This window comes from Nicotiana tabacum, chromosome 3 (genome assembly GCF_000715075.1).
Source record: "Nicotiana tabacum cultivar K326 chromosome 3, ASM71507v2, whole genome shotgun sequence".
Lineage (NCBI taxonomy): Eukaryota > Viridiplantae > Streptophyta > Magnoliopsida > Solanales > Solanaceae > Nicotiana > Nicotiana tabacum.
Genome location: NC_134082.1, coordinates 201,101,891 through 201,246,069, shown reverse-complemented (window position 1 = coordinate 201,246,069; position 144,179 = coordinate 201,101,891). Strand labels below are relative to the sequence as shown.

General features: G+C 37.0%; 7 protein-coding genes and 1 non-coding gene across 14 annotated transcripts in view; 4 read left to right on the top strand and 4 right to left on the bottom strand.

Annotated features, from left to right (window-relative positions):
* The window catches only part of LOC107822443 (cinnamoyl-CoA reductase-like SNL6), a 3,304-nt gene extending 1,892 nt beyond the window's left edge, over positions 1 to 1,412 (top strand). Inside the window, exons 5-6 of the mRNA XM_016648997.2 lie at positions 110 to 263; positions 870 to 1,412. Coding sequence (XP_016504483.1) covers positions 110 to 263; positions 870 to 1,183 — 468 coding nt within the window. The 3' untranslated portion in view covers positions 1,184 to 1,412. The remainder of the gene's footprint in view (positions 1 to 109; positions 264 to 869) is intronic.
* A 56,471-nt stretch (positions 1,413 to 57,883) lies between these two features.
* LOC107766478 (uncharacterized) lies at positions 57,884 to 67,759 on the top strand. Of its 6 annotated transcripts, none has more exons than XR_012708117.1 (12): positions 57,884 to 58,206; positions 59,457 to 59,589; positions 59,739 to 59,839; positions 60,763 to 60,888; positions 60,990 to 61,110; positions 61,220 to 61,304; positions 61,594 to 61,707; positions 61,824 to 61,863; positions 62,083 to 62,231; positions 63,293 to 63,489; positions 63,876 to 64,687; positions 67,669 to 67,759. XR_012708117.1 is itself a non-coding variant. In XM_075250405.1 (10 exons), the coding sequence occupies exons 2-10, from the start codon at positions 58,806 to 58,808 to the stop codon at positions 62,233 to 62,235; spliced, it is 942 nt and encodes a 313-aa protein (XP_075106506.1). In that variant the 5' UTR covers positions 57,900 to 58,206; positions 58,744 to 58,805; the 3' UTR covers positions 62,236 to 62,407. The 6 variants fall into 6 exon arrangements, 2 of the variants coding, with proteins under 2 accessions (XP_016440743.1, XP_075106506.1); XR_001643713.2 differs by lacking the exon at positions 67,669 to 67,759 and adding an exon at positions 58,744 to 58,874 and having other exon boundaries at positions 57,900 to 58,206; positions 63,278 to 63,489; positions 63,876 to 64,902; XR_001643712.2 differs by lacking the exon at positions 67,669 to 67,759 and having other exon boundaries at positions 63,876 to 64,902.
* LOC142178585 (uncharacterized) lies at positions 63,702 to 72,229 on the top strand. The gene is made up of 12 exons (XM_075248432.1): positions 63,702 to 63,722; positions 63,876 to 64,100; positions 64,199 to 64,530; positions 64,615 to 64,687; positions 69,226 to 69,444; positions 69,579 to 69,644; positions 69,739 to 69,957; positions 70,668 to 70,953; positions 71,120 to 71,177; positions 71,257 to 71,389; positions 72,011 to 72,129; positions 72,226 to 72,229. The coding sequence occupies exons 1-12, from the start codon at positions 63,702 to 63,704 to the stop codon at positions 72,227 to 72,229; spliced, it is 1,755 nt and encodes a 584-aa protein (XP_075104533.1).
* A 5,288-nt stretch (positions 72,230 to 77,517) lies between these two features.
* LOC107766476 (histone acetyltransferase HAC12) lies at positions 77,518 to 90,191 on the top strand. The gene is made up of 17 exons (XM_016585255.2): positions 77,518 to 77,612; positions 78,816 to 79,033; positions 79,156 to 79,255; positions 79,502 to 79,739; positions 79,814 to 80,032; positions 81,391 to 82,406; positions 83,193 to 83,480; positions 83,571 to 83,855; positions 84,024 to 84,152; positions 84,423 to 84,623; positions 84,732 to 84,874; positions 86,016 to 86,319; positions 87,285 to 87,424; positions 88,478 to 88,556; positions 88,815 to 89,057; positions 89,309 to 89,532; positions 89,615 to 90,191. Exons 2-17 carry the CDS (start codon positions 78,837 to 78,839, stop codon positions 89,682 to 89,684), a joined length of 3,876 nt encoding a protein of 1,291 aa, XP_016440741.1. The 5' UTR covers positions 77,518 to 77,612; positions 78,816 to 78,836; the 3' UTR covers positions 89,685 to 90,191.
* Positions 90,192 to 90,586: 395 nt separating this feature from the next.
* LOC107766477 (nuclear matrix constituent protein 1-like) lies at positions 90,587 to 97,623 on the bottom strand. Of its 2 annotated transcripts, none has more exons than XR_012708115.1 (8): positions 97,158 to 97,623; positions 95,964 to 96,173; positions 94,932 to 95,185; positions 94,514 to 94,784; positions 94,358 to 94,441; positions 91,937 to 93,969; positions 91,384 to 91,675; positions 90,587 to 91,183 (listed from the first exon to the last, which is right to left on the bottom strand). XR_012708115.1 is itself a non-coding variant. In XM_016585256.2 (8 exons), the coding sequence occupies exons 1-8, from the start codon at positions 97,335 to 97,337 to the stop codon at positions 90,944 to 90,946; spliced, it is 3,441 nt and encodes a 1,146-aa protein (XP_016440742.2). In that variant the 5' UTR covers positions 97,338 to 97,623; the 3' UTR covers positions 90,587 to 90,943. The 2 variants fall into 2 exon arrangements, 1 of the variants encoding a protein (XP_016440742.2); XM_016585256.2 differs by having other exon boundaries at positions 91,507 to 91,675.
* A 2,304-nt stretch (positions 97,624 to 99,927) lies between these two features.
* On the bottom strand, positions 99,928 to 104,924 carry LOC107766474 (translation initiation factor eIF2B subunit delta). The gene is made up of 7 exons (XM_016585252.2): positions 104,154 to 104,924; positions 103,931 to 104,053; positions 101,959 to 102,323; positions 100,829 to 101,573; positions 100,584 to 100,680; positions 100,440 to 100,494; positions 99,928 to 100,325 (listed from the first exon to the last, which is right to left on the bottom strand). Exons 1-7 carry the CDS (start codon positions 104,626 to 104,628, stop codon positions 100,263 to 100,265), a joined length of 1,923 nt encoding a protein of 640 aa, XP_016440738.1. The 5' UTR covers positions 104,629 to 104,924; the 3' UTR covers positions 99,928 to 100,262.
* Positions 104,925 to 106,115: 1,191 nt separating this feature from the next.
* On the bottom strand, positions 106,116 to 109,366 carry LOC107766475 (cyclin-B1-2-like). Its single transcript, XM_016585254.2, has 4 exons — positions 109,121 to 109,366; positions 108,924 to 109,024; positions 107,443 to 107,540; positions 106,116 to 106,332 (listed from the first exon to the last, which is right to left on the bottom strand). The coding sequence occupies exons 1-4, from the start codon at positions 109,244 to 109,246 to the stop codon at positions 106,232 to 106,234; spliced, it is 426 nt and encodes a 141-aa protein (XP_016440740.1). The 5' UTR covers positions 109,247 to 109,366; the 3' UTR covers positions 106,116 to 106,231.
* Positions 109,367 to 129,834: 20,468 nt separating this feature from the next.
* On the bottom strand, positions 129,835 to 129,937 carry LOC142179729 (U6 spliceosomal RNA). The gene has a single exon (XR_012708268.1). It is a non-coding gene; the product is annotated as a U6 spliceosomal RNA (small nuclear RNA).
* Positions 129,938 to 144,179: the final 14,242 nt, after the last annotated feature.

The following is a 144,179-nucleotide window of genomic DNA, read 5'->3' as shown; positions in this document are numbered from 1 at the left end:
TAAGATCATGCTCATTCCGAATCACTGACTCTATATTCTGGATTCGCTTATGCTAAGAAGAGCTCTTTTTTAATCTTCTTGACTATTAATTTTTTTTCATGAAAAGCAGCTTTGGCTAGCATTGGCCAAGACCAGGGCAGAGAAAACTGCTTGGAATAAAGCAAGGGAGATGAAGGTGAAACTTGTTAGTTTATGTCCCGGACTTCTCATGGCACCATCTTTCCCAAATGCTCACCTTGAAACTTCTATTCCATACCTCAAAGGTAACATATCAATCAAGACGAATCTATTACTTACACTAATTAAATTGGAGATCGGAATAAAGAAGTGATGATTGAATGAAAGAAAAACCACCACCAAGGATATAGATGAAGTCTCGCTCAGTAAAGAGAGTTGTAGAATTCGTAAAACAGGAGAAGATCCTTTACTTTCAAATGACAACTGCTTCTTCCCATCACTTAGGTGTAAGACTCCAATCTCGACTTTTTTTTTTTTTAACTTGAAACACGAGTCACAATTTTATTGCCACTGTGCGCAAAATGAAGTTGCTGAAGGGGGACTAGGCCTTACCTTCTTATACATTTAGGAGCATGTACTAGCAGGACTCAAGATTGGTAAACATAACAGTTACATTGCTATGAACAAACTGGTTGAACCCAAAATAAAGTGGCAATAAAGCTGGGAACTCAAGGTGGCTCGAACATGAGCATGCTTGGTCTCCTCTTCTTGACTCGAAAAGAAGGCAATCTCGAACTAGTTATGGATTAAGAACTCACTTTAACTAGCTGACCCCAAACTAAATACAGATGGAGGACATAGTTGATTGTTTGATTCGTTTACTAACTCGAAGAACTGTTAATTAATTATAGGTGGTCATTTCATGCTACGGCAAGGACTTTTAGCAACTGAAGATGTTAGTAAAGTGGCAGAAGCACATATTTATGTCTATGAAGATATGGACTATGGAGCCTGTGGAAGATATATTTGCTTTGGAAAAATAATTGGAACAATGCAAAAAGCCATACAACTTGAAAATGGCTTGAATATGCATGGTCAGTTATCTGGGGATGAAAACCTTCTTTCAGTAGAAGTGGATAACGATGAAATTCCTCCCAGAATAACTAAGTCAAAGCTCAGTAGATTACTATTCCGTTCGTCTCAACGCCGTTCTTGCAAACAGTGATTAGAAAACCGTTACTGTAATTTATATCTGTCACTTTGCAACGGTTTTATGCGAGTAGCTTGCTCAATTTTGAATATAAATTGAGTTTATGTATTTTCGTTTGCTCTCTGTTTGTAAAAAAAGAAGAAGGCATAATTACTTGTGAAATAATTCTGTGTTCTCATTTTGAAGATGTACAAAGTATGTAATTATTTCCTCCAAATAATTTGAAGTCGATCTACAGAAAATATATTATTTCCTCTTTTCGTGGTATCGCTTAACTTCATGGTCAAACTAACTTTATTTAGAAGTAATATTTGTATGTTACTTACCTAAAAACATTATTAAGACAAACGTTTAGCACTCAACAGTGTGAACAAAGCATGTTTGCTAGATTTATTTTAAAGACATGATTTTTTTTGGTAAATAAGAGATTGTATTACCAATTTGAATGAACTGCGAACATACAAGAAAGAAAGAAAAACACTACTACTGGACATCAGGCCCCAGTAGTAGTCAAATAACAGAGACACCTCTGGTATATTAACTGCGAACAATTTGCTTAATAATGTGGTTTGCGCTCTTCTTTGTCTCTTGAAATATCCTTTGGTTCTTCTCAAGCCATATGTTACGAAATTATACATTTCATAACTTTAATTGTTTCTTTTAGTCTTTACAGCTTTAGTCCAGAAGTTTGTCTATTTTCAATTAGTTGTCTAGGTCCCCAAATTAGCTTGCTGACTCAAGGGACACGTGTTTTAGTTTAATTGCTTTGTCTAGATAATTCCAAAAGGGATGCAGCTGTCATATTCCACTATTTGGGGCAATGATTGTACAGGAATTGGGTACTGAAAATACATGACATATTTCCCTTTTTGTTTATTTTTTCTACTTAATTTCCTTGTCTTCAACGTAGCAATTGCTACACCATATGTAGTATACTGCATCAGCCATAGCCATTCTAAACATTTCAGCCCTTGGTGATTTCCCTTTTTTAAAGATTCTAGTCTTATGGTACCTAAGTCAGTAAATATACGATCTTTTTGAAAATTATGTAAGTACTATTAAATATAGTATGTTTGTATTATAAGATAAAAATTACTTTATACTCCTTAAAATATATAGTTTTACTTGAAAAAAGGCTTATCTATAAAACTTTCCACGTTAATTTTTCTATTTTTCTATTTTTATTTTTTCACCCCCAATACTATTATTATGCAAACAAATTTAGGCATCCTAAGAGTTTTGTCAACTGGAAAAAATAATTTTAATTATGATAAATTTGACAAATAATTGGATTGGATTTTTAGACTTAATTATTTGGCCTTGACATTAAAGGGCTAATTTATTTTTTGTTGATTCAAATTCTTAATATTAACTCATCCCAAGTTTTAACATGAAAGGGTATACAATTATGTTACATCATTCAAATAAGAAAATAATCATATAAGGTAATTAAACTTTAATTTATTTAAAATATTGTGAATGCTAAAACTTTCCATACTGTTCAAATAAAATTTATTTATATAAAAATATTACATTAAAAGTTGTAATTTAGTTATAAAATAAATAAAGTATAATTAAGTTCCTTAAATGATAATTATTGATCCTATTTAGTTATTCAATAAGAAAGAAATTTCTATTCTATAAGTGTCCAATCATCTCCATCAAAATAAAACTTAAAATTGATTCCAGTTATAATATAATTACTTCAATTTCACAAGTTATCATACTTTTTTTAAAGTTAAGGAAGAAAATATAACCCTGAAACATTTAAGAATTTTTTAATTTGTTTTCTTTTGAAAAGACTTTATATTCTTAAGTTCATTCTCGAAGACATTGTTAGATAGATATAACAATATTGCGTACATATCTTAATATCTTAATTTAATCAGATGTTATATTGATGGAAGAAAAATACCGAATCGTGATTGAAGAGATCTAGTTTAAATTGTTTAATAATTTAATCTTTAAAAATCGTAATATTGTGCTTAAAGACTGTTTTGAAAGTAGAAAATGGTGAATTCCGTTACCATTTCATTACCGATGTGCTTTAAACCTTATTATTTGGATATAAATTTAAAGAAATTCTTGCAGTTCATTTTTATAATGCTTTTGCATTAAATATACGATTTTGTGCGTTTTTCTATTTTAAAAAAAATTATGTAAGGTAAGACTCACATACAAGATCCTAAATGTTAGGAATTCTTAAATAACTCAAACAAGGAAAGATTTAATAACCAAATTATAAAATCTTAGAATCCTAAATATTAGAAAAATATTAGTATTACTATTTTGTCCAATATAAAACTCTATTTTCAAAGGGTAAAAAGGCGAACGATATTTAGCTAAGGGCCTTCGTGCTTTTGATATAGTACTTGTATTGGGAAAAATTAAGTTTATATATGGAATCACTATAAGATGACATGTCATGACACGTGGACCAGTTAAAGAAGAACAAGTGATGAAGAATAATCAAAGAGACACGAGCTTTAACAGGCACGAGCAGTCATTCAGATAAAAGGCAAGGAAGGCAGGTGCTCGAACCTCTTTATGACGGAAGAGAATGAATCTGATAAAAAATAAGGAATAGATACAAACTATTGGGCATTAAATAGAGAAACGTAAAGGAATCTATATTGAATCAAATATGATTGTTGATTGTAACGCTACATTAAATGTCATTAAATGCCATTAATTGACAATAATGGCTCAATTATGGAAGAAACGAAACGTACCACTTAGAAATAGCTATAAAAGAATAAGATTGATCATTTATAAGGACACGAAATATTACCAAAATATATTAATTTACTTTGTTTTCTTCTGTTCATCTGATTATTATTAAAGTCAATTTCTTTTATTCATTTTATATATTGATTCTTAGTAACCCAAGTTCTTCTAAAATAACGCTTTGACCGAAATTACTATTTTTGGTTAAACAAATTGGTTCTGTTACCGGGAATCTGATAATTGTTTACTTTCTTAATCAATTCTTTCATCAAAACTTACCATGTCGAATAACAACGACAACAACCAAGATACTCAACATCAGGAGAATGATGCGGGTGATAGGACACCACTTCCCTCACCGCGTGATTCACAATGTCAGTTACGAGAAGGAACTCCAGATGGCTCTGAAACAAATAATGGGGTTGCAAACGAACAAGCACTTGATGATGCCTTAAAAATCTCATTGCTCCACAAGTCAGTAATGCCCTCCGAGCTTTTAACAGCCAATTGCCAATTGCACCACCAACACCAACTCCGAATCAAAATACTTTGGAAAACCCACGTTCTGGGCTCGTCAACTCAGGCACTGGTGGAACTCCAAGCGAGTCTCGCGATGGCGAGCCAGGTAACATAGTTAATTCTGATTTACAAAATTTAGTTCTAACCTTGCAGAAGCAGCTCAAGGAGCAAAGCGACCGTATAGAGCAAATACCTGGAGTACCACCTGTAATCAAAGGAATAGACATGAATAAGTACTTACAACAACCTTGGAAGCCTAGTGCAGCTCCGGTGCCAATCCCGAAGAAGTTCAAAATGCCTGATATTCCAAAGTATGATGACACAACTGATCCACGAGACCACGTGACTGCATTCACAACTGGTGTGAAGGGCAACGATTTAACCAAACAAGAAATTGAATCAGTGTTGGTCAAAAAATTTGGTGAATCACTCACCAAGGGTGCATTAACATGGTATTCCCTTTTACCCGAAAATTCTTGCAGATTCTTTTATCAAAGCACATTCGGGAGCTCAGAAAGTTGAAAAGAGAATGGAGGATATTTTCAGAATCAAGCAAGGAGATTCAGAGTTGCTTAGGGAGTTCGTGGATAGGTTCCAGCGTGAAAGAATGATGTTACCACGCGTACCAGATAATTGGGCAGCTATGGCTTTTGCCAGTAACTTGAATGAGAAAAGTTCAGAAGCCACGAGACGACTCAAAGAAAGTCTGCGTGAATTTCCAACAACAACCTGGAATGACGTTTACAACAGATATAGCATGAAGTTGAGGATAGATGAAGACACTATCTCCTGATTTCAGAAAGAGGAGAAGGTGAGTTCGAGACGTTCAAAAACGAAAAAAGGTCTGGTAAAAATAGGTACGAACCATATATGGTCCCAGCAGGAAAAGACTCACGATCAAAGTAGGATAATTCAAGGTACGATCATAGATCAAGAAATAGAGAGTCGGGTTCGTCATCAAGATTTGAGAACGATCGAAACTCACGGGAAATTCGAGTGATGATAGGAACTTGAAGGCAAGATTTAGCGGTTACAATTTCAATGTCAGCACTTCAGAATTGGTAGTGGTGTTAAGAGGCATGGGAGATAAGGTGCGTTGGCCAAAAGAAATGAGATCAAATCCAAACAGGTGCAATCCTGATCATTGGTGCGAATTTCACAACGATCATGGTCATAAAACGGCAAATTTCTACAAGGCGAAGTTGATCATCTATTAAAGCAAGGGTATCTCACTGAATTATTCAATGAGAAAGGTACGCAAGCATACATAAAAGAACATGCAGGAGCCCCCTAAACCTCCTTCTCCCAAAAGGACCGTTAATGTTATAAGCGGGGGCGAACAAATCAATGATGTAACGTACACAACAGCCAATAAAGTTTCCAAAGTCACAATTACCCACGAGAAGCGGGTGCGACATGTCTTAGAGGAAGAAAGCATTACGTTTGATGATGCAGATGTGGATGGCGTGTTAACTCCACATAACGATGCACTGGTAATATCTCTATTTGTACATGATACTAATGTGAAATGAGTTTTGATTGATCCAGGTAGTTCCGTGAACATTATTCTACTGAGAGTACTGCACGAGATGCAAGCTGAAGATAAACTAGTACCAAAGGCGCATACTTTGTCTGGATTCGACAATTCCAGCGTTGTGACGAAAGAGGAGATAAAACTTACTACATTCGCAGAAAGGGTTGTCAAAGATACAAAGTTTCAGGTGGTAGAGATGGAGATGGCTTACAATATGATTCTCGGGAGACCATGGATACACGAGATGGATGTCGTTCCGTCTACCTTACATCAAGTTATTAAATTTCCATTACCATGGGGGATACTTCAAATCTGTAGGGATCAATAGACATCCAAGAACATCAACTCCGTAACAAATTCAAATACGAGAAACGAAGAAAAATAGCAGTTACAGAATCCAGTTGAGGATACCACAACACAAGCCTTAACTGAACAAGGGCAAACAAATGTAGGCTCAAGGCCCGATTCCATTCAAGAACCAGAGGAAAATGAAAATATCAAAACAACAATTGAAGAACTGGAGGCTGTAGAGTTATTTACACAATGTCCTGAAAGGAAAGTCTACGTTGGGGCTAACCTAAGCCACGACATGAAAGGTAAGTTGATTAAGTTTTTGAAAACTAACGTGGATTGTTTTGCTTGGTCCCATTCTGATATGACAGGAATACCACCGGAAGTAATAACTCACAAGTTAAATGAAGACCCATCATATCTACCTGTCAAACAAAAGAAGAGAAAATAAGGGACTTTCAAAAATCAGGTGATTCAAGATGAGGTCCAAAAATTACTAAAAATTGGGTCTATCCGCGAGGTAAAATATCCTAATTGATTAGCTAATACTGTTGTAGTACCGAAAAAGAATGGTAAATGGCGAGTTTGTGTAGATTACATAGACCTTAACAAAGCTTGTCCTAAAGATTCTTTTCCATTACCACATATAGATCAACTAATTGATGCTACTGCAGGACATGAGTTGTTAAACTTTTTAGATGCGTATTCAGGGTACAACCAGATCAAAATGGATCCCCTAGATGAAGAAAAACTTCATTTATAACAGACATGGGGACTTACTGTTATAAAGTAATGCCTTTTGGTCTCAAAAATGCTGGTGTAACGTATCAAAGATTGGTAACCAAAATGTTCCAAGAACATTTAGGAAAGACTATGGAATTCTACATAGATGATATGCTCGTCAAAACTCAACATTCAGGGGACCATATATCGCACTTGTATGACACGTTTCAGATCTTGCGAAAATTCAATATGAAACTAAATCCTGAGAAATGTGCATTCGGCGTTTCATCAGGTAAGTTTTTGGGTTTTCTTGTTTCTAACCGTGGTATTGAAGTAAATCCCTCGTAGATTAAAGATATTGAAGAAATTCCTGACATGCTTACAAGTAAAAAAGAAGTGCAAAGGTTGACAGGAAGAATTGCAGCCTTAGGGAGATTTATTTCCAAATCATCAGAAAAGTGTTTTAAATTCTTTTCAGCTCTTAAAAAGCAAGATCAGTTCGAATAGACTGAGGAGTGTCAACAAGAACTCAAAACCTTGAAGACATACCTGTCAAATCCGTCGTTGCTCGCAAAACCAAAGGTTGGGGAAAAGTTGCTCGTTTATCTTGCTGTCTCCGAAGTAGCAGTAAGTGCTGTTTTAGTTCCTGAAGACCAAGGTAAACAATCTCCAATTTATTATGTCAAGATGCAGAGTCGCGATATCCTCAATTAGAAAAGCTTGCATTTGCACTAATCATGGCATCTAGAAAACTAAGGCTTTATTTTCAATGTCACCCTATTGTCGTAGTAACTGCTTATCCATTACGCAATATATTACACAAGCATGACTTGTCAGATAGGTTAGCCAAATGGGCTATAGAATTAAGCGAATATGACATCACATACCAGCCTAGAACCGTGATAAAATCTCAAGTGTTAGCAGACTTTGTGGCTGATTTTAGCCAAGGTATGCAATTAGAAGCAGAAAAAGAATTACAGGTGTTCAACGGATCTAATCCAGGAATTTGGACCTTATTTACTGATGGCTCATCTCATGTAAAGGGGGAAGGCTTAGGAATTGTTTTGGTACCACCTACGGGTGAAACCATTCGACAAGTCATTAAATGTCATTCTATAACTAACAATGAGGTAGAGTATGAAGTGTCACACCTCCTTTTTCCGCACCCGATAGGGTGCAAGGGAGTTTTTTCCAATTAAAGGACAATCGAAACGGGATTGGTTTATTTATTTCAGAGTCGCCACTTGGGAGATTTAGGGTGTACCAAGTCACTAATTTTAATCCCGAATCGAGGAAAAGAATGACTCCATATTACAGTCTGCGTACCAGAAATCCGGATAAGGAATTCTGTTAACCCGGGAGAAGGTGTTAGGCATTCCCGAGTTCCGTGGTTCTAGCACGGTCGCTCAACTGTTATATTCGGCTTGATTATCTGATTTTATACAATGTGAACTTATGTGCAAATTTTAACTCTTGACCGCTTTTATTATTATTTTTACGAGAATTGCAACGTCGTGAAAATATATCTCGAACCATGTTACATCAATGCACCCGTGGTTAGAGCTACATTTCAACTCTGTTGAGATTGGGATTTGGGTCACATAAATATGCACCCGAGTTTAGGAAAATAACATTATTAAATACGCGCCTAAAGCAACTAGCGTATTGTTATGTTGGGAAAAGGCCGTGAGATTCGCTAAACGGCCTGTCCCGAATTTTAAGTATTTTAATATATACATTTGGAGGGCCCCGCAGCTTGTGCATTTTTGTTTGTCGAGGCTCGTCTCATTCATTATTTTTTAAAAGGAATTTGCAACGTCATGGAAATGCATCTCAAACCACGCCACAATCAATATACCCGTGATTAGGGACACATTTCGATTTCGTTGAGATTTGGATTTGGGCCACATAAATGTGCACCCGAGTTTAAGAAAATTAAATTATTAAAGGCACGCCTAAAGCCACTAGCGCATTATTATTTTGTGGGAGACCGTAAAATTCGCTAAACGGCATGTCCCGAATTCTAATTATTTTAATATATATATATACATTTAGAGGGCCCCGCAGCTTGTGCATTTTTTCGAGGCTCGTCCCATTTTTATTAAAGGCAAACCTAAAAACAATTATGATTTTCTACCCATGACGTCATCTGAGGTTAAATGAAAACAACGATTCTAATAGGTAATAGTATCCATGGTAAAATGAAAAAGCGATTCAACCAAGACGACTCACAAACCGTTCATACGTTATCACATTTACTTTAAGCATGCAGTAACTATCCATAAAATAAACATTTTAACAAAACAAAAAAAATTGCATTCGACATTCATCAATATCAAATACTCTCATTCGCCTTGAATCATAACATGCGAAACGAACAAAATGAAACAAAGGATGAAGAACAATAACCTTGAACCTCGACAAACTCAGAACGACAAACACGACCCCGACGGAACTCAAGTCGGACCTCACTGAACAACGACGACCTCGATGGAAGCAGAGAGCTCAGCCCAAAACTATCAATGCACGAGATATCGGCTGCTGTTGGATTTTCTCGACGCAGCAGGTACGTGAGGATAAGCAGAAAGGGATCGTTCGGATATGAGGAGGAAACAGCTATGGAGGGTCGTTTGGGGCTGTGGTCGACGCGACTACAGGTTGCAAGCTTACGAGGGGTCGTTTGGGCAGTGGTTTATGGCAGGAGGCATTGCTGGACTGGGGGTCATTTGGCAACGTCGGAGTTTAGTGGTCGACGACTAGAGCTGGGCATCGCTTGTGGTCGACGAAGGGAGTTTGGACAGGACGATGGTTGACGGGGGGTGCGACTGGGTTTTCCGTCGAAGGTTGGTGGTTATGGCGTTTTGGGATGTTTGGTCGTCGACTGGTTATGGCTGGAGGTGGTGTTTGGACGGTGTCGATGAGGGTTTTTGGAGACGAGGAGGGTGAGGACAATGGTTATGGCGTCGGTGGCTTTGGACGATGCAGCAGTTCTGCTGCTTGACGGGTGGTTGGGTTCAAGCGTTGTGGGGGGAAGCTGGTGGTTATGGTCGCCTGGTGTGGAGTTTTGGACGTGAGGGAGTAGCTAGGGTTTCTTCTTCTTCTTTGAGGAAGAAGAAGATAAGCAGTATCCGTTTTTTCCAAATTTTTCCAAGTCCAGTTTTTTTCTGTGTTTGTCCGTGCCTTTGTATGGTTTTTGCCAAGAAAAATGAGCCCCACGCATGGTGGGGTTCGAGACTTGTGTTCCCCACGCGTGGTGGGGTTCCCCGTGTACGGGATTCCGTCCGTGTTCCCCACGCGTGTCCTCTCATGTGTGGTGGACTCGGATTATTATGGGCTAGGTCCGAAATTAGGCCTAAAAGCGGGTAATTTGAACCCGAATATTATTCTTTTGCCCGGACCCGATTAAGAACACGACGTTGTTCGACTAATCCTATGTAAGCAAAATAACTACAAAAATAAGTCTAATATTTAAAACAAAACTATATCTTTTTTTTAAATATTTTTTCAAGATTTAAAATAGCTACAAAATATTAATAAAACTATTTTTTGTAATTTTTGTTTTTTATATAAAGATAAAATACAAAGTAATATTTTTTGTATTTTTCAAAAAATTAAATTAACTACAAAACATTAATTAGAACTATATTTTTGGTTATTTTCAAAATTATATAAAGTACAAAAATAAAGTGCAATTTTTGTATTTTTTCAAGTTTATGAGAAATACATAAACTAAAATTTATATATATATTTTTTGTAATTTTTTTTTGCAACGAAATAAAGTAAAAATAGTCAAAATAGGTATATTAGACCTAAATTACATATTTATGCTAAAAATGTGAAAATCCTCGGGGAGGGTCAAAAATCCGGTGTCTACATGAAGCTGTGATTGCAGGTTTAGAACTGGCACTGGAACTCGACATTAATCAGATTGTAATCAAAAGCGATTCGCAGCTTGTAGTTAACCAAATGCTGGGGACTTATACAGCCAGTGAAGCACGAATGCAACAGTATTTAGAGAAGGTATGGGATTTGATTAGGCAATTTCAAACCTGGAAGGTCACGCAGATACCAAGAGATGAAAATGTCGAGGAGATGCCCTGGCCAATCTCGCATCTGCTGTAGACGTGGCAAGCAATGAAAATACTTCTGTAATTCATTTGTTTCATTCACTACTCGATTCAGACAAAAATGAGGTAAATTTTAATAACTTAACCTGGGATTAGAGGAATGAGATTGTTGCTTTTTTGCAGTATGGTACCATCCCTGAAGACAAGAAGAAAGCTCACGCGCTTATAAAAAAGGTTGCTCGATATTGTTTAAAGCAAGGCAATATTTATCGAAAATTGTTCGGTGGTCCCTTAGCAAGATGCCTCGCGCCTTCTCAGATGGAATATGTAATGAGAGAAATACACGAGAGGCATTGTGGGAATCACGCCGGAGGAAGACCACTAGTAAGAACCATGATTAGGGCAGGTTATTATTGGCCTAAAATTGAAGAAGAAGCGAAAAATTTTGTGGCTAAATGTGATAAATGCCAAAGATACGGTAATAACATGCATAGACCAAAGAAGTTGTTACATCTGGTCATTGCACCATGGCTTTTTATAAAACGGGGGATGGATATCGTGGGTCCACTACCACAAGCAAAAGGACAGGTAAAATTCTTACTTGTACTCACTGATTATTTTACTAAATGGGTGGAAACATGAGCATTCAAACAGATGCGAGAAAAAGAGGTCAGAGATTTTATTTGGAGAAATATCATATGTCGATTCGGTGTACCAAAGGAAATCGTGTGTGATAATGGCCCGCAATTTATAGTCGCACAAATCACAGAATTTTTTCAAAGTTGGCAAATCAAAAGAATTACATCTACGCCTTATCATCCGGTGTGTAATGGACAGGCTAAATCAACAAATAAAGTTATTGTTAACAATTTGAAGAAGCGATTAAAAGAAGCTAAAAGCAATTGGCCAGATTTGTTACCTGGTGTTTTATGGGCATACCGCACGACAACGAAAACAAGCACGGGAGAAACACCATTATCATTAGTATATGGACCTGAAGCTTTAATTCCAGTTGAAATAGGGGAGCCAAGCGTGAGGTATACGCAAACGTCAGAAGAATCCAATGAAGAAGAAATGTACATAAACCTTGATTTACTTGAAGGAAAAAGGGAAGCTGCACTAATAAGAATGGCAGCACAAAAGCAAGTCATGGAACGATACTACAATCGAAGAGCGCAATTAAGATACTTCAAGATTGGGGACTTCGTACTCAAGAAAGTTTTTCAATCCACGAAGGCGGCCAATGCGGGTAAATTAAGTCCAACCTGGGAAGGACCCTACAAGATTCATGGTATTGCAGGGAAAGAAGCATACGAGCTGGAAACAATGGATGGAAAGATATTACCTTCGCATTGGAATGTCATTCACCTGAAGAGATACTATTTCTAAGGAGTACCCACGGTCAGGTATCCTCAATTTAAAATTCTATTTTTGAATTGTTAAAATTTTACCAACGATTTTAGATGATAGGCAAAAAGTTAGCCCGTACTAAATGATGAATCACGACCTGCAAGGTACAAGGAATAAATTAAAATTCTCGGTCTAGGGTTACACCTATTCTGATAGAAATTGATATGGGTTAAGCAGTCTTCATCTATTATCGTACCTCCGAGTCTCGTATGTTTTATTCCTTTACAGGAAAAGGACCGAGTAAGAGGAGTAATCAAGTGCTCGAGACTTCATACTTCAAAGCTCAAACACTTGGGGGACTATATAATATACATGGACATATGTATAAAGAAGGAAAAGAAGATTGGGAGATAATCAAAGTTCAAATCCAGAAAAGTTTACTCATTGAATGAGTCAAGTGCAGAGCAAAGTTACAAGCTAAGGCCATAGAAAAACCTTATCATAGTTAGGTTAAAGGCAATGTACTGAAACGGGTTATAAATAAAAACCTGTGTGTTATTTTTCTTTTTTGAAATCTGTTGCAAGGAAAACTGTTACGAAAAAGTTATAGAAGTTACTTAAATACATGTAAGGTAGAAATTGACAAAGTTCAAATAAAAACTTGTCGAGGTTATTCCAAAAAAGATGTGTATTTCTGTTTCTTTTATCGTACATTAACACCATTATAAAGCTGAGAAATCTTCTTTATTAAGTGTCGAATATAAAAGGGCCATCTTTTATAAAATTCATGATTGATTTAAAACATTCATGGAATTAAGAAAGCATTTTACAAAATAAAAGTGCAAATTATCGAATAAGTCTTTAAATATAAAGGCAAGACAGAAGTTCAAAAATATCTACGAAAACTTCTTAATATTAAAAAGTTTAGACTAAGTATGAACTTAGTCATAAACTAAGAGTTGCTTATACAAAATGCCCCGAAAAAGGTCTGGGGACTTAATGTTTTCAAACCCTCAAAAAAGACCAAGGGTTGCAACCACATTCCACCAAAGAAAAAGAAAAAAAAGTCACGCATCATTGACTTGTCACTGAGGAGTTGAAGAAGGAACCAAATCAGGGTCTTTAGCAGCAGCAGGCTCAATTTAACTTGAAGGAATTGGGGTACCCATATCATATTCAACATTTCCAGAAGCTTCAGCCACGGGAGAAGAAAAGTTTTGGCTCTGCTAAGTCTTTTCAATAGTCTCTTTGATTTTGGCTAACTCAGATTCCAAGTTAAAATTCTTCTGGCTAACTTCAACAAGGGTATCATGACGAGAATTTAAAAATGTCCAACTCACTTCAATTGCGATTTTATCTTCAAGAATCTCGTAATCTCTTTCCCAATCAGCAATTTCATTTTTTAGCTTCTCATTCTCAGCTAAGGCAGAATCATAAGAAGTTTGAAGAGAAGCATGTGAACTTTCTAAGGAACGAACTTTATCAGAAGATACCCGGAGGTCTTCTTGAGTTTGAGTGAAAGTTTGCACGAGTTCACCAGCATATGCTTCTTTCTTACCTAAGAGAGCCTTCAACTCCCTAATATCTTCACTTGCCTTGGAGAGTTACTCGGAAAAAGAGGTTTCAAGAAGATTCTTCTCTTTACCTGCTTGATTTGATGAAGCCTTTTCAACTGCCAACTCTGAAGTTACAACCCTTACCTGCTGCTCTAAGGTACATTTACTCTTTTCTAATATTTCCATGTCGATTTGAAGACTTTCAAACGGTTCCTTCCAATTATCCGCCTCCACTTGGTAGTCACGCGCTAATTGCTCTGAGAGGGAAACCCTCTTCATTATCTCCGTGCCAATTAGATTAACCTAAAAAGGGGGAAATGAGAACCCTAAAAATAGAAATAGGTAAAGTAAAGTTTGAAAAAGGGACACCTTTAAAGAAGCATGCACTATATCGTTCATCAAAGTCAAGGAACTGTGGCCATCAAGTTTAGCTCTTTCAACTGGACCAATCAAAGGTTTCAACCATACGTCAGCTCGACCTAATTTCCTCAAAAGGTTACCCTCAGCAGGAACTTCAATGGTAACTTGCCTCATAGCTTCACCTCTACTTGAGGAACCAACCTCGGTATGATGGACAGTTGAAGTAGGAACTGAAGAAGGAGGAACTATAGAAGGAGTAAAAAAAGCCTAGGGAGTAGAAACAACCTGGGGAGGAGCAGCAACGGTAACAGTCACGACGGGTAAAGAGTGTATCAAGGGAACAAGTGTAGAAAAAGAATCAAGGAGAGCTACATCAGAAATTGGCCCAAAACTTTCACTACCAAACCCGCAGGCAAAAAGCTGTTCAGTAGAAACATGAGCAGCATCGGGAGTATCATCATCAGAAATCACCAACGAGGCATCAACAGGCTCGGTGGAAGGAATAGAATAAGAGGGAGATGCTTCATTATCTGAAATAATTCTTCTTCTAGCCCTTGGTCTTTTTACCAAAGAGCCCTCATCTTGTTCTTCTTCCTCCCCAGAGTCTTGATCAACAGAAGCTTTCCTTTTTGGTGAAGAATCCAAAATTATCTCTTGGGCCCTTTTCATAGAAATTCTGGAAGCTGCGACGGCCTCAACACTTATGCCTCGAATAGGAAATCCTGACAAAAAGAAGGATCAAAATAATTTCTGAAGAAAACAATGAGTAAAATAAGAAAAACTCTTACCGTGAGTTTTTACTTTCCAGCCAAAACGATAAGAGAGATTTTTCCAAGATCTACCGTCCATCGGAGCGGTACGTAACAATTTTCCTACCCAACCACGAAAATTGGGAATTTCATCAACAACTCCCATGGTTGCTGGAAAAGAAAAAGAAAATTAAAATAATGATCATCAAAATTGAGGAAAAAAGGTACGATAAAGTTATTAAAAAGAAAACTCACGTGCAAATTCCACTTCTCAGGGAAGGGAACATTTTCATCACCCACTAAACCAACAGTGGGGGCAGCAACAAACTGGGCGTACTAGCCACGGTCTTTGTCATCTTCTGGACTGACCAGAACTCTTTTGCTTCTTGCCACTAGAGTAAAGACTCCTTGGCGAAAGAGTTTAGGAGAATAGAGGTGGATTAAATGAGAGAAAGTAAAAGGCATGCCAGCCATGTTGGTCAAATGCCTCAAACATGCAACAACCCTCCATACAATAGGGCCAATTTGACCTAAGCAAACGTTGAAAAAACGACAGAATTCAAGTATAATAGGGTCAATAGCAGGCTTAAAACCCAATGTGAAAGGGTAAGTGTAAACAAAAGAAAACCCAGTTAAGTAGGAGGTAATTCTTTGGTTCGCATTAGGGATTATACTGGGAAAGTCATGGCCCCAATGACAATCTCTACGAACTATTGAAATCAGACCTTCAGTGATTTGAGTCGGATAAGTATCAGCACGATCTAAAGAGGACAATTGGTTTCTAAAGGATTCTCTATCGTTGTAGAAAGATAGTTCCGCAGGGACTATTTTCTCTACTAAAGGTTCACGAAGAGGTTCAGAGGGTTCTTTACCTCTAGAAGAAGACCTTTAAGAAAGGGAATCTCTAATTCTAGACGGAGGAGTAGAACTCGATGAAGGAAGAGAGGGGATTCGTGATGAAGAAGAACCTAAATTACGAAGCCTTCCTCCTCTCCTACTTCTAATAGGAGCAAGAGAAATATTGTTAACAGTCGGAACACTCCGAGGGTTAGGGATTGAGGAAGAAGAAGATTAGAATTGAATATTCTGAACTTTTGTGAAAAGGACAAGGGTAAAAAGTTATATTTATAGTCAGAAGCAACCGTCAAAGGAAAAGGTGCAATGATGGAAACGTCATAATGAAAACGGATGCTTCATAATTGGTGAAGCCGTAAAAAAGCCTTAAAAGGCGCTGAAAGGTTGCAAAGCCAACCATCAAATGTCACGTGTCATGGACATTAAATGGAAGAGATAGTTGAAGCATCAGTTCCAGGAAAAAATTAAATGGCGGTAAATATTCCCGCTTTAATAAGATCCACTTCCTAAATATTCTATTGATGAAAAAATGGCAAGTAGGGGGACTATATATATTGGGAAAAATTAAGTTTATATATGGAATTCATTATAAGATGATACGTCACGACACATGGACCAGTTAAAGAAGAACAAGTGATGAAGAATAATCAAAGAGGCACGAGATTCAACAGGCACGGGCAGTCATTCAGATAAAAGGCAAGGACGGCAAGTGCTCGAACCTCTTTATGACGGAAGAGAATGAATCGAATAAAATATAAGGAATAGATACAAACTATTGGGCATTAAATACAGAAACGTAAAGGAATCTGTATTGAATCAAATATGATTGCTGATTGTAACGTTATATTAAATGTCATTAAATGCCATTAATTGACAATAATGGCTCAATTATGGAAGAAACGAAACGTACCACTTATAAATAGCTATATAAGGAGAAGATTGATCATTTGTAAGGACACGAAATATCACCGAAATATACTGATTTACTTTGTTTTCTTTTATTCATCTGATTATTATCAAATCCACTTTCTTTTATTCATTTTATATATTGATTATCAGTAATCCGAGTTCTTCTAAAATAAAGCTTTGACCAAAATTACTATTTTTGGTTAAACAATACTAGTCTCTATGCTCGTGCATTGCACGAATATAAGTCAAGTATCAAATAATTTTACGAAAACAGTAAAATTTTAATCGCGTATATATTCTAATAGTATTATTTGTTAGAGCAATACAATAGAACTAATTAATGTATCTATTTTGTTACCGTTGTGGATAAACTAATATTTCTGTTTAAAATGTAATTGGATGTTGCTTGTCCTTCTAAAGGATCACCATACAAGGGTTACATATAATTTGTGATTGTATTACTTTTTATTTATAAGGTACAAATATGTTTTTAGCAATATCTTCCTTAATTTCTTTGTGTATATTTATGAGTGCTCCTTCATTGATATCGCTAAGGTGGTATCACTTGTAAGCTATTAGGTGATAAATCACTATCGACGACTGCGATTTCAAGTACTTCGATGATACTATAAATATTTGTTCGTATATGGATAACAGTGGAGAGACATTTCCACATATATTCTTAAAATACTGCTAACGCAATCTAAATTAAAACATGATAACGTTTTCTTGATAAGGTGAACATACTTAACAAAAAAATTAATTAACACAGGATCACGCTAAAACTTACAATATTGGCGGATAAGTTTTCCAACTAAGCTAATCTGAACTGATGCACTTTGTAGCCTGTAGGTAATGCCACCGGAGGTCCCTAAATTTGATCATCAAATCAAACATTCCATAAATCTTATTAGAATGAATAAAGTTATATTATTCAGTTCCCGAAATTCATTATATATGCATCATAAGTTATATATGCATATAATAATACAATACTGAAAGAGATTCAATAGCATTAAATACGAAACAACAAAAGAATTAAATAACGTTTACACCATCAATGCAAAAATCTTATACTAAAAGAATAAATATACCTTATAAGTAATTCAGCTACTATTTCATAAAATATTCGTCAAAATATTGCCTTTCTCGATTTTTTGCTTTGCTCAAAATCTCACAAATCAAAATTGTCTGATCATCCCATCTCAAATATATACAATGAGAGTTAATTAAAATGGCAGCGCATGTGAATCGCAAATTCACAACCATATTCCTTTCTATGTCATCTCCTTCTCGAGTATTCTACTGCTCATCATGGGTGGCTCAAGGGTGAAGCTAGTAAAGCCTTTGTTTTAGGCCCCAAAAATTTCGATGCCCCTGTAACAACCCGACCGGTCGTTTTGAACTTTTGCACTTTGATCGCCAGTTTCTAGGCATGACTTGCCCTGTGTAATGTATTATGACTGATGTAGATCGTTGGTTTTGGTTTTCAGGAAAAATCAAAATGAATTTGAAGGAACAGTCTCAGTTGAAAGCTTTGAATTTGAAAGGTTTGACTAAGAGTTGACTTATTTGTATATGAGCTCGGATAGGAAATTTTATGAATTGGATAGCTTCGTTGGGTGATTTATAACTTAGGAGCGCGATCGAAATGCATTTTGGGAGTCCGTGGAAGGATTTGGCTTGAATTGGCAAAGTTAATATTTTGGTGAATTCCGGTTGATAGGTGAGATTTTGATCCAAGGGTCGGAATGGAATTCCGAGAGTTGTTGTAGCTTCGTTATGTCATTTCTGATGTGTTTGCAAAATTTCAGGCCATTTGGACGTCGTTTGCTCGGCTTTTTGATCGAATTCGGATTTCGGAAGTTTTGGAATTCTTAGGCTTGAATCCGAGGGTGATTTGATGTTTTGATATTGTTTTGAGCATTCCGAAGGTTGGAACAAGTTTGAATTATGTTATGGGGTATGTTGGCATATTTGGTCGGGGTCCCATGAGGCTCGGATATGTTTTGAAAGAGTTTTTGGAAGATTTTACCGTTGTGAGCATAAGCATGTAATGATCCAAAGGTCCATTTTTAGTTCTAGAGATCGAAATTTGATTTCAAGACTTCCGAAATTTTGATAATGAATTATAGGACTGATCTGGAAAGTTTGGTCTAATTTCATCAAGCCGCGATTGGGTTTTTGACACGAAACATGAGTTAATTGTTTAACGAGCGAAATGGGTATTGAACTGAGCAAATGAGCTCCGAATTGAGTTTCGACTGAAGGGCTATGTTCGTATTATTATTTGTGACTCATAGGAATAAGAATCATCGAATTCCGAGTTCGTATGATGGAGTTAGAGCCTTTTTAGTGAAAAGAAAAGCTGCTGCATTTTTCGCACGTGTGAACAGTAACCGCACCTGCGTGAACAGTATCCGTGTACAGTACTATGTACAGTAAACATGAACAGTATCCTGTACAGTAAACATATACAGTACATATGAACAGTACCTCCGTGAATAGTGTAGTGAACAGTACCGCGTGAACAGTACCCAAACGCGTGAACAGTCCCCCCGATATTTTCTAGGCAGATTCTTAAGTTCTGAAAATGGGACTCGTCCTATTTTCCATTCTTATCAAATTGGAGCTAGGGGAGGTGATTTTCGGAAGATTTTCAGAGAAAACAACGGGGTAAGTGTTCTTAACTTAATTTTGGTTAGATTACCCGAATCTATTACTAGTTTTGGCATTTAATTGGTGATTTTAGTTCGGAAAATCTTGAAAACCCTCTTGGTTTAATTTGAAGATTTGAGGGTCAAGTTGATGTCGGATTTTAGTAAAATTGGTATGGTTGGAATCGTGGTTGGATGAGGTTTCATATTCCGTAATTTTTGTCGGGTTCCGAGACGTGGGCCCCACAAGCGAATTTTGAGTGCAATTTCGGATTTTTAATGGAAAATGTAGAATTTCATATGGAATTAATTCCTATAATTTTTATTAACTGAATCGAATTATTGTGGCTAGATTCGAGGAATTCGGAGGTCGATTTGAGAGACAAAGGCATCGCGAGCTAGAGAATTAGCCAGTTCGAGGTAAGTAATGATTGTAAATACTGTCCAGAGGGTTTGAAACCTTAGATTATACGTCGTTGTGTTACTTTGAGGTGACTTGCACGCTGGATGACGAGCGTGGGGTAGATCACCGCTGGGGATTGTGACCTAGTCCATCCCGAAAGAATATTTTAATGTGTATTTGATAGTTAATTGTTTGACATTATTATATTTTTGGGTTGTATGCCTGTTTGGGGCCTTGTGCCGACTTGTTGAGACCCTTTGGGGCATTTTTCACTATCTTTCCTCACTCTATTTGTTTTAAAGCATATTCTCAATCATGTTTTACCTGTTTACTGCTCAAATCTGGCTTTATCACTATATTCTTAAAATGTGGAAATTGTTTTGGGCTGAGTTCCCTGTTTTATTGAGATAGACCGAGGGTCTGATTGTGAGATTGATGACTGAGATAGACTGAGAGTCTGATGGTGAGGTTAATGACTGAGAGAGGCCAAGGGCCTAGTTGTGAGGATTATATATCTATGGATCGGGCTGCACGCCGCAACAATGTATATATATGTGTCTATATATATGGATCGGGCTGCACGCCGCAGCGATACTTATATGGATCGGGCTGCACGCCGCAGCGATACTTATATGGATCGGGCTGCGCGTCGCATCAATATAGCGTTTGGGCTGTAGGAGCCCCTCCGGAGTCAGCACACCCCCAGTGAAAGCAGTCGACTATTTATATGGATCAGGTTGTGCGCCACAACGATGCATGGATCGGGCTGCACGCCGAGATATACAAAGATCGGGCTGCACGCCGCAGCGGTTACTATATGGTACCAATTGAGCGTGAATGCTGAGTGCGAGTACTGATTGGTAAGATTTGAGTCACGAGTGACAGAGAGGCTAGCCTGAGGGGCGATAGATATATACATGCATATGAGTGATGTTTTTGCCTGAGAGGCCTATTTATGGACTTATTGATTTCACTCATCTTTAAAGTGAATTTCTATCAAATATGTTCATTTATCGACTGTTTTCACTCATCTTTATATTGAGCCTCTGTCGGAAAGTTGAACAAATAAAAAACTTTTATTTAAACTGGGGTTTATGAGATGTTCAGAAATTAATCACTGATTTGGCATTGGTTATTTCCACTGAGATTTTTAAGTTATGAAGTGTTTATGATTACTGTTTTGCCCGAGGGGCTGTTTTACAAACTATATTTTGCCCGAGGGGCCGATTATGGCTTTAATCTCTATTATTATCTTAAATGGTATTGAACCCCTACCGAAACTGCTGGAAAGTATTTCAAAATGATTTTTACTAAAATCTGGATTTTAAAAGGGAAGATTGACTCGTATTATGATTTGAAGGCCTGTTGTGTTTATTGAGCCTAACGTGAATGTGGATTCATATTTTCCTACTGCTCAGCCTTTATTTACTCTTATTACTTACTGGGTTGGAATACTCACATTACTCCCTGCACCTTGTGTGCAGATTCAGGTATATCGGAACCCGGTAGCGGGTGTTGATAGCTCAGCCGCGGAGTTATCAGAGTTAGCAAGGTGGTTGCATGACGTTCGCGACACCGCTTCCTTCCCCTCATTGTTGTTATTGTATTTAGTACATTTTTAGACTTTTGTTATATTCAGACCTTGATAGTTGTTCATGACTAGTGACACCCTGATGTTGAGCTGGTATTTTATTCCGCACTGTTATTCCAGGATTTTATTATGAAACATTGTTTAATTTAAAGACTTAAAAATGACTCTTAATGCTTAAAGGGTTAAGGTGAGTGTTGTGTCGACTGTCCTTATCTTCACGAGAGGCGCCATCACGACCGGACCGGTTTGGGGTCGTGACAAGTTGGTATCAGAGCCTAGGTTACATAGGTCTCACAAGTCATGAGCAGGTTTAGTAGAGTCTCGCGGATCGGTACGGAGACGTTTGTATTTATCCTCGAGAGGCTGCAGAACCTTTAGGAAAGCTTCACATTCTTGAATTCTTATCGTGCGTCCTTTGATTTAGCTTGAAATGTAACTCTTTGAATTCCTTCCACGCGTTCGTATGCGCGCATGAGCGCTCAGTATCAGATGTGCCTTGATGGCTTGTGATTCCCCGATCGAGGGGCGAGATGTGATCTTTGTGAGTTTGATGTTGGGCCAGTTTGGAGGACTTGAGGCCAAATATTTGCCTATGGCTTGAGCACCGAGGTGCTGATTATGTGAGCAAATATTTTTGAACTTATATGTTCGATAGTGTCCCTATTAGTGGGAGTGATGGCTGGATAACTATGTGATGAGTATGTTAGTACTACGATATGTATCCATCTTGATTTGAGGTGTAGCCCCGAGTTATGGGTGTGCAAAGAGTCTTTTCATATGTCTTAGTTGGGAGTGAAGAAAATTTCATGTTGCGATATGAGTTCAAACTCAGGAAGACTAAGTGACTACGTAATGGTTATGACGGTGGAAGGTATACATAAATGTTAGTTTAAGGCGAAGAAGATGGGTTATCTCATGCGAAGTGTTCTGAGGTTGTACGATCCTTATGTGTCTGTTAGATTTGCGAGTGAAGGATATGTGTTGCAACTTAAATTGGGTTGCTTAGTGAGTGGGTGTAACTGTTGCGAGAGTGGAATGCGAGATTTGCAGAAGAGTTAAAATTCTAGATGATCTGTGTTTTCACAAGCTTATAAAAGATTTGAGTTTAATCCATTATGGTATCATGGCATCAATAGGGTATAATAGTTATGAGTTATTGAGCGTGTGTTGATCTATGGCTTCGAGCCAAGTGGGGGAGTCCGCTATTGAATAGTTGATTGCACGGTTATGTGCTCTAATGGTTCCAGTTTGAGGCGTATTTGTGAATTAGTTATGGCTTGAGTAAAGGAAATTTCAATAAAGGTTATGTTATGATTTATGGGTGTACGAGAATCGGGGAATGAATTGAGTTGTGGTTGGTAAGGAATGCTCGGTGCATAGGGCAGGAAGTTGCTTGGTTATATTGAAATGAGGTCACATTCTGCAGTGTCGGAGTGCAAATGAAGCACAGGTTGTTCGGTTCGTTTAATCAATCTAACTGCGGTTTGAGTAGAGTGGATGCCTCTAGAGAATGGTCCTATTGTGTTCCAAATTTTACATGCAATAATTGGAGGCTTTCAAGTTATACTTATGGATAGAAACTGAGTTTTCCTTGGAAGACGTCAAAACTTGTGGTGTTTTCTATATTAATTGTGGGAATCTATGTATTAGTATTAGGAGGTAACGGATTTAGATCCGCAGGAAGTTCTTCAGAGCGAAGTATTTCGAATGTGGTGCTTTTGGGAATATTTAAGAGAGTATTCAGCGGCTTATGAGTCTTAGACAGTGTGGTTTTATGCTTGGGTCTCGTGTGGTAATCCTGGGTTGAAATATTGTAGTGCTATAGCAAGAGAGAATATCAAGTTGAAAATGAATCAGAAAGAAATTTAGATAGATGGAATAGTTTGATAGTAGACCGAATCGGTATGGTAAGGATATGATTAATTCTGTGCGTGTGTTCGAGGTAATGAGTTCTTTCAGGTATTTTGCAGCGATACTCTTAGGTTTTGATGACTTGCTTAGCTTGATTGAGTTAGAAGGATCAGTCCTGACATGTCTGATTTGTGCAAAGGGAACTCGGAGATTTCTTGATGGTTTTACCGCGGTTTGGGAATGTATATTTTCTGTGGACATGGGATGTATAGTGATTGTCACACCTCCTTTTTCCGCGCCCGGGGGGCGCGAGAGGAGTTTTTTCCAATTAAAGGACAACCGAAACGGGATTGGTTTAATTATTTCAGAGTCTCCACTTGGGAGATTTAGGGTGTCCCAAGTCACCAATTTTAATCCCGAATCGAGGAAAATAATGACTCTATATTACAGTCTGCGTACCAGAAATCTAGATAAGGAATTCTGTTAACCCGGGAGAAGGTGTTAGGCATTCCCGAGTTCCTTGGTTCTAGCACGATCGCTCAACTGTTATATTTAGCTTATTTATCTGATTTTTAATACAATTATGAACCATGTGCAAATTTTAACCTTTAACCGCTTTATTAACTATTATTATTAAGAAATGTAAACATCGCTTAAAAAACACGTTTTTGGACTGCGTCACATGAAATGCACCCACAATCCGGAACGCATTTTTATTTGATGTTTTGAGATTTGGATTTGGGTCACATGAAATGCACACCCAAGTTTAAGAAAATAGATTATTAAACACGCGCCTAAAGAGACTATCGTGTTATTATTTTGGGAAGGCCGTGAAATTCGCTAAACGGCCCATCCCGAAATCTAAGTATTTAATACATATATTTTGTGAGGGCCCCGCAATTTGTCCCTTTTACTTGGCGAGGCTCGTCTCATTTTTATTTTTTATTATTATTATTTATTATTTTTTTAATATTTTTTTAAGGGATGCCATTTTTACGCTTTTAACCATACTAAACCTTACAACTTCTTTACAACTAAAATCTCATAACTTGTTAGAAGTTTAATAAAAAGATTTTTAGCGAATGAGTATTTCGGGAGTAGTAATAACATGTACTAATAATAATTTTTTTGAATGAACTAAGCGAAGGAAAGGACGAACAAATTAACGGCAAACTTGTGTCATATAACAACTAGTCAAACTTAATTAAATGACATCAAATAAACAAGAATCACATAACGCAAAATGAGCAAAAATGCATACGATGAAAACATAAGCAGAAAATTATCATACCAATTTCTATATTGCATTTTTTGAACTTTTGATATAACATTTCCTTATTTAATGCTCGAGGTTTACTAACCTTTGAACCTCGGCAAACTTAGGACGACAAACACGATTCCGACGGAACTCAAGCCGGACCTCTCTGAATGAAGAACAACGACGGAACCTCGGACAGCGCCTCGACGTACCGGACCTCGACGAACCAAAGTCGACCTCGACGAAAAAACAGAAAACTCGGCCAAGCAAGATCGCAGCAACCCACCGCTGCTCGGAAACGCAGCTACGACTGCCTGGCATGCAGCGATAGCTGCTCGTCAGACTGAAAATAGCAGACTGGTTCGTTAGAGCTAGGAGGAGGAGGGGTGGTTGCCGGTGTTTGGTGGTCGAAAGGACTGGGGCTGCGACGGGGTGGGTTGTTGACGTTGGTCGTGGTGCTGGGGTGACAGTGATGGGGGGTCAGCTGGGTAGGTTTTGGAAGTGGTTTTGAGGCGTCAATGGTGGTTTTGGTCGGTGTCGTTTGGGTGTGTTCGTTGGTGGTGTCGGACGGTGGTGATGGGGTGGTGTTTGGTCGTTGGTTATGGTGGCTGTGGGCGGAGGTGACGGGGAGGGGTCAGCTTGGCCGGGACGGGGTGGTGGTGTCCGGTGGTAATTTTGAGACGGAGAGGGTGGTTGGGTAACGCAGCAGCAGCTGCCGCTGCTTGACCTGGAACGAGGGTGGCGTTGGAGGAGTGGTTTCACGGTGAAAGGGGGCTGTTCGTTGATGGAGGGGGGCTCCTTTTGTTCTTTTTTTGTCCGTCCGGTTCTTTGTCTGCTTCTTCTTCTTAAGAAGAAGATAAACAGTACATGTTTTTTTTTTTTTTTTTCAAAATTCCCAAAATCCCCCCTTTCTTTGTTTCATCTGTGTATTTAGCATGGGTTTGCCCAGAAAAATGAGCCCACGCGTGGTGGGGTTCAAGGCATATGTCCCCCACGCGTGGTGGGGTTCCCCACGTGTCCTGGACACGGTTTATTATGGGCTAGGTCCGAAAATTAGGCCTAAAACCGGGTAGCTTGAACCCGAATATTATTCTTTTGCCCGGACCCGAGAAATAGGAACACGTTGCTTAACTAGTCCTATGTAAGCAAAATAACTACCAAAAATAAGACTAGTATTTAAACAAAACTATATATTTTTAAATATTTTTCAAGATTTTAAAATAGCTACAAAAATATTAATAAAACTATTTTTTTTGTAATTTTCGTAAATATTAAGATAAAATATGAAGTACTATTTTTGTATTTTTTCAAAGTTAAAACGACTATAAAATATTAATAAAACCATTTTTTTGTAATTTTCGTAAATATTAAGATAAATATGAAGTAATATTTTTTGTATTTTTCAAAGTTAAAATAACTATAACATATTAATAAAACTATTTTTTTGTAATTTTCGTTTTTTTTAATAAAGACAAAAATATGAAATTATATTTTTTGTATTAAAATGACTTCAAAACATTAATAGAATTATATATATATTTTTTGTTAATTTTCGAATTTATATAAAGTACCAAAATAAAGTGCAATTTTTGATTTTTCGAGTTTATGAGGGATACATAAACTAAAATTTATATATATACTTTTTTTGTAATTTTTCTTTTTGCAACGAAATAAAGTAAAAAATAGTTAAAATAGCTATACTAGACCCAATTTCACATATTCACACTAAAAATGTGAAAATTCTCGGGGAGGGTCAAAAATCACGTGCTTACAGCTGCCCCTCTTTGACTGGAAACACGAAGAGTTTTCCGACAAAGAACGACTAGCCGTGTTTTTGACCCGACCATTACTGGGACGGACTACACTTCAGGAAAGGGAGGGAATGTGACCGAGCCCTGGTATCCGAGCTGCCTACATATCCTTGGTTATACAGGAATCAGGCCACGTGTAGTTCGGAAATGAGAGAGATAGTGAAGTGTACCGAGGTGAAGAGCCGATCGAGGTGCCGTTCCGTTGAGGTTCCGGTCCGCGGTCCTGTCGTTACAACAAAAATGAAAACTGAAAAAGACTAACTAAGCCTATCAGCTACTAGTTACAAGGATTCCTATCTCTTAAGTCTTCTGAAACTTGGTCTTGAGTCTTGAATGGTGCTTCATACAGACTTTGGATTTGAACCTTGATACTTGCTAGTTGTAGGCGCTAGTTCTTGAGCAGATCACATTTGTTCTCCACTTCCGTGCTTTGGATTCATTCATTTTTCTTCTTTTTTTTTTTTTTGTTTTTGTGACTAGCTTTTGTTGACCCTCTCAGACTGTTGACTCGCATTCTTGGGGCGAGCTTCTTGTTGCTTCTATCTTGGATTGAGTGCTGGGGATTTCTGTTGTAATCCTTCTGCTTTCCAGTGGGTCACTACTTGATCTTTGACAGGCGGACTCCTGACTTCTTCGATTTTCGGCATACCACAAACTCCGTTCTACAGGCGGGTCCCTGATAATCAAAACAAACAAAACAAACAAAATTTCCTAACCCAGTTTGCACTGGGAAGGTTGGTGAGTCGTTAACAAAATCGTGGCCCACTGATACTACTGATGCAGTGCTGAGAGTGAACTAAACACTAGATTAGGATGTATTCCCTTGTTATACAGGTGGGTGCCTGGTTTTAGGAAAATGACTCTTTTTCAAAATGTTTTTTTTTTAGCATCTTAGGAGAAAGATTCATCGGACTAAGATTTTGATCCTAGGAGAAGGTTCGTCAGACTAGGTCTCTATCTTAGGAGAAAAATTCGTCAGACTAAGATTTTGATCCTAGGAGAAGGTTCATCAGACTAGGTCTTTTTTTTTTTTTTTTGGTTATCTTAGGAGAAAGATTCATCAGACTAAGATTTTGATCCTAGGAAGGTTCATCAGACTAGGTCTTGCTTTTTGGTATCTTAGGAGAAAGATTCATCAGACTAAGATTTTGATCCTAGGAGAAGGTTCGTCAGACTAGGTCTCTATCTTAGGAGAAAAATTCGTCAGACTAAGATTTTGATCCTAGGAGAAGGTTCGTCAGACTAGGTCTCTATCTTAGGAGAAAAATTCGTCAGACTAAGATTTTGATCCTAGGAGAAGGTTCATCAGACTAGGTCATTTTGTTTTTTGGTTATCTTAGGAGAAAGATTCATCAGACTAAGATTTTGATCCTAGGAGAAGGTTCATCAGACTAGGTCTTGTTTGTTTCTTTTTTTTTTCAAAAACAACTTAGGAGGAAATGCATCTCCTATGGGTAAAACTTAACTTTGAGGAAGTGCGTTTCCTGTGGGTACAATAAACTTAGGAAGTGCGTCTCCTATTGGTAGAACTGAACTTAGGAAGTGCGTCTCCTATGGGTGAAATGAACTTAGGAAGTGTGTCTCCTATGATGAAACTTGCTTAGGAAGTGCGTCTCCTATTGGTGAAACTTGCTTTAGGAAGTGCGTCTCCTATGGTGAAACTGACTTAGGAAGTGCGTCTCCTATTGATGAAACTTGCTTAGGAAGTGCGTCTCCTATTGGTGAAACTTGCTTTAGGAAGTGCGTCTCCTATGGTGAAACTGAACTTTAGGAAGTGCGTCTCCTATGGTGAAACATATCTTAGGAAGTGCGTCTCCTATTGGTAAAACTGAAACTTAGGAAGTGCGTCTCCTATGGTGAAACATATAAACTTTAGGAAGTGCGTCTCCTATTGGTAGAACTGAACTTAGGAAGTGCGTCTCCTATGGTAAAACTGAACTTAGGAGGAAATGCATCTCCTATGGGTGAAACTGAAACAAACCTAGGAGGAAATGCATCTCCTATAGGTAAAACTAAAACTTAGGAGGAAATGCATCTCCTATGGGTAAAGACGTGGAATGTATGCCTCTATTATCTGGGCGGGCTCCCAATTTCAACACTTGAAATAAAAAGACTGAATGTATGCCTCTGTTATCTGGGCGGGCTCCCAACTTCGACACTTGAAAATAAAAAAACTGAATTTATGCCTCTGTTATCTGGGCGGGCTCCCAATTTCAACACTTAAAAGTAAAGACTGAAACCAACATATCCTATTTGAGGGCGGATGAACCCAACATATCCTATTTGAGGGCGGATGAACCCAACAGATCCTATTTGAGGGCGGATGAACCCAACATATCCTATTTGAGGGCGGATTAACCCAACAGATCCTATTTGAGGGCGGATGAACCCAACAGATCCTATTTGAGGGCGGATGAACCCGACAGATCCTATTTGAGGGCGGATGAACCCAACATATCCTATTTGAGGGCGGATGAACCCAACAGATCCTATTTGAGGGCAGATGAACCCGACAGATCCTATTTGAGGGCGGATGAACCCGACAGATCCTATTTGAGGGCGGATGAACCCGACAGATCCTATTTGAGGGCGGATGAACCCGACATATCCTATTTGAGGGCGGATGAACCCGACATATCCTATTTGAGGGCGGATGAACCCGACATATCCTATTTGAGGGCGGATGAACCCAACAGATCCTATTTGAGGGCGGATGAACCCAACATATCCTATTTGAGGGCGGATGAACCCAACATATCTTTAAGACTTGAAAATGTCTTACCTCGAATACTTGCTGGGGATTGGGATGAATTTTCATTTTCTACCCCATTTTTTATTATTATTCTTTCTCTTTTTTTTTTCCTTTTTTTTGTTTTTTTTTTGCATAGCTTCTTCCTTCAAAGACTACCTCCCTTGATTTACTTACCTGTTGGGTGGTAAAATGTTATCAGCTGAGGGTACCTGACTTCTAGAAAATTTTCTAAATGGAAAGAAAATTTTCTGCCCCAGTTTGATAATATCCCTTATGGCATGCAGTTCTGGCATCCATGCCATTTCCTTTACCTGTTTCAAATCAAACAAAATTGTTAGTTTAAAACGCGGTGGTTGGTTGTGATACTCCTGCTGGGATGGTTTTCCCTTTCTCCATCCTTGCTCTGTGTTCCGCAACTTGTTGGGGATGATATTATTTGTTGGGGATAATCCCTTCCTGCTGGGGATATCGCTCTTCTTTTGGGGCATAGCTCGGAAACCGGCATTTCCCCTGACCTTTTAGTCTAGTATGGATTTTGCCAAATCATGCTCACTGCTCTCCTTGCTTTGTTCACGGGCCTTGTCTTTGAGGTTTATAACCTTGGTTTTGGCAAGGATATCCCTCTTGATGCTCGTCAATCCTTTTGTCAATTCCCTTTGCTGGGGATATCTTTTTTGACACTGACCTCGCGCTTGTTCCTTGCTGACTATACCATTCGGATATACTAGTCAGATCTTATCTTGAAAAGCTGATGGCATATTTTGAAGTCATTTCATACTTGTTCTGACCGGACAGACTCTATTGGGGAAATTTTTTATGAAAGGAGAAAGATAACAGAAACAAAATAAACGACAAAGGAAACGATGACTCTTTTACAAAAGAAACTATAAATAAAAAACTATCAAACGCAGATACCGACTCTAATGGCCATGACATGCGTATGTGGACTATCCTCTGCCGTCAATCATCTTTTAAGATCTTCCATTGGCGATTCCCCCTCTGATTCTCAATCTTATTCGACTTGTAGTGCCCGAAGGGTTTTCACTATCAAGTCTCTCTCATTTTGGTTTTCTCCTAGCTTTCACCGCCTTATGGTGCCTGTGAAGGTTTTCACCAATAAGACTCTCTCGTTTTATATCTCTTTCCAGCTGAGGATTTGGAGTGTTGCCGACATGACTCTTTCTTTTGGAGATTAGAGTCCTTTCTGCTGTGGAACAGAACGTCATGTTCGCCGGTAAGACAACATTTGTCTGACTGGGCATCTTTTGAAGACTGATCAGAAAGGTCTTTCTTGGACCGTAATGTGGGTTTTGGATAGGCTAGAAAGAAAGGGTATAAAAGGCTCAAAAATACATTAAATTTGGGTTATTAGTTACAACCTTCGGAATTAGATTTATTTACATCAAACGTAACTTTTTGCCCCAGTTTCTTGCTTGGGGATATTTTAATTGATGATTTTTTCATTTTTCAAAACTATGACCGAGCCGTGAAGCGCCTACGTATCCTCTTTGAGGAATCAGGTCAAACGTAGTTCTCACTTCCTCTTTTTCTTGTGGCTTTCTTTTTGTTTTTGTTATCATTTTTCTTTTTTTTTCTTTTCTTTTTTTTTCTCTTTTTTTCGTTGTTGTTTTCTTTCTTTCTCTCTTTTTTTCTTTTGTTTACCTGCCGCGCTTGCGTATTCTATTCGTTGCTACTAATTCCGAACGAGGGGTATGAAAGGAAAATAAATAAGGCTCAAAAGGGGTAACGAAGGATAAAGTGTTTAGGTAGCAGAACAAAATGCCTTCGTCATTTCAGTCTTCAAAACATGCCAAGTGCAAACAACACACTTTAAATTTGTAGTCTCTTCTGATGGTGCTGGACTTGACAATTATATTAAACATTTTATTTTTCCTTTGTTATTTCTAAGCACCGTTGGGCGACACTCTCATTATCATGACTGACCCTCATGCCAATTTGGCGAATCTTGCTTTTAACGGTTTTCTTTGTGCTTAACTTGCCCCAGTTCCACATGACTCGAGCTCTGAATAATCTCAAACCGTTCTTATTTCCTTTAAATGCTTTGATCACCTTCCCAGGGTTTTATGATTAACTTTAAAGACTAGGCCCAAAGCGTGTGCGCATGTTATGTCACTAGAATCGGCATTGAACAAAAATGATAAAATGACTAAACAAAAGATGACTGGGCATAATCAAAGACCGGATTTTGCATTAGACTACCGGTGAAATGGTTTAAATAACAAAACAAACAAAACAAACCAGAACAAAATCCTAAAAACAAACTAGACAAGACAACATCCGACTCATAACCCTAATAATCCGAACAACAGAAATGACAACAAAATGAGCCACCACAAGCTTCTCTCTTGCTGACCAAGGAACAAAACGTCTTCCCACTTTATCAAAATTGGCATTTTAGCCACTGAGCTTTGCATCAATATTACCAGCTTCAACCTCATCAACCTCCGTAGGCAAGTTCTCGAGGAGGTTCGAGTGCTCCATATCACTGTTATTAATCGCAACCCGCCCTTCTCGGATCATTTTCTCTACTTTCTTTCTCCAGCTATGACAGCTCTCAATGTTGTGCCCTACGACATTGGAGTGGTAGGCGCATCGTGCTGCCGGATCAAAGCTCCTTGCAAGCGGATTTATAGTACATGCGGGGAGTGGCTCAATCGAACCATCATGCCTTAGCCTTTCAAACAGACTGGCATAAGATACCCCGATGGGGGTGAGAGCATTTCCTCGTTTCAGCAACCTCTTCATTCTTGCATGTTGACAGGGCCGGAAACCTGACCCAAGTGGCTTTTGGTAGGCTTGTGTAGGTGGGTAGGCATTTTGTGGAGCCGGGTGCCTGGAAAGTGAAGTATGGCGGGGAAAGAATTGGTGTTGGGGAGCGGAGAAGCATTGAGGAGTGATGGAGCTACTCGGGTAGCTGGGAAGGCTGCCATAAGTGGGTTGGGATGGAGAGTATGGGGGATCTTCCATTATGGTGTTGGGTGCTTGGGAATTGACCGAGTTCAAGAGACTTGGCGGTGGAGGGGGTGGTGCTTTTCCCGTTATCCATGCCTGATACATGTCTGTCACATGCTGTCTCAGCAATCTCACTTCTTCTACCAACCCGCTGTTCCGTTCGATCAATTGTTGTCGGTCATCAGTACCGACCCACTCGGTTCTACGGTTCTGAGCCATTGTCCTTTGATTTTGCTTTGCAGGGAGGAGTTACCACAACCAACCACTTTCTATATATGGACACATCAAAGGGAAGTCATCACGTTAGTGTTAGGGCATTGGACAGACAATCATATATCAGAGATACAATGTACCTAAGCAGTTAGACAATTGTGCCCCCTGAAAATCTTCCACACTCTCTTTTATTTATTTATTATTATATATTTTTTTTTTATTTTTTTTTTATTATTTTTTTTGTTGTGGTCGAATCTTATGGAGATTGCCTACGTATCATGCCCCCGCATGAATCAGACCTTGCGTAGTTCGGACCAATAAAATAAACAATAATGAACATTTTTTCTTTTCACTTTCCTATTAAAACAAACTGGGTTTCAAAGGTTTAAAGATGACCTACAAACTTAAAAATCAAACAACCCGCCTATTTTAATCAAAAGGTTTACAAACTTCAAAAACAAATGGCCAACTTCCTTCTTCCATTTGCTAATTTTAACCAAATGGTTGTTTTTGCAAACGTGGCCCTTTCCAACTCTCACATGAATTTTGAGGCCGAGGAGGATTATTTTATGACGCTTTACAAACTTGTCCATTCTTTTACGAAAATAACCTTTCGACAACTGAAAGATACTCTAAGGCTATTTCGGCAAGAACGGTTTAAGATGCGGCCGAAGCTGGCTCGGCTTATTATGACAAAATTTGAACGGTATTCACCTGACCGTTGACTAGTTGTTGTTTTTTTCAACTTATAATAAAAACCTGGTATTGCAAACACGGCCCTTCAGCGCCTCGGGGACGAAGATTTATAAGGCTGTGTGGGTCAACTAGACCAAAAATCCTAAACATGACCCGAAGGTGGCTATTCATGCAAAGTTAGCCTTCCGGCGTCCCTTTCGGGAACATTCGGCTATTTATGGCAAAACAACATCACCTGACTTATTTATGACTCTTTTTATCATTTTTTTCAAATTAAAAAACTCAATATTGCAAGCACGGCCTTTCAACGTCTCGGGGACGAAGATTTTTAAGGTTGTGTGGGCCAATTGGACCAAATCCAAAACATGACCCCAAAAGTGGCTGTTTATGCAAAGTCAGCCTTCCGGCGTCCCTTTCGGGAACATTCGGCTATGTCTTGATAAAACAGCGTCACCCGACTTCTTTATGACAAAACTAAAATTTGACATGTATTTTTTTTTATTATTATTATTTGTTTTTTTGGCTTTTTTAGCAAAAGGTGGGGTTGGACCCGATGAGGGTTGCCTACGTATCTCACATCCGGTGAGAATCAAACCCGCGTAGTTCGGGCAAATAAACTATTATTGAGAAGACCCTTTTCCATTTTCTATATATTTTTTTTTATTATTTTTCCCACAATAATCAAATAGACTATTATTTTTCATTCATAGCAAACAAACAAATTAACGAAAAACATAAAACATTCCTTCTTCTTCTTTTTTTTGAGAAGGTGGGGTTGGACCCGATGAGGGTTGCCTACGTATCTCACATCCGGTGAGAATCAAACCCGCGTAGTTCGGTCAAATCAAGAATAAGTAGATGAACTAACTTTTTTTGAATTTGTGAAAGAACCACTTTAAAGGAAGTATATTTTTGGATTTTTGATTGATCTTCTTTTTTGAAAGAAATACTTCTAAGATATATTTTTTTGAATTTCATTTGCTTTTTTTTTATTCTAAAGAAGAAGAAGAAAATATTTTTCGGAATTTTACTTTTAATAAAAGAAATGCTTCTCAAAATGTTTTTTTTTGGATTTTGATTTTCTTTTCAATTTTGAAAAAGAATCAAAATATTTTCGGATTTGTTTTTATTTTTATTTTTTATATTATATTATTTTTTGAAAACAATTAGAAAGACTTCCTAGAAAAGCCAATAATGGAGAAAATATTTTTGGATTATTTTAATTTTGTCACTTTCATAAACAAACAAATAACACATATATTAAAAACAAGACTCTTTTTTCATTTTTATGGCAAGACAAACAATTTTCTTTTCTATTAACGCTTTTTTTTTTTTAATAAAACAAACTAGTAAGACATATACTTTTTATTTTATATTCTCAAAATTTCGGCAGAGTTTCGACACTACTTGGACATTTGTTTTCTTTTTCTTTCTAAAAATAAGTAGTTATATCTCTACACTGCCATTTCCTCATCTTTTCACGGTTTTCTAATTTGTGGAAATGATGACAACATACAAATTCTTTTGAATTTTCATGCCTTGTTTTTATATGTATATTTATTTTTTTATATTTATTGTTATTTTCAAAATGTGGCATGGGAAACATAAGGATTTCCAAGACATCTTGGATTTCGCAAATGTTCCTCATGCGCTTTTTCCAACATATGAAGCGTGGGGGACATATGGGAATTCCAAGACTTCTTGGATTCCACAAATGTTCCCCATGTGTTTTCCCAAAAAGCAAGCGTGGGGGACATAGGGAATTCCAAGGCTTCTTGGATTCCACAAATGTTCCCCATGCTTTGATTAAAATAACATCATGCTGGAAATGACCCAATGACCCATACGCCCTTGACTAAATACAACATGTAGCACATAGGATGCCGAAAGATTGTCTATTATTTTCAGGTTGCTTGTCCTAGACGGACCCAACCCCTGTGTTGAGTCCCCTAAGTCAAATGCACATGATGCAAATAAACGTTCCTACTAGGGATCCGGCATGTGGCTTTGTTATACTAGGTTCAGAGACTGGGCGTTTGTTCTAGACCTGGCTTACCCGAGCGGACAGCTCGAGCCGAGGGGGCAGCGTACCGGGAATACAGAAGTTTCACCTGCTTAGCAACTCGTCCGAACCTCGTTCTAAATTAGGATTTGACACTATACAGAAAAGAAGTCGTACGAAGTACACCCTTCTTCATGATTTAGAAGACTCAGAAAGGATATGGGTTTCGGCACAGTTTATATACAGTTCAAATAATATCAAAGCGGTAAAAGCAGCATTTAACACATTAGGCTCAAACATGTAAAAATCAGATAATAAATAAAGCCAAATAATAACAATTATTTTAAGCTCGAATTCTTAACCCTGAACCAGTGGTTTTGGGCCAGAATCCCCAGCAGAGTCGCCAGAGCTGTCACACCTCCATTTTCCGCGCCCGAGAGGGTGCAAGGGAGTTTTTTCCAATTAAAGGACAACCGAAACGGGATTGGTTTAATTATTTCAGAGTCGCCACTTGGGAGATTTAGGGTGTCCCAAGTCACCAATTTTAATCCCGAATCGAGGAAAATAATGACTCTATATTACAGTCTGCGTACCAGAAATCTAGATAAGGAATTCTGTTAACCCGGGAGAAGGTGTTAGGCATTCCCGAGTTCCTTGGTTCTAGCACGATCGCTCAACTGTTATATTTAGCTTATTTATCTGATTTTTAATACAATTATGAACCATGTGCAAATTTTAACCTTTAACCGCTTTATTAACTATTATTATTAAGAAATGTAAACATCGCTTAAAAAACACGTTTTTGGACTGCGTCACATGAAATGCACCCACAATCCGGAACGCATTTTTATTTGATGTTTTGAGATTTGGATTTGGGTCACATGAAATGCACACCCAAGTTTAAGAAAATAGATTATTAAACACGCGCCTAAAGAGACTATCGTGTTATTATTTTGGGAAGGCCGTGAAATTCGCTAAACGGCCCATCCCGAAATCTAAGTATTTAATACATATATTTTGTGAGGGCCCCGCAATTTGTCCCTTTTACTTGGCGAGGCTCGTCTCATTTTTATTTTTTATTATTATTATTTATTATTTTTTTAATATTTTTTTAAGGGATGCCATTTTTACGCTTTTAACCATACTAAACCTTACAACTTCTTTACAACTAAAATCTCATAACTTGTTAGAAGTTTAATAAAAAGATTTTTAGCGAATGAGTATTTCGGGAGTAGTAATAACATGTACTAATAATAATTTTTTTTGAATGAACTAAGCGAAGGAAAGGACGAACAAATTAACGGCAAACTTGTGTCATAGAACAACTAGTCAAACTTAATTAAATGACATCAAATAAACAAGAATCACATAACACAAAATGAGCAAAAATGCATACGATGAAAACATAAGCAGAAAATTATCATACCAATTTCTATATTGCATTTTTTGAACTTTTGACATAACATTTCCTTATTTAATGCTCGAGGTTTACTAACCTTTGAACCTCGGCAAACTTAGGACGACAAACACGATTCCGACGGAACTCAAGCCGGACCTCTCTGAATGAAGAACAACGACGGAACCTCGGACAGCGCCTCGACGTACCGGACCTCGACGAACCAAAGTCGACCTCGACGAAAAAACAGAAAACTCGGCCAAGCAAGATCGCAGCAACCCACCGCTGCTCGGAAACGCAACTACGACTGCCTGGCATGCAGCGATAGCTGCTCGTCGGACTGAAAATGGCGGACTGGTTCGTTAGAGCTAGGAGGAGGAGGGGTGGTTGCCGGTGTTTGGTGGTCGAAGGGACTGGGGCTGCGACGGGGTGGGTTGTTGACGTTGGTCGTGGTGCTGGGGTGACAGTGACGGGGGGGTCAGCTGGGTAGGTTTTGGAAGTGGTTTTGAGGCGTCAATGGTGGTTTTGGTCGGTGTCGTTTGGGTGTGTTCGTTGGTGGTGTCGGACGGTGGTGATGGGGTGGTGTTTGGTCGTTGGTTATGGTGGCTGTGGGCGGAGGTGACGGGGAGGGGTCAGCTTGGCCGGGACGGGGTGGTGGTGTCCGGTGGTAATTTTGAGACGGAGAGGGTGGTTGGGTAACGCAGCAGCAGCTGCCGCTGCTTGACCTGGAACGAGGGTGGCGTTGGAGGAGTGGTTTCACGGTGAAAGGGGGGTTGTTCGTTGATGGAGGGGGGCTCCTTTTGTTCTTTTTTTGTCTGTCCGGTTCTTTGTCTGCTTCTTCTTCTTAAGAAGAAGATAAACAGTACATGTTTTCTTTTTTTTCTTTTTTTTTCAAAATTCCCAAAATCCCCCCTTTCTTTGTTTCATCCGTGTATTTAGCATGGGTTTGCCCAGAAAAATGAGCCTACGCGTGGTGGGGTTCAAGGAATATGTCCCCCACGCGTGGTGGGGTTCCCCACGTGTCCTGGACACGGTTTATTATGGGCTAGGTCCGAAAATTAGGCCTAAAACCGGGTAGCTTGAACCCGAATATTATTCTTTTGCCCGGACCCGAGAAATAGGAACACGTTGCTTAACTAGTCCTATGTAAGCAAAATAACTACCAAAAATAAGACTAGTATTTAAACAAAACTATATATTTTTAAATATTTTTCAAGATTTTAAAATAGCTACAAAAATATTAATAAAACTATTTTTTTGTAATTTTCGTAAATATTAAGATAAAATATGAAGTACTATTTTTGTATTTTTTCAAAGTTAAAACGACTATAAAATATTAATAAAACCATTTTTTTGTAATTTTCGTAAATATTAAGATAAATATGAAGTAATATTTTTTGTATTTTTCAAAGTTAAAATAACTATAACATATTAATAAAACTATTTTTTTGTAATTTTCGTTTTTTTTAATAAAGACAAAAATATGAAATAATATTTTTTGTATTAAAATGACTTCAAAACATTAATAGAATTATATATATATTTTTTGTTAATTTTCGAATTTATATAAAGTACCAAAATAAAGTGCAATTTTTGATTTTTCGAGTTTATGAGGGATACATAAACTAAAATTTATATATATACTTTTTTGTAATTTTTCTTTTTGCAACGAAATAAAGTAAAAAATAGTTAAAATAGCTATACTAGACCCAATTTCACATATTCACACTAAAAATGTGAAAATTCTCGGGGAGGGTCAAAAATCACGTGCTTACAGTGATTTTCCTTCTAGATGGGACCAATGGAAGGTTCGTGACTAGTGAATATGTAGTTGATTGTGGCTCGTTCTCATATTCATAGGATGACATGTTATATGTGGTATGTTGTGTAGGGCGGTGATTGGCATATGTAAGGTCGCAATTCAGTTTTGAAAGGAAGGTCATAAATTCTTAGACATCACAGGCAGTTTCAGATGACTAGGTTAAATGATATTACTAAATGGTGTGTCTTGATAACGGTATGCACTTCAGAAAGAGGGAAATGTGGTTGAGTTAATAATACATCATAGGTATTGCGGTTGTGGACTGTGAGAAAATAGCTAAGGTTGGTCAGAGGGTAGTATGTGCTATGATTCAGTCGTTGTGAACCTTCGGAGGATTATTTATCTATTGTGTGTGACTAGACTTGATGTATGGTCCATTGGTAGACCTATGTGGATGCGTGTTCTAGCTCGAGTCGGCTTGGTTGGCCCCGAATTGTATTGTTGAGGGATAGGTTGATTCGACCTTTATTGAGCTTATTAGTGATCTGGGGAGATCTATGAGTTGCCTTTATGTGTTGCGAGACATTATGATTTATTGGTTATGGGCACATATGGTGCGGTTCTAATGGGGTTCATAGTGGAAGTCAAGCGGGAAGAGTAATCGGGTGTTGCTCGGTGAATGGTGTATCGGTTACGTCCTATCGGGTTTACGTGGTATATGTTACTTGTTTCACCATTGGTGTAATGATTTGCTTTGGTTCCAGACATCAAATTGTGCGTGGTTGTCAATTTCGAGCATAGTGACTTGAGGTGTCCCATGTGGAGCAGTGTTTGGATAGGATCGCGCATTGTAGCGGAGCTATGTGGAGATATGAACTTGCGAGTTAGATTCGTGTGTCCTATTCTATGATGTGAGACGGGTTCTCAGCCCTGCGTTGTGATGGTACTGGTGAGCTTGAGGTACAATCCTTTCATTTGAGTCCTTTTCATGATTTGAGTATGTTCGGACAGTTGCTTATTGGTGCGCGTATTATGCTAGATATGGCTTAGGCCTCTATTGGTGTGACATGTCACCAGGGTAGTATGTTGGGTCAGAGGAGATCGTTGGGATCATTAATGAAAATAAACGGATTCAATTTTAGCATGTTTGATGGGTAAACATCGAGGTTCGGTTCAAAAAAAGATTTGCTATGGTAATTGCCAGAGGAGAAATGGCTTCATGAATGGTTGATCTGAGAAATAGTTATGGTTTATTACGTGTTTCATTTATCGTTGGCAGTCTATGAAGGTGTTGGAATGAGACTTTAGCTAATAAGAGGTTTTCTATCGGTATTTGGTTGTTATGGGCAGCTGTTGTGAATAGAAGTTATTGTTGCAAGCGTTAGAGTTATATGGTATATCATGGGATTGCTCTCGAGGTTGCAGACATGGGTTACTACAGCTAGTTCGGGTCTATTCAAAGTATAGGTGTGAGGTTTTGATCGTATTAATGGTTTTAGAAGTGAAAATGTGGTTCTATGGTTTATGGGCTAGATTGGATTGTGTAATTTTAGTTAAACGGTGTTATTGGACCTATATGAGATAGGGTGACGTGGTATCACCCCCGGCATATGCATGGTAAGGTTATTCAGCGATTGGTGGGCTTTTAGAATAGCTTTGGGTACGTTCGAGGACGAACGTATGTTTAAGTGGGGGAGGATGTAACGACCCGACCGGTCGTTTTAAACTTTTGCACTTTGATTGCCAGTTCCCGGGCATGAATTGCCCCGTGTGACGTATTATGACTGATGTAGATCGTTGGTTTTGGTTTTCAGGAAAAATCAGAATGAATTTGAAGGAACAGTCTCAGTTGAAAGCTTTGAATAGGAAGGGTTTGACTAAGACTTGACTTATTTGTATATGAGCTTGGATCGGAAATTTTATGATTTGGATAGCTTCGTTGGGTGATTTATGACTTAGGAGCGCGATCGGAATACATTTTGGAAGTCCGTGGAAGGATTTGGCTTGAATTGACAAAGTTAATATTTTGGCGAATTCCGGTTGGTAGGTGAGATTTTGATCCGAGGGTCGGAATGGAATTCCGAGAGTTGTTGTAGCTTCGTAATGTCATTTGTGATGTGTGTGCAAAATTTCAGGTCATTTGGACGTCGTTTGGTTGGCTTTTTTATCGAATTCGGATTTCGGAAGTTTTGGAATTCTTAGGCTTGAATCCGAGGGAGATTTGATGTTTTGATATTGTTTTGAGCGTTCCGAAGGTTGGAACAAGTTTGAATTATGTTATGGGGTGTGTTGGCATGTTTGGTCGGGGTACCATGAGGCTCAGATATGTTTTGGAAGAGTTTTTGGAAGATTTTGCCGTTGTGAGCATAAGCATGTAATGATCCAAAGGTCCATTTTTAGTTCTAGAGATCGAAATTTGATTTCGAGACTTCCGAAATTTTGATAATGAATTATAGGACTGATCTGGAAAGTTTGGTCTAATTTCATCAAGCCGCAATTGGGTTTTTGACACGAAACATGAGTTAATTGTTTAACGAGCGAAATGGGTATTGAACTGAGCAAATGATCTCCGAATTGAGTTTCGACTAAAGGGCTATGTTCGTAATATAATTTGTGACTCATAGGAATAAGAATCATCGAATTCCGAGTTCGTATGATGGAGTTAGAGCCTTTTTAGTGAAAAGAAAAGCTGCTGCATTTTTCGCACGTGTGAACAGTAACCGCACCTGCGTGAACAGTATCCGTGTACAGTACTATGTACAGTAAACATGAACAGTATCCTGTACAGTAAACATGAACATTACCCGTGTACAGTACATATGAACAGTACACCATAAATAGTGTAGTGAACAGTACCGCGTGAACAGTACCCAAACGCGTGAACAGTGCCCCCGACATTTTCTAGGCAGATTCTTAAGTTCTGAAAATGGGACTCGTCCTATTTTCCATTTTTATCAAATTGGAGCTCTGGGAGAGGTGATGTTCGAGAGATTTTCAGAGAAAACAACGGGGTAAGTGTTCTTAACTTAATTTTGGTTAGATTACCTGAATCTATTACTAGTTTTGGCATTTAATTGGTGATTTTAGTTCGGAAAATCTTGAAAACCCTCTTGGTTTAATTTGAAGATTTGAGGGTCTAGTTGATGTCAGATTTTAGTAAAATTGGTATGGTTGAACTCGTGGTTGGATGAGGTTTCACATTCCGTATTTTTTGTCGGGTTCCGAGACGTGGGCCCCACGGCCGAAATTTGAGTGCAATTTCGGATTTTTAATGGAAAATGTAGAATTTCATATGAAATTAATTCCTATAATTTTTATTAACTGAATCGAATTATTGTGGCTAGATTAGAGGCATTCGGAGGTCGATTTGAGAGACAAAGGCATCGCGAGCTAGGGGATTAGCCGGTTCGAGGTAAGTAATGATTGTAAATACTGTCCTGAGGGTTTAAAACCATGGATTATACGTCGTTGTGTTACTTTGAGGTGACTTGCACACTGGATGACGAGCGTGGGGTAGAGCACCGCTGGGGATTGTGACCCAGTCCATCCCGAACGAATATTTTAATGCGTATTTGATAGTTATTGTTTGACATTATTATATTTTTGGGTTGTATGCCATGTTTGGGGCCTTGTGCCGACTTGTTGAGAACCTTAGGGGCATTTTTACTATCTTTCCTCACTCTAGTTTGAAAGCATATTCTCAGTCATGTTTTACATGTTTATTGCTCAAATCTGGCTTTATCACTATATTCTTAAAATGTGGAAATTATTTTGGGCTGAGTTCCCTGTTTTACTGAGATAGACCGAGGGTCTGATTGTGAGATTGATGACTGAGATAGACTGAGAGTCTGATGGTGAGGTTAATTACTGAGAGAGGTCGAGGGCCTAGTTGTAAGGATTATATATCTATGGATCGGGCTGCACGCCGTAGCAATATATATATATATATGGATCAGGCTGCACGCCGCAATGATACTTATATGGATCGGGTTGCGTGCCGCAGCAATATAGCGCTTGGGTTGTAGGAGCCCCTCCGAAGTCTGCACACCCCAGTGAGCGCAATCGACTATTTTATGGATCGGGCTGTGCGCCACAGCGATACATGGATCGGGCTGCACGCCGCAGTGGTTACTTTGATTTCAGTTATTGTGAGAGATATACGGATCGGGATGCATGCCGCAGCAGTTACTATATGGTACCAATTGAGCGTGAATGTTGAGTGCGAGTACTGATTGATAAGAGTTGAGTCACGAGTGACAGAGAGGCTAGCCCGAGGGGCGATAGATATATACATGCATATGAGTGATGTTTTTGCGTGAGAGGCCTATTTATGGACTTATTGATTTCTCTCCTCTTTAAAGTGAATTTCTATCGAATATGTTGATTTATCGATTGTTTTCACTCATCTTTATATTGAGCCTCTGTCGGAAAGTTGAACAAATATTTTAAAACAACTTTTATTTAAACTGGGGTTTATAAGATGTTCAGAAATTAATCACAGATTTGGCATTGGTTATTTCCACTGAGATTTTTAAGTTATGAAGTGTTTATGATTACTGTTTTGCCCGAGGGGCTGTTTTACAAACTATGTTTTGCCCGAAGGGCCGATTATGGCTTTAATCTCTATTATTATCTTAAATGGTATTGAACCCCTACCGAAACTGCTGGAAAGTATTTCAAAATGATTTTTACTAAAAGCTGGATTTTAAAAGGGAAGATTGACTCGTATTATGATTTGAAGGCCTGTTGTGTTTATTGAGCCTAACGTGAATGTGGATTCATTGTTTCCTACTGCTCATCCTTTATTTACTCTTATTACTTACTGGGTTGGAGTACTCACATCACTCCCTGCACCTCGTGTGCTGATTCAGGTATATCGGAACCCGGTATCGGGTGTTGATAGCTCAGCCGCGGAGTCATCAGAGTTAGCAAGGTGGTTGCATGACGTTCGCAGCACCGCTTCCTTCCTCTCATTGTTGTTACTGTATTTAGTACATTTTTAACCTTTTGTTGTATTCAGACCTTGATAGTTGCTCATGACTAGTGACACCCCGATGTCGGGCTGGTATTTTATTCCGCACTGTTATTCCAGGATTTTATTATGAAACAGTGTTTAATTTAAAGACTTAATAATGACTCTTAATGCTTAAAGGGTTAAGGTGAGTGTTGTGTCGGCTGTCCTTGTCTTCACGAGAGGCGCCATCACGACCGGGCCGGTTTGGGGTCGTGACAGCCCCAAAAAGTGTTAATAGTAAAATAAGTAATAATATTTTGACTTAGGCAATTTTGAACTTTGTAGAAAAAGGTATAAAATCCGTATAAAAAGATTTTTAAAAAAACAAAGAATATTTACATTTTAACATAAGAAATATTCTAGAACTTTGAAATAAACTACTCAAATCTTCGTATTAGCAAATAAAGTTTTTTACATTAAGATCCAAGGTAATGTATGACAAACATATAGCTAACATCTTATTAACTTGAATTAACCCTTGATAATATAAATAATAATAATATTACTCTATGATGCTAAAAGTCAAATATCTTGTATGAATACTATTATATAAATAAGTACAGAAGGAAAAAAGACAACATCAAAGTTTTTGCATATACTTGTATAGGTGTATAAAATTTAGATTCTTATTAAAATTCGGCTTTAGGCCACTAAATTCGTTGAGCCGCCCTTGCTGCTGTCACGACCCCAACTCCAGTCATGATGGCACCCAACACACTGCTAGGCAAGCCCGACCATTCAACAACATTATCCCAAATTCTTATTCAGATTATAGATAAATATCACAGAGAATTTACTAAGTCATTTCATTCAAGTGTATAATTAATAATAAAATCTGCGAAAGTTCAATTAAAATACCACACCATAGCCCAACAGAATCCGGTGTCACGAATATGAGCCTCTAATACAGAATATCTGCCTATTACAAGTCTGTCTAGGAAAAATACGGAATAAAAGATAGAGATAGAGGGGAGAGATCAAGGCTGCAAACGCCATGCAGCTACCTCAATACTCCCGGATACTGCCTGTTCAGCTAAACAATTCCTCACTTAGCCTGTGGTGTACCTGGATCTGCACGCAAGGTGCAGGGAGTAATATGAGTACTCCGACCCAGTGAGTAATAAACATAAATAAGGCTGAGAATAAGAAATCATGAAAAAATACAAAGTAAACTATAACTGGCAGTTTAGAACAACAAATAGTGAAGCAACAAGTCAATTAAGTTAGAGTACCAAATACTGTGACAGGTATAACAGATAAAAACAAATGCATGAGTGCAATGCAATGCATATGATGGTACACTCTAGTACCCACTGCGGCGTGCAGCCCGAGCCATCCATTTATTTATCGTCGACGGCGCTCACTGGGGGTGTGTACAGACTCCGGAGGGGCTCTTACAGCCCAAGCGCAATATCAAGCCATCTCGTGGCATCAAATCTAGGCCCTCGGCCTTATATCAATCTCAGTATAATCAACCAGGCTCTCGACCTCAATATCAATGTACTCAACCAGGCTCTCGTCCTCAATATCAATGTAATACTGCTGCGGTGCGCAGCCCGATCCATGCTCAGTCCAGAAACCATCATAAGCCCCTTGGGCATTTGTAAAACAGTAGTCAGCCCGAAATATCATTTAGAAATATCATTTAAGTTTTTAAATCTTAGAAAGATGGTTGAGTTTGCAAAACATTATTTAAAACCTTGGATTGAGGTCAAATGATATGCAAAATATGCGAAAGCAGTGATATCAATCCCTGAAGGATTCAAATAATTGGCAAGAAGCCCAAATGTAACAATTAAATCTAAGTAAGGATGATTCTCGATTTAGTTCAAGTAAAAAATACGGTACAAACATCTCTCGGGACGGACCAAGTCACAATCCCCAATGGTGCTCTACCCCACGCCCGTTATCCGGCGTGCAAGTCACCTCAATATAGCGTTACGATATGAAATTCTGAGGTTTCAAACCCTCAGGACATCATTTACATCAATTACTCACCTCAAGACGGTCAAAGTCTAGCTCGTTATGCCTTTGCCCCTTATTGACCTCCGAATGCCTCAAATCTAGCCATAACGATTCGATTTAGTTAATAAAAATTATAGGAATTAATTCCATATGGAATTATACATTTTCCATCAAAAATCCGAAATTACACTCAAAATTCGCCCATGGGGCCCACGTCTCGGAATCCGGCGAAACTCATAAAATCTGACAACCCATTCCGATACGAGTTCAACCATACCAAAATTATCAAATTCCGACAACAACTCGACCTCCAAATCTTAATTTTTCATTTTTTAAAAGTTTTGCAAAAATTCCAATTTCTTCCATTTAAATCCGAATTAAACGATGAATATAACCATGTATTTATGAAATATAATCACTTTCGGATATAGAACACTTACCCCAAATGTTTCCCTTGAAAAATCTGTTGAAAATCGCTTTTCCCAAGCTCTACAATCATCACAAATGAATAAAAATGGCTAATTCCCGAATATAAGATGTTTTCCAGGCAAGTCGCATCTATGAAATGCGACTTGCACTTATTTCCAGCCAAAACAAAAGGCAGTCCTAGCCTTCACTAAATCTATTATAACTTTCCGTACATATATCAGAATGATGAATGGTTTAACTTTCTGGAAACTAGAATGTAAGGGCTACAACTTTCATGTTTTGCAAATTTTCAGGTTCCTTATAGATTTTGGGGTATAAGCTTCCAAAGTAGCCCCCTCGCATCAAACATTTCTGAAAAAATTCAAAATAGCTTTACCAACCCTTATTCAATCGATCATAACTTTCTGTATAAATGTCGAAATAATTAATGGTTTAGCTTTCTGGAAACTAGGATGCAAGGGCTACAACTTTCATGTTTTGTAAATTTACAGATTCCTTATGTACTTTGAGATATAAGCTTCCAAAATAGGCTCCACAATTGCACAGTTGCTGTCCAAGACAGCTTCTGCAACAGAAAATTCCAGCAATCCTTTTATCCGATTTCCATTCCGTTAACCTTCCGAAATCCACCCGAGGCCCTCGGGACCTTAACCAATTATACCAACATGTCCCAAAATACAATACGAACTTAACCGTCCGATCAAATCGCCAAAATAACGTCATATACCACGAATTAAGCTTTAAAATCCAAGAATTCCTTCAAATTTCTTAAAACATCAAATTTTCCATTTTGAGTCCGAAACACGTCAAACGACGTCCATTTTCAACCAAACTTTACAGAAAGTGCTTAAACCATATATAAGACTTGTACTGGGCACCGGAACCAAAATACAGGCCCTATACCATCACTTTCTAATCAAATTTTATTTCCATTTTCCTTAAATATTTTCAGAAAGCAATTTTACTCAAAAATTTATTTCTCGGGCCTGGGACCTTGGAATTCGATGATTCTTGTTCCTATGAGTCACTAATAATAATACGAATATAGCCCTTCAGTCGAAACTCAATTCGGAGCTCATTTTGCTTAGTTCAATACCCATTTCGCTCGTTAAACAATTAACTCATGTTTCGCGTCAAAAACTCAATCGCGACTTGATGAAATTAGACCAAACTTTCGAGATCACTCCTATAATTCATTATCAAAATTCCGGAAGTCTCAAAATCAAATTTCAATCTCTAGAACTAAAAATGGACCTTTGAATCATTACATGCTCATATCAAAACGCCAAAATCTTCTAAAAACTCTTCCAAAACATATTCGAGCCTCATGGGACCCCGACCAAACATGTCAACATAACTCATAACATCATTCAAACCTGTTCCAATCATCAAAATACCTCAAACAACATCAAATTACCCAAAACTCATCGAATTCAAGCCTAAGTTTCCAAAAACTTCCGAAATACACTTTCGATCAAAAACCCAACCAAATGATATCCGAATAACCTGAAATTTTGCACACACATCAAAAATTACATAACGAAGCTACAACAACTCTCGTAATTCCATTCTGACCCTCGGATCAAAATCTCACCTATCAACCGGAATTCGCCAAAATACTGACTTCGCCAATTCAAGCCAAATTCTACACCGGACCTCCAAAACCACTTCCGATCACACTCCTAAGTCACAAATCACCTCCCGGAGCTAACCGAACCGTCGGAATTCATATCCAAGCCCTCTAACTCATAAGTCAACGTCTGGTTGACTTTTTCAACTTAAGCCTTCTTAAAAGAGACTAAGTGTCTCATTTCTTATCAAAACCACTCCAAACCAACTCGATCACATAAGATACGGATAATAAAGCATAAAGAAGCTGAGAATGGGAAAAATAGAGCAGTAACTCATGAGACGACGGGTCGGGTCGTCACAGCTGCTCATCTGCTCATCAGTGAAAAATAAATAAAAACTCAATATTATAGATGCATATGTATTGTCCATGTAATCAGTTTGAGCATTCCGGCAGAATCGCATGCTATCAAACGGCAATATATACAAATTATGTGTAAAAACTGCAAGACATGCAAATTAACTTTTTAAGCAAAACATTGTGTGTGATGCAACGACTGATAAAGTCGATTATTGAAGAATTCAATCCGCAAACTATTCATATAGTGGTAAGAGAGCTTCAATCTCCTTCTCAATGTGGAATTCGTATGATTTAAAACTTCAAGTAAAAGTAGGACATCATATCTAAAAATTTGGAACTTGATCGGCATCAGAAATTTATGTGAAATTAGGAAAAGTCTTACACATTACAACTTTGTCCATTGTGAATTAATTTAATGAAGATATATTTTATATTTTGAAGGGCATAAAAGTCGATCAATATTTTAAGGATATTTTAGTCGATTAACATTTAGCGTGGAACATTGGTGCTTTTATAATAATATAGATATAGATAGATAAATATAGATAGACTAGTATCTACGAGCATGTGTTGCACGTTAATAATGGTACTTGATAGTTTAAACATTTATTTATATGAACGAACAATAAAATTTAATTAATGAAAGAAATTTTATGTATAATAACACAACACTCATCTAATTGCCGAAAAGTATTATTACATTTGCATTATACATGAATTTAAAATAAAAGGACATCATCAAAACTTACAAAAATGATCAATTTTGTCATGTTAGTTAGATAATTATGTATTACTTTCTCTAGTCCACTTTAAGTGATTTTTGATTGCTTTCACACATATTAAGGAATCGACTTTTTAGCATTAATTAACAATATAATTGACCATATTAACCTTAAAGTGGACCGAAGAGAGGATATTTAAAAGTATTTAATGTGATGGTATCTTACCGAACACTTCTTTGTTGACGATATTTTTTTGTGTGTATGTTTCCTCCTAATGATTTGGTTGCTCTGCCTTAACTAGAACTGTTGTTGTCGATCTTGATATCCCTCTTGAAAGTGCAACATACAGATTGTTATGCAATCTAGTTTCTATATACGTGTATTTAGCTAATTTTTGAATGAAAGAATAATAAATTACATTTACCAAAAATTTGTACAAAGCAAAAATATTTGTTGTAATGCAATTGATGTGAAAAATGTAATTGTTATTATATATTAACATAATACTTGAATTCAAAACTATATAATTTGAGAAATAGTTACCAAGTGAGAGAGAGAGAGAGAATTAAATTATACAATGAACCTCTATGGTGAAAATCATTTGGTGCTAAGTATTTTAAATATTTTTCTTGGTAATAGTTATTGGTATCATCTCGTGTGAAATCAAAATAAATAAATGCTCTGCTTTCACCAGAAAACTTGGACATCAACATCTAGTTCGAAGCATGATTATTTCTCCTAAGCTAAGAAAGCTATTTTTTTCATGTATTTTTCATTATTTTTATTTTTATTTAATGATGAAAATATTTTCTTATTAAGCAGTCTTCAATACTGCTATCACCATTGGGCTTGACATTTAATTGGTTTGGGAGAAAGACCAATTATGTTTAATTGTATGCTCTTTTTTGTTTTGACAAGAAACAAAATACCCCTCTTGAAAGTACAACATACAGATTGTTCTGCAATCTAGTTTCTATATACATGTATTTAACCAATTTTTGAATGAAAGAATAATAAACTACATTTATCAAAAATTTGTACGAAGCAAAAATATTTGTTGTAATGAAATTGATGTGAAAAATGCAATTGTTATTATATATTAACATAATACTTGAATTCAAAACTATATAATTTGAGAGATAGTTACCAAGCGAAAGAGAGAGATAGATAGATAATTAAATTAGACAATGAACCTGTATAGTGAAAATCATTTGGTGCTAAGTATTTTAAATATTTTTGTTTGTAATAGTTATTGGTATCATTTTGTGTGAAATCAAAATAAATAAATGCTCTGCTCTCAACAGAAAACTTGCCATCAACATCTAATTCGAAGCATGTTTATTTCTCCTAAGCTAAGATAGATATTTTTATCATGTGTTTTTCGTAATTTTATTTTTTATTTTATGATGAACATATTTTTCTTATTAAGCAATCTTCAATACCACTATCACCATTGGGCTTGACATCAATTGGGTTGGAAGAAAGATCAATTATCTTTAATTGTATGCTCTTCTTTGTTTTGACAAGAAACAAAATATCACTGGATATCAGATTCATTCACACTCTTATATTTTTTGTTAGCCTAATCTTTTCAATTTGATGCCGTAAATATGAAGTTACCGTGTTGCATTTACAATTTATGTATTTATTGATTTGGAACTACTGATAGTACTTGTCATAAATTACCTTCAAAAATTATATTTTTGCCCAATAATTCCTCGACGTCCATTATAAAGCTCATACCGTCAGTGTCGATGGTATGACGCTTCTCCATATAAGTGGTTTATCCCAGATTAATTTTTCTTTTCTATCGATATAGCATATCTTCACTATACTTTGATATTTTTATGATGGTTATCTCGATTATTTAAAGAGGTATGTCAAATTTAGAGTGAACAATATGACCTCTTGATAAAGTCATTATTGCTATATATACCACTTGTTATTATATGTAGAGAAAATACATAAAGACCCCATTTAACTTGTCCTGAAAAATTATTTATACACCTAAACTTTACTGGTGTCCTAACAACCCACTATTGTTAAAATAATTGTATTTATTTACTCCCTCTTAGGTCCTGGTAAGCCGCGCGTCTTAGACAACGGAATTGAGCGCGTCTTTGCTCTCTTTTAATCATTAAAAAAACTTAAAAAATAAAATTTTAACTTCAATATAATCCCCAACTAACGGTAAATTCATTCTTCCCCAATATTTTACCAAATCCAATTGAAGAATCCTAATTTCTTCTTCTTCTAAATTCTGCCGAAATTGCATCAAATTGCTCTTTGAAGTTTTGCTCTTTGAAAGCAAAGGTTAATCTTTCTCCTCCAAACGTAATAATATTTCGCAGATAATTCAACTTTAATGTTATAGCTTGATTCTTCAAAGAACTTCGACTTACGGGTTTTCCTCCAACTCTTCAGGAACTCTAAATAACAGCGAAATCGAAGGATTTTGTAACTGGTCACTTTGATTGTGTTCAAGCAAATCGATTTTGGTGGGGCATTAGGGTTCTTCAATTTAGGAATTTTTAATTGATGGGGTGAATAAGGCTCGTTTAAAGACTGTTATTTTTATTTACTAGACATTTTAATTACGTGTCTTACTAATAAAGCGCGTGTTCCCTACTCAAGTTAATATAGTTGGGTCAGGGCTTAGGAGGGGGTAAATAAATACAATTGTTTTAACAATAGTGAGGTGTTAGGACACCTGTAAAGCTTAGATATGTAAATGATTTCCAAGGACAAGTTGAATGGGGTCTTTATGTATTTTCTCTTATATGTAACATTATCATGCCTCTCGGTATTTCAAGTTATGTACAGTATAAGAATATTCTTTCGATTCATCCTATCTATCTACAAAGAATAATCCAACAATATTAGAGTTGACTTTTTGTAATATAGTTATGAAAGAGAAGAAGTAAAAAGAATTAGTCTAAGACGATTGAGGTTTAGCTCTAATTTCTTTTTCCCAATTCTAATACAATATTGCCACGTTGTGAAATTGCCACGTGGCTTAGGAGAAAGTTCGATATTTTAAGTTTTAGGACTTTAATGTTACTACTATAGTCAAATAACAGTTTTGGTTGGATTTAAAGTTCTAAAATTAAGCAAAATCTTAAATATTAGTACATTTTTATTCAATACGAATAGTAGTTTTAAAACAATAGCTCTTAACCTGGAAGTAGTTGTGATGCCTAAATTTTCGAGAAATCCCCAAAGCGATAAACTTCTTTTTGAATATCAGTTATTACTTGTAATTATTATTTGTTCTCTTTCACTTCTTATTAATGCAACAAATTTTGACATATATTCTCATTTTTCTCTATTATTCGGTCTAGAACTTTCAGTTTTCAAGTGCTATTACCAAGATTAAAGAAATAATTTAAATTTGTATAACTTGCATAAATATTGTGAAAACTATTACTTCTTTAGTTGAAAATATTTATTTAGCTGATTGTAATAATCGATATATAACTTAAAGTTGTTTGGTTGTAGATAACTAATATATAATTTAAAGCTGTTTAGTTCATTTTTGTTTTGGATCGAGGCATAGTCATTACTGTTATTGTATTAAAAATACTTTATCAATTTTTTTGATTGCGAAAATTAAAAAAATCATTTCAAATTAAGATAAGGATTTTTTCCTTCCGAAGAAGTAGATTTACTGGGCAATCTTTAACTTTAAAAGAAACTTCCTATTAGAAGGAAATAGGTCTTATTTTTTCTTAATTTATAACAGATGTTAGAATAATTATCGATTCATCTAAACTTTAAATTATTAATGGTGATTATAATTTTATCTATCATATATTGTAGCAAAATATAATTAATTTTTCCAACACGGAATTATCTTTTGAAGAAAAAATACAGCTATTGAATGGTATTTTATCATTTGTTGACTCAAGAATTTGTTAACTATAATTAGGGTAGTTTAATTAAAGTTTCATTGGATGGGAGAACTTCAGACAATAAATCTATATAGTTTCGGGAGAAAGCAAAAGTTTATGATATTAAGTTTATGGTATAGTTTTATTCATCGTAGAATGTAACTTACCAAAACCAAAGGAATATTAATCAAATAAGTAAAGACTTATAAACATAATTTTAATTGATTTCAAAATCCTAAATATTAAGAAAATAGTAAAATGACTATTTTGTCTAATATAAAATTTATTTTTAAGGTTATTTTTGTAAACCGACATTGTATTCGTACTTTTATAATAATATAGATATAGATATAGATATAGATATAGATAGATATAGATATAGATAGATAGATAGATATAAATATAGATATAGATGATTGATTGTAAGGAATATTTAGATTACGTGAAAGCTAATTACAAGAATTTGTCTAGAATGAGCGTGAAGTGAAAATTATAACAAATGAATGAGCCCAATAGGACTCTCTATCCTTGTAATAATACTAGTTAAGTAATAAGAATTCCATATTTCCATCAAAAAAAATATATCATAACCGGTTACACTAATAAGCTAAATTACAAATGATTGAGTGTAACGAATGATATATCAGTTGCGAGTCGCCATCAAAGGTAACTCTTTGTCGCTGGAAGAGCGACCTACTGGCGCATGTATTTATTTTCTGTGACGATATTAGTCGCCACTAAAGATAATAAACAAATTCGCTTTTGAGCGATTATACTCGCCCCAAAAAGTAAATAAATGACAAATTTGTTATAAATAGTTTGTACATTTGATGCTACATTGGATGTCCATGTTGTGAATAACATAGTTTGTACATTGGATGCCCATATTGTGAATAATTTAAAGATTAAATCTCATACTTTATGTCCATCATCATTACTTTTTATGCCTATAAAAGGCTATGTAATAGATACATCAAAGTGAAAGAAGAAAAGACTTCTTCCTTCTTTCTATCTCTTCTTATTTACATTTTACTGCATTGCTTTTATTTTATGACACGTTATCAGCACGAAGCTCTAATTTTATTCTTAACTCCCATTAAGTTGAGCCATATTTTATTAAGAATATAAAAATTCTCTAGTCTTCAGTTGGACTCAAGATTAATAAAGATGATATATGTCTTCTGGATAGTGCTACAACACACACTATTTTAAAAGATAAGAGATATTTCTCTTATTTGGTAATGAAAGAAGTGAATGTTAATACAATATCCGATAGTACAAGATTAATTGAAGGTTCTAGAAGAGCCAATTTATTACTACCAGGAGAAATAAATTTGGCTATTGATGAAGTACTATATTGTAGTAAATCTCAAAGAAACTTATTAAGTTTCAATGATATTCGACAAAATGGATATCATATTGAAACTACAAATGATGAAAAGATTGAATATTTTTATATTACTACAATAATGTCCGGTAAGAAATATGTGTTTGAAATGTTACCTGCTCTTTCCTCCAACTTATACTACACAAGTATTAGCAGGATTGAAACACATGTCGTAGTAAACGAGAAGTTTACTAATCAAGATAATTTTATTATTTGGCATGACCGGTTGAGCCATCCTGGTTCTAATATGATGCGTAAAATAATTGAGAATTCACATGGACATGCAATGAAGAATCAGAAGATTCTTCAATTTAAGGAATTCTCTTGTGCTGCATGTTCTCAAGGAAAATTAATTATTAGACCATCAACTATTAAAGTTAGGATGGAATCCCCTGCATTTCTGGAACATATACATAGTGATATATGTGGGCTCATTCACCCTCCATGTGGACCATTCAAATATTATATGGTTTTGATAGATGCATCTACAAGATGGTCACATGTGTGCTTATTATCAACTCGCAAAATGGCTTTTGCGAGATTGTTGGCTCAAATAATAAAGCTAAGAGCACAACTTCCAAATTATGCAATTAAGACAATTCGTCTGGATAATGCTGGTGAGTTTACATCCCAAGCTCTTAATGATTATTGTATTTCAACTGGGATAACAATTGTGCATCTGGTTGCTCATGTTCATACACAAAATGGTCTAATAGAATCATTGATCAAACGCCTCCAATTAATCGCTAGACGAATGCTTATGAGAACAAAACTTCTCATTTCAGTATGAGGTCATGCTATTTTGCACGCAACAGCATTTGTGCGGATAAGGCTCACAAGTTATCATAAAGGCTCCCCATTGCAATTGGCTTTTGGTCAGGAGCCAAATATTTCCGATCTTAGGATATTTGGTTGTGCGATATATGTTCCAATTGCTCCACTACAACGCACAAAGATGGGTACTCAAAGAAGGTTGGGGATATATATTGGATATTAATCTCCTTCTATTATAAAATATCTAGAGCCGATGACTGGAGATTTATTTACGGCAAGATTTTCTGATTGTCATTTTGATGAATCAATATATCCAACATTAGGGGGAGAAAATAAGCAGCTGAAAAAGAAGATAGATTGGAAAGCATTATCACTGTCTCATTTAGATCCTCGAACAAATCAATGTGAACAAGAGGTTCAAAAGATTATTCATTTGCAAAATATTGCAAATCAATTGCCAGATGCATTCACTGACCTACCAAGGGTGACTAAGTCACATATTCCAACTGCTAATGCTCCAATTCGAGTTGATATCCTGGCCGGACAATTAATTAAAACAAAATAGTCTAAGCCATGCTTGAAACGTGGTAGACCAATCGGTTCTAAAGATAAAAATTCTCGAAGAAGAAAAGGAGCAAGTGATCAAAGTGAACATAACACAGAGGTAGTGGCTCAAGAAGAGCCCCAAGACGTAACAAATGATAAGACCTTAGGGGAGGTCCAGGTACCTGAAAATAATGAGAATGAAGAGATATCCATAAGTTACGTCTCAACCGGGAAAAGATGGAACCGAAATAATATTTTTACCGATAACATTTTTGCTTATAATGTTGTTGTTGAAATAATGCAACAAGATGAGGATCTTGAACCAAAATCTGTCAATGAATGTAGACAGAGAAATGATTGGCCAAAATGGAAAGACGCTATCCAGGCAGAGTTAACTTCACTTGGAAAACGTGAAGTCTTCGGACCCATAGTTCGAACACATGAAGGCATAAAGCCAGTAAGGTATAAATGGGTTTTTGTGCGGAAACGAAATGATAAAAATGAAGTCGTTAGATATAAAGCACGACTTGTGGCACAAAGGTTTTTCCAAAGGCCTGGAATTGATTATATGGAGACATATTCTCCTGTAGTGGATGCTATCACCTTCAGGTATCTCATAAATATGGCAGTGCAAGAAAAACTTGATATGCATCTAATGGATGTTGTTACAGCCTATTTGTATGGATCATTAGACAACGAAATTTTTATGAAAGTACCCGAGGGATTTAAAGTACCAGAAGCATATAAAAAATTTCGAGAAACTTGTTCAATAAAGCTTCAGAAATCTTTATACAGATTGAAACAATCAGGTCGTATGTGGTACAATCGCCTGAGTGAATACCTATTGAAAGAAGGGTACAAGAATAATCCAATTTATCCTTGTGTCTTTATAAAAAAGGCTGGATCTGAATTTGTTATAATCGTCGTGTATGTTGATGATTTAAATATCATTGGAACTCCTGGAGAGCTTCCAAAAACAGTAGATTGTTTGAAGAAAGAATTTGAAATGAAAGATCTTGAAAAGACAAAATTTTATCTTGATCTACAAATTAAGTATATGAAAGATGGAATATTTGTCCATCAATCAACATACACCGAAAAGATTTTAAAGCGATTCTATATGGATAAAGCACATCCATTGAGTACCCTGATGGTTGTGAGATCACTTGATATAAAGAAAGATCCATTTCGACCTCATGAAAATGATGAAGAGCTTTTTGGTGCCGAAGTATCATATCTTAGTGCAATTTGGGCATTAATGTATCTTGCCAATAATTTCCGACTAGATATAGCTTTCTCAATAAGCTTATTGGCAAGATTTAGTTCCTCGCCAATACAAAGACACTGGAATGGTATTAAACATATATTCAGATACCTCCAAGGGGCCATTGATATGGGTTTATTTTATTCAAATGAATCCAAACCATCATTGATTGGTTATGCAGATGCAGGATATTTATCTGATCCACACAAAAGTCGCTCTCAGACAGGCTATTTATTTACAAGTGGAGGTACAGCCATATCATGACGTTCGACAAAACAAACTATGGTTGCTACTTCTTCAAATCATGCAGATATAATAGCCATTCACGAAGCAAGTCGAGAATGCGTTTGGTTGAGATCGATAACTCAACACATTCAACAAACATGCGGTCTTTCTTCGAAAGAGAATATTCCAACAATATTGTATGAAGACAATGCTGCATGCATAGCTCAATTGAAAGGAGGATATATCAAAGGAGATAGAACAAAACACATTTCACCGAAATTCTTTTTCACCCATGATCTTCAGAAGAATGGTGAAATAGAAGTACAACAAGTTCATTCAAGTGATAATTTGGTTGATCTGTTCACTAAGGCATTACCAACCTCAATATTTGAAAAACTGATATATAAGATTGGAATACGTCGTCTTCGAGACATTAAGTGATTTTTCATCAGGGGGGAGTAACTACACGCTGCACTATTTTCTTTAACCAAGGTTTTGTCCCACTAGGTTTTTCTGATAAGGTTTTTAATGAGGCAGCAAGTAATGCATATTATAAATAACTATGTATATCCCAATATTTTTTTGTAAGTTCTTAAGAGGCACATTATCTTACATGGACATCCAAGGGAGAGTGTTATAAATAGTTTGTACATTGGATGCTACATTGGATACCCATATTGTGAATAGCATCGTTTGTACATTGTATGCTACATTGGATGCCCATGTTGTGAATAACTTAAAGATTAAATCTCCTACTTTATGTCCATCATCTTTATTTTTTATGCCTATAAAAGTGTCACGTCCTTAGTTGTTAACTAAGTGCACGTGCGACACTTGACAACTCGCTTACGATCTTGCACAACTTGCTCACGTTCTTGCTATGTCAAGTCAGCCTCACTACACTTAGGATCGCTAAGAGAATGGAAGAAAGAACACAAGAGAATTATTAAAGGAAACTTTGTATTAGAGAGAACTTGAATTGTTTGCTTGATGAATTACAAATGAATGACCCACTTTATATACTAGTCTCTTAGGGGCTATTGTGTAAATATTAATTATTACACAAGTCCTTGATATTTACAAGATAAGGACTTTTTCTAGAATTCTCTACAAGACTAGAAGATTCCAAGCACTTTCCTAGCAAATCCATAAGGATCTAGGTTCTTCCTAAGGAAATATTCATACCGCTCTAGAATCTTCTCACAAATGCTAGCTTTCTTCTTATGTAAGCTTCCACAAGGCAATAATATATGCCAAATGACGCCTATGTGGCATGATGACATGGCGGGTCATCACAAAAAGCTATGTAATTGCAGTGGAAAGATAAACCAAAGTGAAAGAAGAAAAGACTTCTTACATTTTGTTTTTCTTATTACCTTGAGCCGAGGATCTTCCGGAAACAGCTTCTCTACTCCTTTGTGGTAGAGGTAAGGTCTGCATACATACTATATCCTCCCCAGACTCCACTTGTGGGATTTTACTGGGTCGTTGTTGTTGTTTATTTATATTTTAGTGCATTGCTTTTATTTTATAACAAAATTAATGTATTTGGAATATTCTTTCGGGAAACATCCTTCTCCAGCGCTGCCCGTCAAAAGAGTTCCAAAGAACTCCCTGCTACTAAACGACTGTGAAGAGTAGTAGAAGCAGCATCGACTACTCCACGGATTTTTACAACTACTAGCAGTAGCAGGGAGCGAGGGAGCGATGGGAGAAGAAGGAGTAGATGATCCACAGAAATTGAAGAGAATAGCGGCGGCGGCGTATGACTATGAGAATGATCCCAGATGGGCCGATTACTGGTCCAACATCCTCATTCCTCCCCACATGGGCTCCCGCTCCGATGTTGTCCACCATTTCAAGCGCAAGTTCTACCAGCGTTACATTGTACGTTTTCTTTCTTTTTCTTATTCATCATATGCCTTGATGGGCCGAATTGAACGGAACATATATAGATGATGACTCCAATTAGCTTGAGATTTGGTGCTTAGTTGATGAACTTATTGAATTTGCATTTCATTTGTATATACACACTATATCTGTTTACAGTATTCTTTTCTAACTGCTCCGAGATCCTTGTATTTCGCCTGTTAATTAATGCCGGACTTTTTGTGGTATAATAATGGATCTAATGTCCCTCTGTTGATTCGGAAGGCTTAGTTTCCGGGGTAATCTTGATGCCGGGATGCCGATTTCATTCGATTATGAGTTTGTGTATGTGCAGAACTGGTTTTTGGCTTTTTTGACCATAATACCTCTCTTCTCTGCATGTTCAGCTTTTCTCCGATGTGTACTTTAGTTGCCCTAGTTCAGTGTTTGAGGTTTATTACAGTCTGAGCTGATACTGTTTATTTGACATTTCACAAATTATCCTTTTTTTTCTTGCTCTTGTGGAGTTGCGTGTTAAGTATGAGGTTTTTGTAGGCCTTTTCTTACAGCCCCATCAACTGTAGTGCACTGCTTTCTTATCCCTTGCATTATGTCATATGGTGCCAAATGAAATTTATGGAGGCTCCCTGACCACACGGAGGCCTTTATCTCTGAAGTTCATTCAGGTCACTTTGTCTCATCCTCTTCTTCCTTAGCTTGTTTTTATATGAATCCATTGCTGATGAATACAATGTTGACAAAGTTTGACTTGATTAAATTGGGAAGAGACTTTCATGTTTGCTTCGTTTGGCTGTTCCCACTTCCTTCTTCTTCTGCTTCTTCCTCTCATGGGTCAAGTGTATCACTTGCTTCTCTTTCTATGATGTGATTGTTTTGCATTACTGTATAAGTTCCTAATGTTTAGATCATAGTTGCGTATTGTTTTGTTGTACCGGAGCATATGAAATACTCTCCTCCGTTAGTTTTCTGTTATATGTTATATAGTGGTGTAAACCGTCCTGACATACCAGTACTATACTATGGACTGAGTAACAGCGAGAGATATTTAACTTGCAGTAACTTGAAGTGTATTCCAATTCTAAACTTTGCTATAAGTGACTTATCTACCCTTTCTGACGGGCTCTGAAGCTTGGCTGTAACTGACAGTAGAATTTCAGATGATCTAAATAATCAGGGGATGATTATTATTTTAATTGTGGGGAAATTTCCTCTGAGGTTCACATTGTTGATTGTATCTATGTGCCCAGGATCCTGGTCTAATTGTTGAACCAATGACTCTCAGCAGTTCGTCCCAAGCAGCAAGATCATCAGCCCCACAATCTTCTTCATCGTCGTCGTCATCATCAACTTCTAACAACCAGCCAAGACAACGTAACTCTGGTATAAATTTCTTTCTTACTAGTGAACTCTGAATGAATAAAAAGTGCCCCTTTTTGGTTGAGAAAAGGTTACAAAAAAGCCCCGTTGCGTGGTAGACATCTTCACTTCAAATGTAAATGTGTATTTCATCCAAATGATATTTATTTCAGGGCCAGCTAGTAGAACTTCTGGAACATCCACGACTCCAGCTTCAAGTGCAACATTGCTGCGATGGAATCGACAAACTCTACAATTTTCAGTGAATGCTTGGGTACCATATATTCATCTTAGTGATTTGAATTTTTTTAACATTTTCTTTTTATCTTTTGCACCATGATTTTCTGTGCGAGAAAGTTTTGATTGGCTGCTTCCTTCTTCCAACAAATTAAAATGTAGTAACTGCTCTATGTGATACACGATTAATTGTTAACTCTTTTTAGCAAAAAGAGCCCAAAATTGGATATATACTTTCAAGGATAGGACCTCATCTCCTTTACAGTGATGGAATCTGATATGCAGGCTTTACCACATGCCAACTTTTACTATCAGGTGATGCCTCTCTATGAACAGGATACATTATGGAAAAATTCCTTGTAGAAGTATTGCTTTTCATCATGACTTCTTTTAGCCTTGATTAATTGGGGAGGGGAGAGGGGATGCTATGAAAGAGAAGGGGGAAGAAAGAGGCCACTTTGTCGTTAATCAGAAATATCATTGCATGATATCTTACCTCTTCTTGATATCACCTTTTGTTTGAATTTGCTGTTTAAGTTCCAGGAGACAAGCTATGGAAAAACTTGACTCATCAATGGGTGTTTGTCAGTTTTCCAAAATAAATACTGTATTTGGTTTCCATTTCCTTTTAGATGTCACAGTACGTTAATTCCTTCTGTCAGTGATGCCCTGTCTCTTGCAGCGCAGAGGGGAGAGCCCTTTGTACATTTCATTAGCTCTGAAAATTGTCTGTTAAGAGCTCTTGGGATTTCTGAGATCAAGCTTCATATAAACTTCTATCTTAATCTCACTGAAGCATTTCTGCCTGTTCCATTGTGCTTTCTAATGTGCCATTGACTTTCAGCGTGGAAATCATGCGCTAGATGATTTTGATGATTGGGTTTATCGCTCTTGCGATTGATTTGATTACAGAATAGCTAGCCATCTCTTTCGATTAATTTTTGGTACTCTTCTCTGCAGGTTCTTGTTGTGGCAGTTCTTGCTATCTTACCACTTATACCTGCAAATCTGTCAAACAGAGCATTTCGACTGGCCTTTGCAGGAACTGCATGTTCTTCCCTATATTCATTATACTCATTATATGGGGTAAATTCTGAATGCAGATTCGCCCCTCTTACTTTGTTGAGGCTAGTTCACGTCTTTTGGCCTATGAGGTGACTTTTGATAATCTAATCCCCTTTTTGCAGAAGCCTAGCGCTTGGAATTTGCAGGCCGTGCAAGTTTGGTTTCAGTCAGTTATTGTGACGAAAGATTTTATCTACTTCATTTACTGCCTTACTTTTGTCACTTCACATCTTTACTTGAAATGTGAGCTTCACTTTGGTCTATTTTTGTTTGTCCCTCTCGTTCTCTGTGATTTTATAGAAATGTGGTCTATTGGTTCAATAACATGTGTTAATTGATCAATGCTAAGCAGTTGCTTTGATTCCTGTTTTATGCCGAGCACTTGAACATGTTGCGAAGTTTCTTCGACGCAACTTCAGCACATCTTCTTTGTACAGGTAGCAGAACTGCTTTTCCTTAAGTATCATGAAAAAGAGCTCTTTCTCTTGAAATGAATGATTCTAAAATTGATAATATCCTACAAAAGCTGTAGAACAAACCTTAGGAAATCCTCGATATAATGGCAAAATATTTATTCATGTTGTAGATCTCCTAGATGTGCTTTTGCCTATTATTGCTTCCCCTTGATTATTTTGTGGTGTGTGTTGTTGGTTGGGGGGGGGGGGGAGGGAGGGGAGGTCCTAGAAAGTTTTTCCTTATTTCTGACTTACATGGCAATATCTGCAGGAAATACTTGGAAGAGGCTTGTGTATGGATCGAGTCGAACACAACTACTCTTAGCATACTGTCTTCACAGGCTGAGATTGGGCTTGGATTTCTTCTAGTTGTGTCCCTCTTATCGTTAGTATCAGAGCTCATTTTCTTACACCAAGTTTCTGTAACTGATGCTGGTACTTGTTATTCTCATTGTTCTTTCCATTTTCTGCATTTAATTCTCCACATCCTAAAAAATGCAGGTGGCAGCGTAACATAATACAAGCTTTCATGTATTGGCAGGTATGTGTCATTCTGTCATTTTCATTGAAGTACTTCAGCTTCTTTTTCCTTGTAAATTCTAAATGAGTGAACTCTAAAAGTTCTAGTAGCTTCAGCTTCTTGCTCCGTAAAATTCCATCAAGTTACATCTCGTGTTCCATCATGTCAGTCAGTACATTACATTACGTCAGGCCACTACTATCACTAACTCTCATTGACGCGTATTCAACTCATGTGCAGCTATTGAAGCTTATGTATCAAGCTCCTGCTACTGCTGGTTACCATCAGAACATGTGGGCTAAGATCGGGAGGCATGTAAATCCTCTGATTCAAAGATATGCTCCATTCATGCATACTCCTATCTCTACTATTCAGAGATGGTGGTTCAGGTAAAACGGTAGAACACAGCAGCAAGACATAGGACACAATTCATGACAACTAGGTCGGAAGTACTATTTTAGATTTCTACTTTATTCTGGAGGACGAGTATCAACTAGACCTTTACTTTTAACTTTTATAAAAATATTAGTTAGTAATTGTCTTCCGAAGCAAGACCTTGTAATAACCTTCGGGGCCACTGCCAATTTTCAACATAAATTAGCTCACCTTGCCAGAATGTAATCTATATGTTGAAGAATGATTCACTGATAACGGGCTTGAAGGGTCTTCTGAGAAGACAGGTGATTGGGGTGGTTTTACAGAGTTTCACAACCTAAAGTTAAATAAGAATAGCATATTGTAACTAATGTATTAGAGTTAGATTGACTCACGTATAACTATTTGACATTTTTGTTTCACTTATTTACCTTTTTTTTTAAAATTAATGTTATATTAGTTCTTGTAAAACTAAATAAAAGTGACATTCTAATAGCCAAATAAACCAGGTCGCTTGTACCATCCCTATTTAAAATATATTTAGTTTTTAAAAACTATTCTCAAAGTTTAGTTTGTTTGGGCAAACTTCATACTCCTCTGATCAGGTCTAGGTCTGAAGATTGAAAAGCGAAAATTCAAATTAAGAACCTATGAGTCTGAAGTTGGGTACCATCAAAGCCTAACTTAATTTGAACTTCATTTAAATTGGTATGAAGTTAGGCTTTGGCAGTACCCAGTTTTAGGCCTGTAGATTTTATTTGAAAACTTCGAACCTGTGATTTCAACTTTGTACCTGTATGTCTGAAATTGATTCTGAGGTGGTCAATTCTTAAAACTTTTTTAAGTTTTGACTTTTTCCAAAATAGGGTCCTAAAACCGACTTCGTGCACTTTGCCCATATGATAGTAAAATAAAAAAAAGGAATTTTTACCTTAATCAACACTATCCAAGCGTATTCTCACAATATCTGAGAATACACCCCTCAAGTTGATTACTAGAGGTATACCTACTAAAATTCTCACTTTCGATGGGTCTTCTTTCTCCTTGCAAATCACTCAAGGGGAATTGGATGCAGGTTTAGCCAAAAATATGGCATTGGAGAAGAGAACAAAATCTCGACATGACAATTTCAAAGAAACCCAAGTCGAGAAATCATTGAAGGAAACAAGACTTCCCATTGCGGAAAAGAGGAAAAAACATATTTCTGAAGCTTCATCTGTCAAGGGGAAGGAGGTTGAAGCAAGTAAAAGCTCGGATACACTAGAAGAAAAGGTAATTTCTGATGTATTCATCTGTATTATTGATGTATTCACTTGTATTTATATGTATAAACCTGTTGAATTCTCTGTTCAAAAGGGATATTCAATGTATTTTTGTACTTATAGAAATCGATGATACAGATATGTATATGTATTCTGATATATTCTTCTAGTTGTATTTATAAGGATTTTCAAAGTTCCCATCACTGTTTTATTCTAATTGCAATGTCTTTATTTGTTGTATGCGTATGTATTATATTAGTACATATATTTCTATCACTGATATCTTACTCCAGTTTATTTTTCCAGTATGTATTTAGTTGTATTCATGCCAATTGTACTATGAAATATGTGTTGTATTCAGTTGTATTTATATGTATTTATTCTTGTTAAATGCAGGGAATTAAGCTGTTTGTGAAAAAACAGCCTATATTTGCACCGCATATCAGTGTATATACTAACACTGACATAGTCTCCGAGCTAAACGAAAATCTTACTCCAGAGCAGTACAAACAACTGGGTGATACTTGTTTTGGAAATTTTCTTCAAATAAAGCGGTGTGAAGTCCAACATCAACTCTTCAGATGCTTCATGGCTCTCCAGTTAGAAGGAAGTACTGACAATGTATTTGTAATACACGCCAATGGTACTTCATTATCTTTCTCAATAAGGGAGTTTGCGTTTGTGTTGGTAACCTTGCTGATTTTGAGTTCAATGAAAAGGTTCCTAACCAGATTATTGAGACTTACTTTGGAGGTGTCAATCTTATCAAAAAGAAAAATTTGATGGAATGTTTTGCTGACAAGAATTGGGGTCACGACAATGATGGGGATGCCTTGAAGATAGTTGTGTTGTATTTCATACACTCCTTCATTTTTTCATCCGAGAAGAACAACACAACCATCCCAAGGCTACATTTTGACTTGGTAGAGAGTGAGCGTTATTCTGAATATCCATGGGGTTTAAAAGCATTTGAAAGCCTGATAAAATCTATTAGCAAGAAGATGGATGCTCAGAAGAAGTACTACAGGATAGCTGGGATGCCCCTAGCAATGTAAGTGTGGTTTTATGAGTGTTGTTCAAATGTTGATCCCAAAATTGCACTCCGAGTTGATAACGTGGTCCCCAGAATACTCAGTTGGAGAACCACCGGAAATCAGCGAAACTTTGCTTATCTGATGAACGACATGTTCAATAACAAAGGGAACATGGTAATTTACAATTTGTATCGTGGCTAGTTTACATTTTACTAATCATTAATGTTGCATACATTTGCATACAATTATTGCTGCATACAGTTGAATACAGTTGTTGTTGCCTTCATTATTACTGCTGCATACAATTGCATATAACTTACTAATCATTACTGTAAGCACGTGATTTTTGCCCTATATGAGAATTACTCCCAAAAAATTCAAAAATAAAATGATTTTTCTTTGGTGTGCAATTTTGTGATATTTTGAATAATTATTTGTAGTTGTCTGTGCGTGTTTATTTGCTAAATTAATAAAAAGAATACAAAAATATGTCGCATTTTGCATGTAGGATTTAATTCTACAATTGATAATAATTAAATTTGTTTTACAAAAATATAAAAATTACAAAAATAGGCATCGTTTGTATTTTTAGCATTTAATGTCCAAATATACAATTTTATGCTTAATTAATACTTAATTGTGCGTTAATTGTTATTGGAAGTTAATTTGCGCTTTTATAACTTAATTTAGTTCTTAATAATAGTTTAAGTATTTTTATAATTTAGTTTTAGAAAAATAAAAGAAGAAAAGAGAGCGAAAATATAAATAAAGTCGGAATTGGGCCTTTTCTTCAATTTCAAGCCACAGGCCCAAAAAATGGCCCAATCTTCCCTACGACCCAGTCCATTTCGAACTGGGTCAACCCGGTCCATAACCCAACACCCTATTATCTTGCATTTCAAAAAATAAAACAAAGAAAAACAAAAAAAAATAGTAAACCCTAAAAATGCCTAAGCATCCGCCCCCCCCCCCCATTTCTCCTTCTTCTTCCTCAAAACTCCAAAGCACAACCATGGCTGCCCTCACCAACGTCGACCACCCTCCACCACGAACACCCCCTCACGTCGTCACACTCACACACACATACACAAACAAACGACACAACAGTCCATCGCCCCAGCGTTGTTTCTCCATTGAAGCTCAAGCTCGACCATGGACTACCCGTTGCTTCTGCTTCAGCGTCCTCCTAGTTGCTGCCTCACTTCGTCTTCTTCAGCTCGAACAGCCATAGCCACTGCTTCGTCGTCCTCCACACCGTAGCCGCTGCTCCTCCACACCGTCGCCGCTGCTCCTCCTCGCGTCCGAGCTGCTGCTGCGTCCATTTCAAGCTCCGATGTCCAGCAGTAGCGAATGCTACTGCTTCATTCCATGTTGAGCTCGCGAACCTCGATGGCCATGGCTTCTTCATCATCAGCTGCTTCCGTTTCGTCTTCATCATTCAGTCCAGTCGAGTTCGCGTACATGGAGTAGTTTTGGTCGATGTCGTCGATCACTGTCCGAGTTCGTCGTTGGTTGGTCGTTGTTCGTCGTTTCATTTCCGGTTAGTGGTTTTTTGGATCTCATTTATCGTCCATATTTTTGTTTGGCATTTTTCGGATCCAAAATCGATAAATGATTCAATTCTTGTTTGGTTTGTTCTTCGTTGAAATAATTTTCTACTTTGTTCATTATTTGGTGAATTTTTCATGTTTATTTCATGTTTGTTTTATTGTTTAGGTAAATGTTGTTAGTTTAATGTTAGTTAAATACAAATTGAGGTTTAATTGTTTCCTCAATTTGTTTTATGTATTTGATGTATTTTACGGAAATTGTTAATATTGTTAAAGTTCAAATTTAAATTCATAATTGTTCTTTTTAGTTTTGTTTTGTCATTTGCCTAAAAGAATTTAGTTGCAATAAGGGAAGTATGTTGGGTTTTAGTCATTTGAATCCGTCGTTTTTATTTTTAGATTTAATTCATGTTCATATTATGTTTGTTTGATTTTGAATCCGTTTGATTTTGAATCCGAAATGTGTATAGTTTGATTCCTTGATTACCATTTATGATTATTTCTTGAATTGTTCTCATAATCTTGTTTAAAGTTTAATATAAGAATTGTTTGTTGTAATGTTGTTAGAGTTGATTTTAAGTTCAATATGATTGAATTTAGAAATCTTCATACTTTGTTTGTTGTTGGTGTTGAATCCGAAAATAGGATTGTTTGTTGCTAAAATATTGTTCAATCAAATTTTAGTTGTTCTTGGTTGTTCAATTTGTGTTCATGTGATTTGTTGTTGAAATGTTGTTAAAATCATGTTCATATGATATTGTTGTTATGATGTTCATCCGTGTTCATATTGTTGTTTGAACATTGTTAGAAATTGATCATATTGTCTATATTTTGGTTAAGTTTGATTAATTGATGTGTTATAGCTGATGGGTAGTTTGGTAAATTTGTAATACGTTCAGGGGTAGTTTGGTAATTTCAGTAAGGTCGGAAGGGGTAGTTTAGGAATTGTACATTTTGTAATTGTTTATTTGAAGCATGGGGGATAAAATGAAATGGGGTGGGTTGTGATATGATTATTTAATATAAAGGGGGGACAAGATTTAATTTAAAGGGGAATCTTGCATTATTTTATTTGAAGCATAGGGGACAAAATATAATGGGGTGGTGTGATATATTTATTTAATGTAATGGGGATGAGTGGGAAGATAATGGGTTTGGTAGAGAAAGGGATTGATTTTAATTGATTAAAGGGTGGGGATTATATATAGAGAGGTCTGAAACATCAGAAGAGGACAGAGAGAAAAAAAGAGAGATTAGAAAAAAAGGAACTGAACATTTATTCCGAAAAAAACATTGAAACTCTCAAGAAAAGAAAAACATATAAAGAAAAAAAAAGTTGAAAATTAGAAGAGAAAGTAGTACACACCTGATAAATATTCTGGTATACATGTGTAGAAATTAAGGGTTGAAGATTAAATAGCCTTTCAAAAATCTAAAAATTTCCCTTGGTTTCTGTCCGTTATTTTCGGCATTCTTGGATTTTATTTTGAATTTTTCAAAGCTGTCACTGGGATTTTCGTTGGCTGGTTATTGCTGGTTATTGTTGCTGTTGCTGTGTTACGTATTACGTTGCTGACTTTCTTCTTCTTATATTGACAATATCAGGTACACAACTGTAATTTTGGCATTTTGTAAGCTGAAATGAAGAATGGAGTGTTAAATTTTTAATTTAGTTTAATTTAATTTTTGTATTGTATTTAGGTTATTCATGTATTATTATTCTGTAAATCACTGTCATTTGGCATAACTAGGCATATTATAGCGACATATTAAATAACGCCTTAACCAGATTATTAGGAAATATATTTAAGCCTGATTATTAATTAAAACTGTTTAATAACAAAAATAGAAGAAATAACGTAAAAATGGCGTTATTGAATCAGTTTGGCAAAAATTAACTAAGTTCCTTATTCATAAGGTTTTTTGTTAACGATAAGTTAATCAGAATCATGTAGTCAATTTCAGTTATAACATGAATTAGTTTGCGAACAAGTATTAGGACATGATGAATTAAAACAAAGTTAGTTAAGGTTAAATTGTTTAAATTTTTAGAAATATGATTTAGTACTCAAGTTTTTATTTTTCTTTCTTTCAATTTTCAGTATTTGTAAATAATTAGTTTCAATAAGCTTAAGTCTTACTAACAATTTGAATTTTAATCCAACTATGGGATAATTAGTTTTTTATTTTATTTTTTTACTTTTCGACAATTCCATGTTGTATTTATGATTATAATTTTATTACTTTCTGTTAATATTTGTTTCTCTTCTATTTAATATGTCATTTTCAAGAATGTAGATATTGATTTTATATTTATAAACAAACTTAGTAATAATAAAAAGGTAGTCATTAAAGGATATTCTTAAAATAAGGAAGGATTTCGCTAAAAATAAATAGATGTAAATAATACAAAAATTTACAGGATTCTCCAATCTCATTTATTTATTTAATTTTTTTTTAAAAAAAAAATTACTTAGAATTTGGGATGGATTGTTTAGTGAATTTCACTTCCTTCCCCAAAGATAATGACGCGCTAGACTCTTTAGGCGCGATTTAATCAATTTTACCTTCTTAAACTCGGATGCGCATTTCATGCGACCCAAATCTAAATCTTAAAACATTGAATAAAAATGTGTTCCGGATTGCGGGTGCATTTCATGTGACGTAATCCAAAGACATGTTTTAAACGATGTTCACAATTTTTTTTAAAAAAATAATAATAATAATAAAGTGGTAAAAAGTTAAATTTGCACATTGGTTCATAATTGTATTTAAAATCAGATAAATAAGCCGAATATGACAGATGAGCGACCGTGCTAGAACCACGGAACTCGGGAATGCCTAACACCTTCTCCCGGGTTAACAGAATTCCTTATCCGGATTCTGGTACGCAGATTGTAATATGGAGTCATTCTTTTCCTCGATCCGGGATTAAAATTGGTGACTTGGGACACCCTAAATCTCCCAAGTGGCGACTCTGAAATGAATAAATAAATCCCGTTTTGATTGTCCTTTAATTGGAAAAACTCCCTACGCACCTCGCGGTGCGGAAAAAGGAGGTGTGACAATTACTGCCGCCTTCATTTGAATACAAATTACAGTTTGATTCCAGATTTGCATACATCCATTGTAGTAAGACTTTGATTGTATTTCGTTTTTCAGATTGTTTACAAGGACATCCATCCAACCGATATAGAGCTTGCCGTTATTCAGATTCCTCCAGTAGGCGTTGTTGTTGAGAACAGTCCTACTCCTACTCCTCCAGTAGGCGTTGTTGTTGAGAACAGTCCTACTCCTACTCATTCAAACAAGTCGGCAGAGGATTCAGATGACTTTTCTCCTACACATGATCTTCAGTGTAAGATGAAACATGCTACAAGTGTTGGTCCATCTTCATCACCGCCCATAAAAAGCGCAAGGAACAAATTATTCATCCCTCAAATACAGAGAATCAATTCAAGATTCCTCCTGTTGGTGTATCTGAAATTGCAAAAAATGTTTTGCTTCACAATCAGCTGGCAGATTCCAAAAATGATGAAGTATCTTCTTTGAGGAAAGACCTAAATTTATTCAAAGAATACGTGAGTTTTTTATCCACACATTACGCATTACAGTTTAGTGCTTAACATTCATATATTTTTGGCGCACTTTTCTAATTATTTCTGTCTTGCTAAGGTTGTGTGTGAGTTTAAGTCTCTTAGATCATTGATCAATGATAACTTTAAGATGCTTTCTGACCATCTTCAAGACAATCAGCAAAAAGAAAGCTCACACCAGAGAAATGAAACCACAGGGAGTCGTGATGATGGTATTGAAATGCCATATGATTCCAACTTGCAAGATATTTCAAAAGGTCACAGACAGACTGATACAGTTGTCGGGGATAATGTTGAGGTTTAACATTTTTTAACATCTTTAGCATATGTTTATATCTCATGTTTGCTCTTATTCGGATTAATCATATATAAAACAATTTTGTAACATTGTGAAATACAAGTATATACAGAATAACTCAGTATTTTAATTATCTTAATCCTATATGCATTTGTATTTTCCTGACTTTATTTCTACATAATTATTGTGCTCTTCTCATGTTGTATTTACATGTATTCACATATATATTACAACATGATACATGTATACATTTAAGCTGTATTTTGCTGTATTCAGATGTATTTTAAATGGTATCATTATTCTTAAATAACTATTGTATTTTACTGTATTCAGATGCATTTTAAAAGTTCTCAGTAATTGTAACTAACAGATGTATATCAGTACTATGTATTTAACTGCCTCATTATTCTTGAATAACAACATGTATTTAAATGTTTCAGATCTATTCTAACACTACTATGTAGTTGTAATTTAAAGATGTATTTAACTGAATCTGTATGATGTATTTAATCGCCTCATTATTTTTGAATAACTGTTGTATTTAATTGTATTCAGCTGTATTTTAATGTATTCATATGTATTATTCTTGAATCTGTGTGATGTATTTAACTGTGTTTTCACTTATCATATTCAGTTTCTATATTGTATATGTATTTAACTGTATTCATACAGTCAGTTACTACACTAACAATGATGCATACGTCTAACAGAATACAGTGGTTAATGCTCTTTGTGTGGAGTCAAGAGTGGAGGGGAATACTACATCAGAGGTGTCGTGCAACATACCACCTATAGGCCAAGAGGGTATATCTACAGATTACTGTGTATCTCAATTTGAGCTGGACGACAAGTTTCTTCCCAGTCAAATTCCAGAAACTAGAATTGTGATTCACAACAACGCAAAAAAAGTTGAATCAAACCCAGTACCATCTCATAGGAATCAGCGACCAAGTAGATGGTATTCTATGTCTTACGAGTCTAACTTTGATTCCGCAGGTTAGTGTTTTATAAACTAATGATCTATTTCCCCATGATTTTTATAATTAAAAGTCTCTATTCATGAATTCAATGAACAACTGGTACCTCAGTAAAGTTGACCCCCATTTTTAAAAAAGACACCCCTTTGAGGATGATTCAATAACTGGGCCACATCCTACATTAGGCATTCAGGAATACGACAAATGGGTTCGTGATGGTCTTCTCGCTAGACATGAACAAAAGTGAGTTTTTCCCCCGTATGTCTATTACATATTTATATTTTTAAAAATGGATAATATATTTTTTATATCATACTTGTAGAAGTAATTTGGAAGACCATTACAAGAAGAACAAGTCAACACTTCATATACCATTGGATTTTGGAGTTGATCAAGTAAATTCAAAAAATTGGTTTTACCTTCTATCGTTTGACGGTAAACTATGGGATGGCAATGTAAGTTTTACCCCTTCGAACTCCGCTATAATTCATTTCTTTAATATTTGTTTGTCTAATTGTATAACTCACAAATTGAGCTCACACAAATTTGTCTTACATTACTTTTATGTATTCAATTATACTCAGATGTATCTTTTACATTTGATGTATTTAGTTGTATTCTGATGTATTTTAACATTACTCGGTAGTTGTAAATAACAATTGTATTTAACTGAATCTGTATGATGTATTTAATGGCATCATTATTCTTAAATAACTGCTGTATTTTACTGTATTCACATATATTTTAAAAGTTCTCTGTAATTGTAATCAACAGATGTATATCAGTACTATGTATCTAATTGCCTCATTAGTCTTGAATAACAACATGTATTTAGATGTATTTTAAAATTATTCTGTAGTTGTAAATAACAGATGTATTTAACTGAATCTGTATGATGTATTTAATGGCCTCATTATTTTTGAATAACTACTGTATTTAACTGTATTCAAATGTATTTTAATGTATTCAGATGTATTATTCTTGAATTTGGAACTGAGTTTTCACTTATCATATTCAATTTCTTTTTCTTAATTTGATTCATTGCACTAACACTATGTAATTAAATTTGTGTATAGCATATTGACGTCATATTCTACTATCTAAGAAAGAAGGGAAAGTACAACCAAACAAGCAACTTTAAGTATACAATTGTTGATTGTATATTCAAGACAAGAATCGCAGAAATCTTCGACAGGTATGCTGTAATTTATGCGATTCTTGTCTTGAATATACAATCAACAGTTGTATACTTGAAGTTGCTTGTTTGGTTGTACTTTCCCTTCTTTCTCAGATAGTAGAATATGATGTCAATATGCTATACACAAATTTAATTACATAGTATTAGTACAATGAATCAAATTAAGAAAAAGAAACTGAATATGATAAGTGAAAACTCAGTTCCAGATTCAAGAATAATACATATGAATACATTAAAATACATTTGAATACAGTTAAATACAACAGTTATTCAAAAATAATGAGGCTATTAAATACATCATACAGATTCAGTTAAATACATCTGTTATTTACAACTACAGAATAATTTTAAAATACATTTAAATACATGTTATTATTCAAGACTAATGAGGCAATTAGATACATAGTAATGATATACATATGTTGATTACAATTACAGAGAACTTTTAAAATATATGTGAATACAGTAAAATACAACAGTTATTTAAGAATAATGATGCCATTAAATACATCATACAGATTCAGTTAAATACATTTGTTATTTACAACTACCGAGTAATGTTAAAATAGATCAGAATACAACTAAATACAGCAAATGTAAAAGATACATCTGAGTATAATTGAATACATAAAAGTAATGTAAGACAAATTTGTGTGAGCTCAATTTGTGAATTATACAATTAGACAAACCAATACTAAAGAAATGAATTACAGTGGAGTTCGAAAGGGTAAAACTTACATTGTCATCCCATAGTTTACCGTCAAACGATAGAAGGTAAAACCAATTTTTTGAATTTACTTGATCAACTCCAAAATCCAATGGTATATGAAGTGTTGACTTGTTCTTCTTGTAATGGTCTTCCAAATTACTTCTACAAGTATGATATAAAAAACATTATATCCATTTTTAAAAATATAAATACGTAATAGACATACGGGGGAAAAACTCACTTCTGTTCATGTCTAGCGAGAAGATCATCACGAACCCATTTGTCGTATTCCTGAATGACTAATGTAGGATGTGGCCCAGTTATTGAATCATCCTCAAAGGGGTGTCTTTTTTCAAAAATAGGGGTCAACTTTACTGAGGTACCAGTTGTTCATTGAATTCATGAATAAAGACTTTTAATTATAAAACACTAACCTGCGGAGTCGAAGTTAGACTCGTAAGGCATAGAATACCATCTACTTGGTCGCCGGTTCCTATGAGATGGTACTGGGGTTGATTCAACTTTTTTTGCACTATTGTGTATCACAATTCTAGTTTCTGGAATTTGACTGGGAAGAAACTTGTCGTCCAGCTCAAATTGAGATACACAGTAATCTGTAGATACACCCTCTTGGCCTATAGGTGGTATGTTGCACGACACCTCTGATGTAGTATTCCCCTCCACACAAAGAGCATTAACCACTGTATTCTGTTAGACGTATGCATCATTGTTAGTGTAGTAACTGACTGTATGAATACAGTTAAATACATATACAATATAGAAACTAAATATGATAAGTGAAAACACAGTTAAATACATCACACAGATTCAAGAATAATACATATGAATACATTAAAATACAGCTGAATACAATTAAATACAACAGTTATTCAAAAATAATGAGGCGATTAAATACATCATACAGATTCAGTTAAATACATCTTTAATTTACAACTATATAGTGATGTTAAAATACATCTGAAAAACATATAAATACATGTTGTTATTCAAGACTAATGAGGCAATTAAATACATAGTACTGATATACATCTGTTAGTTACAATTACTGAGAACTTTTAAAATACATCTAAATACAGTAAAATATAGCAATTATTTAATAATAATGATGCCATTTAAAATACATCTGAATACAGTAAAATACAGCTTAAATGTATACAAGTATCATGTTATAATATATATGAATATATCTAGATACACCATGCGAAGATCACAATAATTATGTAGAAATAAAGTCAGAAAAATACAAATGCATATAGGATTAAGATAATTAAAAATACTGAATTATTTTGTATATACTTGTATTTCACAATGTTACAAAATTGTTTTATATATGATTAATCCGAATAATTGCAAACAGGAGATATAAACATATGCTAAAGATGTTAAACCTCAACATTATCCCAACAACTGTATCAGTCTGTTTGTGACCTTTTCAAATATCTTGCAAGTTGGCATCATATGACATTTCAATACCATCATCACGTCTTCCTGTGGTTTTCTTTCTCTGGTGTAAGCTTTCTTTTTGCTGATTGTCTTGAAGATGGTCAGAAAACATCTTAAATTTATCATTGATCAATGATCTCAGAGACTTGAACTCACCCACAACCTTAGCAAGACAGAAATAATTAGAAAAGTGCGCCAAAAATATACGAATGTTAAGCACTAAACTGTAATGTGTAATGTGTGGATAAAAAACTCACGTATTCTTTGAATGAATTTAGGTTTTTCCTCAAAGAAGATACTTCATCATTTTTGGAATCTGCTAGCTGATTGTGAGGTTTGCGCAATTTCAGATACACCAGCAGGAGGAATCTTGAATTGATTCTCTGTATTTGAGGGATGAATAATCTGTTCCTTGCACTTTTTATGGAGCGGTGGTGAAGATGGATCAACACTTGCAACATGTTTCTTCTTACACTGAAGATCGTGTGTAGGAGAAAAGTCATCTGAATCCTCTGCCGACTTGTCTGAATGAGTAGGACTATTCTCAACAGCAACGCCTACTGGAGGAATCTAAATAATGGCAAGCTCTATATCGGTTGGATGGATGTCCTTGTAAACAATATGAAAAACGAAATACAATCAAAGTCTTACTACAATGGATGTATGCAAATCTGGATTCAAATTGTAATTTGTGTTCAAATGAAGGCAACAATAATGATTAGTAAGTTATATGCAACTGTATGCAGCAGTAATAATGAAGGTAGCATCAACTGTATTCAGCTGTATGCAACAATAACTGTATGCAAATGTATGCAGCATTAATGATTAGTAAAATGTAAACTACACACGATACAAATTGTAAATTACCATGTTTCCCTTGTTATTGAACATGCCATTCATCAGATAAGCAAAGTTTGGCTGATTTCCGGTGGTTCTCTAATTGAGTATTATGGGGATCACGTTATCAACTCTGAGTGCAATTTTGGGATCAACATTTGAACAACACTCATAAAACCACACTTGCATAGCTAGGGGCATCCTAGCTATCCTGTAGTACTTCTTCTGAGCATCCATCTTCTTGCTAATAAATTTTGTCAGGCTTTCAAATGCTTTTAAACCCCATGGATATTCAGAATAGCGCCCACTCTCTAAGAAGTCAAAATATATCCTTGGGATGGTTGTGCTGTTTTTCTCGGATGAAAAAATGAAGGTGTGTATGAAATACAACACAACTATCTTCAAGGCATCCCCATCGTTGTCATGACACCAATTCTTGTCAGCAAAGCATTCCATCAAATCTTTCTTTTTGACAAGATTGGCACCTCCAAAGTAAGTCTCAATAATCCAGTTAGGAACTTTTTCATTGAACTCAAAGTCAGCAGGGTTACCAACACATTTGAGGCCAGTCACAAGCGCAAACTCCCTTATTGAGAAAGATAATGAAGTACCATTGATGTGTATTGTAAATACATTGTCAGTACTTCCTTCTAACTGGAGAGACATGAAGCATCTGAAGAGTTAATGTGTGCCTTCACAACGTTTCATTTGAAGGAAATTTCCAAAACAAGTATCACCCAGTTGTTTGTACTACTCTGGAGTAAGATTTTCGTTTAGCTCGGAGACTATGTCAGTGTTAGTATATACACTAATATGCGATGCAAATATAGGCTGTTTTTTCACAAACAGCTTAATTCCCTACATTTAACAAGAATAAATACATATAAATACAACTGAATACAACACATATTTCATAGTACAATTGACATGAATACAACTAAATACAGACTGAAAAAATAAACTGGAGTAAGATATGAGTGATAGAAATATATATACTAATATAATACATACGCATACAACAAATAAAAACATTGCAATTAGAATAAAACAGTGATGGAAACTTTGAAAATCCTTATAAATATAACTACAAGAATACATCAGAATACATATAGATATCTGTAACATCGATTTCTATAAGTACAAAAATACATTGAATATCCTTTTTGAACAGAGAATTCAACAGGTTTATACATATAAATACAGGTGAATACATCAATAATACAGATGAATACATCAGAAATTACTTTTTCTTCTAGTGTATCCGAGCTTTTACTTGCTTCAACCTCCTTCCCCTTGACAAATAAGCTTCAGAAATATATTTTTTCCTCTTTTCCACAATGGGAAGTCTTGTTTCCTTCAATGATTTCTCGACTTGGGTTTCTTTGAAATTGTCATGTCGAGATTTTATTCTCTTCTCCAATGCCATATTTTTGGCTAAACCTGCATCCACTTCCCTTTGAGTGATTTGCAAGGAGAAGAGGGCCCATCGAAAGTGAGAATTTTAGTGGGTATACCTCTAGTAATCAACTTGCGGGGTGTATTCTCAGACATTGTGAGAATACGCTTGGATACTGTTGATTAGAGAAAATTTGGTGAGTAGAGATGTTGAGAATAAGCAAAAATAGCGAAAATTAAAAATAAATAAATACTTACCACACTAATTATAGAAACAAATGAGTAAAATCTAGAGGAGATTAGGGTTTACGCCGAGATTGGGGAAGGAGGAAGGCGGTGTGGGTGAGAAGGATTCTCTGGTTTTGAGCGTGTTTACAGGGAATTGGAAAGAAAATAGATTGTATCAAAATAGAGAGAGGATGAACGTGTATTGAGAAGTTGTATGAAAAACAATAACTATGAGAGAAAAATCTGAGAATGGAGAGAGAAATAGGGTACATAGCATCTTTAGTGGCTTAAGTGTAGGAGATAACCAAAATTAGAAATTTTGCTATAAATCATAAAAGGTATCTATAAAATATAAATTATTTAAATGGTATTTATTTTAATTAAATAGGGTGTTAAACTTTGCTATAGGAGGTAAAAATTCCTTATAAAAAAGATTATGATCAAACTTTGGGTTCTTTACATAAATAGCCGGCCATATACATTGCATACGTTTTCTAGCTATACACATGGATTATACACAATTACACATATATAATACATAAATTATGCATATATTATACCTTCACCGGTTATTTTTAATTAAAGTGGTTGGGTGGACAGCTATTTGAGTTAATTCTTTTTCCATTCTTCCTGTTGTGACGCGAAGGTGTTATATTTGCAAAGCTTCTAAAATAGGGTACGAAATAAATAGTGGCCTCAGCTAAATAACTGAAATCCGAATACTACCCAAATTCGAATCCGTATCCGTTTCGGCCTCAAATTCTTGCCAATACTCCTTGCCGCGCTATTACCCTCCCTTTTATCTACCGCGAACAAACCTTCTTTTTTTCTACAAAGGAATCAAATTGTAAGTTCCTCTTTCATTCTATATATTTTCCGTCTCTCTAATTAATACCAAAAACCTTATCCAACCTGTAACAATTATGATGGTAAAGCACTAATTTTTGTGAATTAAATTCTAATGCTGTGTTTGGATATCATAGTTTCTTCGGTAACTTTATATGTCAATTTACGTTCTTATTTGCTTCACATGTGTTAATAGCTTGAATTTTGATGGTAGAATTATTTGCATGTGAGTAGTAAGAGTCAACTAATTACAAAGACCTTTGTTGGATTATGCAGTGGCATGCAACGTTGATCAGACTTTGTGATTTTTTTGAAAGGCGGTTTTCTGCCTTTTTAATCTCTCTTTTGCTTGAATAACTTATCTTGGCAATTTGTTGTATAATGTAATGGATGCTACTAATTACTTGCACTGCTCAAGTTGTGTCGATAAATAACATTGAAGTTAGTTGGTAAGTTCTACGTGTAATTACTCTCTTTTTGTAACAATTAGTCTTTGTTAGTCCATGAATCTTTTATTTGATGGACACTGTTTTAGGCAATCTCACCATAGTTATCGAAGAAATTTCGAGTGATTGCCACAACCCCCTTTCTCAGGGTGGTGAGGGGATGACTATTTAAACAAGAGAGGGTACTTCCAATGAAAACCATATATAGGATGTTCGCCAATGAAAACAAGCTTGCCTTCCCCTTCTCCAACCCTAAACGAAAAAGAAGAATGAATATATGTGTCTGTGCGCGCGCGCGCGCACCATTAAGGAAAGGAGGAAAAAAAGTATTAAGTGGGAATTGATCCTTGTTACTTTGGGTAAATAACTTAACATTCAACTAAATGCACCATTCAACCTCTTTGGAGCACGGGCACCAGCAAATAATATTAGATCAATTCTAGAAAAATATGTACATAGCATACCTAGTTTGGCGGAGAGACCATGGGTGCACGTGCATCATAATTTGCCAAGTAAATATGCTCCTGTATATGTATTTATATGTATATTATAGTTTTATGGAATAATGCTCTACAAAAAAGAACTGTTGAGGAGATCTCTTTCTTTCTTGAATCTGCTGTTGCCACAGCATCTGAACCAAATTTTTTTAACTCGCATGAGTGTCCGTATCACTTCTGCAAGTAACTAGAAACACATTTGTGTCAGCTAGTACGTGTAGAAGCCCCTAAATTTTGTTGGCTTTTCAATTTTCATTGCAGGAGGAATGTGTAGAAAGCGAGATGAATTTGAACGGAGTCAACGTTTGGATACCATCTAATTCTGGAGGAACCTACTTGTTCCAGGAAGCATCAGATATCCTGCGGCTTAGTAACACTGGTTCACGACAACATTCCTGTGAGAAGCAAGATGATGATCAGGTCGCGTGGACCAACGATCGAAGCAGGGCTCCTGTGAATGGATTTATTGGAAATAGAATGTAAGTTCTAAATATTTTTATGTCTTCCAGGGATAGAGTTGTCAAAACTTGGACGTACGATTTTATCTGAATGATATGCTTGCTTAATTTTCTGACATTTGGAACACGATTTTCTTTTGCAGCAAGAGTTTTATGTGGAAAAAGAATTTGGACATGGGCAAGCAGATGGCCAACAATTTAGCTGACTTGACAAATCAGCCTTCAGTAGATGTTGTTTGTAAGGTCTGTTTCTTTGGTCGTTATTTATATTTTAGCCCGAGAAGAATGTCAAATTCCCTTGTCACATGATTCTTAAGTTGGTATTTTTTTATAAAAAAATTTAAATGAGGATCTGTTCATATTCCAATGCTTTCTGAATGAATTTTCCATTAGCCAGCTAAGAGTTCACTTTCGTTGGTTGACTGATGTTTAATTTTTAGTCTGAGAACTGCTTTATAGACATGAGCTCATTGTTTTGAGTTAGAACAGCAGGATCATGTGTGGAAGGAGATACTTTCACGTGAATATCAAAACCTAATCCAGCAAGAAGCTTATTATCCACAAGCATGGCAGGATGAAGCAGAGGATTTTCTTTCGTCCAATTTGACACCCATTTCCCATACAATAGACCTGGGTGATCCACCTCTTCTTTGCAGCTCAAATTTGCAATCTGCACAGCATGATCTCTCAGCGGCTTCTTGCATGAATTACAGCATGCTCCAAACAGGTGAGTTTTTGACAACTTTTGTGGTTTTGAAACTCCAAGCAGCTTTAAATTCTAAAGTATTACTTTTAATACAGGATCCTCAGCTAATAAGTCTCCAGTCAGTGTGTCACATGTTCCCGAAGAGATTGTTGATTCTCCTGAACCGTTCTCATCTGTTACTGTATCCTCTGATGTAGAATGGAATGCCAATAAGGAGCCTTATGAAGATGGGCTAATGTATTCAGATAGCAGTTTGCTGAGTATCTCTGAATCAATATCGAAAAGTTCAATTAAGCCTCAGTATTCTGATGGGGGTAAGATTTTCTATTTCTTATGATCAACTCTTGGAATGTATTAATTCCTAAATCTTCTTTTAGAAATTGCTAATATGGATAAATGGTTGCGGTGGTAACCCCTTGAATTTATCATTTTCTGAAAGGTCTATACCCTTTTGTTGCTTTTCTCATTCTCTTAGTGTTACTGCCTTCTTTTCCATTTACTTTTTTCCGCTTTCCAATCTCTACACTCTTCAGTATCTTTCGATATATCGTCACTGAAAAAGATATATTTAGAACCCACTTTTCATACTATCAAAACTTCGTCTTTGTCAAAAGGTTAAGTTCTTTAGATTAGACCATTTTATACCATTGAAAGTTAATATTTATCAGCTATTACTTATAAAAAATTCTATCATTTATCAGTTATAACTTTATCTTCAACTTTGGACCTACTTTAATTATAATCCAATAAATTGTCAGCCCTCACTTTAATAGCTCTGCCAGGTCAAATGATGCCACATAAAATGGGACGGAGGGAGTAATTTTTTGGGAGAAATCCCAGAACGGTATTGGTTGTTAGAGGTAGTTGCATGTGTTTATCATCTTTTACCTGCAAACCATGACACCTAGAACTGTAAGCCAAGTAGAAGTTGAGGTTGCAAGATGACAATTTTCTATCCTTCGTTACCAATCTTTATACTCAAGAAGCCAAGAAAATGGAGAAATACAGGTGCAAACGTTTTCATTTGCAATGGAAATTTAGTACTTTAAGGGGTCGTTTGGTATGAGGTATAAGTAGAAATAGTGTTGGGATTAAAATTTAATACCACTTTAATACTTTGTTTGGTTAGCAAACCTGGGATAAGTTATCCCGGGATTAAATTAGAACCGGGATAACTTATACCTTGTAGGGGGTGGGATAATTAGTGCCGGGATAACTTATACCTTCTTAGAAATTATGCAATTGTCATTTTTAATACAACATACCAAATAGTGGATAAAAAACAATACCAGGATAATTAATCCCAGCATAACCTGTATTCAAACCAAACGACCCCTAAGAGCATAGGTGTTGACTAATTGTTATAGCACTTGTAATATTAAAAATTTGAAAGAAAAACTGAAGTATTGTTGGGGCTGGGTGCAGCTTGAACTCTCTTCTCAAGCATGGTTTAAGCTCAGTTTGATCCAGGGAAATACCAAGCTGAATCAAATTCTAGTTAGTTAGATCAGGTCGCTTGTGAGCGCACTATGTTGAGTCGAATCCGCCTTGTAATTCAGTGATGTGCTCTAGTTCATAGATTTAATCTTAAATTCTCTATGACTTCTACTATTTCTTTTCCTTTCTTGCATAGTCACTTATTAACACTTGCTTTTTTGCTTGATTTGGTCAGTTGAATGCAATCTCGGAAACTATGGAGGATATTTGGAAAGTAATCAGAATATTTATCATGAGAATGTTCCTGCATCACATGGACAAAGTTTGTCTCATCTGAATCGTTGGACTTCAGAACCGGACATCAAGTCGTTTTCTGAAGACAACACTTTGCCAACTGCAATATCTTATCAGCTGCCTAATCCGAGATCACATGGGTGCTTGGTGGAGCAAGATGCTTCTATAAGTAATTTATCAAGACAAAGGTCAAGTTTACCCAATGTATTCCAGCTTTTCCCAGAGCAATCACCTAGTATTCAGCAACGAGATTTTCATCAACTCCACAATGGTTCTTCAAATGGATCTGGCTTTGATGAGGAATGTAATGGCTATAGCTCTTATATCAATGAAGCTACTTTACCTCCATCAAAGCGAAAGAGGGTGGAAAATCTCCCTGTGCTTCATTTTGGGCCTTTCAATGCTGATGCTAGTTCTGGCAATCAGCAGTCGCCTATTGCTGGACATTTATCGTTAGGGCAGTACTCTGAAGGTCCTACTTGCAGCAAAAGGAATAAGACAAATATCAGTAACAAAATCGCAAGCTGTGTGAAGGATCTGAATATAGCTGGTGGATCTTGTAATCTTCCCAGCATCGACATGTTGCGGGTTGACAATGGTTATTATTTTTCCTCTACAGAGCTCAGCAATGACTCTGAACTGCAGAAGATAGAGCATACATGCACTAGTGGAACTGAAAATAGTGAGATTGACAATTCTCCCAAAATGAGCTTAGATGGGTCGTCTTTTCTTCCTGTAGAGCACTCTAATGATCAACGAGAGGAGATACAACAAACATCTAAGTATAACCAGACCACTTCAGCAACACGAAGTGATTTGATTGAACCGAAAGTTAATTGCCAGATGGGAATGAGGTCAAGTACAGAAGACTCCAAGAGGCTGAGTGTTTCATTGACGGACTTTTTCACGGTTGAGCAGTTGAAGAATCATATCTACAGCCTCAGTCAGTATAATCAGGTACGAAATATAACCTGACCTCCATATTTGTTCAGTGTTTTTTCTCTAGATCAAATGAAGGAATGCTTTGAGCAATAAAATCCTAGGTTATAGTTTGAGCTGGTCTTGACTGTTGGGTAGAAAATTTTAGAATTTTCTTCTGCTTGTTAATTTGAGTTGATATTTAATGGTACAATTTATGTATAATGGCTTGTTCTCTTTCATACCTGTTGCTCTTATTGTGCCTGTTATAACTTATAAGGTATCAGTAATGAATTAGGAGTACCTATTACTATTGTTTATGTTAAATGGTAAAGCAGAATGATAGAGATATATCAAGAAGGTTAGATAGCAGGGTCTCACGTTTATACTTAAGTGATTTCACAAACTTCATCGGACTGTAATTTTCCAAACTTGCACTTGCACATAGTGCAGAGTTAGCTAAGTGAAAGGAGCATAACCTAAAGGCATTTCTTATTAAATGCAAACCATACAATGAAAATTTGTTCTGGTTTTGATTATATCCTATTAAATTAATGAGAAGTCTTCCTTAGCGAGACAAATATCTTTGAAGATAGAAAAGATTTAGAAATAGGGATACTGCTACTATTTGGTCAGTTTGGGGGAAGGGGATTTAAAAAATTACACACTTTTTGGAGCTTGCAGAAACATAATTAGTGCTTTTGAAACTTACTGGTTCATGCATTTGATCAAGGTATATGCGAGTGTTTCTGTGAAGGCACTTCATGTACTTAGATTGGCTTGTAGTTAGCTTGATAACCGGTTTTCTCTTACATTTTTGTGTAGGGATCAACTGGAAATATGATACTACATTCTGTCAATGAGAATATATGCCAGTTATGTGGCACGGATAGGTTTGTTTTTGTCCCTGTACCTATATATTGCTCATCATGTTGTGCTCGTATCAAGCGCAACTTGGTATATTATTGGACTGTGGACAAAGCTGGCGCACGACATTGCTTTTGTACAAGATGCTTTAGGAAGTCTCGTGGCGATAATGTCTCATCCCGAGGACTATCAATTAGCAAACAGAAGTTTCAAAAGGCAAAAAATAGTGAGCAAAATGAAGAATCGGTTAGTTTAGTTTAGTATATCTTTCTGTTTCAAGTGTTAGTACTTGATTTTGTATTGTTGTTTAATTTTATCTCATTGGTTCATTTGTAGTGGGTACAATGTGATAAATGTGAGTGCTGGCAGCATCAAATATGTGCTCTTTACAATGCTAAAAAAGATCTAGAAGGACAAGCAAAGTACATATGTCCATTTTGCTGCTTAGAGGAGATACAAGCAGGAGAGCGTGTGCCTTTATGTGCGCCTTTACGTGCGACTCTTGGAGCCCAAGATCTTCCAAGGACTATGCTCAGTGATCACATTGAGCACAGATTGTTCAGGCGCCTCAAGCTAGAGAGTGATGAGAGAGCAAAATTGTCAGGACAAGATGCAGATGAGGTAAGCCACTTAAATAGGCTGGATGTAGTTTGTTTCCAACAAACTTTCAAGTCCAGTGATTCATTAAGGTGTTATTTTATCCTTACGAGCTACTTCAATTATTAACTATCTTAAGTGAAGTGGAAAACATACAAAACTAGCACTTTTCTAATATTTACCTATTGTCAGGTACTTGGTGCAACAGATCTAATTGTCAGAGTGGTATTGTCCACTAACAAAAAGTTGAAAGTGAAGCAGCAATTTTTGGATCTCTTTCACAATGAAAATTATCCAATGGAGTTCCAGTATAAATCAAAGGTGAGAAAAGTGGACCTTAGCATTCTTTCTTGATATGAATGTAAGGTTCCCCTCTCAAAGCTATAAACACCATTCAAATTGTTTGGTCTGATTGTACTAAAGTTTTATGTTAGCTTGATATTTGCAATAACACTTACTGGTTTATGAATTTGTGGAGTATGAAACCCCTTGACACTTTTTTGTGGCCCACACCATTTTCTTTTGTCCTGCATACTTTTAGAAAATGCTGTATAATTTTTTGGAATTGAATCTGACATAATGCCCAAATAGGTGATTCTACTGTTTCAGAATATCGAAGGAGCAGATGTTTGCCTCTTCGGGATGTATGTCCAGGAGTTTGGATCAGAGTGTGCTCCTCCGAATAAACGCTGTGTCTATATATCATATCTTGATTCTATCAAGTATTTTAGACCTGAGAAAGAAACTGTGAAAGGGGAAGCTCTACGTACGCTTGTATACCATGAAATACTGGCAAGTGCAAAATTGAACCCTTCTTTTATAGTTAATATAGATTCTTAATTTTATCAGTTGAATCACTGGAGTAATTAGATATTTGCTTTCTCTTGGTTATCACATCAGATTGGATACCTGGATTACTGCAAGAAACAAGGTTTTACAACATGCTATATATGGGCTTGCCCACCTGTAAAAAGTGAAGACTACATCTTGTATTGCCATCCAGAATCTCAAAAAATACCAAAACCAGACCAACTTCGGCGGTGGTATGTGTCTCTCTCTGTCGCTCCTCTCCAGTACTCTTTTCTCATCATTCCTGGACCCCATTTTGTTGCATTTATCGACATTCTCATGCTTTGGTTTAGTTCGATATGTCATGAACATATGGGCATTGTTCTTTGTAATTTTGATAGCAAAAAGGAACAAGTTCTTACGTATATCGATTACCTGCTTTCAAGGCTTTAAAAAGTAAATCCAGCTTTGAAGTTCGTCTACTTGCACACAAAGTTTTTGCTTCAACAATTCAGAAGTTCGAGAAATTAAAACTAATAAAACAATATACAAAATCATTCCATTCATGAACTTCTAATTGTAAACGTTGCATTAGGCCCTCCTGGAATTCCTTCCAAAGCCTGTTGAATGATCTTTATGGATTCTGTCATTTCACTGATTCATACTAAATAACAAGCTAATGAATTCTCTTCTCTGTGCCATTTAACCTGCCAGTCAATTTCGTCGTAAGACTTATGAAGATACCCTTCTAATCCGGAAGCTCATAGCATATCCATATTAGTGGGAATGTCCTGTCAACTCCAAAAATGTACAAAATCTAACAAATCTCTCTAAATAGGGAAGCATGTTCTCTTCATTCCTTCAAAGCTCTTTTGTTTCACGAGCTCCAAACTTTCCGTATCGGGGCATGAAGGCTTAATTGTGAAGCTTTGCCACTTACTCTCTTTTCTTCGAGTTTGTCCCAATAGCATGCAGAACCAAATATGCCCTCCTGATGTCTCTCCAGAAAGTGGCTTCTTAGAAAGTTGTGACCTGTTGAGTAAACCAACTCTCCTTTCGACTAGTTTGTCTACTATGATTGTCTTCCAACTCCACAATCCCTTCCAAGATAGTGCTTTACTGCTTTATTGACACCGTCGCGTTCTCTTGCGCCTAGCCCCACTTCTACTGGGAGTCACCTTTTCCCATTCGAGTAAAAGTTGTTCTCTTTCTCCATCTTTTGCTTAAATTTCCTTCTAATCTGATCAATCTTTTTCCACTTACTAAGAGAATATTAGCTCCAAGCTTTCAATACTCACCAAAGAGGTTTCAAGGGTACTACTTGGACAGGTCAAGTCTCTTTAGTCGTATAGTATGTTTATTGGAATTGAATGGATTCTGTCTTTTGGGCTGCAGGTATAGGTCAATGTTAAGGAAAGCATCTGAAGAGGATATCGTGGTGAACTATACTAATTTATATGACCACTTTTTCGTTCCGAGTGCAAGGAATAATGCCAGGATAAGTGCGGTTCATTTGCCATATTTTGACGGAGACTATTGGTCAGGTGCCGCAGAAGATTTAATTAGGAATATTGACAAAGAGAGCAGAGGTGATTCACCAAATAAAGTGAAAAAGCTAATGACAAAGAGGGCGCTAAAAGCAATTGGACATAACAATCTTTCTGCTGATGCAACTAAAGACATTCTAGTGATGCAAAAGGTAGTTTCATTGAGTTATGTCCTCAGTTTGTATACTTCACCTGAAAGAACTTTCCCCTTCTTTTGATACTAGTTCGAAGTAAGTTTAGTAGAAAGAAATAGGTTGCAGTAGGTAAGAGATTCATCACCTAATTCTTATTACTGTTGAAGACTACAAAATATCGGGCTGAAGAAGATGAAAAAAGTAAGTATAAAAAGAAAAAGAGATGAACAATCAAGAATATGCAAAGAAAGAAGGAAGCACATGGAGGTTTTATGAACTTTCTTCTTTTTTAGAATATCTTTTTTTCTGAAAAGTACTTATATACTACTCTCTCCATTCTCAATTTACATGGTGCTCTTTCCATTTGGGACATCCCAAAATGTTTGAAAGGTTCCGCTTACCCATTCAACTGAAAATATTTTTCTGTATAACTTTAACAATTTTCAGGTTTACTTAATTTCTTTATCGAACTAACATTTTAATCATTACTTTAATATTTTTTCCCAATGCTATAAATCTAATCTACAAGTCAAATTGACATCTTATATTTCGTATCTAGTCGAACACCATCACATAAAATGGGACGGAGCATTAGGAAAAACCTTAAGTTTCATCTGGGATGGTTGCAGAATCTGATGAACATCTTACAATTTTGCAGTTACAGAAAACACAACTTTTAATATCTAGAATGAGTGGTGGCGTTAATAAAATCGATCTCATTGTCTGGATTTGTAGACAACAAATTGAAAATTTATCTTTAGATTAGACTTATATTTTACATCCTTATGCCTGGTATACATAATGTCTTAACTTTCACACTAGGTGATTGATGAGACATGCTAAGATAAATGTGATATACATGTGTGAGCGTGTGTGTGTTTGTATCTCTCTGAGTGTGTTGGCATTCAGCTGAAAAACACAGGTGCTTTCAAATAGCAGAACGTATTATTAACTTGAATATTTCTATTTGTTTGAATTGACAGCTGGGACAAACTATCTTACCTGTTAAAGAAGATTTCATCATTGTAAACTTGCATGTTGTGTGCACAAACTGCCATGAAGCAATATTATCAGGAAGTCGATGGTTTTGTTACCAGTGCAGAAACTTCCATATATGTGCAAGGTGATATTTCCACCTCTTTTCTTTCTCCCCATCACTGTCTCTTTATTCCTTGAAGAGGTTTCTTTTAAACTATGTTTAATTCGGGGAAAGATGAGGGCTGATTGATATTTTACATCTCCTAAGGCATATGTTAATACTAATATTATGCTGCTTAGGACAACTAGAAAGGAAGATAAAACTTCTTCCTTTTCTTACAAAGGGAGGTTAACATCTGATTTTAAGTCATAAAAAAATTTCTCCACTTTCACGTCGCCCCCTACACCTCCTTTTAAACAAGTTGCATGAGCCTTTTCAGCTCTTTACACCCTTCCAGTCAATAATAGGTGTCTTTGGAAGTAGAGTTCTTTGGGGTATCTTACCTTGTGGATTTATCCTGCATGATATTAGTATATCATACAGTAAATCTATTGATTGAGTGTGCCTAGTGCCTTTGGAGCTATGGGTTTAAAATTTAGTGATAACTACAGATTTGCAAGTCACCCTTGTGTAGAATGAACTTTTCTTTGTATGTGCTAATTGAAATTCTCCTCTAAACATTGACTGATTATTGACTTGGTACATGTTGTTTAATCTTTTTTCATTGAAAAGAAAATGGAAAGAGATATTAGGTCTTTGTACCTATGTTTTTAGCATGTTTTTATTGTAAAATGAAAATATGGAATATGTTATATCTTCATTCATGAGATGTAATGTACTATCAGTTTCTATGACAGTCCAGTTTTATCTTTTTTCAATGGGCTAATCTACTAGCTCCAAAGTTGCGCAATTATATCACAATTTAGATGAACCTTGTATTACTTAAAACCAAGGGAATTTTCCTGTCAGCAGTACAATCCCCTCTGATCTTGGTTCTCATGACATCCGAAGTAGTCTAATTCACTACCTTTAACTAATCGTATTTGCTCTCTTGACCTTTCTTCCTCTCAGTAAAACAGACTTGTAATAACGGTGAACTTGTATCTTTGTTTTAGAAATGGTGGTTGTTTCGTGAGAATTATAATACTAATATTGCATATATTTTGTAATTTAAATTTTATGTTCTTCATATTGTAGGTGTCTTGCTTTGAAGGAAAACTTTGGTGAGCAGAAAACACACACTTCCATTAATGGAGAAAAGCATTTACTTTCCGAGGTGAACTCTCTTTTTCCTTAAAAATTCTTCACCCACTTTGTGGAATGGATCTGAAAGAAATGTTCGAAAAGTAGAGAAGACTAATACACGAGAAATTAATAGAATGAGAGTTGGGGATAGGAGAATAAATTCACGAATTTTGGAACAATAAATCTTTTCTTCTCACATTCACTCTATTTTATTGGATGGCATGTTGAATAACTTTGACCTCACTACCACTCTGACCATGAAACCTTTCTCCAAAATTGCTCTTTCTAGGTTGTGGTGGACGATATACCTGCTAATACTGAGGACCGAGATACCATTATAGATAATGATCTTTTCAAGAATAGGCATTCTTTTTTGAGCTTCTGCCAGCAAAATCACTATCAGTTTGACACACTCCGTCGTGCTAAGCATTCCTCAATGATGATATTGTATCATCTCCACAAGAAGATTCACTCGTCCGAAACTGACTCTGGCGTTGGAAGTGATCAATTCGAGGGGCAAAAACCGTTGCAGGTGCGCATTGCTATATCTTTTATTTGTATGATCACAAACAGAACTGCCAAGATAGTTCTACCATGTTATCAAGTGATTTTAGGTGTTTAGTGTCTGCTTATTTACCTTACTCTTAAAATTTTTGGAGGTCTACTTAAATTATATGTTCTGAATCTCAAGTGTTGGGATAAAGTGCAACAGTTTTTACTGTAATATGGAAATAATCTGATCAGCTGTGCTCAGTTCATCTGACAAGATATTTGGCGCTGCAGGTCAAATTAATGGGTGTACTGGTGCATGCATCACAATGCCGTGCAACTCCAAGTAATCCGTGCTCGTACTCTGGATGCCTCAAAATTAGAAAACTTTTTCAACATGCAAATCGGTGCAAACTTAGAGTTCCAGGGGGTTGCGAACTTTGTTTAAAAACCTGGTCGCTACTGCATTGGCATTCACAGACATGTCAGGATTTCAGTTGCCTAGTTCCTCGTTGCATGTATGTTAAGTACTGAACTTTTGGTCCTCAAATTTCTTGCTTCATAAGTGATGTAACTCCGCTTTCTTCAAATACGATGCAGGGACATTAGAAAGCACGTAGCAAGGAATTCATCGCTTCAGAGAGGTGGAAAGGGATTAGCATCTACATGAAATTACATTCCCATGATCATCCTAGTGTATATTCATCACAAGATCACAAGTGTATAGTCATTTCAGTAATTGACAACGTTGACTTGATGTACAGTGACACTAGCTCATCAGCCGTGGCCAAGTTTTTGTGAAGATTGCCACAAATCCTTCTCAAGATCCTAGTACATATGTTAGCATGAAATATACATAGAGTTGCCATTGTAGTTGAGTAACACGGTTTAGGACTTAGGTTGCTTCACTAGATAACCCCTTATGTGGGAGCTGCAGAGTATAGATGAATATAGTACAAAGAGTTAATTTAGTCAAAGTGTAGTTGTCCTTGTAGATAAGCACAGCGTAGTTAATTTAGTTGAAGAGTAGTTACATCGGTGCGTCACTAGATGTTGTTCAAGCTGTCATTCCGGTCACACAATTTCCTGTTGAACATATAATTCAGATCCTTATTAGATTGTATCTCTGTTGACCGTAGATTGAGGAATAGACTTCTTTTCCCTTCTTTTTTGACCCCCATTTTGGTAAAAATTGTTTATCTATCGTGTATCCCCACTTGAAAGAGCAAGTTATCAGGTCCACGTTTAGAAAAGCTGGTATTACATGTATTAGTCAACGTGCATCAGGAATAGTTACATATATTCTTAAATCAGTGAACATTTCTACATGTAATTCGGATGCTTCACTAGATGCAGAATCATTTGCCCATAAATGCACTGCATGAAATTGACGCAGGTTCGCCATTTCTCTAAAAAAAATAAAAAGGATGCAGGTTGGCAACTCGGCGTACATATTTGCACTGCAAGTAGGCTTCCCCCACTCATTTGGAAAGAAGTGAGAACTAAGAACTATAATGTAACACATACTTGCGTACTACAATGTAAAAAACAACAAAGAGATTGCAAATCAAATAGACAGAAGAAAACTATCCACTTATTTAGTATTTGAATTTCAATGGTATAGATACAGGGAAGCGCACTCTAGTGTTACAGCTGTAATGGTTAACTTAGGGACATCATGCATATGGATACTAAGAATCGTTAAACCAATATGAATGCACCCCGACTCGGACCATCATTTAAACAATCAAATTCCAACCCTAAACTGATTCCTACTGACTACATTTTGAGAAGGATACACAACACTGCACATCACCGTGAAAGCGTTAAAACTACTCTACAAGTGGCAAAAGAAACAAAATACTAGTCAAGATGCAAGAAAGCTATCCTCAAAAGTGCAACCAAACTACAGAGTCATTTAGATTTCCACTATGTCGTGATGAAAGTCCAAAGCTTCTTCCCTATAGAGACTTCACCGGGATGTTCAATCTCTTCACCCTCATCACCCTCATCACCGTCACTGTCATCACACCCATCCTCATCTCTATTCACATCATAAGCTGAAGGCTGTTTTGGGGTTTCATTTACCTCTTCACTCAAACCTGTATCATCTACCAGCTCAGTTGCTATGTTAGCACTGCCTTCCTGATTGTCTACTGTATCATTCAACTGGAGAAAAATATAATGAATGTTAATAGCAGCTGGTTACAAAAAACATATATCACAAATATATCACGGATGAAACTACCAGTCTACTAACAGCTACACCTATGCATTTGGGGACAATAGTGATTTCGAACATAAAATCGTAGTAAATCCAGTGTAAGTAGGTGTGCCAAGGGATAAAAGAGAATATGATGTGCGCATACCACATAAAGCAACTTGAGTAATTATAAAGAACTTCTGAAACATATTCCAAGAAGTTTGAGAATGTGTGCGCAATTGTGAGAAATTGTGCATCACAGATGAGAGAGAGCACGGAGAGTACTAACAGGGCTCTCGGCTACCGTGGGATGACCAGCAGCAAAATTTCTATCTTTTCCATCATCTTCACCGTTGTCAACCAGAGGATTTGCCAGGGAAGCGTTAGAGTTCCAATTCTCTTCCTGAGATTTTGAAATTGGGTCTGACAAAGATCCATTGGCTGTTGCTGGTGCAGCACTGTGAATAAAAGAAAGCGCAAGTCAACCACCACAAATTATCTAAACAGCATTGTCTCTTGAGCATGTGAAAGTAGTGGCTCCTAGTCCTAGGATAACGTATATATTTTTAGGGGGAATGGAGGGAAAAACAATTTTCATGTAATTCTTAAGACAAGTTCCACAATGTTTTAAGGTCCTATTTACATTGCAACTCATTTTAGCTATGCAGTAGAACTAGTCTATCCAGTTCAGCAATTAAAAAGGCACTCAAACAACTTACCTTCTAGGTCGGCGGAGATTGTATCTTCTTTCAGCATGAGCCTGCACACCAGGGGCAACCTGTTGTCTCCTCTTCCTGCGACTGCTGGCTACACTATCTGACTGTCCTTCACTATTATTGCCATCGATCTCACTAGCCATTTCTTGTGACAAGTGACTACGCTTTCTAGAATTTCTTGGTGCCCCACCCAAAAGACCTGATTCTCTCTGGCTCTCCTCGTTCATATTAACTGAGGTCTCCAAACTTCCATTGGCGTGCATATTCTCACCCTCCTTAGGAACTATTTCAAGAACTGTTCTTGTATCTGTAGCTTTTGCTGATTTACTACTTCTACCACGTCCTTTCTTCACAGGTCTGCGCTGACCAACTTTCACGCTGGCATGATGAGAGTCTTCTACAGTTCCTTGGCCAACTTCCACCTCTCTAATGCCATCACCTTGTTGAAGCATCTGATCATCAAGAACATTCATGGAAACAGCCAGATCCGTGTGATTTCCTTCGTTTGACAGTTTATTTGGTGATATGTCTGCACACTTCTCTGATGCAGAAGATCCATCAACCAGACAATGAGAAGAAGCATTTTCAATCTTTTTGCTAGGTGAAAATTTGAGAATCTTAGATGTGCACTTTCGAAGCCAGGACATGGTTCCACCAGAAACCATTGATCCTGTATTACGAGCACCAGGGGACAGCTCATCACTAGTCCTTTCCAATGATCCTCTTTGACCATCGTTTAGATATTCCTGCACGACACCTGGCAGAGGAGGGGCCTCAAAACTCTCCACTTCAGCGAGAGCTTGAAGGTCAGAAAACTCAATCACACGAATTCCTTCTCCGCATGAGCTGCAGTTTTTCTGCTGCTTGACAAAAGCAATAAACTTGTCCCTTTCCTTAATAAAAGCTAATCTCTGATCCTTCAACTTCCTGCTTAAGCCAACAAGCACATCAATATCCTTTTTCATCTCTAACTGTTGTACTTCAAGAAGCCCCTTGTTAGCAGAAATTTCCTGTTTTTCTTTCTCCAGACTGACTCTTTCTAATTTCATCTCTTCCATTTCTCTATGGGCGACTTCCTTCAAATACTCAATATTGCTGAGCTCCCTCTGCCTCTCTTCCTCAAAGAGTTTCTCCCGTACATGCAGTGCAGACTCCTTTTCCTCCTGCTTCCTCTGCATATCACTTTCAAGTTCTCTTTTTTGCCGTTCAAAGGCATGAAGCATTTGGCTTTTTTCACTTCGAGTTTGCTCTGCTAATATTGACTTCTCATGATCCATGGTAGCTTCAAATGTTTCTCTTGCCACTCTAAGGGCTTCCAACTCCCTCTGAACATAATTTTCTGTTTCCAGCTTCTCCTTGCTTATCATTTCCTCTTCAGTGCGCTTCAGTTTTTCGAAATTCTTTCTCTGTTCATTAAGTTCCTGCAAGTCTATCTTGATCTCAGATCTTTTCTCATCCAGTTCTTCCCATTCTTTTTCAAATCTTTCTTTTTCCTGCTTCAAATCCTCAGCTTCCTTCAATAGATTTTCTTGGAGGAGTCTACACTTGTCTATCTCCTGCTTCAGTTCTGATTGTAGGTGAACATGTTCCATTCTCTCAGCTTCAGTTACTTTAAGTTGTTCTGTTTCCTCACTGATCTTTACCTGTTGCTTTTGAATGTCAGCTCTTACATTCTCAAGCTCAGCCTTCAGAGCTAGAAAATTCTCCTTCTCAGAAACTATCTGCTTCCTTTCAGTTTCCAAAATTTTCTCCTCGGTTTTCAAAGACTTCTCCCTATCCTTCAATGATTTTAACTTCAACTCATGATCCTTCTCCTTCTCCTTGACTTTCTCCAGCTTCTTTTCAACGGCTTGTTCTCGTTTCTTAATCTTTTCTTCCATGTGATCAACTTCAGCTTCCTTCGTTTCCAGTTCAAGCACCTTACCTTTTAGTTCCTCATCAAGTGATGCCCGCCTTTGCCTCAGTTCCAATTCAAACTCTTCTTCCTTAGAATGCAGGATACTTCGATGTTCATCCATTAGATTTTGAATTCCCTCCTGTTTACAATTAGAAGAGCAAGCCTAAGATAAATATCATAGCTTGATAGTAACTTACATAATTTTTCTTTTTCAAGTTACTCTCTTCCTCAAAAGATTCTGAAGGTAGAATAGGCAGGGAAAACAGAAAACTGAACCACAGAAAACGTAAAGCAGAAGGAAGCTTTAAAGGGCAACTCAAAGAATTGGAATGGGTTCACAATGGAAAATTTTCAACAAAAACAAGATAATTACTGGTGAAATTTCTTGGATTAATGGGTTCGTGGGCATAAATAATTTCCAAACTAAAATGAACTCAAGAGAACAGAGGCCATCTTTCATCAATAAGGTCATTAATTTCAATCATCTGCACTAGACAAACCCAGGGGGGAAAAGGACAGGTACTCACTCTCTCTTTAAAGTTCAACTTTTCCTGTAGATCAAGCAACTCCCTCTCTTTTATCTCCAGGCTCTTTCTCACATCCTCGAGTTCCTGTATCAAGTGGAAAACTTTATGGTAAATATAACCTCAGCTAGGCAATTGAAGAACTCAAAGAAAACTTACCTTCTCCTTATGAGTAAGGTTTGCTATCCGGCTGCTCATATCATCTTCTTTCTTCCTCAAAACTGAGTTAGCGGCGTCAATTTTCCTCTGGTCATCTTCAAGGTCATTCTGCTTTTGCATCAAAAATCTATCAGTGTCATTGGCTCGCTGCTCTCTTTGGTTAAGCAATCTTCGGCCATCAGCCAACCTCTCCTCTCCAGCCTGTAATTTTCTTTCCCATTCCTGCAAGTCTTCTCTTTGTCTGGATAGATAAGTCCCAAAAGCTTCACGCCTGAGACAACAAGAGTAAACATCACTATCAAGCAAAAATTAAATGCGATCGTCATAACTCTTACCAATTCAGCCTGTGAATTTAAATGGGAACAAATTAGAGGAGAAATATGAGATAAGAAAGAATCACTGGGAGCCAATAGCATACTCTGCATTGAAAGATGACCGTTCTCTTCGAAGCGCATTTTCTTGAGCTTCAACTTCATTAAGTTTCCTCTCTACTGCAGAACTCTTTTGGATAACCTCAGCAAGCTTAGCATCCGCTACACGCAACTTTGCTTCTACCTCCAATGATTTCTCTTCAACACTAGCAGCCAATGCATTTGCCTCTGCCAATTTTGAATCAGCTGTATATTTAGTCTCTGCATACTCCGAGCGCATCTCACGCAATTCCTTCTCAAGCTGCACCCACCAACAATTACAACGTTAGTCACCAGAGAACATTACTAAAAGGAAGTCCAGAGTTTTTCATATTCAAATAGGAGAATTAAGCAAGTTCATGAGTTATCAGAAAATCAGCCACTACCATTACAAGCCATTGACGCGCATTCAATCTGGAGTGTTAAATATTTTGTTACTTACAGGGATTATCCCAACTCATAAAAAAAGTCCCAGCAAGGATTAAAATGCACATGATCATTCTAGAAGTCGAAATCGAAGTTGATAAAACAGGTAAGAATTTGCGAGATAACATCCCATATAAACACCTGTTAGCTCTAAGCAAAGTGCAGGATATGTCAGCTCATAATTACAATCATTACTATTATTATTTCTGACAAGGATCCCAAAGCGTAAATTTTAATGCATGCTATAGATCATTGTTTTTTAATATCTATGCCACTAAATCACTATTACTTTGTCTTTAGAGAAAATACTAGCGACGTACTAAATAGCACATGAGATGCAATGCATGACGAGCAATATACCTCCTTGCCTAAAGGGAAAAAAAAGTCATTTCCCCTCCCAAATTTATTTTTACAATTTGGAAGTTGAGAGTCAATCTGGTACTAAGTTCTTAGGTTTTCAGGCAAACCTGATGAAATACCCCAGAGCAACAAACACAGTAAGAACCAAGTTTACGCGGCTAACTTCTTCAAAGAACAATGAATGTTAAAACCTATGGATGCTTAATGAAGAAGTAGAACTTTTTTGAGTAATAATAAAGAAGTAGAACTTGTACCTCTAGCACACATTGCTTCTCGACTCCCAGTGCCTTCCTTAAATTCTCTTCCCGTTTCTCCACTTCAGATATAGCAATTGAATGAGCTGCTTGTTCTCTTCTACAAGCATCATTTGCTTCTTCTAAGGCTTGCTTAATTTCTTCAAATTTAGAAGACCAATCCTTCTTTTCGATCAGTAGAAGGCCCATATTGTATTGGTAGGAAAAAAGCTGCAGAAGAAATGCAGCAGTATTGTAGTAAACAACTTTGTAGACGTAATTGAACATTCTCAGTAGGTATACTGTGCAGCTGATATATTAAGAAAATCTAACGTAAACATCCAAAAAAGAAGAAGCAATAAGTCTTCCTTCTACCCTACAAGTGGCTTTGGCATACTTTTGTGAGCATTTGCACTTTTTATGTTTTGTCTATCGCCCCAACCACAGCTTCTAATTTTATTCTCATTTTGGAGGTTATGCGGGCTGAGGGGAGCAGGCAAGTTAGGGTAACAATCAATAGAAAATATGCTTCCGGGTTCAGAAAATTGATCTATATTTTTTTAAACTAAACCTAAGCAAAAAGTTTCTGCACTCAGAATTTGGATTAAAGCAAACACAGTTTACATTGTCACAGCTTCTATATTGTTGTATAATTTCTATCAAACTGATTCTTTGGAATTTGTTTTGCTATCCTCTTCCCACTAAAAGTAAAATTGACCGCTTAAACAACATTCTCAAGTCTCAACCAGATGATGGCCACAAAGCATTAGATGGAATAATTGTTAGGTTGGTTTTGATCTGCATACATACATGGCAATTAATATTGTACCATTTTGTAACGTGTACATACAAGTGAAACAATCTCTCTGTTATCAAAGTGAAGCAGTCTCTCTATCCAAGGGAAACAATTACATAGCACCAGGCATTGAAACCCAAGAAGATATACCCTCTTCATCCAGCTCTAAAGCTGCAAACTTGCTAGTTTTATAATAATGTTGCCCATAAACCACTCATATTCAGCGAGAGACATCACTATGCAATTATGATGGATGATTATAGTCTTCCCATATGATGATCTGATGCTCTACAGTGAACCTTTCAGCTCTACTAATACTAATGTACTATCCAAGTAGAATTTCCAAATATCCTTTTTACAGCCAAATTCACAGTTCATTAAAAAGGCTATGGAATACACGAGGGGTTAAGTTGGCTAACCTCATTTTCAAGCTTGGAGACCTCTCCAATTAGTGCTTCCTGATCCATGTTTCCATAATCTTGGCTCGTCAAACTTTTCTGAGCAGTACCCATAAAGGCAACGCCTTTGCCCTTGTCAGCCGGTTCGCTCCATGGTGACAGTGACCAGCCGGTCCAAAATTTCCTCGGCGGTGTAGACATCTAGAAGATTTCACAAAAAAGACCACCCCAGAACTCAATAATTTACAGATCGAAGATTTATAACTTATGCTACAACAAGAATGAGATAGAAAAAGAGTAGTGGCTTTAACGATTGATTATAACCGTCGAATTTGATACAGGAATTTGTAACCCTCGCCGGAGAATTCCCAATTTACAACAGGCTCCTCCGGCTCCCTCGCTTTTTCACAATTTACCTCCTAATTTTGTTTTTTCAATCTATATATGTACTGTACCAGGGCCGAAAGCGATTTAGCTACCTTCGTTTACAATTTTAACCTTGGTGCTCCGGTATTATTATGGTTAATAACGGGGGCTTTCTGGAATTTAGTAGCCCTTATTGGCTCGAAAATGAGTTTTGCGTTTTGTGTAGTGACGGTATTACCCTCAAATGGCAGTTAAGAGCACTGTGAGGAGTTGGCTTAGAGGGGGTGAAGGAGTAAATAGAGAGAGATCCAGGGTTTTTTTGACAATTGAAGAAGAATTTGGCGTCTAAGGGCGAATATGCTGCTTTGGAATGCCACGGTGTCGAGGCATTATCCATTTATGGTCAAATTTTGGAAATTGTTGACGACTCAAAATCCAAATAGTTGACTCTTTTTCTTCGCTCATAGGCCTTAGCTGCATTAAAACATAATTCTTGCTTAAAATTCTCATAACTAATAGTATTAGTATATATTAACTTTAGTAATAATTAGTGTCAACACTAAACCCTGCTTCAGTTATTTCAATGTTAAACTCTAAACTTATGTATCATCTTACGAGTTACGAGTGTAGATGTATACTAAAAGTTGGTGTATCGCCAATACCTGGATAAGAGTATTGAGTATTCAATGACAAAAATATCTTTAAAGTAGTCAATTTATGTGTAACAATTAATTAATATGTTATTTTATTCCGTACATTATAACTCTACTGTCCACGTTATACCAATTCCCACACATTATCACGCATAAGACTCCATGTATAAACTTATAATCATTACTGCTAGTTCGTGAACTAAATGACCCCTTAATAACAAAAAGTAGGGGGAAAATCATTCAACAATGGTGGTAAGGGATGATTTTTTTTTTTTTTTTGTATTATTTATAAAAACAATCACTACAGTTATAAGTAATGAAGTTAATTGTTGGTATAACCTCGAATATTGAAACTCAAGAAAATTACTGATATTTTGGCAGCTAACTGCCAATATTTGTGCTTACTTCATCCTTATTCAATTTTATCTGCTCAGAATATAAAAGCATATTCCTGCCAACAATTTTGTTCCTAGGAGACCGTGTCGACCATAAAATTAATTATCTTGCTTAGTAATTACGGCAGATTCTTCAATGCGTCTCCTTGGGATGATTAATTTCCTGATGATGCTAGTTTGCTTAGCCTTGAGCAAGTGAATAAGATATTACACTCTTGTAGTCTTATTCATACAGGCTCTCACGGAATACTTTGGATTCTTAACGTCGTACGAATCAAGGGAAAAATCTTTAAAAAATGAACGATCAACATTTTGTAAATGAAATCTCATTGGGGGATGAGGAAAGAAATAATGGAGGCATTGTGACAATTAGAGAAAGAAACAAGTGTTCGTTTTTGTCTATAGATTTATTAGTATCGACACACTTGTGTAATTCGCTTTATACAATTTTAGCGGAAAATCATTTGGTGTTGTGTGGCTATAATGTTACTATTATTGCAACGTCTGAAATTTTAGGGACTTTCATGACCACCTTGATCATTTGAAAAAAGATCATCTGCATCGTAGAAGAGTGACTAAAATTGCACTGGCTTACCTATAAAGTTATGAACCGCTCGTTCGAGAAATATTTTTTGTTTTTTTCATGTTTATTGAACAAAATATCACTGATTCCATACCTCGATCTCCTACTTACTTTACTTTTTTTTTTTGATCACCTATTTACTACAGACATCGTCTTCTTGAGTCGAGGGTCTATCGGAAACAGCCTCTCTATTCCCTCGGAGTAGAGGTAAGGTCTGCGTACACACTATCCTCCCCAGACCCCACTTGTGAGATCTTACTGGATCGTTGTTGTTGCTATTAACTAGAGACTAATTTCGATAGATATTTCCTTTGTTCTTTTTGTGTGTAACCTTCCAAAGAAACGAATCTAATGTTCATCTTCTATAATGCAGCTGATTATCGTCTATCGGTCGTTGAGACTAATTTCACCAATTGTCTAGTTTTGGTATTGAAGGTCACGTCTAAATTTTCTAGCGCTCCCTGATATTGTTTCTTGCCCCTTGATTTCCTAAAACATAACCTCAACAAAGATTGAATTGGGTCAATCCGTGCGCAACAATCTTTTCTTCTCATGGAAATCCTGGCTCTCAGAAGCGTTCATATATCTATAACGAAGGTGTATAAAAATGCTATTAATGAACAAGCATAATTAGTTCCTCCTTTTCTAACAGAAAAATAAATGGAGTATTAAACATCCTGATAGACTAATAGAAAAGTTGTGCCCACATGCCATGTAAGAGCGCCTTACCACCGACATGCTTTTCGTTGACAAGAAAATTAAAAATTAAAATACACCAAAAAGAAACATGATTCTGGGCCCAGGAGGGGAGGAAGGTGTCTGGCTTCATGAACTGTTATTCATATGAAAATCTGATCACAATTTTGCAAATCTGTTTCTATCGAGAGAATACATTCCCAAAATTGCCCTGAGAGGCGGAGAAATCGCACTCTTCTTAGGGTCAGCTAAAAATAGAGAACCCAAAACCTGAGGCATATAACTCAAAAGCAAAGGTAGAGGTCTCAAATCCATGTCCCTATCAATATCTTTGAGATGCAGGCTAGCAAGGGGGGCACAAAACTGGTGCATAGGTCTCCCTTTGCTTTTCTCGAGGCAACTATGTGATTTGTAGCTCCCAGTTGTGCTCCTTTCATGTCCATAAATATTCTCTGCGATACTCTCGAACAATAACAGGAACACTTGTAGGAGGGATCTGCATACGTTGAGATGAACTCGAAGTTATACTCAATATCATGCTTGTTCAGCTAATTTACCTCAGGAAATCTCCAGGGAGGAAATGATATAAACACGAGTATTGATGACTTACCATGCCATAATCTGTGATTATCATTGATACATAGTCTGAAGGTGTTGCATCGTAACTGTAAGGGTTGAAAATAAGAAGTTCCAGAAACTTGACTGGTTAGCCAATAAAAACCGAATATCATATATCTGATATAATGATACTTACATCAGATTCAGCAGTTGTAAATTATCACTGTTAGACCAACCATCCAAGTGGTTAATTTCCATTCTACCGGGAACCTTAGCTATAGCTTCTGGATCACCTGTACAGACACAAGGCTGAGCTAGTAAGAAACAGGGTACCATCAGATACTACTTCAGGTATAACCACCCCCTGAAGGAAGCAATCAGCATAAAAACAATTAAAACCCCTAGTGCACCGTCTGCTGGGGGTTGAGGGGTGACACATACCAAGTTCATTAGAGCAAATTGAGTCAAGTTGAACCCTTTCATGAAATTTATACGCTTCACAACATATCAAGACAGGTACCCGGAATGAATTAGCAACCATAGCAACGCTTGCAGTTCCAACCCTTGAATAAACAGTTCCATTGGACAAAACTGATGAAGCACCTAAAAGTACTCTAGTAACTTCATGCATGATATAAGAAATGGCATTTATATGAGTGTATGTACACTTAACCCCCTTCCCGACCAACCGACGAAGCAGTAATCGCCCTTCAAGCTTTGGACGTGCGTCTACTACTACGACACGGAAATCCTTGCCAAGCTCATGAGCATGTAACAAAATCATTTCAACAGCAGAGGATGATCCATATGTGAGAAGAACATCACCATCCCTTATTTTAGTTACTGCATGCTTGACTATCACCTTGTCTGCAAGTATTATCTTTTCACTAATGAAGCGATCAATATCTGTCAGAAGAATGGCTTTAGCTTCTGATTCTGACAAAGTCAAAGGCAATTTGGCAATCCTAGTTTTAAGAAACCTAATAGCATTCCCCATGCTGATTGAGAGGGGCCTGCACTCGATCAAAAATGAAACATAACAATTAACTTTTGCAGTCAAGTCTCTTATAAGAGCTTTCTCTGGGGGTGTTGAGTAGTCTTTGATGGACTCTTGAAAAGCTTGAAGCATAGCAATACAGCGGGCATTCCCACCAGATATATCTCCAGCCAAATATCTCAGCCCAACCTAATACCAAGTAGAAAATCCAAGATTTCAATGCAAGAAGTTTTAAAGTATTAACAGGATATTAGCTCCTAGTCAATCATATACCCGCGTAGCCAAAAAGAAAAGGATTTGCAGCTTTCCTTGATTCTTCAGGAGTCATGATGCCACACAGTTCTTATTACATTTCCCACATTTAACAAAGATGGTCAAAGCGGCCATAATTCACCCTGATTCCCTTCTTTAAAGGGGATGGTGGGTTTGGGGGGTGGAACCGTGGAAGCCTCTAAAGGTTAAATTTAAGCAACATAACAGTGACAGTGTGGTTAAAAGTCCTTCCTCCCAACCCAAAATGAAATAACTAAAATAAAATGAAATGGAAAAGAAAGGTAACACAATCAGGGTATACCTTAAAAACAGCAGGATGAACTGGATCTAGTTGGAAGAATCTTGATTCAAGCTCGGGAAGTCTTGTTCCATGTTCATATTGAGGCAAATGCCTAAAAAGTTCAACCCTGTTTTTGGCTTCAGTTTGCTTTACTACTGAGCGCTTCTTCGCCTTTTCCACACGACTCTTATCATCAAATTGCATCCGTGGATGAGGAACATCTTTTTTCCTATCTTTATCTGTTGCACGATCACTGCCCTTTTTTTCAGTAGTTGCAACAGGAGGGCTTTCTTTCTTTTGTGAAGTGCCCTTGGCAATCTTTACTGGGTTTAAATTTGATGATTTAAGATCTCCAGAAGCAGCAGTGGCGGTCTTAGTTCCGTCAGCTGGCATATAATCATCAGGACAACCCAACATAAGTTTTACGATTCTGTAGAAAGGATACAAGACATAATCTGAATCAAAGAACAAAGCAAAAGCATTTTCCCTGCAGTAATATTTTTTATGCACAACACATTCCAAATAAAGAATGCCTTTTGAATAAGAATCAAGTCCAAATAAGATAAGAAATTCTGTAAAATTAATCCTAACAAGCAATGATGTGTGGCAGAGCAAAGGACATAGAAATGCCAAAAGAGAGTTTGGATGTCATAGAACATCTGAATTGTGGAGAGCAGCGCATAGAAATGCCATACTGCAACAAACTGGTATGGGTACGATCTCCCTCAACCACTAAAATGAAGTCAAAGATTCTCTACTTACATGGAAAGAAAATACCGAAGACCCACATGTATACTAGATTTTTCCTTTTCTTTAATGCCTTTAGCCCTACTAAATAGATATTGTCTTCACATTCATTTTAAGGTATACATATCTGGCATTCCAAGCGTCCAGCAACAAACGATACCTAAACAAGCCAGCTTGCTGGCACTAAACTGCAAGTTAAGAATGGACAATATCTACGCAACAGGACGACATTTAGTTGTTACAGCCATTTTAACCCCCCCCCCCCCCAAAAAAAAAAACAACAACAACACCAGTATAATCTCCCAAGTGGGGTCTGGGGAGGGTACTGTGTACACAGACCTTACCCCTACACTAACCTTCTACCCTAATCCTTGACCTCCATACCCTCCTATCACAGGTCATGTCCTCGGTAAGTTGGAGATGAGCTATGTCTTGCCTAATTACCCTTCCCCAATACTTCTTCGGCCTACCTCTACCTCTCCTCAAACCCACCATGCCCGAACCATCTTAGCCCAACTTTCCACATCTTGTCCACCACAAATAACATTTCTACCTTGGCCTAAATATCTTCATTCCTGGCTATGTCTCTTTGGTATGCCCACACATCCATCTTAGCATTCTCATTCGCTACTTTCACCTTCTGGACATGGAAATTTTTAACTGGCCAACACTACGGCCCATATAGCAAGTTGGTCTAACCACCACTCTGTAGAATTTACTTTTAACCCCCATAAACAAACATAAGGAAGAAATCAAGATTTGCAGGGCTTTGTCTATAATCTGCAAGACTTATAGATGTGCTTTAAATATTTCTCAGCCAAATGCCACCAAATGAGCAGAGCTCTTGATTTTCCAAAAACATCAGATGTTCCAAAAGTATAACTCATATTAAATACGATTGAAAGAAAAAAAATTGATTAACAAAAGGATGATCAAATGCATACTCTCTAAGGATATAAGCAGCAATATTTCTTTAAACCAATTAGCTCTAATTTTAACATGTGCTAGCATGTAAAAAAAACAATATATTAACAAAGGACTATGATCCCCTAGCTCAAACAATGAGCCTCCACACGAAATATAACCATTCCTTATTCAGTTCTAAGACAAATAACGACACCATAATCCACCTTTCTTTTGATTAGATAATAGTATCATAACTTGTACTAATAGCTAATTTCGTTAGGAAAAAAAAACATATAGAAAAAAGATGCCATGAAACCTAATCACGAAATAAAAAATAAACCTTTAGCAGCAGCTTTTGCAGCTCTTTGAGCTTCCTGAAGAGCACGCCTCTCGGCCTTGGTTGTTTTCTCTTTCAATGGTTTTGAACTAGCAGTTCGTTCTTTCTGCACTTCCCCATCCTTATCTAAATACAAAATACAGATAATTTTATCAATATGAAAAGGGTACTAATATCGACAAAAAGGTACTAATATTGACATAGAAAAGGGAAGAGAGAGAAACACCTGTTACTCCTAAAGGCACGTTAGCCTTGGAGACAGTAGTCAACCTAGAGACCGTAAAGCTGTTCTGCTTGGCGGCAGGCATTTCAAATCCTGCGGAGGGAAGAGAAGTAGCAAATTTTCCAGAACTACCCCGGCGATGCCAGCCAGGAGAGGATGAATCATCAGCCGGGAAGTCAGTGGTAGTAGGAGAAGAGAATTCAGAGGGATTGTAGCTGCCGACGGGGATAGAATCACGGCGCAGCGGGGATAACGGTGCCTGAGGGGGACGGGGTAGGGATAAGTCGGCGGAGAGATGACGTGGAGGAGGGATCATAACGGGGGAAAGAGAGTTACCAGAAGGGGATAGATCGGAAACTGGAGGAGAAGAAGAAAATTGGATGTTAGGACCCGATTGGGAACGGTCGGGTGGAGCGAAGAACCCGACTTGACGAACCTTAGGGTCGCTTACGGTTCGAGGAACTCGGCGAGAGTCCATGGGAGGGAGAAATCTAGGGTTTTAGTTGAGGGGATAGAATCAGAGATGGGATTTCAGGTGGGCAGGGTTTGTGAGCTGCGTTAGTTTTACAGTGCTGCTTCAGCTGGGAGTGTTCAAAAAACGGCTATAGTTTTACGACTCGTAACTTTTTCCTTTTTTATTTTTAATGGTGGATGCTGTGTAGACAATATCTACTCACACGTCCCTCTTTCTAGTTTCTAGCCCCGTTGTACTTGTATAGTTGTACTTCTCGCCATTATCATGACTTGCTGTAAAACTATTGGGAGTACTTCAATGTCATGTTATAATCTTCTTAGGCTTCATATTGCTTGTTCGTGTAATAAGGAAATTATATTTACTTGTTATAAGGATAATAATTACGTGTTGCTGAACAAAGTATGACAACCCAAACGTAAGTATCTTCCAAGTGTTATTTTGTCAGTGGTTTGATTCGAAAAACCTTGCTTGTATATGCATTAACTGATTATGGTTTAATAGCTATAAAACCTATTATTTCTAAAAATAGGACCTCTAAATTTTGGGATCAAAGGCACAAGCCTTACCTATGATAACATTAGTGTCGGCCATGTTTAGTAGCAACACGTATATTAAAATATGTGTTGATGGGTATATTAAAATGTGTTAGATGGATTGATATAAACATTAGATGCATCTAAGTATTTACCTTCTGACATGATGTCATGGTTTAGAGGGATTGACATACTTCTTCTCATATAGGTTGTGATTCTCAGGCATTTATATATTGAAGAACCGATTGATTATAACAATGCAGAATTTACCTTCCACATTCACACATTGTACTCTGGTATGAATGTTGCGAATGGAGTAGAACCTAAACTACAACTTAGACCAATTGTACCTTAGCCCCCGAAAATTTCCATCACCACTGTAATAGAATCAAGTTGATGCACATCCAAGATTGAGGAAGAGCTAATGAGGACGGGCAAGGAGTAGGCTTGACAATTTTGTAAGATGAGAAATTTCTGATAAAAGGAATATACACGATACATTAGGCAAACCTCACATCAAAAAAGAGAAAGTAAAGTGATAGATAAAACAAAACACAAGCTCATATAATACGTGCACTTTTGAATTAGATGTGAAATAACAATCTATGGCCAAACATGTGTTTGCCAAATCAAACCTGAGTTTATTTTGGCAAAATCTATGGCCAAACGGATCCTTAAGGTCCGAAGGCAGAACAGATCTATTCTACCCTGATCCCTAAACTGTTTAATACTATTAGATTACAGGGAGAAGATTGGATCAATCCTCATTTTTCCGATCACAAAGGAAAGAGAAGCTAGTACCGGTTGCCCCGTTAGTAGAAGACAAGGAAATGAGAATTCATGTGTGCGAATGTGAAATCTTGTTCGCATTGAAACAGATAACGAGAAGGAAATAAAGCAAGAAGAAAAGAAGGAAGAAGAATAACGATAGGGAAAGAAAAAAAGAATCAGCAATTGTTTGTTCCCAAAATCCAACTATATTAAAATACCCAATGACACAATGTTTTAAGGAAGATGAGAAGTACACAGCAGCAGCATTATCAATTACAGATTCTCAATTAATTGCGAATGATTCAAATGAAGCTGGGACACACAGGTCCCCTAGAAAGCCCAAGGCGCACTTCCATGCCATGATGCGTGTCAACTGGACGAAAACTTTCAGAATCCTTGGGATCTGTAAGAAGCATCAAGAAACACGTATTAAGTTAATATCTCAAGTATATCTATTCATACAGACTTTTACTTAAACAAACTCAAAGTCGAGACCAACTGATGGTATCCAACAGCAGTCTTCCCTCACCAACATCTCGAAGTATCTCCATGAATTCCACACAAAGCTAAATAGAAGCAGAACCTTACTACCAGTACTCAATTAACATAAGGAAAATAACAACCCAAAACTAAAGCTAAGGCCTTAGACGGCTATCTTATGCACTGACGAACTTAGTTAAACCAATGGAAATTTTCTCCTGTACGTTTAGCATCAACAAGTTCCAGCAAGTGGGATGAAATATTTGACACAAGTTCACACATTATGTACAATGAAATCAACTTTCATCCAATCTGAAACACGTAATATGACTTAAGCAGCAGATCAGGGTCTAATCAGGCTGAGCAGATTGTCTAGTTTCTACTTCACCAAAAATTCGGATGGAAAAGTACCAGAGAAGCAAGTCTTACCTTGGATTAATTCCAAGAATAATGACAAAAAATTTCTACATATGTTCCAAAGACAATTACAAAGAGAATTACTACTCCATCTATTCAATTTTACATGACTCTCTTTCCTTTTTGGTCCGATTTGAAAAGATTGACACCTTTCTTACTCCTTAACACTCTAATGTTTCTCCTAATGACATACTCTTATGGAAATGATCTGCATGTTAAAGACCACATTATTTGAAGGTAATTTCAGAATGTTATATGTATTTACTCACGTGCCAAAGGTTTTTCTTTACTAAAATATATTCAAACACTGTCATATAAAATGAAGCAAAGGGAGTATATCCATCATCTAATGCCGGTTTCTTAAACTTGCCCAAATAAGCTGAAACATTTTTACTAGACCTTAGAGTTGTATCAATAAGCAATTTTGCTCCAGTGTCTTATGAGTTTGATTTTTTAACGACTCCAGTATTATAGGTCAACGGCAACCAGATGAATGGCAGATCAACTAAAGACATCTCCCAATGAAAAGAACAGTCAACAAGCAGTGATTTTACTTTTTTATTTAATAAAAAGCAGCAAAACCATAACCAGAAAGCATAGCATTAAATTTTGATACCATTCAGGTAGTCCTCAAAAGCAAAGTCTTCCAAACCTCCTGTTAGGGCTTCTAACCCCACCATTGAAGATGGTATTGCGCCCGGTGGCCTCTGAAATCTGCAAATTTTAGAAGGGAAAAGAGATTCAGAATAAAGAAAGACCTAAAACTCCTGCTGTCAAACAGATTCCCTCTGCATGAGTATAAATGTTCTGAAACCCAGAAAGAGAGTAAGTTTGAACAGTTGGAACAAAAAATATAGGAATTTTACATAGAAAAACCTGCTGGTGAGCTTTCTTTATCTAATCTAAAAGAAATCTTATTCTCAGAATGGTACTTGCAAGATGAAATTGAAGGCCTTTGTCAAAGCCTTCGAAATGATGTAAGTTTTCAATTGCAATTCTAACAGCGGATGTTCCCACATTTAGCCCTTGATTTAACCATCTTCTTGTCAACATTCCCATTAATCACAACTAATGGGATTTGTTTTGGTTGAACTACTTACCCTCTTCCAGTTTGGCTACTAATCGACATACCCTTTAATTTGAGAATACGAACCTCCCTCTCATACTGTGTGAATGCTGAATACAATTTGACCAAATTCTCGCATTCTCAATCAAGATCAATCCTATATCTTTTTGAAAGTTGTGAAAGGTCTTAAGATTGACAAGGACGCTGGACATGATTGTGTGAAGGAGAGGATTGCAGGCCAGGGGCGCAAAGTGGGGATACTAGAGTAACCGCCGCGGGGGGCGGGGGAGGGGGGGGGGGGGTGCTTGATAATAGTTAAGTACGATACTTGACATTTTAATTTTACCCACATAAAAGTGATAAAACTTTAGTGCATATTCACAATAATGGATGCACTACACCTCTACAAAATGTGGAGAAAATAAACAAGGCATGCCTCTTATATTCATCTTGGGGAGGGCTTGAAGCTGATATAAGCATCAAGAACATAAGGAATATGATATCAGCTAGAAGTATGAATGGAAAACTAACGCTTGTAGGAGCACACCCAGCTCAGTCTCACTCAACTCAGACAGCCTTCCCTACCTATACAAAGGGAGAGGGCTCCTAACTAAGTATAACTTAAATCAAATTAACAAGGGGTTTCAGTCTAGTTGGACGAAGACCTGAAATCTAAAGAAGAAAAGGAAAAATGAGTCACAAGCCATGAGCATGAAAAGCCCATTAAATTTACCCAATTGTGATTGAGGCATAGTAGTTGTTGATTAAACAAAAAGTCGAGAACTTTATTAGAAAATCAATCAATCAACTACACCCATATCCGTAATAAATTAGCCTCTATTCAAGTCCATTTCGACTTCTATAATATTAAAACTGAAAACAAGAATAAAACCCTAGCGAGCACAAAAGAAAGGTGCTTCTGCAACTCAAAACCCTACATTTTCCAGAGGATTTACACCAAAACAATAAATCAATACTACAGCTAGAGTCTAATAATCCATTAAAAAATTTAACAAGTAAGAAACACCAACCTGGAAAGAATTTGGCGATCGAGCTCTAACTTCATAGGTAAAGCCGACCCGTAAGTGTTAGCAAGTACCTTCCTCTTCATCTCCTCCTGCCTAACCTTCGTCTGCTCCCAAAAAAGGAAATTAAATAATCAGACTATCAAACAGAGGAAACATATGTAAAGGCAAAAGAATCGAATAGTGTGGAGAAGGAATAATACAGAGTGATAGGCAGACTCAAGAGGATGAGATCCGACGATGTCGCTCTTAACACCCTGAAGACCGAATCGGAAAGCATCGTTTCTCACTCCCCCGATTTCGTGTGCTATTGTCTTTGAAGCTTCCATTGCTCTCTTCTTCTTTTTCTTCTTCTGGCTCTGTAAAAGTATTTCAAAAGAAACAAATCTTTCTGAACAAGAAAAGAAGGGGCAGAACTGGGTTTATGAATTTTGTAGCCGGGCCTCTTCTTGTTATGGACCTATGGTGTAGATGGGGCCTCACATGAACTCCAAAGTGTAAATGGGCCCCTGGATTTTGGGACTTTTAAGGGGATTTCCATTTATACTCTTTTTGGGTCACGTTTTAATTTATAATCGCTTTGTAAAAAAAATTACAAGCGTACCCACTTTTCGCGTAAATTTTAGGTATATGGTCCTGAAGTAGCAAAGGCAATCACACAAATTTAGCATTTTAGTAGACGAGCCTGAAGTTGTTTGTAATTGTTGAACTTAAGCATTCTACTAGCTGAAGTTTTGTTTTCTATTTGCTCAACTTCATCATGTTTTAGCTGAAGTTTTGTCCTGGATTCAATAGTTTTGTCGTAAAACTTTTTCAAAAACTTAAGCAGAAGATGTTGAAGTTATTTAGTTCATTTGCAAAAACTTCAGTACTAAATAAGCTGAAGTTTTGTCCTGGATTCATTAGTTTTGTCATAAAGCTTTTTCAAAAACCTCAGCAGAAGATGCTAAAGTTATTTAGTTCAATTGTAAAAACTTCAACACTAAAATAAGCTGAAGTGTACTAGTTGAAGTTTTGTTCTCTATTTGCTGAACTTCAGCATGTTTTAGCTTAAGTTTTTCGCGTATACTTAGTGTTGGATGAAGTTTTTGTTTGTAATTGTTGAACTTAAGCATTCTACTAGCTAAAGTTTTGTTCTCTATTTGCTGAACTTCAGCATGTTTTAGCTGAAGTTTTGTTATATATTTGCTGAACTTCAGCTGATTTATGGACTATATTTAAAGTCACAAACTCGTTATAGGTCTACTGCCTCAAAGAAGCTTTCCTTAAACCTGATGTGATCTTATCAAGTTTGTAGCAGTAGCTTGAAAATTTTCATAAATTGCACCATTTATGTTCATCAAGTAACACTGCAGTTTACATTACTATGTAAACTCAGGCCAACAATATTCGAGTCATGGGATGGGATCCATTGGCTTTAGGCACATTGTGCTGAAAATTGCAATCTCGATATTAAAATCAGGAGATCCAATGCTATGCCATTCGTATACAGTAGACGATGAAGATCTCTTCCTTCACATATCTGTTTTGCCCTCATCGTACAGAAAGAAAAGTAAGATTTCCTTTTTTCCTTTATGTGTATGTTCGTTATACATAATTCCACGTTACAGTTTTCCAATGAAAAGAAAGGAGGAAGAAAGGAGCGCACAGGTAGCAGGAAGAAGGAGGGGCCTGAAGTTGTAAAAATTAGGGCATAGGTTAAATAATTTTAAAAATATAAGTATAGGTTAAATGGAGGCGACCAAATCGGGCGCCCCGTGCAATTTTTACGACTTTTAAGGCCTTGTTTCAATAATGTTAGGGAGTTTTACCTACCTATACTATATGAGAAACTTATCTACCCTCTCTAATTAAGTTTTAACTTAATTATATGGTCATATACAATTTACCAACTATATACAAATCAATCTATCTATCTATATCTATATCTATACTATATTAAAAGCACGAAGGCCCTTAGCGAAATGTCGTTTGCCTTTTTTACCCTTTAAAAAAATATTATATATTGGATAAAATATTAATATAAGTTATCTGCCTAAAATTTAGGACTTCAAAATTAACCATATTTTGTATATTAAATACTTCCTTGTTTAAAATAGGTATGAATTCTAATTTATAGGACTTACTTTTATCACGTTTGTTTTCCATTTCTTTTATTAATAAGAGATAATGTGCTTATTATATTTCAATTCTAGATTATTTAATAAAATACCTATAATAAAAGACTAAAATTTAAAACTAACGCTTTTTTCCATTTTAAACTTGATCTTTATAAGCAAAAAAGAAAATCTGAAGTCCTTCCAAATTAATGTTAATTATTATATAAAAAATAATTCATTTAATAAGTCATTTAATTATTTTTATAATTTTTAGAAGTTTAAAATTAATAAAACTTTTATTTATTAATTTTTTATTATGTGGACTAAAATTTCTAATACTTAGAACTTTTAAATATTAAAATTTTACTTTATATAGATCATTCACTTAAATTATGCGGGATGCCTTATTCACCGGACTACCCTTTTTTTTAATTCTAATTCTAAGTCATTTTCTGGAGTTAATATGTCATGGAAAAGACTTCTTTCAATTATAAATTCTCTCACAAGCTTGCTTTAGTATCCTTTTAAATATATTTTTTTTATTGCTATTTAATTTAATTTTGTGATCATATGAAAGTTGTTATTAGTTGCCTGATTATATATTTTAAGTTATCCTTCAGCACTATTTAATTTTTTAAGGACTTGTTCTTGCTGACCGAAAAGGAAGCATGATAGCTTGTAAAATTAAAATTATAAGGTTTTTAAGGACTTGTTCTTGCTGAAACTGAAAAAGGAAGCATGATAACTTGTGAAATTAAAGTTATAATATTATTAAACTGAAATAAATTTTAAGTTGAATTATTGACTTATGATTGAGGATTTTTATGAGAGCTTCTTTATTTATTGAGTTATTATGCACATTTAACATATATAATTATATTTAGGAACTTAATACTTTTACTTTATTATTTAAACACGAATTTTAAATAAATTAGCACTCATTGAGATAGAATACACCTGCATCGCACGTACCTTGAGACTAGTTATTTATATTAAAAGTGGGAAGCTCATAACTTAAAAGTCAAATTATAAAAATACCCCTCTTATCTATATTATATTAAACATTCTACATTATATTAGCAGTAATCGAAAATTAGTGTAGGAAAACCAACAATAAAATGTAGATGAACGAACAATATTGAAGAAGGAACCTTTCTTCGAACGTTAAAATAATGACCTTTTAAGAAGGTAACGTTTCAAAAAGGCTACGGTTCATTTTTTCTCTCTAAGGACGTGGTGGTTCTTATGATAAGAGAAGGGAAAAATAGTAGAATTTTTAATATATTTATATTTGTTAGTAGAATGTTTAAGTTAAATACCCTAATATATTAAAAATAACATTTAAATAAAAGGAAAAAACTGATATGATTTAAGTGACTTTTCTAAAAATTGTGTTTATTCTCATTAACAACTAAGGTTTTTTAATTAATCTTAATCGGTGGCTTTGAAAAATCTTAATCAACCGTTGTCTTGAAGGAAAAAAGAAACTTTGCCTATTTAATGTGTGTCTCTTGCTGTCAATGTGTAAAATGAAACAAAACTATTATTAGTATCCAAAAACATCTTTCTGTCAACTTTGCCGACTCACCATGCTTCTTAAATTATTTGGCCGAGTTTTTTCATTCATCTCTTTCTATTGGGTCGACCTTTATTACAGAAGAAATTAAAGTGCGAGTAGACATTGTATTCAACCATTCTTGCATACATTTCTTGTTGGACTTTAACACATTGGGCTTTAAAGTAGAAGAAGTGTGAATTGGAAATGGAGGGAAATAAAATGGAGAGAAAATAAAAATTTGAAGAAGTGAACTTTTGTCTTGCACTTTGTCCCTCATTGGTGAGGGACAATCACATTTGTGTGCTTATATATAGATTCACTTCTTAAAGCTCTTAAAAGGAGTTGAAGAGAATGAACCCTCGCGCCGTCGTCGTCGCTTCGGCTTCGGCTTCGGCAAATGATCGATAAGATTATTTTTTGGACAAAATTTATTTAATTATTTAATAATTAATTAAATGCCAAATCACTGCTGAAACTACGCCAAAACCCTGCTGAAAGTTCAGAGGGCCTCGCTGGCCGCGGTTCTGCCGCGACCGCGGTAGAATCGCGGCAGTCAGTTTCAGAGAGCCTCTCTGGCCGCGTATTTTCTGAAAAGGCACCTTTCCAGACACCTCTTCTGATATTTGCCTATAAATTCTGAGGTAAGGCTGCATCTTCTAGAGATGAAAAACACTCCAGAACTTCTTTCTTTCTGAATATACTGCATCCTAATTCGCAGTCTCTCTCTCTCAAATTCGTAAGTGTGATTTTGCTCCGTTCTTTGAGTTCGTTGGTATCCTGCAGTTTGTATTGCCACTGTTGCAGGAAGGTTTATTCCGTTTTATCCTGGGAGGATTTAATCCATTACCTTGGCAACGTGTGAGGGGGTTAAAATTCCTTAAGGACGCACAAGAAAAATTGTGGACTCGGAATATTTCTGATTCTTTACTATTTTATACATTTCTTTATTCTTCTAACAATTTTCTGATTTTTGTTTTAACACAGTTACGCTCACAAGCTTAAGGAATTTTATAATATTACTAACGTTTCTGTGTTGATTATTAAACTGTTTACTATATACTTTGTTGGAGACTAAAGCCTTGTTGCTTTCTACTCCTATAATAGTTTCTGTCTGGTTTAAAGTTCATAAAAACTTTGCCGGAATAATAAACGTACGGATTTGAAGTATATAAAAACTTCACCATTGTTACGTGTTCTATGTTTGGTTTGGTATTCAGTTTGAAGATATCAAAACTTCACTAATTTAACAAGTTCTGTATTGTTTTCAACTTTACAGAAATATGACGAATGAAAACCAAACTAATGGAAGTGTTGCAGGAACGGGTGCTACTGTTACGAGTGTTGCTGCCTCATCAAGCCGTTCTACTCCTGCTCATGCTATGGCACCGGCAGAAAAACCAGAAAAGTTTTCCGGTATTGACTTCAAACGCTGGCAAATGAAGATGCTCTTCTATCTTACTACGTTGAGTTTGCAACGCTTCATCAAGAAGGATCCGGTCATGGCTGAGAATACTCCGGATGATGAACGACTTGTTGTAACTGAAGCATGGAAACATTCTGATTTCTTGTGCAAAAACTACATATTGAGTTGTTTGGAAGATGGCTTGTACAATGTCTATAGTGTCATGGAAACTTCAAAAGCGTTTGGAATGCACTTGAGAAGAAGTACAAGGCTGAGGATGCCGGACTTAAGAAGTTCGTGGCTGCAAGGTTTTTGGATTTCAAGATGATTGACACTAGGTCAGTCATAACTCAAGTCCAAGAATTACAAGTCATTGTGCATGACCTCCTGGCTGAAGGTATGACCCGAGTCAATAATTTTATTAATAAGATTTATCTTATTACTAATTATGAGTTTGTTATTGAAGGTATGGTCATAAATGAGGCCTTTCAAATCGCTGCTTTCATTGAGAAATTACCTCCGTTGTGGAAGGATTTTAAGAACTATCTTAAACATAAGCGGAAGGAAATGACACTAGAAGACTTGATTGTTCGTCTGAGGATAGAAGAAGATAACAAAAATACTGAAAAGAAGTCACGTGGAAACTCAACAATTGTGGGGGCAAACATTGTTGAGGAGGCACCACAAAATAAGAAAAGGAAGAAGGCTTCTGGACCAAAGAATTACCCAAGCAAGAAGAAGTTCAAGGGTAATTGCCACAATTGTGGAAAAACTGGGCATAAGGCAGTGGATTGTCGTGCGCCAAAGACTGATAAGAAGAAAAAGAATCAAGCCAACATGGTTGAAGATGAAATAAAAGACTTGTGTGCCATGTTGTCTGAATGCAACTTGGTAGGAAATCTGAAAGAATGGTGGATAGATTCTGGAGCCACCCGCCATGTGTGTGCTAACAAGGAGTTATTTTCTTCTTATGCCCCCGCAGGTCCCGGACGAGACAATCTTCATGGGAAATTCATCTACGGCCAAAATTGAAGGAGTTGGAAAGATTGCGTTGAAGATGACGTCGGGAAAAATAGTGACTCTAAACCAAGTCCTCCATGTTCCAGAAATTCGCAAGAATCTTGTGTCTACCTCACTTCTTGTCAAGAATGGATTCAAATGTATTTTTGTTTTTAATAGTGTTGTACTTAGTAAGAACGATGTATATGTAGGAAAAGGTTACCTATATGAGGGCCTTTTTAAGCTAAATGTAATAGCAGTTCCTATCAATAAAGTGAATGTTTCTTCTTACTTACTTGAGTCAAACACTTTATGGCATTCACGTTTAGGTCACGTAAACTTCAAAACATTGCGGAAGATGATAAATCTATAAGTATTGCCAAAATTTGATTGCATTAATTCCAAATGTCAAATATGTGTGGAATCAAAGTTTGCTAAGCATCCTTATAAGTCCGTTGAAAGGAATTCAAGTCCTTTAGACTTAATTCACACAGATATTTGCGACATGAAGTCAACACCATCTCGCGATGGGAAAAAGTATTTTATTACTTTTATTGACGATAGCACGAGATACTGTTATGTTTATTTACTTAATAGTAAAGATGAGGTAATTAATGCTTTCAAGCAATACAAAAGTGAAGTTGAAACGCAACTAAACAAAAAGATCAAAATGATAAGAAGTGATAGGGGTAGCGAATATGAATTTCCTTTTAAAGAAATTTGTTTGGAAAATGGCATTATTCACCAAACAACTGCCCCTTACTCTCCACAATCTAACGGAATTGCGGAGAGGAAGAATCGAACGTTGAAGGAGATGATGAATGCATTGCTAATAAGTTCTGGCTTACCACAGAACTTGTGGGGGTAAGCTATACTCACAGCTAACCGGATAATCAACCGTGTACCTCATAGTAAAACACAGTCCATTCCTTATGAAAAGTGGAAAGGAAGGAAGCCTAGCTTGAAATACTTCAAAGTGTGGGGGTATTTAGCTAAGGTACAAGTTCCTAAACTTAAAAGGGTTAAGATAGGTCCAAAAACGGTTGATTGTGTGTTTATTGGATATGTAACCAATAGTAAGGCATATCGTTTTCTGGTTCATAAATTAGAAAATCATGAGATTCACATTAATACGATAATAGAATCAGATAATGCTGAATTCTTTGAAACTATTTATCCGTATAAAAAGGAAAGTGAAGTGACCTGCCAAAAGTCAAAACGACCTCGGGAGGAAACAACAGATGGTATGCCTAATGAGGAAAATCCGAGAAGAAGTAAACGTCAAAGGACATCTACTTCATTCGGTCCAGATTTTCTGACTTTCCTGTTAGAAAATGAGCCTCGTACCTTCAAGGAAGCAATGTCTTCCTCAAAGGCACAGTATTGGAAAGAAGCTGTCAATAGTGAAATAGAATCCATATTGAGCAACCATACTTGGGAATTGGTTGATCTTTCTCCGGGTAACAAAATGTTGGGTTCTAAATGGATTTTCAAGAAGAAAATGAAAGACGATGGTACTATTGACAAATACAAGGCAAGACTTGTTGTCAAAGGATTTAGACAACGAGAAGGTCTTGACTATTTTGACACATACTCGCCGGTAACAAGAATTACATCTATTCATATGCTAATAGCGTTAGCCGCCTTGTATGGTCTTCAAATCCATCAAATGGATGTAAAAACATCCTTCTTAAATGGTGATCTTGAGGAAGAAATTTACATGAACCAACCTGAAGGGTTTGTGGTTCCAGGAAAAGAAAAGAAGGTGTGTAGACTTGTTAAGTCTCTTTATGGACTAAAACAAGCACCCAAACAATGGCATGCGAAATTTGACCAAACAATGTTGTCAAATGGTTTTAAGATTAATGAATGTGATAAATGTGTTTACATTAAGAACGTTCAAAATCATGTAGTCATTGTTTGCTTATATGTTGATGATATGCTAATAATGAGTAAAGACATTGCCGACATTCAAGCTACTAAGCGAATGCTTGCTAGTAAGTTTGATATGAAAGACTTAGGAGTTGCCGATATAATTCCAGGAATTAAAATCCAGAGGACTCCTCAAGGTCTAGCTTTGTCTCAATCACATTACGTGAAAATGGTACTTGAAAAATTCAAACACTTGGAATTTAGAAGTGCAAGGACTCCAATTGACTTAAACCATCATCTTATGAAGAATAAAGGCGAAAGTACGTCTCAATTGGAGTATGCTCGTATGTTGGGAAGTCTAATGTACATCATGAACTGTACACGACCCGATATAGCTTGTGTAATAAGTAAACTTAGTCGATTCACAAGTAATCCCAACAAGCATCACTGGGTGGCTATGAAACGAGTTGGAGTATGCTCATTGTTTGCTTATATGTTGATGATATGCTAATAATGAGCAAAGACATTGCCGACATTCAAGCTACTAAGCGAATGCTTGCTAGTAAGTTTGATATGAAAGACTTAGGAGTTGCCGATATAATTCCAGGAATTAAAATCCAGAGGACTCCTCAAGGTCTAGCTTTGTCTCAATCACATTACGTGAAAATGGTACTTGAAAAATTCAAACACTTGGAATTTAGAAGTGCAAGGACTCCAATTGACTTAAACCATCATCTTATGAAGAATAAAGGCGAAAGTACGTCTCAATTGGAGTATGCTCGTATGTTGGGAAGTCTAATGTACATCATGAACTGTACACGACCCGATATAGCTTGTGTAATAAGTAAACTTAGTCGATTCACAAGTAATCCTAACAAGCATCACTGGGTGGCTATGAAACGAGTTCTGGGATATTTGGAGTATACCCAAGACTACGCTTTGCACTACAATAGATATCCTGTGGTTATTGAAGGATATAATGATGCTAATTGGATAACCGACTCATCAGAAACAAAGTCGACAAGTGGATATGTGTTTACTGTTGGTGGAGGAGTAGTATCTTGGAAGTCTTCCAAACAGACATGTATCGCTCGCTCTACAATGGAATCAGAGTTTATAGCATTGGATAAAGCCGGTGAAGAAGCTGAATGGCTTCGGAATTTTTAGAAGACATTCCGTTCTAGCCAAAACCTTTGGCTCCTATTTGCATACATTGCGATAGTGAGGCTGTAATAGGACGGGCAGAGAGCGTTATATATAACGGAAAGTCTCGTCATATACGAAGAAGACATAATACCGTTAGACAACTACTTTCTAGTGGAATTATCACTATTGATTATGTAAGATCAAAGGATAATGTTGCGGATCCACTTACAAAAGGCTTAACTAGAGAGGGAGTTGAGAAATCATCTAAGGGAATGGGACTATGGCCGAGGACAAGTCAACATGGCGGTAACTCTACCTAGAATTTTGGATGTTCCGAGATTTAGGTTCAAGGAGCTCAAACAAAGTTGTGATTGACCGGTTCAACATTGTCAAAATAAAATCTTTGGTCCATTCTCGTGATGAAGACAATGTTCAGTAACAAGGATAGAACTTACACGTTCTTTAATGATTACCAAAGTTTGATGAGGTATCTATCAAATAGTGTCAATCTAAAGCATTACACGTTTAGGAATCACTTACGTAAGTGTGAAGTGTAAGCCGCTTCAAGGAGAATTCTGTAAGGCCAATTCTCTACGCACTTATGAGACCAGGCGGTGTTCATGGCTAAAACGAACACAACAATGAGAACCAAAAGACGGTTAAGGGTTGGTTGTGTGACATATGGTTGTCTAGGTATACACTAAAGTTCGACGGTTCAAAGATATCAAATCTACCGATTGACCGAGTATATCCGACATATATTCACTACGGAAAGTTCAAAGGGAAACCTACTTATCCAGATGCAATTAATCCTTACTTGCAAAATCACATAGCTTTCATCTATGATCTTTCTTGATACAGCCATTCCCATTCATGTGGGGGATTGTTGGACTTTAAGACATTGGGCTTAAAGTAGAAGAAGTGTGAATTGGAAATGGAGGGAAATAAAATGGAGGAAAAATAAAAATTTGAAGAAGTGAACTTTTGTCTTGCACTTTGTCCCTCATTGGTGAGGGACAATCACATTTGTGTGCTTATATATAGATTCACTTCTTAAAGCTCTTAAAAGGAGTTGAAGAGAATGAACCCTCGCGCCGTCGTCGTCGCTCGCTCGGCTTCGGCTTCGGCTTTGGATTTGTCAAATGATCGATAAGATTATTTTTTGGACAAAATTTATTTAATTATTTAATAATTAATTAAATGCCAAATCACTGCTGAAACTACGCTAAAACCCTGCTGAAAGTTCAGAGGGCCTCGCTGGCCGCGGTTCTGCCGCAATCGCGGTAGAATAGCGATAGTCAGTTTCAGAGATCCTCTATGGCCGCGGTTCTGCCGCGATCGCGGCAGAACCGCGGCAGACCGCGTATTTTCTGAAAAGGCACCTTTCCAGACACCTCTTCTAATATTTGCCTATAAATTCTGAGGCAAGGCCGCATCTTCTAGAGATGAAAAACACTCCAGAACTTCTTTCTTTCTGAATATACTGCATCCTAATTCGCAGTCTCTCTCTCTCAAATTCGTAAGTGTGATTTTGCTCCGTTCTTTGAGTTCGTTGGTATCCTGCAGTTTGTATTGCCACTGTTGCAGGAAGGTTTATTCCGTTTTATCCTGGGAGGATTTAATCCATTACCTTGACAACGTGTGAGGGGGTTAAAATTCCTTAAGGACGCACAAGAAAAATTGTGGACTCGGAATATTTCTGATTCTTTACTATTTTATACATTTCTTTATTCTTCTAACAGTTTTCTGATTTTTGTTTTAACACAATTACGCTCACATTTCTCTTGATTTATTTCACTGAAGCAAGAGAGAACTCACGAAAGAAGGAGGTTCAATTATATTTGCTTCGCAAAAAAATATTTCTCTTTTGTAAATTATATTAAAAAATAAATATTTTTGCTAATGAATCCGCTTTACAAATGCGAAAGCTATGGAACAATGGTCGAGTGGTTCAAACATCCCGTGAACTTATTACGAGAGCCTATGCCTGCTCAAGTTTTCTCCATTTTTTACAATATTATCCCGGGATAAACTGCCTTATGCTTTCTCAAGGATTTTCCTATCGGTTCCTTATAAACCAGGCTTGACACATCTTTCACATACTTCATGAGTAGTTAGTTCACCGGACTTATGGACTATTCATGCTTTAGAGAGGATAATAAAGCTGCTGATTTACTGGCAAATTGGGGACTACATTGTACTATATATCGCATATCAGGCCATTCCAAGAGAAATAAGAGGGGAGAGGGGATATCAATGTAGACAGAATGCAACTTCCAGCTTTCAGAATGAAAACTCACAAGAATTCCTTTTAGATGGATAAACAAATGTGTAGGCTCTATATATGTATGTATGTATGTACGTACGTACGTATGTGTGTGTCGTATGTATGTCTGTATGCTGCCATCCTTTGAGATGGGCGAGAATAGAGTCGGTATTTTGTTTTGGTTTTGCCGGTATTTTTTGATTTTGTTTTGCATGAAATAAGTTATTTCATTTATTCTACTAGAGCAAAAGACACAAATTCCCATATGCAAGTATATGTTTTCAATTAGAGTGTTCTGTAAAGTTGGGTCAAGTTAGCTACTAAGCTAGATCAAGGAGTTTAAGACTTCCTTATAGATGTTTGAAATATCCAATTGTTAAACTATATCTTTCTCTTCACTCGATTTTTTTATTTATCCATTAATGTCATGTAGTGCCTAAAAGAGGGTTTTGTTGTGTAATTATTCTTGTGCCGAAAATATTTGATCATCCTATTAGTTTGATCCCTTGTTATTTGTAATTTTCTCAAGTGGATTTCCTCTATTTTGTTATGTTGTGCTTGGACTAATGATAATTTAGTACTGAAAGATGCTATTTTTTAAGTTGATCTTATGTTCTAAATTCTTTGGTTTCACCTTATGGACTTATTTACAAACATCTCATGAGATGTCCCGAACATCTAATGGGGTGTTCGAGATATGTCAAAGGATGTTTGACTACATAAAAATTGAATATGTATTGTTTTCATTTTTCTGATGATTTTTACTTGTTTGCGGATATAGGTAAGATGGATAAGACACCTGAGGCAGCTAATTCAAAAAGAGAAAGAGAAAAGGGTTCTCATAACCCAATACACAAAAAGAAGAACAAGTGAGAAGAACAAATTTCTGATAAAGAAATCACTGTAGTGGAAGCCACAGAAGAGTTGAGAGAAAAGGACGGTGCTTCCCAATCTGTTAAGGAAAGCTCTAATAAGGTAGATGTTGAAGTTTGGCAAGATGCCAAAGTCCCACATTGGTTGGGAGTTAAGTTTGGAGGGGATTTTTCCCCTATAAAAGAAGGCCTAATGTTTAGGATTGAGACACACCTCTCATTTGCCTTCTCATCTGTTTAAGGCATTTGTATCTTCTCTCTTTAGTATTATTCCACCCAACCTCGTAAATTCTGGTGTTTCCTTTATTGTTGTTTTATTGTCTTATTTATTATTTGGTGGCTGTCATAATTTTTGGTATAGTAGTTGTGACTTATTCACACTATATACATTTGGCTTCCGCAACAATTGGTATCAGAGCCAAGGTACTGTCTAAGTATGCTCTGTGGTTGCAGCATAGTCTGATCTTCCACATCAGAAAAGATTTATCTTGGTAACTGAGTCAAGGTTCTGTCTGAGTATGCTCTGTAGTTGCAGCTTAGTCTGATCTTCTACATCAGAAAGGAAATAATCTTGATTTGTGTCGTCAGCTATTAAATAATATTTGTGTCAAATATGGGGGACAATAAACAAGAAGAATCTACATCAAGTGTCAACAATACGCCATCATTGGCATCTTCGCTTATGACAAGAATTGTGTCAAATGCGAAATTTGCGGTAGAAATTTTTGACGAGTCCGGACATTTTGGGATGTGGTAAGGCGAGGTTCTAGATGTCCTTTTTCAACAAGGGCTAGATCTGGCCATTGAAGAAAAGAAACCAGATGTTATTGGAGAAGAAGATTGGAGAATTATCAACCGTGTTGCTTGCGGTACCATTCGATCCTACCTTGCTAGAGAGCAGAAATATCCATACACAAAGGAAACTTCTGCAAGTAAATTATGGAAAGCACTGGAGGATAAATTTTTGAAGAAAAACAGTCAAAATAAATTGTACATGAAGAAGAGACTGTTTCACTTCACCTATGTTCCTGGTACCACGATGAATGAACATATCACCAGTTTCAATAAGTTGGTCACAGATTTGCAAAATATGGATACAACTTATGATGATGGTGACTTGGCCTTAATGTTGTTGGCGTCACTTCCTGATGAGTACGAGCACCTTGAAACTACTCTACTCCATGGAAATGACGAAATTTCTCTCAGAGAAGTTTGTTCAGCTTTGTACAGCTATGAACAAAGAAAGCGAGAAAAACAGAAGGGCGGAGAAGGAGAAGCACTGTTTGTGAGGGGTCGTCCTCAAAATCAAACGAGGACAAAGAAGGGAAGATCCAAGTCAAGATCCAGACCCAGCAAAGATGAATGTGCCTTTTGTCGAGAAAAAAGGGCACTGGAAGAAAGACTGTCCGAAGTTGAAGAATAAGGCCAAACATAACAATGGAAAGGCTATTATGGATTCAAATGTAGCTGATTGTGATGATTCAGACTTCTCATTAGTTACAACAGAGTCATCAACATCATCAGACATATGGTTGATGGACTCGGCTTGTAGCTATCATATGTGTCCCAACAGGGACTGGTTCGTGGAATTTCAAGAAGGAGAATATGGAGTCATCCACACAGCGGATAACAGCCCTCTTACCTCATATGGCATTGGTTCAATACGATTAAGGAACCATGATGGAATAATCAGAACATTGATAGATGTTCGATATGTACCGGATTTGAAGAAGAATCTCATCTCTGTGGGAGCCCTAGAATCAAAAGAGTTCAAAATCATTGCAGAAAATGGAGTGATGAGAGTATGCTCCGGTGCACTAGTGGTAATGAAGGCTAATCGGAAGAATAATAATATGTACCGCTATCGTGGCAGTACAGTTATTGGGACAGCGACAGTAACATCCAGTGACGACAAAAAGGCAGAAGCAACCAAGCTATGGCACATGCGCTTGGGACATGCTGGAGGAAAATCCTTGAAAACTCTATCAGATCAAGGATTGTTAAAAGGAGTAAAGGCTTGCAACTTGGAGTTTTGTGAGCATTGTGTTAAAGGGAAACAGACAAGGGTTAAATTTGGTACATCGATCCATAATACTAAAGGCATTTTGGATTATGTACACTCTGATGTTTGGGGTCCTTCCAAAACACCTTCATTGGGTGGGAAGCACTATTTTGTAACCTTTGTTGATGATTTTTCCCGAAGAGTATGGGTGTATACAATGAAGAGCAAAGATGAAGTGTTGGGAATTTTTCTCAAATGGAAGACGATGGTGGAGAATCAGACAGGCAGGAGAATCAAGTGTATTCGCACAGACAATGGAGGTGAATACAAAAAATGATCATTTCAATAAGGTCTGTGAAAATGATGGCATCGTCCGACACTTCACTGTTAGACATACACCACAACAGAATGGAGTGGCAAAACGTATGAACCGGACCTTGCTGGAGAAGGTACGGTGTATGTTGTCCAATGCTGGCTTGGGCAAAGAATTTTGGGCTGAGGCAATTACATATGCATGCCACCTCATTAATCGTCTACCATCTGCTGCTATTGATGGCAAAACACCATTTGAAAAATGGTACGGAAAACCTGCTGTAGATTATAACTCTTTACACGTGTTTGGCTCAACTGCATATTATCATGTGACGGAGTCAAAATTGGATCCAAGGGCAAAGAAGGCTATTTTTATGGGAATTACTTCTGGAGTCAAAGGATATCGCTTATGGTGTCCTATGACAAAGAAAGTAATGTTCAGCAGAGATGTTACCTTTGATGAATTTGCTATGGTAAATAAGGTAACAGAAGATACCAAACAAAATGAAGGTGCTTCCAAGCAGGTGGAGTTTGAGGGAAAATTTATTTTTCCTACACAAGAAGCAGAGGAGGAAACAAATGAAGATTACCCTCTGGAAGGAGAGCCAGTAGAGGAGATTCCAACTCAGGAATCTCAACAACAACTTGAATCAATAGCAACCAGCAGGCCAAAAAGAACAATAACGAAACCTGTTCGTCTCATAGAGACGGTTGCTTGTGCAACCTCAATTGTAGCTGATGATGTTCCCACTACTTATAAAGACGCTGTCCAAAGTTCAGAAGAAGATAAGTGGAGGATTGCCATGAATGATGAAATACAGTCCCTTCATCAGAATCATACATGGAGATTGGCCAATCTCCCGAAGGGAAAGAAAGCAATTGGGTGCAAATGGGTATTTGCAAAGAAAGAAGGATTTCCTAACCAATTAGATGTTCGCTACAAAGCAAGATTGGTGGCCAAAGGATATGCTCAAAAGGAGGGAATTGATTACAATGAAGTGTTTTCTCCAGTTGTAAAACATTCCTCCATTAGAATTATGTTGGCTTTGGTAGCACAATTGGATTTGGAACTAGTTCAGATGGATGTAAAAACTGCGTTTTTACATGGAAACTTGGAGGAGGAAATCTACATGACTCAGCCAGAAGGATTCAAAGTTGCTGGAAAAGAAAATATGGTGTGCAAACTTGAAAAATCGTTGTACGGATTGAAACAATCTTCTAGACAATGGTACAAGCGATTTGACGAGTTTATGTTGCAGCAAGGGTACAAGAGAAGCAAATACGATCATTGTGTATATTTGCACAAGCTTAAAGATGGTTCCTTTGTATATCTTCTCCTATATGTTGATGATATGTTGATAGCTTCCAAGAATTTGGAAGAAATTGATAAGTTGAAGATTCAACTGAAGAAGGAGTTCGAGATGAAGGATTTGGGTGAGGCAAAGAAAATTCTTGGCATGGAGATAATTAGAGATAGACGTTCAAAGAAACTCTGTTTATCTCAAAAGGAATATTTGAAGAGAGTACTTCAACGTTTTGGCATAGATGACAAGACTAAGCCAGTTAGTACTCCACTTGCTTCCCATTTTAAGCTAAGTACTACTATGTCGCCAATGGATGAAGCTGAACGAGAGTATATGTCAAAGGTACCATACGCAAATGTTGTTGGTAGCTTGATGTATGCAATGGTTTGCACAAGGCCTGACATTTCACAAGCTGTTGGAGTTATTAGCAGATATATGCACAATCCAGGGAAGGAGCATTGGCAAGCTGTGAAGTGGATTCTACGGTATATTCATAATACTGTAGATGTCGGGTTAGTTTTTGAGCAGGAAGACAATCAGTCTGTAGTTGGATATTGTGACTCAGATTTTGCGGGTGATATGGACAAACGAAGATCAACTACTGGTTATGTGTTTACTTTTGCAAAGGCACCAGTTAGTTGGAAGTCTACTTTGCAGTCAACAGTTGCTTTGTCTACAACAGAGGCAGAGTACATGGCTATTACAGATGCTGTGAAAGAGGCAATTTGGCTTCAAGGATTGCTAAAGGAGCTTGGTGTTGAACAAAAGGGTATCACAATTTTTTGTGATAGTCAAAGTGCTATTCAATTAGCGAAGAACCAAGTTTATCATGCAAGGACGAAGCACATTGATGTTCGGTATCATTTCGTACGAGAAATCATAGAAGAAGGTGGAGTCACGGTGAAGAAAATTCATACTACAGAGAATCCTGCTGATATGCTGACAAAGGTGGTGACTGCGGTCAAGTTTCAACATTGTTTGGATTTGATCAACATTGTTGAACACTGAAGATTGAAGATGAAGACACAACCAAAATTTGTTATTGAGAGAGAATTGAAAATGTGGAATTTTGCCAAGGTGGAGATTTGTTGAAGTTTGGCAAAATGCCAAAGTCCCACATTGGTTGGGAGTTAAGTTTGGAGGGGATTTTTCCCCTATAAAAGAAGGCCTAATGTTTAGGATTGAGACACACCTCTCATTTGCCTTCTCATCTGTTTAAGGCATTTGTATCTTCTCTCTTTAGTATTATTCCACCCAACCTCGTAAATTCTGGTGTTTCCTTTATTGTTGTTTTATTGTCTTATTTATTATTTGGTGGCTGTCATAATTTTTGGTATAGTAGTTGTGACTTATTCACACTATATACATTTGGCTTCCGCAACAGTAGAATCATTTTTTCAGAGAACATTTATTATAATGTTATTGCACTATTTCCTATACGATGCTTGAAAAATTGAAATGGTTTTTTAATTTGATTATCCTGGTGACTCTTTTCTTTTAATCAACATTTTGTAAATAATTTGTAAGATAATGATGAGGCTGACTGTCCCACTTTTGTACACATGAAGGTTATCTCGAACTATTTGAAACAATTAATTAGGACTTTCTTGGATGAGAATCAGAGTTTCAGCTCCAAGATTACAGTGAAATCCTCATTAGGTATAAGTATGAAAAGGTTCAAAGACGTACTGGAGAAAGAGAAACTTACGAGGGAGTTTAAGTATAGTCCATTTGGGCACTTCTTGGAATTGCCTAACAACCCAAAATTTTCAACAAAAGTTGTGCATGGTCTTCTACTTCGTAGAATATATGGTGAGAAGACAAATGAACTCTGGTTCGATTTCTATAACATGTCAGTCCGCTTTGGCCTCAATGAATTTGCAATTATGATTGGACTGAACTGTAAAGATTTTCCAACAAAAGAAGCTTTAAATAAGTTAATTCGCCCTGGTAAACAATTGTGGAAGATCATTACAACGGACAGGAAGAGGATGACTGGGGAAAAGCTGATAAATCTTATAAAATCTACAAAACAGAAAGATCACAAATTTGCTCTCACATTGGCGTGGTTTGTGCACTGCATTTTGCTAGCAAGGGATAGAAGTTGTGGTATTGGTAAAGTCATACTCAAGTTGGCGTGCAATAAAGATGATTTCTACAAATATCCATGGGGAAGACGTTGTTTTGGTTTGACTTTGGAGTATCTTTCTATTGATATGAAAATACGTCAACGATTTGGTTCCTATAACCTCTATGGCTTTCCTTGGGCATTCATAGTAACTATAATTTCAGTATTTATATTTTTCGTCTCCTTTCTATAATTTACTTTGTTGACTTACTAATCATCACACCATGTAGGCTTGGGCATATGAAGCGATACCTTCACTGCGGCCAAATAACTTTACACCAGAGAGGACAATTAGCCTGAGGATGATGAAGTGGTTATCTGTGAAACCAGCGAAGGGTAATCCTTTTGAAATCAAAGTTGATATGGTAAGTCTTACCGTGTTAATGAAAATTCTTGGTTGATGTTTGATATTTCCTGAAAGATGTTAGAAACGTCCTGTTTGATGTTTCAAATATCCTGATAGATGTTACAAAATATCTGGAAGATGTGTGATAATTTCTGATGTAGTTGATATTCTCTTTTACTTAGGTGGTTCACCCCTTACTTTTCCCTACAACAGAAGAGAATCGGTCGTCTTGCTTGCAAAATATTTGTCATTTTGATGACAAAAAAGACATTTTGATGGATAGTCAAAATGTAGAGTTGAAAGGAGTTGCAGTTTTGAGACACATTGGTGATGAATTAGATGGTCATAAAGGTGATATGCGAGCCTCAGAAATTGAAAGAGGAGTTGTTAGATCAATAACTTCTATTGAAAAAGAAGTTACTGGAAAAAGAAAAAGAGAAATTGAAAGAGGAGTTGTTAGAGCAACAACTTCTATTGAAAAAGAAGTTACTGAAAAAGAAAGAGTGTTGTGGATGCTTCTAGTGTCCACTATCCTTGCATTTGCTCCAAATATGAACAAACGCAAGAAAAGCAATTAGGGTTGATAGATAAACTCGAGAAAGAAGTGAGTGACAACAGGAAGGATCGAGAATATATGAAGAAGCTAATTGGTGAACTGACTGAGCAGATAAATAAGAGGCCAGTGGTTCTTTCCTCAACCATCCAGCCTCCTTACACTATGGATGATCACCCAGGTAGTACTCCTTCGTCCTCTCCTCTGGATGGTGACATAGGTGGTGTCACTTCCGTCTTCACTCCTTAGATGATCGCATAGGTGGCACCCTTCCCTCCCCTTCTCTGCATCTGGATGATGCCCCTTCCTCCCCTCATCTGCATCTGGACGATGCCCTCCTCTGCATCTGGATGATGACATAGGTGGTACCCCTTCCTCCTCTCCGCTGCATACCTTGGCGGAATCCTCTGCTTCACTTAATCACACAAAAGGCAATGCTTCTCATCTTGATGGTATTTCGAATGCTATTAAAGACGATCAGCTCGTTGATGCTGATATTATTCGTACGAAGATGCGCAAATGCATGGTGGTACGACTTCCGGCTTCACTCCTCTGGATGATCACACTGGTGGTACCCCTTCCTCCCCTCCTCTGCATCCCTCTGGAAGATGGGCAAATTCATGCCATGGGGGAAAGTGAGCAAACGCAGCTCGCTGATGCTGAAATTATTGAAGATGGGCAAATGCATGCCATGGGGAAAAATGAGCAAACACTGCTCGTTGATGCTGATACTATTCGTATGGAATATGAGCACCATATGCCAAAGAGAAACCAGATAGACTAAAGAGAAACGTGAAGACCAAAGAAAAATGGCACAACGAAATGATTGGGAAGAAGACAAAGAACAAAAGGAAAAAATAATGGTAAGTACTCCCTTCTCGTCTCAACTCATGCGACTGTTAACCAAGAGTTAGCTGGATTTTTTTTTGTTAAATCTAAAGTGAAAGGTGACTAGTCATTCTATCGATAGCAATAACTGTAACAGCCAATTTCTTAGATTCCATCGGCCACATTAACACTAGTCATCCATCGTTGTAGTAGGCTAGTTAAGTTAATTCTTCACTATTTTTTTCGTATTCTTTTTTACCTAATGACATGATGTTTATTTATGTAATTATGTTAATTGGACTTCCTTTGTTGATATACAAAAGCTTTCAATGACCCATCTGCTTTTGAATTTTGACAGTTTTTGGGGTTCAGAAGAAGAAGAGGCAGGATGGGAGTTATGACAGTTTTTGAAGCTTACCTTATTTTGTACTTCGTCAGCATTTCTGTAGTGTTAAAACTTGAATTTGGTACAAGATGTTTGCTACATCTCACAGGATGTTTTGGTTTATGTTTTTTTTTTTGGTCAAATCGAAAATTTTATTCAACCAAGTATCGAGTGCTTATACACAACCGGTTCATTTTGGACTATGGAACCAGATCCTAGTGTATTCCTATGCTAAGCTATCAGAACAATTACATTTGGAAAGCCTAGACATAGTATTTTCGTAAACTATGTAAGTGTCTACTCCATTTACACATTTTTTGTCCCCTAACCAGAGTAGATTATTGTGTTTTTCTTTCTTAGCTATTTAAGACCTTACCATTCTATGCTGGAAATGATGTCTAATTATTAAATCTATACGAGAGATTGTTTTAATGATTTCAGTAAACTACGAGGACCCACCAGTAAACCCGGAGCATTAGTTTTATAATATTTCATCTATTTTCATTAGCCTTCATGCTATGATAAACCCTGCTACTGCTTGTTGTGACCTTGTGTATTGTATCACCTGCACATTGATTTGGAACATCCTAAAGAAGTTTAAACTTATATGCAGATGTCGGGAGCATCGTGAAAGATATTTAAACTTTTATCAGGATGTGTGGAACATCGTCTCAAATGTATGAAACAACCTTTATAATGTTGCAAACCTCGATGTTTGGGACATCTTGTCAGCAAGCAAAGATAGAACATCAAAAACCCGGTGGTTTAGGACAGAACATAGAGATCCCGATGTAAGAAGGGGAGAGGATTAATATATTAGTTTTGTATAAGATATAATATTAATTTTAAATTTGGATCATTTCTCGATTTATGCATGTTATCCTTGCACAGGGGCTATACTAATATTCTCTGTATCGCTCCAATTTTATCGAATGTCCTTGAATGGACATGTTTAGTTTTTTTTACCAGTAGGCAGGCTGCCTAGTGACTAGTTTTATTAATAATAATAACACTATTGCATTATTGAGCAAATGTTTTACAAACTCCAGTACCGATTTATTTCCGGTTAGTGGCCCATCAAATTTAATGAACATGATGGTCTTCAGATGTAGCGATGAAACAGTTGAAATTATGTGTCTCAAACCTCTTGCTCTGTTCATCCTCATTTCTGTACTCTGACAATAATGGCCCATCAAAGTTAATAAACTTGATGGTCTTCAAATGAACATTTCCATGACACTTGTGGTCCAAGTTTAGGAGCCCAATTGAAAGATAAACGAGACTACTCCAATTAACACTGCCAGAAGGGTTCAATTTGCAGCCTTTTAAATCCAAATCCCTCAACGATGCGTTCTTATAGGCAAACTAAGGAAAATCATATATCCATTGATCTCTAGACAAAAATCCAAATGAAAATTTTTCAACATTAACAACTTTAGTCGCAAAATGCACCCATAAATCCATATCTTTAACATAACTCTTCTTAAAAGTCAAACTTAGGTCAACTCTTCCAACTTAAAGCTTTCGAATTGTCAAAATGATCAATCGGGTCGTTATATGCAGTAACTTTCAAATAGCCATTTCATAGTGCTGAGTCTATTGACACATACAAAGATCATAAAACATCAAACAATGAGAAGAGATGAAAAATGACATGCAAACAACGGATTTATTTTTTTGTTTATAACGACCCGATCGGTCGTTTTGAGCATTTGCACTTCGCTCGTCAGTTCTTGAGCAATGACTGGCCCCGTATGATGTATTGTAACTTATGTGAGTCGTCGGTCTTGGGTTTTAGGTCAATCAGAATAGATATGGAAGAATGATTCTCAGCTTGAAGCTTTAAATTTGAAAGGTTTGACCAAGTTTGGACTTTTTAGTATTCGATCTCGGATTTAAATTTTATGATTTGGTTAGCTCCGTTAGGTGATTTTGGGCTTAGGAGCGTGTTTGGAATGTAATTTGGAGATTCGTGGTAGAATTAGGCTTAATTTGGCGAAGTTGGAAATTTGGAGTTTCTGGTTGGCAGTGGAAATCTTGATATAGGAGTCGGAATGGAATTCCGAAAATTGGAGTAGGTCCGTAATATCATATCAGACGTGTGTGCAAAATTTTAGGTCATTCGGAGGTGATTTAATAGGTTTCGGCATTGTTGGTGGAATTTAAGAATTTCTAAGTCCTTAGGCTTGAATCCGAGTGTGATTTGATGTTTTGATGTTGTTTTGAGTGTTTTGAAGGTTGGAATAAGTTTGAATAGTGACATGTGACTTGTTGGAATGTTTGGTTGAGGTCCCGAGGGCCTCGAGATGGTTTTGAGTGGTTGACTGGAAGTTTGGAACTTGAGTTGTGCTGCAGATTTTGCTGTTCCTATAATTTCCGCACCTGCGGATTGGGGACCGCATGTGCGAGGCCGCAGAAGCGATGAGGAGATCGCAGATGCAAGTTTTGCCTTCAGGAGAAAAACCGCAGATTCGGTTATTTAGATGCATCCGCGGGACCGCAGGTGCGATGCCTGGGCGCAGATGCGGTCCTTGTGACTTAAGTGGAAACTGCAGATGCAGTAATCTTGACCGTAGAAGTGGCCCGCAGGTGCGTGAAAAAGGCCGCATGTGCGAAAGTGCTGGGTAGAATGTATAAAAAGGCCCCTTCGCGATTTTCAGTCATTTCTTCATCATTTTTGTGCGATTTTGAAGCTCCAAGCAGTGATTTCAAGAGGGAATCAAGGGGTTTCAGTGAGGTAAGCTACTTGGGTCTTATTTATTGTGTTTGTGATGATTTTTCCACTACCTAATCATGAAATTAGTGGGGAATTTGGGTGGTGTTAAAGGATTAGGGCGTGAGTTTTGGAGAATTTTGATTGAGGATTTGAGAGACCATTTGAGGTCGGATTTTGATGATTTTGGTATGTATGGACTCGGAAGTGAAAGGAGTTTCTAGTGTTGTGATTTTTGTTGAATTCCGAGACATGGGCCCGGGGGCCGGTTTGAGCAAATTCGAGATTTTTGATCTAATTTTATAATTTTCGTATGGGTTTCATTCCGTTAGCGTATATTGATGATAATATACTGATTTTGGTTAGATTCAGAGCATTTGAAGGCCGAATTGAGAGGCAAGGGCAATGCGGGTTAGAGTTTTGGCTTGGTTTGAGGTAAGTAATGCTTCCAAACTTGGTTCTGAGGGTTCGAAACCCCGAACTATGTGTTCTATGATTAGTATTGAGGTGATGCAAATGCCAAGTAACGGGTATGTGGGCGTGCACCGTGAGAATTGCTGCCTAGATCATTCCATGACACCGCTTAATGGCTCTTTCTTGCTAATATCTGTGTTGTGATTATGTGACTAAGTTATTGAGCTGTAAATCATGTTAAGGCTTCACGCCGATACTGTTGAGACCTGAGAGGTCGTTTCTTGCTGTCATATCATTAGCTTCATTGATATTCTGTACTCAGTCCTATTCATGCATATTATATCATGTCTCAGTCTCGGTTATTGTTAATTGACATATCATATCATTGTTTCGGGTTAGTATTATGGTATTTTGAGCCCGTGTGTTTGAGACTGGAGAGTGATAACCGAGTGAGGCCGAGAGCCTGATATTGAGTGACAATTATGGGATAGGGCTGCACGTCATATCAGATTATTGATTATGCCTTCGTTGGCTTGTTATAGCGCTTGGGCTGAAAGGAGCCCCTCCGGAGTCTGCACACCCCAGTGAGCGCAGATGATATTATTGAGGAATGGATCTTCCCCGGACATGGATCTTGTCCGAAGTACTTATACCTGGAGATGGATCTTCTCCATAGGGCTCGAATGGCCTTTCTCGGTACTGGATGACTATTTTCAGCGATGCGTATATATTCCAGGATGGATCTTCCCTGGGCCTTGTGAGCCATATACAGTATCGAGTGGTTGTGAGGTGTTATTGTCATTATCTGGAGATGGATCTTCTCCATATGCTATGATGACCTTCCTCAGTACTAAGTGACTACTGTCAGAGATGTATATATTCCGGGATAGATCTTCCTTGGGCCATACGAGCCATATACAGTACTGAGTGGTCGAGCATTTGAGATTGTGGGCACATGAGACACTCAGCATGGTGCATTTCATACAGCATGTGCATTGACATGTACATGAAGCAGAGTTACACTTCTTTAACTTGTTCATACTTGCTCTATTTTAAGCTCTGCACATCTTAAAGTTATTGGGAACCAACATGTTCAAATTTCTTTTTTGTGCAATGGATGATTTAGAAGTTTATAAACACAACAACAAACCATAAGAGAAGTGATATACATCACGTCTAGCACTTGAAATTGCATGCCACCTAAACGTTGATGTAAACTAAAGGTTGATGTTCAAAGAAGAGGTTAGGAGTTCTGTTTTCGCAAATTATCATTTACATCTTTTGGATCTAGCTAACTCTTTAGCTAATATCAATGAGCCCAGATTTTTCCATAGTCCCTTAGTATACTAGAGTTTGAATTTTTATAATTTGAATCCAACAGGTTCGTATGATGATTTTGGACTTGAGAGTATGTTTGGATCAGGTTTTGGATGACCCGGGAACGTTTCGACGACTGTTTTGGAAGTTGACATTTTGGAAGAATTTCATAAATTTAGGTTGAAGTGCATTTCAACGTTAGCAATGTTCGTTTCGGATACCGAGTCTAGGAATAGCTCCGTATGATAATTCTGGTATTGGGAATGCATCCGGAATTAGATTTGGAGATCCGTAGGTCATTTTGGGATCATTTGGCAAAAGTTAGAAGTTTGAAGGTTTTTGAGAAGTTTGACCAGAAGTGGACTTTTCGATATTGTGGTCGAATTCTGATTCCGAAAGTTGGACTAGGCCCGTAATGTCTAATGTGACTTATGTGCAAAATTTAAGGTAAATCAGACATGATTTGATAGGTTTCGGCATCGAAAGTAGAAGTTTGAAGTATTAAAGTTCATTAAGCTTGAATTAGATTGTGATCCTTAATTTCGATGATGTTTGATGTGATTTGACGGCTCGACTAAGTTCGTATGGTGTTTTAGTACGTGTTGGTATAACTGGTTGAGGTCCCGGGGGTGAGGTCCGGGGGCCTCGAGTGGATTCCGGATGGTTATTGGATTGAATTTGGCCTAATGAAGGTGCTGAGGCTGTTGTCTTCTGGTGTAACCGCATCTGTGAGGTTAGGGCCGCAGGTGCGGAGCCACAGAAGCGGCCATGGGGGTCGCAGGAACGGCTTAGGCAGGAGAAGGCTGGGACCGCAGATGCAGTCGAGTGGACAGGTCTTCCAAAGGTTATTTACTTGTTGGTCAACTCTTCTAACTTAAAGCTTCTGAATTGTCAAAACGGTCGGTCTGGTCATTACATGTTGTAACTTTCAAATAGCCATTTCATAGTGCTGAGTCTCCTGACACAAACAAGTTGGTTCCCAATAAATTTAAACAGGTTGGTTCCCAATTACTTTAAGATGTGCAGAGCTTATTGTTTGGATGATTTAGTAGTTTATAAACACAAGAACAAACCATAAGAAAAGGGATATACATCACGAGCTTAAGCTCATGTAGGTACTCTCGTACGATTAATTTTCGCAGCATCACAGAGTTGATTTTCGAACGATGAGCGACCGAATAATGTATCTTTGCATCACCCTTCTTGTTGCAAGATTTTTAAATTATCTACATTCTATTGAACTGCAAAGTTTCGGAAAGCTGGTTGAACCAACATAAGGTTGATATAATCTAAATTTTGCAGAAAACAATAAGCTCTGCACATCTTAAAGTTATTGGGAACCAACCTGTTCAAATTTCTTTTTTGTGCAATGGATGATTTAGAAGTTTATAAACACAACAACAAACCATAAGAAAAGTGATATACATCACGTCTAGCACTTGAAATTGCATGCCACCTAAACATTGATGTAAACTAAAGGTTGATGTTCAAAGAAGAGGTTAGGAGTTCTGTTTTTGCAAATTATCATTTACATCTTTTGGATCCAGCTAACTCTTTAGCTAATATCAATGAGCCCAGATTTTTCCATCGTCCCTTAGTATACTAGAGTTTGAATTTTTATAATTTGAATCCAACAGGTTCGTATGATAATTTTGGACTTGGGAGTATGTTTGGATCGGGTTTTGGATGACCCGGGAACGTTTCGACGCCTGTTGTGGAAGTTGACATTTTGGAAGAATTCCATAAATTTAGGTTGAAGTGTATTTCAACGTTAGCAATGTTCTTTTCGGATACCGAGTCTGGGAATTGCTCCGTATGGTGATTCTGGTATTGGGAATGCATCCGGAATTAGATTTGGAGATCCGTAGGTCATTTTGGGATCATTTGGCAAAAGTTAGAAATTTGAAGGTTTTTGAGAAGTTTGACCGGAAGTGGAGTTTTCGATATTGTGGTGAATTCTGATTCTGAAAGTTGGAGTAGGCCCGTAATATCTAATGTGACTTGTGTGCAAAATTTGAGGTAAATCAGACATGATTTGATAGGTTTCGGCGTCGAAAGTAGAAGTTTGAAGCATTAAAGTTCATTAAGCTTGAATTAGATTGCGATCCTTAATTTCGATGATGTTTGATGCGATTTGAAGGCTCGACTAAGTTCGTATGGTATTTTAGTACGTTTTGGTATAATTGGTTGAGGTCCGGGGGCCTCGAGTGGATTCCGGATGGTTATTGGATTGAATTTGGCCTAATGAAGGTGCTGAGGCTGTTGTCTTCTGGTGTAACCGCATCTGTGAGGTTAGGGCCGCAGGTGCGGAGCCACAGAAGCGGCCATGGGGGTCGCAGGAGCGGCTTAGGCAGGAGAAGGCTGGGACCGCAGATGCAGTCGAGTGGACAGGTCTTCCAAAGGTTATTTACTTGTTGGTCAACTCTTCTAACTTAAAGTTTCTGAATTGTCAAAACGGCCGGTCTGGTCGTTACATGTTGTAACTTTCAAATAGCCATTTCATAGTGCTGAGTCTCCTGACACAAACAAGTTGGTTCCCAATAAATTTGAACAGGTTGGTTCCCAATTACTTTAAGATGTGCAGAGCTTATTGTTTGGATGATTTAGTAGTTTATAAACACAAGAACAAACCATAAGAAATGGGATATACATCACGAGATTAAGCTCATGTAGGTACTCTCGTATGATTAATTTTTGCAGCATCACAGAGTTGATTTTCAAACGATGAACGACCGAATAATGTATCTTTGCATCACTCTTCTTGTTGCAAGATTTTTAAATTATCTGCATTCTATTGAACTGCAAAGTTGCGGAAAGCTGGTTGAACCAACATAAGGTTGATATAATCTAAATTTTGCAGAAAACAATAAGCTCTGCACATCTTAAAGTTATTGGGAACCAACCTGTTCAAATTTCTTTTTTCTGTAATGGATGATTTAGTACTTTAAAAATACAACAACAAACCATAAGAAAAGGGATATACATCATGTCTAGCACTTGAAATTTCCTTCCAGCTAAAAATTGATGTAAACTAAAGGTTGATGTTCAAAGATCCAATGAACTCTGGAGAAAGCTGCAAATTCCCGGGAAGTCCTTATGTTCTAAGTCTACATCAAGTTTTAAGGATTTCCGGCTTGATCCCATATTATTTCCCGATCAGATTACTCTTTTCTTGCCATACATATAAAGAAAATCATAGTTAATTTATGACTAATATTTAAAATTAAGTTAAAGTTTTTCTATTACTACTACTACTTACCATTTTTATTGTCAATACTTTTTTCTTCTCAAGTATTTTTATCATAATTTTTTGCTCCTGTATTTTTTAAATCTATTTTGATATGCTTTTCTTTAGCTAAAGGTCTATCAGAAACAACCTTCCGAGTATTTTTTTTATAAGTGAAAATGTCTTAATGAATTAATAAAAATAATTCAACATTTTGGGTATGAGATGGCATAATAATATTTGAGGATGAGCCTTATGTAAATAATTTATAGTGTAGAATCATTTAGTTGCTTGTTTATAATAGTTTATATTCTGTTTGTTTTTTTAATATCAAATAGAAAATTATGAAAAAGAATGCTTAGACAATGTTTAGCTGGTATATATCTATTTTCAAAACACTCTCGAATTAGTATTTGTACGGTTAATCATACATATAAAAAATATATCCTATTTGTTCATTTTAAATGCTAATATTTCATAATTTCTGTACAGAATATTTTTTGTTAATTTAATGTAAAATGTTTTACTATTAAAAATTTGCAATGGGAAAAGAAAAGAAAAAAACTTGACCTATAGTTTTTTTTCTTTCGATTAGACCTATTAATCAGTTTATTTATTAAAGTTTTAAGAAGGCGGGAAACTCTTTGGACAAGACCACTAGTCTTCTCCTCTTCCAAGACATACAAAAATGTCAATCACATTGGTTCCTTCCAAGAAAAAATAATATGGCAGCAACAGTTTCCAAAAAGAAGGCAAATACTCCAGCTCTGATCACCACTCTAACACTATTAGTTTAGCCTAAGGTGTTTGAGAGGTCGGGAGTACAACTCGCTAGTGGAAATTACACACAAGAGTTACCTACAAAAACCTTTCATTCAACATTTTATTTTCATCATTCAACATCGCTAGTATCGATAGAACCTCTTATCACCACTGTAACACCATTTAGTTTAGGTCGGGAGTACAACTCTGTAAGTAAATAATTTCTTTGAACACAAAATTTCCTCTTTCTCTTTTAAAAAAAAAAGGGAATTAGGAGTTGACTACTTACTTTATTATAACTCCAGACACTCTACCGATAGTGAGGTTGCTCTATTAATGCACATGCCTTATCTATCATATATAGTTACTGAAGTAAGTTGTTCCAGCATAGGAATAGTGCTAAATTTTTGCTCTCTGTGACCATAGTGCTCATCTTCTGTGGTTCTATGTTTGGACATCAAGGATATTCACAATGACAGAGTTATCCATTTATTGATAAACTAAATTATGATTACCATTATTATTGTGAGTTGTTCTTCCTTATTATTATTTTTAATATTTTCCCGTTGTAGTTGGTTTATTTTCCCCCTATTTCTCAAATTAGAAATTAAACTTCTTTCACAGATAAAAGCTCTTGGCTTCATTAAAAAGGTTGTTTCATTGCCTAGAAATAATTTTGCCAAGGAATATCACCATATTTTCTTAGAATCCTATGATAAGTCTGCCAAAGTCTAGTTAACATAAAGTTCAAGTAAACTAATGCTTATGGTAAATCCTTCTAATCCTTTCGGTAATGGGTTGATGGCTCAAAGTACTAAAATTACCAAAATGCCCTCAAATTGCCAAAGTCTGTTGTGTGCTTATCCCCCCTTAATGAGGCCCACCTACCTGAAGGAGTCTAGGCATGGACCTCATATTTCCGGACCCTCAACGCCAGTCAAATACAGTGGACACTGGGGTAGTTACCGATCGACGAAGTCATATACATGCCAGCAGCCAGGCCCCATTTTCTCTTGATGGGACTTAAGAGCATTCAACCTTATGCACCGTATCGGGTTTTAAGGCAACTCGGGAGGTGTCAGATAGTGCCGAAAGATGAGGATCTAAGCACCCAGGTGATTGAGATCAGTTCCAATGGCCAATTTCCTGAAGCAAGGGTCCACCAGATTTGGAGCCAATGTCAATACTTAGAGGCAAATACTTGTGTATTGAACCAGGCAAGAGGGGAAGTTTCACCCGGATATCAGGCTTGGTACAAAGGGGAAATGTCGTCTGGAAGGCCGGCTAAGAGACCTCACCTTCAAGAATTTGCCAGGTCCTCACAAGAGCATTGGGACTGGTTGGCCAAAGAGCAGGAATATCTTGCCGAAATAGGCAAACTGAAACAACAGATTCAGGATCTGAAGTTTGAAAGCAAGGTGCAGTTTGCTGCCAACAAGGGAGAAAAGAACAGATTAACCAGATAAAGCGAGATCCTCAAAGCTCAGATCCGGAAGATGAAAAGGGATGCCGACAACCAACTGAGAAGCTGGGCTGATAAAAGGTTGATAGCAGGGTTAAGGAATCAGGTCGCTGAAGGCCAGAAAGATTTGGAAAGATCCAAGGCTAGCATAGCAAGATTACGGACCAGATGGGCAAAAGGTACAATGGCCCGGAGGCAGCGTCTGCAACAAGTCATAAGGGATTATGAAATGAGCATCGGGATATTAAGGAAAACGAACTCCACTCTTCAGAAGCGGATCTTCAAACAAGCACGAGATGCCCAAGCGGACAGAAGACGCTGTTACGATGCAATGACCAGAATGGAAAGGCAAATGGAGAAGTTCCAGGATCGACTCGCCGACAATGCTCAAGCACTGGGATTAAAAAACCGGCGCATAGAGCAATTGTTCGTTGAAAGGGAAAACATTCGAGGAAGGATTGATGAGATTGGGCACTACATCTACATGAGATGCCTAGCATGTGAGAAAATACCTCGAAAAACCCTCCTTGCTTCCATCATGGGCTACGTCCACCGGATCATGAATGAGTTGAAGAGCTTGCAGAGAGGCCTTACACCAAAGGCTGCGGAAAGGCCGAATGATGCCTCGCGAGCCCTTAAATTGGACTTGTAGCCCCTAGTTCGAGTCTTGTTTAATTGACTTTGTTGTCTTCCCATATGTTGCTTTCTTTTCTTTCGTCGAGTCAGGTTAAGAACTTTGGAATCTGTACTATTGTTGTTCTTGGTTTGAGATAAGTAATTTGTAATAGCAAATTTTGATGATGAATTAAATGATTCCAAAAGCATTTTTGTGTGTCTTTACTTTGTGGCAGAACTACGCCCGGTCTGATTCACGCGGGGACGTGATACGTAGGCAATCCACATAAGATTCGACCGCCGTTAAAAAGAAAGGAAAAAAAAGAAGAAAAAATAAAATAAAATAAAATACAGGGGTTCCCAAAGTACTTTAAAGGGGCAAATAAGCAAACCGGGAGGACGCATGTGTTTGAAGCAAAGCATGTTAGAAATGGTTTACTGCCTAGGAGCATTGCATCCACAATGTGCTGTTATCAAATCTGTTAAACGCTAACGCTAACAAGTTTGTTTTCCACAAATCTCAGACAGTTAGTTTGTTAAAGCGTACTGGCACCGTACCATTATCAAACAAGATCAAAAGGGCCCATACCAGAAAGCATGACTGGTTCAGACGATAGTGTTGAGTCGGAAAAGACGGCAAATCAGATGCTAAAGGAAGCCATGGAAAAAATGGAAAAGATGAGGCTAGAAATGAATGAAATGCAGATAGCCTTAGCTAGAGCCCAAAAAGGGCAAGAACTACCTGTTACTCCTACTCTCCAACCAGGACACACATCAGAATATCCTTTTCCCGGTCCTTCAACGAGTTTCCCGAGCCATCACTACTATCAGGGAAGAGAGGCCTATGATTCCCAAGCTCCACCACCCAGTCAAAACCCTCATCCACCAAATGTTCCCGTCTTTGGGGCGCCTCCCCCAGCCCCATTGCATAGATCATCCAGTGAGCCGCTGTTTCAGGCTCACGACACATAATATTACCCCTCTGAACTCACATTCAAAGCACCCAAGCCACATGCCTATAATCCCTATTTTGAGGTACCGACAGAGATTGAAAAGCCGGTTAAGGCCCCGGAACAAGATGAGGTAATGAGGAAGTTCAAAATCCTGGAGCAATCCTTCAGGAACCTACACGTATTGGGCAACCAGGTCAGCGTGGCCTACAAGGATCTATGCCCTTTCCCGGATGTCCAACTCCCGGCTGGGTTCAAGATGCCTAAGTTTGATTTATAAGAAGGGCACAGTGATCCCTATGGCGCATCTACGAGGTTTTTGTAGCAAAATGAGGGGAGCAGGGGGAAAAGATGAGCTACTGATAGCTTACTTTGGCCAGAGTTTGAGCGGGTCGGCACTGGAGTGGTATACAAGACAAGATCCGAGCAGGTGGTACACCTGGTATGACTTGGCACAGGCTTTCGCAGGACACTTCCAATACAACCTTGAGATAGTCCCAGACCGTCTCACATTGCTAAAGCTTGAGAAGAAACTCGGAGAGAGCTTCAGGGAATTTGGGTTCCGATGGAGAGAACAGGCAGCCCGAGTTGATCCTCCAATGAGAGAGGGAGAAATGGTAGATTACTTTCTACAAACTCTAGAGCCGACTTACTTCGGTCATTTAGTGACGTCAGTGGGCAAATCCTTCAATGAAGTGGTGAAAATGGGAGGTGTGATAGAAGAGGGACTTAAGTCCAATAAGATCCTGAGTTACTCGGCGATTAAGGTGACGACTCAGGCCATTCAGAGCGGCACGGGAGGTGCGCTCGGAAAGAAAAGGAGAGAGGAGGTCACGACGATAGAGGCAAGAAATTGGTCCAGATATAAAGGTCCTTCCCCTGATTACCAACCTAGACCCCATCATCAAAACTACCAACACAATCCATACAACCCTCCACAACCCTACTACCCACCACAAGAACAACATTTTTCCGTACATCACGCCCAAACTTACACCCAGCCTCCGACTCATCCGCAATGGCGTGTACCGGCTCCCCAACATACATATCCACCTCCACAAAACACACATTCACCTTCACAAAACATATATCCGCCACCGAGGACCTACAGGAATCTTTCAGGACCGAGCTTCCGCGAAAATCAGGCTTTCAGGAATGAAAGGATGCAGAAGCCAAGAACATTCACTCCGTTGGGAGAAACCTATACTACTCTGTTTCACAAGTTGAAGCAGATAGGCCTACTAAGTCCTGTTGAAACCAAATTGCCAAATCCCCTCCCCGGAAATCTGAACCATTCAGTGAGTTGCAAATATTGTTCGGGTGCTCCCGGGCATGATACTGAGAAATGTTGGAAGCTGAAGACTGCCATACAAGATCTTATTGACACAAATAGGATCGAGGTTCAGGCACCAGAGGCACCCAATATCAATGAAAATCCATTACCGGTGCACCATGAAGCTCACATGATCGAAATAGTGCACGAGGGAGGGAAACCAAAAACACCCTCACAAATGATAATGATGATTCGCGCCAGTAATAATGAAGAGTCGACCAGTGGAAAGGCAGTGGTACAGTCGGGAGAGGTATATGAAAAGCCCTTTGTGATAGCAGGGAAAGGGTCATCTATTACTGCGAAGAGGCCAGAGTCAGTCAGAGCAGTGTTGCAGGGAGTAGCAAACAAACCAAGGTTGGTATTAAAAAGGGTCCATGTAGGACCAGTTGTTATCAAGCCAGTCATACAGTTGCCGATGACAAGTGAGAAGGCTGTGCCGCGGAACTACAGTCAAGTGACGGTGACGCATAAGGGGAAGGAGGTTGTGGAAGACGTATGCGAAGCACAAGGGTTAACTCGATCGGGAAGGTGTTTTGCTCCCGCAGAGTTGAGAAGGGTCAATCCTAAAACAATAAAGAAACCTGTAACAGAGGAAGAAGCAGAGGAATTTCTGAAGAAGATGAAGGCACAAGATTACTCAATTATAGAGCAATTGAGAAAGATCCCAGCCCAGATTTCGTTGTTATCCTTGTTAATCCATTCAAACGATCATTGTCAAGCCTTAATGAAGATTCTGAACGAGGCCTATGTCCCAGACAAGCTCTCAGTGAACCATTTGGAGAGAGTAGCGCACAAGATCTTTGAAGCAAACCGAGTGACATTCTCTGACGATGAGTTACCAGTAGAGGGTACTGAACACAACAGAGCACTCTATCTGACGGTAAAGTGCGAAGAATCGGTGGTCACTCGAGCATTAATTGATAACGGGTCAAGTGCCAATATCTGTCCTTTGGCCACTCTCAACAAGCTAAAGGTTGCTGATGACAGGATCCACCAGAACAGTGTCTGCGTCCGAGGTTTTGATGGGGGCGGCATTAACACAGTAGGTGATGTCGTACTGGAACTAACCATTGACCCAGTCGAGTTCACCATGGAATTTCAAGTAATAGATGTGGCAGTGTCGTACAATCTTTTGTTGGGGCGACCATGGATCCATGCAGCTAAGGAAGTACCTTCTACGCTACATCAAGTGGTCAAATTTGAATGGGATAGACAAGAGATTGTGGTACACGGGGATGAGGGCACACACGCCGCCAGTGATACTATTATGCCCTTCATAGAAACCGACGATGATAAGGGCCCATGGGTTTATTAGGTTTTTGATGCAGTCTCGGTGGACAAAATTCCTGAGGGCGAGGGCCTTCCACTTCCCAGAATCACAGCCGCAACCGTCATGATAGCGTCACAAATGTTGAATAGCGGGTTTGTACCAGGGAAAAGTCTGGGGGTTGATCTGCAGGGAATGATCCAGCCAGTCTCTTTGCCCAAGAACCTGGAAACCTTTGGGTTGGGATTCAAGCCTACCGCAGCGGATGTGAAGCGAGCCCGCAAATTGAAGAAAAGAGTTTGGGTCCTTCTTAAACCAGTCCCACACCTGTCCAGGTCATTTGTCAAAGCAGGATGCAGAAAGTTGCCAGTCTCGGAAGTTCTTGGACCTTTGATGGGGCCAAACGGAGATTTGAATGAAAGCTTTGGAAGAGTGTTTGCCGACGTCAACATGATAGAAGCTGGAGAGGGTTCTAGTAAGGCAGACATACAGTTTGTGGGTCCCAAGGTCAAGGTCAACAATTGGATGGCTACTCCTCTTTCTACTTGGAGGGAGTCTTGGTAGTTGACTCTGATTTTCCTTTTCTGTTTTCTGGATTATTCCAGGGTTGTAATCCAAATTTCTTTTTATTATGTCGAATACAGTGTGAAACCTTGTTATCCGGTAATTCAATAAAACGAAGAGTTTCTTTTTTATTTCTTATATTTTTTTATTTTTTATTTTAATTTTGCTTCTTTCGTTTCTTTCTCTGAACAGTTCTTTTCATACTAATTCTAATGACATGGCATGCACAACGGATCTTCAACCTAGTCTAAAAGATCAATCCGATTCCGAGCTAAAAGAGGTCGATTATGATAATAAATCAGAAAACAATGAGGATGAAGCATTCGAGGAGATAAACAGGGAGTTGGGCCAATTTGAAGAAAAATACAAACCCAACTTAAATGACACAGAATCCATCAATTTAGGGGATGCCGGCGATATCAGAGAAACTAAAATAAGCATCCATATTGCACCAAATATCAGGGAGGAATTGATCAAAACACTTATTGAGTTCAAAGATATTTTTGCATGGTCGTATGATGACATGCCGGGGTTAAGCACAGATTTAGTGGTTCATAAATTGCCCAC

Bases quoted from the DNA above. Each gene is read 5' to 3' on its own strand.
- LOC107766478 (XM_016585257.2), top strand. From the start codon at position 58,027: ATGGGAGAAGAAGGAGTAGATGATCCACAGAAATTGAAGAGAATAGCG. The intron at 58,207-59,456 runs GTACGTTTTCTT...CTATGTGCCCAG, and splicing joins AGTTCTACCAGCGTTACATT to GATCCTGGTCTAATTGTTGA. The intron at 59,840-60,762 runs GTACCATATATT...TCTTCTCTGCAG, and splicing joins AATTTTCAGTGAATGCTTGG to GTTCTTGTTGTGGCAGTTCT.
- LOC142178585 (XM_075248432.1), top strand. From the start codon at position 63,702: ATGTCTTTATTTGTTGTATGC. The intron at 69,445-69,578 runs GTTGGTCCATCT...CTTCACAATCAG, and splicing joins AGATGAAACATGCTACAAGT to CTGGCAGATTCCAAAAATGA. The intron at 69,645-69,738 runs GTGAGTTTTTTA...TGTCTTGCTAAG, and splicing joins TAAATTTATTCAAAGAATAC to GTTGTGTGTGAGTTTAAGTC.
- LOC107766476 (XM_016585255.2), top strand. From the start codon at position 78,837: ATGAATTTGAACGGAGTCAACGTTTGGATACCATCTAATTCTGGAGGA. The intron at 84,153-84,422 runs GTGAGAAAAGTG...ATGCCCAAATAG, and splicing joins AGTTCCAGTATAAATCAAAG to GTGATTCTACTGTTTCAGAA. The intron at 84,875-86,015 runs GTATGTGTCTCT...TTTGGGCTGCAG, and splicing joins CCAGACCAACTTCGGCGGTG to GTATAGGTCAATGTTAAGGA.
- LOC107766477 (XM_016585256.2), bottom strand. From the start codon at position 97,337: ATGTCTACACCGCCGAGGAAATTTTGGACCGGCTGGTCACTGTCACCA. The intron at 94,442-94,513 runs GTAAGTTTTCTT...CACTTGATACAG, and splicing joins ACCTTACTCATAAGGAGAAG to GAACTCGAGGATGTGAGAAA. The intron at 91,676-91,936 runs GTAAGTTGTTTG...TTTTATTCACAG, and splicing joins AATCTCCGCCGACCTAGAAG to TGCTGCACCAGCAACAGCCA.
- LOC107766474 (XM_016585252.2), bottom strand. From the start codon at position 104,628: ATGGACTCTCGCCGAGTTCCTCGAACCGTAAGCGACCCTAAGGTTCGT. The intron at 101,574-101,958 runs GTATACCCTGAT...ACTTGGTATTAG, and splicing joins TTCATCCTGCTGTTTTTAAG to GTTGGGCTGAGATATTTGGC. The intron at 100,326-100,439 runs GTAAGTCATCAA...CAACGTATGCAG, and splicing joins TAATCACAGATTATGGCATG to ATCCCTCCTACAAGTGTTCC.
- LOC107766475 (XM_016585254.2), bottom strand. From the start codon at position 109,246: ATGGAAGCTTCAAAGACAATAGCACACGAAATCGGGGGAGTGAGAAAC. The intron at 107,541-108,923 runs GTTGGTGTTTCT...TAAAATTTGCAG, and splicing joins GATCGCCAAATTCTTTCCAG to ATTTCAGAGGCCACCGGGCG. The intron at 106,333-107,442 runs GTATCAAAATTT...TGCTTCTTACAG, and splicing joins TTTTGAGGACTACCTGAATG to ATCCCAAGGATTCTGAAAGT.